This window comes from Marmota flaviventris, chromosome 5, assembly GCF_047511675.1.
Source record: "Marmota flaviventris isolate mMarFla1 chromosome 5, mMarFla1.hap1, whole genome shotgun sequence".
Classification (NCBI taxonomy): Eukaryota; Metazoa; Chordata; class Mammalia; order Rodentia; family Sciuridae; genus Marmota; species Marmota flaviventris.
The window spans coordinates 52,962,830-53,084,725 of NC_092502.1; the positions used below are offsets into that span (position 1 = coordinate 52,962,830).

General features: G+C 36.2%; 1 protein-coding gene, 1 long non-coding RNA gene and 1 pseudogene across 2 annotated transcripts; all 3 read left to right on the plus strand.

Annotated features, from left to right (window-relative positions):
• The first annotated feature begins 44,614 nt into the window (after nucleotides 1-44,614).
• Nucleotides 44,615-117,834, plus strand: Snx2 (sorting nexin 2). The gene is made up of 15 exons (XM_027949289.2): nucleotides 44,615-44,773; nucleotides 82,451-82,568; nucleotides 87,271-87,434; nucleotides 89,669-89,735; nucleotides 89,881-89,924; nucleotides 91,225-91,366; nucleotides 95,410-95,488; nucleotides 100,880-100,955; nucleotides 101,898-102,011; nucleotides 102,267-102,360; nucleotides 103,897-104,102; nucleotides 114,068-114,211; nucleotides 115,439-115,519; nucleotides 115,632-115,703; nucleotides 117,674-117,834. The coding sequence occupies exons 1-15, from the start codon at nucleotides 44,666-44,668 to the stop codon at nucleotides 117,722-117,724; spliced, it is 1,560 nt and encodes a 519-aa protein (XP_027805090.1). The 5' UTR covers nucleotides 44,615-44,665; the 3' UTR covers nucleotides 117,725-117,834.
• On the plus strand, nucleotides 44,780-69,633 carry LOC114103556 (uncharacterized). The gene is made up of 2 exons (XR_003584693.2): nucleotides 44,780-44,888; nucleotides 68,999-69,633. It is a non-coding gene; the product is annotated as an uncharacterized lncRNA (long non-coding RNA).
• On the plus strand, nucleotides 95,743-96,324 carry LOC114103555 (ATP synthase F(0) complex subunit C2, mitochondrial pseudogene; annotated as a pseudogene).
• Nucleotides 117,835-121,896: the final 4,062 nt, after the last annotated feature.

Genomic DNA, 121,896 nt, shown 5'->3' on the forward strand with positions numbered 1-121,896 from the left:
TGTTGGATTAATAAATAAATACATAAAACACAACTAATCTGACTAAAAATTATAAAAATATAACTTTCAACTTTAGTTGTGAAGAATTTCTATCCTCCTTTGCTACTTCCCCTATCTCCTTTCTGCTGGTGAGGTTTACTCTTTAATAACTAGTAAAGAATTGAAATAAATTTGTGTTTCCTATTAATTGACTGCTAATAATTATGATTTTATAGGGTGAAAGTTAAAATTATTCTAACAGAATACAGTATTTTTTAAAATTTTTGCAGATTTCATTCAATTCAAGAAATCATAGAAAGACAGATATACACTAGTAAACAAAACATACATGGGCTCACTACTCACACAATCAATAGCAAGTCCAACCGGGAAGAAAGACCATAGCATGGGATCAGTATAGAAGTTGCAAAATATTTCAGACACCTCCTGTGCACCACCTTCTTAGCCACTTGACCTCACCTCTTAATTATACCACAGCTTTGGTGACCAGTAACAAGTTCCACCAACTTTGTGCTCAGCCTGACTTAAGTGCCTCTTGCTCCGTACGCTTTGGCTCCTCTGACAATCTCAGGGGACACCCACAGAACCCACTTAGGCTTGCACATACACACCTACACACATGTGACTCCTCTGCTCTGTAGAGCAACTGCCCTCTAGAAGCTGTCACACATGCCTCATGTTCTCTGGCTTCTAACTGTATTCACACAGTGAGAGGCATTGGCAGGAGATCAGTGGGCCAGAGAAAAAGGTGAACCAGGTCTTACTTCCCTGTTGCTCGGCTTCAGCAGAAAGCTCTAGTGGGGACTCTGTCCCTTTACAAGAACAGCTCATGCTGAACAACTGCTTTTGCTTAACTCCTGTACCTACCAGGACATTTCCTCCTTTGGTCCCTATGGGGCTAGAGGCAGTAATAGCTTTCAATTCTTGATAGTCCCTGAGTGCCTCAACATTCCTTATTGGTTCCTATAGCCTAGCCTACACCTCTGTAAATAGCTTCTCCATTAAATTCTTCCCCAGCTGTGCATGCCTTCTATTTTCTGCCAGAACCCTTTTGACACAATTACATTTATAGAGATTCATACAAGAGCTAATAAGCTACCTCTTTTGTAAGAAAAATACAGGCAAGAATAACACAGTAAATTGGCATAATTTGATAAGTAATGGAGTCTATGCTAGAAAGTTAAAAAAAATAGGTCGAAGAAAATATATAACAAGAAAAAGATCTTGGTCTGGGGACATGGTTCAGTGGTAGAATGGTTGCCTAGTATATGTGAAGCCCTGACTTAGCTCCCCAGCACCAAAAAAAAATAAACAAAAACCAAAAAACACCTCACAATACAAGCCAAACGTTTAATAAAAAAAATTATGGCATTTGCCAGTAAATGGATGGAACTGGAGGCTATCATGCTAAGTGAATATGCCAATCCCACAAAACCACAGACTGAATATTCTCTCTGATATGTGGATGCTGACTCAGAATAGGAAGGGGAGAGGGAGGAGTGGATGTTCACCAGATTGGACAGGGGAGTATGGGAGAAGGGAGTAGGAATGGGAATAGGAAAGACAGTAGAATGAATCTGACATAACTTTCCTATGTTCATCTATGAATACATGACCGGTCTATTTCCACATCATGTACAACCACAAGAATGGGAAATTATACTCGATGTATGTATGATATGTCAAAACACATTCTGCTGTCATGTATAACTGAAAAGAACAAAAAAAGAAAATCAGAGAAAAAAATACTGTTCTTATTTTTAAACCTAAAGATATAATTACAAGGCTAATGAAAAGGAATTTAAATACAAGAAATGTATAACTTCTATTTATGGTGTTTAGTATTTAACTAAATTAACAATTAACTTTATGAATAGTTTCCAAACACATTCATAAGAAGAGAGACAGTGGGTCAACAAAACTATTCACACTAACAAAATGTGTGTCAGCAATTCACATATTTACCATGGTCATAAACAATGACTTCAAGTCTAAATACTATCAACACAGGTCATTTTACAAATGCTGTGATAAATAAATGAGCTTTTAGCAAACACAAACTATAGGCCAGGCCCTGTGCTGATGTGATCATGTGATCATATCATCTCCATTTATTTTCTTAAAATCTGTACTGGAATGTGCAGTTGTCACCTTGAGTTATTTGGTAGCTCTATTTCTCACAATCACCTTCTCTTGTATTGTTCCAAGCTAGAGTTGGGCAAAGAAGAACTTGTTTGAAACTTGTAAGGCAGAACAAGCAGCAATCATGACTCTTGGGAGGTTGTCAGATACAGTTACAGACAGCTGCAGAGATCCCAGTGTGTCCTTTTATGCTGCTTCTGGCTTATCTGCTGAACTACTGGCGCTGCTGACCAAGTGTGACCCCCAAACAACCATGCAATGCATAGCCTGTATCTTGGATGAGAAATGCATTTTCTCTTCTTGTACTACCTTACTCAAGAATCAAATTCCCCAGCAATATGGGGTAGAGATTTGGTCAATCTAACTCAAATTGCTTTTCTATCCATGGGACAAATATCTTGATGTACAAAGGACTGCACACCAGGAAATAGGTAACTTAAGGAAATCAATGTTTGGGCAGAGAGAATATATGATAATAGCCAAAAACAACAACAACAAGAACATCAAATGTCCCCTTTATTCATCTACACAATAAGTTTTCTGTCATTGACCAGTTAATAATAATAGGTAACATTCATTTAACATCTTCTCTGTGCCAATAACTGAGCAATTTATATGGTCTATTTTATTTAATCCTCACAACATCCCAGGAGGTATGTACTTTTATTTCACTATTTTACAGTGAAGAAGATAGATAAAGTTGGTATTTTGACAGCTTCCATCCTGTAAAATATAACTGTCCAGAGCTGGGTCTGGTTAAATGTATTGGCTTTAATTTCAAAACTTCTAGATTTTCCACCCAAATTTTGCTAGAATTTTAGTTAATCCATTATATAGTAATTCCAGTACTACTGATTGATATTGTAATGATTAACTATACTGTATAAATCTCATTCTCTTATTCCATAGGATAGTTCTAAGCATGCAAAAGACATTCATTTTTTATTATTATTCAATTTATCTATTAAATATTTTTAAACTGAACTTATAAGTGTACTATATTTTATTTTTTTAGTATTAGAATTGACTCACAAACTTAAAACCCAGGAAACTCTTTTATTTTATCAGCTTTATTGAGATATGATTCACATGCCATATAATTCACCTATTCAAAGTAAAAAATTAAAGTGTACAATTTAAAGTATTTAATTTGATGACGTAAATATCCTTAAAAAGATATGCCACCACCATTGCAATCAATTGTAGAACATTTTCATCATATCACAAAGAAACTCCTCTCTTTAATCAGGTAGTTCCTACAAATCAAACAAATTAAATTTACAGATATAATAAATAATAATAAAAAACAAATTGTCTTAATTGTTCTAATACTCCTCATCTTAGTAAAGTTTTGATTTAAAATCATAAAGATAAAATAATTATTAAACTACTAATTTTAAATTGGAATCATAACCAGGTGTGTGGCACACACCTGTAATCTCCCAGCAATACTTGGGAGGCTGAAACAGGGAAATTGCGAATTTAAGTTCAGCCTGTGCACCTTAGAAAAAGTCTGTCTCAAAATAAAAAATAAAAAGGACAGATACGGTCAGTAACAGAGTACCCTTGGGTTCAATCTCCAGTACCAACAACAACAACAAAAAAGAAACTTTGGGGCCCTTCTAATAAACCAAATTTTCTAAAACATCTAAACACAGATTATTCCTTAACAAAACAATACGAATTAATTTACTTAATCATTTCTATATTGAATTCCAAATCTTCTAAGAGCTAAAAATGCTTCTTCCCACTAAATAAAAACATACATTACAACGACATAATTTGGGATTTTCTTTGTGGAGCTAGCATGGAGAAATATTTTTCAGTTAGATGAAGTTGCACATCAACAAGCAATTTGGGCCAGGTTTTGAGATACAGAACTAGAGATACCCCAAAATAACTCCTAATCATGAGAGACAAGCTAAACCCAGTTTTTTATTTTGTTTGTTTGTTTAATATCCACTCTGTGGTGCTGGGGACCTAACCCTGCCATATACTGAGCAAACACTCTACCACTGAGCTGTACCCCTGGCCCTAAGCTCACAATTTTATATAATCTTTCTGAAGAGAACTCGCCATTGGTGCCTAAGTGGCAGCTATAGGAGGAGAGTTTGGTGAAAACTAGAAGAGAAGCCCAAGTAATATAGATATAGGAGGATCTGAAGAGAAAGTTGTATAGGACGAAATTTTATGTGGTGAAAGAACCTGAGGATTTTTAGAACAGAAATGTCTGATATTCTATGCTACAGTTACCCTGTGTCAAGGCCTCTCAGCCTGTAGCAGGACTACGACATGTTTGTGCTTGAAACATAAAATTAGGACAACTGGGTTAGCCAGAAAGGAGGTAAAGAACAAGGCTCAAGTGCTCGCTGCTGCAGAAGCAGCCAGGACCTGTCCTCCCCCACAGTGTCCAGAGAGGGCTTATCAGACAGGGCTCTGACCAGGGAGCAGGGTGGCATCTTGGGCCATGTTATTTGGATATTCAGGGAAAAGGTGACTCCAGAAAGATAGGGCTTAGGAACCCCCAGGTAGAGGATGCTGCCACATCAAGTTATGAAGGATGCTGCCATATTTAAGGGAAAACACTACTCGGGAGAAGCAACACTGGCTTCCTTTCTATCACTGTTTCTAAGAAGATCAAGTCATAGAGTATCCGATTTATGCTGAGTTATAGAATTCCACACAATTACAGTCAGCTATTCAGCACCTCAACAACCAACAACCACAGGATTTCTAGATCCTCTTTTTCAACAAATACTGATGATATGAAGTTTCGGCTTCTTTTATCATAAGGGAGGAAGTGAATCATCTGGCTGCTCTAGCACCAAATTCTACTGAAATATCTTTTTTTAAAAATGTTATGTATTGATTTAAATTAATTTTAACTGATATTATGAAACATAAAATGTATACCTATTAATGTAGTTCCATGTGATTTTTTAAAATATTGTTTATTTCATTTATTTATTTTTATGTGGTGCTAAGGATCAAAACCAGTGCCTATAATCCCAGCCCCCATGTGATGTTTTGATACATGTATACATTGTGTAATATTTAAACTGGGTTAAACAACTACCTATTTAAATATTTATCACTTCCTCATTGAAAATGCTTTCGTCCAGCATTTTTTATATTTATTTTTTAGTTATAGTTGGACACAATACCTTTATTTATTTATTTTTATGTGATGCTGAGGATCGAAACCACGGCCTCGCATGTGATAGGTGAGTTCTCTACCACTGAGCCACAACCCCAGCCCTTCTTCCAGTATTTTAAGATATACAATAAATAATTGTCACCCTACTATGCAATAGCACAACATAACTTTTTGCTCCTAAATATAATTGCATAGCCATTGCTCAACTTTTCTCCTTCCCTCTGTTCTCACTACTGTTCCCAGCCTTTGATAACCATAATTCTATTCTCAGTTTCTATGAGATCAACTATTTCAGCTTCCACACATGAGTGAAATAATGTAGTATTTGTCTTTCTGTACCTGGCTAATTCACTGTGCATAGTATCCTTTATTTCTGTTTATGTTGTTGTAATGATGGGGTTTCATCTTATTACGTGACTAAAGAGTATTTTATTAATATATTAAGGGTATATTTACAACATTTTTTATACATTTGTCAGTTTATAAACACTGCAGTTGTTTTCATTACTTAGTTATTGTGAATAGTACTATAATAACTATGGGTGTGCTGATGTATACTTGATTTCAATTCCTTTAGATCCAGTGATGGGATTTCTGGGTCATATGATAGTTCTATTTTTAATTTTTTGAAACCTTTCCATTTTGTTTTCCACGATGGCTATATTAATTTACATTCTTACCAACAGACTATAAAGATTACCTTTTCTTCACATTCTTTTTGTTTTGTTTTGTTTTTTGTTTTTAGATATACATGACAGTAGGGGATATTTTGATATATTAATTATACATACATGGAGTGCAACCCATTCCAATTAAGATCCCATTCTTGTGGTTGTACATGATGTGGAGTTACACAGGTTATATATTCACATATGAGCATAGGAAAGCTATGTCTGATTCATTCCACTGTCTTTCCTCTTCCCATCCCCTCTCCATTCCCTTCATTTTCCTTTGTCTAATCCAATGAACTTCATCTCCCTACCCTCCCTTGTTACGGGTTAGCATCCACATATAAGAGAGGACATTTGGCCTTTGTTTTTTTAGGACTAACTTATTTCACTTAGCATGGTATTCACCAGTTTCATCTATTTACTGATAAATGCCATAATTTCATTCTTCTTTATGGTTGAGTAATATTCAATTGTGTGTATATAGCACATTTTCTTTATCCATCATCCTTTGAAGTTTGGTTTCATAGCATGGCTATCAGGAAAGCAGTATGGAGATTCCTTAGAAAACTTGGAATGGAATCATCATTTGACCTGTTATCCCACTCCTCAGCTTATACCCAAAGGACTTTAAATCATCATACTACAGTTACACAACCACATCAATGAAGTATCTTGATAGCTTCAAGAATTGCATTTTGGTCTTTCTAAGTAAGCAGAATGTTTTGCTAAGTTTTCATCAGGGTTATCTATTTATCTTAATTACCCTCTGATTTAACTGTATTTAAAGATTTTAAAATAATATTTTAAGTGGGGCTATCCTCATGTGGTCCCAAACATCTGAGTTTTGGTAAATTCAGTTAAATCACTAACTTAAAAAAAATTTTAAAGGAAATAAACCCACTATTTGCCATCAAGAAGACTAAAAAATTGGGTTTATTTACTACTTTTAATAATTAATTCATTAGCCCTTTGTATCTAAATTAAGCTATTTGAGTTTTGCATTTTGAGGCCACAAGTTACACAAACAGATTTTTGAGAAACAGTGGTACTAATTTTTATTTTCCTCTCTGCCTACCTACCTGTTTTATTAGTAAAGGAATGCAAACCAGGAAAGCATGTCACACTCCATGCCATTGTATCCAGGTTGCTGTTGGGAACTCCTTCATTCCAACCACCAGCGCCTGTTATGGACATCCCCAGTTAATGTCCCCACCCAGAAAAGCATCTAGTGTCCCACAGAAAAGTCAGTGAAAGCTTAGTAAGAGAAGATGAAAAAAGTGAGTAGACCTGATAACTGTTCCACGTAACCTCAGTAAACAGTTACATTTAACACAACTTAAATTTTGGTGACATTTTATAGCTCTGTCAGCATTTTATGCTCTGTGGGGCCATTCCTGCTACTGACAGACTTGACAGTCCCCTGAGTGGTGTGTAGCTTCACAACTGCTCTGGGGATTGAGAGCATGCATGGATAACTATGTGGATTTCTGCCTGGGAGAGAAGGAAAGCTCATGAAAGATTGAGCATAAGTAGTATGACAAGTGGGCTTCATTCTTTGGCCAAAGAAAAAGGCCTCCTCTGCATGGCCCTCCTCATGTGAAAGCCTTTCCCTACAGAGTAGAAGGTTCTGGGCCTCTGTGTAGGCCATGTCTGCTGCGTAGTAAAAAATAAGGATATGCCATTCCTTGCACAGAAGGGAGATTCATTTTGAAATTGCATCTCAATTTTCATGTAAAATATACCTTTTTATACATATGTATATATGTGTTTCTGTATATACCCACACATATACATATATGCATGTATGATGTTACTAGTTGAATTATGTCCCCCAAAATTTATATGTTAACATTTTAACTCTGATTCTTTGGAAAGCTATAGGGTCTTTTCAATCTTAATAAAGTGAACTCATTAAGATGGGCCCAAATTCAACATGACTGGTGTCCTTGTTAAAAATGGAAAAATTGGACATGGAGATACATATACAGAGAGGATGTATGAAGATGAGCATCAATAAGCCAAGGAGAAAGGCCTGAAATAGATCCTTCCTTCAGAGCCCTCAGAAGAAACCAACCCCATCAGTAATCTTGATTTGAGATTTCAAACCTGCAAAACTGTGAAATCATAAAATTTCTGATATTTAAGGTACCCAGTTTGTAGTTCTTTTACTATAGCAGTGCTAGCAAGCTAACATATGTAGGAGAAAAATAAGCTTTGCTTCATGTCCAGCCCCAGGAAACAGGCCATAATTTGAGTTGTTGCTCTAAAATGACAAGTTTAAATACTTCAATCCCCAAGCAAGTAACCAAATAGAGTGAAGTTAGCTGTATAAACTAGCTGCTAGTATTGGAGGGGAAAATAATTAGTATCCAACTGTAGCCATCTACCATGAAGAAATAGGTCTCATGTTAACAGAGAGTCTGATCTTAATTGTTAAAATCTCTCCATTTTTAAATATTAACAACTAATACTTTAAAAATATATATTTGTTTATTTATTCATTATGGAACTGAGGATTAACTCCAAGGCCCTCTACATGCTAGTCAAGCATTCTGCCACTGAACTACATAAACGGCTCTGTTTGTTTGGGACAGACTTTCACTAAATTGCCCAGGCTTGTCTCAAACTTGCAATCCTCATGCCTCAGCCTCCCAAGTAACTGGTATTATAGCTGTATGACACCTCAACTGGTTGTTAAGTATTAGCAGCAATTAATTGAAATGCATTTTAAATATTGTCCTGGCCAAAACCACATTGCCACTTAAAATTTGTTTGATGCCCAATTCAGCCCACAGCCTAAAGGCATTTAAGGCAAAGTAACACTGGACACCCCGAGTCTGAGAAGAAGTCAGGAACTTCATTTATAAGACTCTTTGCATGTATTTGGGGCCATATGAGTAATTCTGGCCAATGAAATGGGACCAATGGAAATGAAGTATATCACCACAATGTGAAAATTGGCAAATAACTGAGGTGCCCTTCCCTTACTGCCAACCTTCTCTAGAACAACCTTGAAGGTACATACTGACCTTACCACTTTAAGAGGTCAGATTTAACTCAGCAAAGGTAATAACAGAATGATGAGAAATTTACAAGCTTTTCACCTTGGGGTTACTTCTCCCTGGCCTTGACCAAAAAGAGAAAATGATAAAAGGAGAAAGTTGTCTTGTATTAGAGAATCAACCTTCACTCTTCATTCATGAGGAATAAAGAAAAAGAAACTTGAGTATCTTTGTCTGTTTTCTCTTGCTAATAATATAATACCAGAAACTGAGTAAGTTATAAAGAAAAAAAAATTATTTTGACTCACTGCTTTGGCCTAAGACCAAAGGGCCACATCTGGTAATGGCCTTCCTGATGGCTTAGTCTCCAGGCAGCACAGAAAATCACTAATGAAAGACAGGGAGAAAAAGGGAGATAGAGCCAAACTGGCTTTTATTGTAGATCCACTTTTTTATATTCCTAGCCAACGCATTAACCCATTAATGAGCTGATGGGTTAATTCATTTATGAGGGCAGAGCTCTAATCATCTCTAACAGTTCCATCTGGTCTCCCCGTTTAATATCTCATCATGGTAATTAAATTTCAACATGATTTTTGGTGGGAACAAACCATATTCAAACCGTAGCCCTGAGTGAAATCAAATTCACAGGTCTATGAAGAGCACACAGTAAGCAATGAATGGGAGGTATCAGTTACCCCCTTGCAGGTAACATCTAGTAAGTATTCGCTATCTTCTCTGCATTCATTTCCCATAACAGGTTCATTTAGAAGCATGTATATTGATGGCTAAGGTGTCCATTTGCCTTATGTTCATTTGTTTTCCCCACCTGAGATGCTGTAAGAAAATGACTACTAAGTAAAATTTGTACTTCCTTTTTTAACCTCAAAATTATATCAAAAACATAATCATTATAAAATACTGACCAAATAACCTTATCAATCATAGTTGTATTTCTGACATTTAATTGGTTACCCAACTTAATGAGGCAGTGACATTTCAGAAAATGAACCATTTTAGCCAGGTATGGTGGTCCACTACTCAAGAGGATCAGGCTCAGCAACTTAGTGAGACTCTGTCTTAAAATATAAAATTAAAGGTGGGTTGAGGGTAGAGGAGTGCTGGTGATGTAGCCCTAGGTTCAATCCCCAGTATCAATGAAAACAGGAAAAGAAATGTAACATCTTTTTCTGAATACAGGGAAATGCCACAGAGAAGCTGTCCCCTCTCTGTGGCCTTGAAACTTGACCTTTGAGCTCTGTCAAAATTCCTGTTCTAGCCTAGACACAAACCTCTGGGCTGTGTGACTTAGACGAATTCTTATGAACTTCCTTTAGTCTGTTTATCTAGTATCTTTTACTACTAACATGAGTTTACACTCATCATTTTCCTCTGTCACCTTAAGGCCTTTGCTGACTATTCCACCTCCCATCCTCCAACATTTGTTCTCCCAAAATCTTTCTGGAAAGCTGTTATCTCATGAAGCTGACTCATGAAGCTGGAGCACTTTCAACATTTTCATGCTGCAATTCTTTATATTGTAAATTTCATAATGTAAATTACTAGAGGACAAGAACCATACCTTTTACTATACATAGTAGCCTTTTTAATCTATTTTTACATCATATCATTTTAAATTAATAATATGTAAATATATTGATTTATATTTCTTCCCCACCTCTGTTAAAAGTAAATCTTTTGTTAGAGAATAAACAAGTTCATTTATTGAAGGACTGATCTCTTAAAACATAAAAACTAGTTTTCCTTTTTTGCATTAGTGTTTATTGGGTTGATTTTGATTTTTTATTGTTTTATATGACAAATCTAATATCTTTAAATAATTACATTGTTCAGGTCTTGTAAGCATGTGACTGCTTATCCCATATGTTTACACTTAAAAACAAATTACTATAAAGTCAAATAAGCAAATAACATAGATATTATCTACAGTAAGACTCCACCTGGGATACAGGATGTTAGCCAAGCAGAGGGTGAGTACATTATTATTATAGGCTTTCTTCATCACACTGAAAATTTTTCCTTTGTCATGTCAACATTAACTTGAACAGCCTGAATTTTGCATAAATATAAACATTTTAGCCTTCATCTCTGATGCAATTCAGGAAATTTGTGTTTCATAGTCACTCCTCTGTTCTCAACATATTTGTGTAGATTCCCAGATTGTAGTAGTTTGTTGTATGACTATTCACTATTCTGATATGTCTTGTGTTTTTGTTTTTTGTAAGTTTGAATTTCTAAGTTTATCCTCCAGGCATTATATTTTAATAGGTATTTGGTCTGCAATTTAGGCACAGATTCCTGATCCATTTAGCCAAATGTCCTAGAATAATTTGGGAGTGGTTGGAGAGACATCAAGGCAGGGAGGTAATGGGAAGCTAGCTAATGAAGAATAAGAAGCAGGAGGGTCTGATCTTGGATCAGATAAGAGACACAGCTTCAGGGCTTTGCAGGGGTGGATGGTGGAAGATCATTTAAAGCCAAGTCATGCAAAAATAAGCTGTGGAAGAGGTGAATCAGGGCCCAGTCCTTGAAATATGGCTACAGGAAGGCTGGTTTAGTAGGATTTGAGATTCAAAGTGATTTTCCCCTTTAGGGAAAGGTGAAGGAGAACACAGGCCATCCTAGAGTCCTGGACATAAGGAATTTTAGCAATTCTGTCATCTCCACAGAAGTATTAGGAAGCACAACATAAGGGCTTCAAATCTTTTTTTTTTTTTTTTTTTTTTTTTTTTTGAGGGGTGATCTCACTATGTTGCTCCGGCTGGCCTGAAACTAAACTCCTGGGCAAAATCAATCCTCCTGGACTGTGACTACAGGGACTCAATACCATACCTGGCTCCTTGTTTTCTCTTTTTCCAACTTGCCTTTTGGTAACAAAAGTCATAAAGTTTATATACAAAATTCCATTTAAGCTGCTGTCATATTTTTTCTTTTGAGCTTGCCTGTGGAAAGAGATTAGACCACTTTCTCCCTTCACATCTATAAGAACAATTTTGTTATCCCCATGCTTCTTTTTACTCTGTGATCAAAGCAAAAGAATAAAAAACAAAACAAATACATGTGCATATATTCCTTTCCAATCTACCTTCAAACATATTCCCTTTCTTAGTGTTACAGTGGAAATTGAAAGGCATGTTTCTCCTACCTAAAGTAAGTTCCTACATGTGTGGTGGGTTCCACCATCGTCTTTAAACTGCTGAGATTTAAACAATATGAGATATTTATTTAAAAAAAAGAAAAGAAAGAAAGAAAAAACAAAAACTACACAAGTGAAACAGTATTGATTTTTAGAAAGCTATTGATGAGAAAATGTTCACAATATATTTCTAAATTTAAAAAAATTAAGTGTACACAATAAAATGAATAGAATACTACTTAAAATAGATAGATAAGAGGCTGGAGGTAGAGCTCAGTGGTAGAGTGCTTGCTTGGCATGTACTAGGCCCTAAGCTCAAACAGAAAAATAATAAATAAAATAAAATAGAGAGTCAGGCATGATGGCATATTCCTGTAATCCTAGCCATTCAGGAAGCTGAAGGAGACTGACACGTTCAAGGCTAACCTGAGCAATTTAGCAAGACCCTGTCTCAAAATAAAAATTTAAAAAGTCGAGGATGTAGTTCAGTGGTAGAGCACTCCTGGGTTCAATTCCTCATACCAGAAAGAGAAAGAAAGAAAGGGAAAAAAAAGATAGATAGAAAGATAGAAGATAGATAGGAGAAAGACTAAGAAAATGCAAATTTTAGTAATGTTATTTCTCAACTAAGAACAAAATTACAGCAATTTAAAAATCTTAATTGGCTTCATTTTCAATTTTAGAGTCAGACAACAAACACTTCATTCCATAAAATACAATAAGTATTCCTCTGAGCTGAACAGAGGAAGTTGGTTTTATGACAGAAAACAGCTGCATAAAAAAGAAACAAAACCCAAAGAGCAAATTGATCCTTTCAAAGTTGGTCTGAGACAGAACAATAGAAAAATAATTGGTTGTTTAACATCAGGTTATTTCATATTACCTTTTTAGTGCAAAGATTATGGCAGAGAAAACTTCATTATCATGTCAATTTTGTCAATTGAAACAGTCTTTTGGGGAAACTTGGCTGATACCTCCCTAATCCTTATATCTTTGAAGGTCAGATTAAACTATTTAGTTTCAGCATGGTGAAACTTCAATGTGAGTGCATTTATTTATTTATTTAGCAGTGCTAGGGATAGAACTCAGGGCGTCCTTTTTTTTGTGACAGGGTCTCATTAAATTGCTGCGGCTGGCTTCTAATTTACAATCCTCCTACCTCAGCCTCCCAAATTGCTGGGATTACCATACCCATCTGTCATTTTTTACTTAACACAACTCTAGTCCCAATTTAAAAAAAAAAAAGCTGGCCAGAACTTAGTCACATGGCATTCCTGGCTATGAGGGAGGAAGAAAAGTTCTCTTCATTCTGAATAACTGTGATGTCTGCTAAATCCTGGGTAATTATTATTAAGGAAGTGAAGGAGGGCCCAGTCACTGATCTAACTCACTCCATTTTGTTTATCTGATTCCATCTTGCTTTTTACTTATTTTGTTTGTTTGTTTGTTTGTTTCTTCTGAGTGTTCCTGAATCCAGGAACAACATGACTAATTAATACATACGATGACAAAGAAATTAAACTACCCCTCAAGCAATAGCAATCTTCTTGGTGCCAACAAAGCTCCACATGGCCAATCCTGAGATAGTACCCTAGAAGGATGATTAACCAGACCGTGGCCTGACCAAGATTGCTTTCTTTGCCAGAAATTCTACAAATTACCCATTCCTATCTTTGATTCCCTTTTCTAAAAAACCTCAAAGCTCTTGTCCATTACTCAAAGATAGACCTTAGCTCTCTAGACATCTGTTCTTTCTAAGGCAGCCACGATGAGAATAAAGCTCTTTTCCTGCCTTTACCACAACCCACCTATTTGTTTGGCTTTCTAGGATGTTGACTGAGCCTGGTCCATTGGAACCCACCAGAGCCAGGGCTCTCATCCCAACTCCAATAACAAACTTTGTCAAGCCAGCCAGGATGCCACACCCATGCTCTTGGGCAATAGCCACTTGCAATTAGCCAAACCCAAAAGAGAAGGAAGGATTGCACAGTCCCACAAAAACTGCCAAAATTGCTATGACTTTGGGGACTTTTATTTCTAGTTCAGGCCAGCATTGTCTGTGTTTTTCACAATTTGTTAATGCAGAGAAATAAGCCTTGAGATTTGCAGGCTTTTAGATTAAGATTCCTGATGAGTTCTCTCCTGTAGTGCATGTCAGAGTTTGCTCTTTTCTTGTTTATTGATTTGAATTCTTTTTATGCACATAGGCCATTTGTTTTGAAAAAAAAAAATTGAAATTCTGTAGGAACTGGGGTACCAAATAGTGAGAGGAGATAAAAGGTACATAGAGTGAAAAAACCAGCCTCTACCTCAGAGCAAAGCCTGTCCAAGGAAGGGGGCATGACCTTTGTCCTTGGAAAGACCCACAGAGCAGTCCTAGGCACATACCCACCCTGCTGAGTTGTTTATTTACAAATAACAGGAGAGATCTGCTGCGCCAGGTGTCCCTGACTCAGTCAGGCTAGGTGGGGACCCATAGCAACCCCCTAGCAGTCACCAATCAGCATGAGACAGGGAAATAAATACCTGGGATGCCAGATGACCCTCCCAGTAGTTTATGGTGGTTGATAACGTGTTGGGAAACCATGTAGTTCGGCACGAACACCCCTCTTGGCTTAAACCAATCAGTTCAAAGGAATCCCCTCTTGTAGTAACCAATCACCCCTACCCAACTTGTTCCCACCAGTGAATGTGCTAATCATGTTTTAGAGTTCTTTTATGATTTTCCCACGGTGTGTGATGATTTCCAAAAGATGCTATGATGTATGTGAAGTCCCTGCCTTCCCCAAAGAGTGTATAAAACTGCTGCAAACCCTGGGCTCGGGGCCTCTCCGCGTCACCAGTTGCTGTGTGCGCACGGAGGACCGAGCTAGCTCGCAATAAACACCTCTTTGCTGCTTACATCGATCTTGGTTTCTGGTGGTCTTTTGGGGGTCCCGAATTTGAGCATAACAAGAGGAACCAGGGTGCTTGGGAGATCTCTATTATAATTTGTGTAACAATGGGAAATACTGAGTCCAAATTATCAGGAAGTCCCTTAAAAGAATTTTAGATGAATGGTTTACTTATAGCTATGAATCTATAACTAATAAAAGTATAATTCATTATTGTAACACCATATGGCCTGTGTATATACTAGACTTAAAGGAGAGTTGGCCCCCTAATGACTCACTAAATTAATATACTATCTTTCAGTCAGAACTGTTTTGGCCAAGATCATGATAATGTGATGAGATAACATATGTTCAACTGTTAAGGTTTAAATATTAGGTGCCCCCCCAAAATCTCATCTGTGAGATAATATGAGAGTTTAAAGGTGAAATGATTGGGTTATGAGAGCCTTAATCTAATCAGTGAATTAATCTTCTGATAAGGATTAAATGGGTGGTAACTGTAGGTAGGTAGGTTGTAGTTGGAGGAGGTAGGTCATTGGAGGTGTGCCTTTGGGGTATATATTTTATCTGTGGTGAGGGGAGCCCCCCACCATCTTTCTTCTCTCTCCCTCTCCCTCTCCTTCTCCCTTTCCCTCTCTCTCTCCCTCTCCCTCCTACTCTCCCTTTCCCGGTGCCATGTTCCCTATGCTTTCCTCTGCCACACTCTTCCACCATGATAATCTGCTTCACCTCAGGCCTCAAAGGATGGAGTTGGTCACTTATAGACTTAAGATCTCTGAAACCATGATCCCTAAAATAACCTTTTTCTCTTCCAATTGCTTTTGTCAGGTCTTTTGGTCACAGCGCCAAAAAAGATGACTGAAACACCAACCTTTTATAATTTTACACAATCAAGATTATTCTAAGAAAGTTACCAAATTTATGGTACAAAGGTCTAGACACCAAAGCTAAAAACCCTTGGCAGATGATGACAAGGATGCTGAAGGGAAAGAAAGGAGGTATTCAACCTTGCAATTCCCCTGCTCCCAGCAGGGCCTCCAATTCCTTTAACTAATGCCTCAACTAATTACTTACACAGTTGATGGAGCCTCTGGAGCACTGGGAGAGATACCAGCCTCTTGACATGCCAGTGAGTCTACAATGGTCTCTCTCCATTGCCAGAGTCCGGCTGCAGCAAAATAACCGGGGGTGACGAATAACTTGTGTACGTTGATACAGCAGGAGTAGGAGCCGTTTATTGCAGGACAGGAGCAGTATTTATACATTCCACACAGCTTATCTAATTAGCATAAACTAGATACATCAGTCAACCAATCAGGAATCTCCACACTTAATGGCTTGCTTTTGTTACTTCTCAAACCACTCCCTCTGGCATTTTGCCAGGCACCATCCAGACTTGTTTACAAACTCTAACATTCCCCTGGCAAAATGCCAGGTGTTATTTTTGACTTGTTTACAGACTCTAACATTTCCCCCTTTTGTTTAATTTAAATAACGACCATAGTGGTTTTTACAGAAACACCATAAATAACCTGCTACAAACAGAAAGGGAGGATACAAAATGCCATAATACCAAGCCAATTGATGGCTCCATGCAAGAAGCCCTTGGAAAAATTATACCAGCAATGACACTGTTAGCAAAGATACCGAGTTACAATTTGTTATAGATTACAGTTTGTTATCTCAGTCCAGGTAAAGCAGTGTCTCAATAGATTAACTCACAGTCCAGGTAAGTTCACAGTCCAGGTAAGTTCTGCAGGCAGCTAGCTTAAATCACAGTCCAGGTAAGTTCTGCAGGCAGCTAGCTTGATCCGAAGTCTCGTCCATTTCTCAGCTGAAGTCTCGTCCGGTTTTCAGCAACACTGAAAATTCTTCCACCTTGGTCTTTACCGGCACTGGGACGAAGGCAGGAACTCCGGATGGCTAAAGAAAATCCTGTAGCATTCTACTAAGAAAACAACCTTCTGAACAATTTAGTACATTTTGTCAAGGTTTTTTACATTTGAAATAAGCATTAATAGTGCTCATTACTCATCAGCTTCCAGGTGTGGGAGAACCATTGTAGCTTAGTTATTGGCATTGAAAATGACCAAACATCAGGGACACCAGTAGTGTCTTCTGCTGGCTGTAGCATCCGGGTAGCCCCAGATCGCCCTGGGGAGGGTCCCGGACTCAAACTGCTACTGGGCACAGGGAGCAAGAGCCTGTGAGACTGTGCCTCCAGGTCAGGTCTAGATTTGGGCTCGCAGCAGTGGAAGAGCCAGCTCCCCGGCCAGGAGGCCGGGAAGAGCCAGTTGCTGCCGCCTCTTGGAAAATCCTTGCTGCACTGTGACTGGCTTGCACACTCGGCAGCCGCCTCTCCGCTTCACGCACCCTCCGGTAACGAAAAGTATTTAGTAATAGCCTTTTGCTGCAACTTTTTTCCTGATAATCCTTCTTCTTCTGAACTTTCTTTTTCTTTCTGACTAGAGTTCCTGGGCTTTTATCAACATATGCCCTAACTATTCTTGGTTCCACTGGGGTGCCTTCTTCCCTTAGTAATTTACTTCTCACCCCTTCCATATTTTCATCACAAAGACAATACAATACACTGAGACAAAACAAGACACAAACATACTGTATCAATCTTCTCCATTTTCTTAAAATGGCCATTTTTCCTCTCGCCCTATCTGCCTAAGGACGAGCAGATTGCTCCCGTCCTATCTATGGACGGGCAGCTTTTTTCGTCACTTACCCCCGAGTGTCCCGGGGCTCCCCGTAACGGGCCACCATCTGCCGCAGTTCGTTCGGCTGCAGCAAAATAACCGGGGGGTGACGAATAACTTGTGTACGTTGATACAGCAGGAGTAGGAGCCGTTTATTGCAGGACAGGAGCAGTATTTATACATTCCACACAGCTTATCTAATTAGCATAAACTAGATACATCAGTCAACCAATCAGGAATCTCCACACTTAATGGCTTGCTTTTGTTACTTCTCAAACCACTCCCTCTGGCATTTTGCCAGGCACCATCCAGACTTGTTTACAAACTCTAACATTCCCCTGGCAAAATGCCAGGTGTTATTTTTGACTTGTTTACAGACTCTAACACTCCATAAGACCCATCTGGGCACCCAATTTGGTTAGAATGTTTACCTAAGTATGTCAGGGCAATTCCCATTGAGACAATAATGTATAGGATGGCTAAATGACCAAGGCTAGCCAACAGACCACTTGGATCTTATACCCTATATTTTACTTCTGACTTGTTAGATTGTAAAGATTCTTTACCTCCATTATTGTGATGATTCACAAAAGATGGTAGAACTCTTTACCGGCATTTTTGCCACCCATTGCTCCACCTGGCCCAATGTACAAGCTTTCTTCAATATAATGTTGACCGTAGATGAATCACTGAATATTACATAAAACGAATGAGGAGTCTCAGATCCTTCTCCAGGCCAATCCCCAAACAGCCCAATCCAATAGTAGCAATACTGCTGATAGAACTGAATTGGAACCCAAATGACAATAGCAATAGGCTTCAACTGGACCACTACTGTAAGTTTTCTGGTTGGGCTCCAACAGTGGATACACAATTCACAACCTTAAATACAATACAGTTATTAAAATAGGGGACAACAGAATACTTCATACATTGGTTAGAAATAATATATTATGTTTATAGTCAATATACTATCTGAAACCCAGAAGTCCCTGAAAACATATGAATGGTCACTATGATTTTCAGCAAGCAGGATACCTAAACATTATGCAAAAATTACAGAAAATTGAGGGGGCTATGGGAATGATCCCATCTCAGTTGGTGGACATAGCCTACAAGGTCTACAATGACTAAAAAAATTTAAAAAGCCAAAGCGACCATCTTCATCCAAAGCACCCAGGATTGCAAGCCCTGAATGGAGGTCCTTCCCCAAAAGGGAAAATGGAAGGATCAATGTACATACTGGAACGAGTATTAGGAGAAAAACTACTCCAAACTCTTTAATGAAAAGAATGAACTCAACAAAGAACAAAAGCATCATATTGCTGAAGTCAATGATTTTGCCATGGCTGATGAGGTCCAGAGGTTCCCATGTTCCTTTTGGCTCCTATTGTTATTTCTTCAAAGGAAAATAGGTTCAACTGATAGTGAGGAACAAACACACAATCTTCCTGGTTGACATGGGACAAACATTTTCAGTTTTAATGACCCCTTTGACAAGAAGTTCTAATCAGAATGGACTTTTCCTATTATGGGAGTATCAAGAAAGCCCCAAGAGTGAACTTTCCTATAACCCCTAGAATATAGCCTCCAGGATCTGCACCTAAGTCACATTTTTATGTACTTCAGAATTTCCAGTTTCATTGTTAGGGAGATACTTGCTATGCAAAGTTAATGCTCAAGTAATCTGCTTCTCAGAGAAGATATAAATCAGAAAAAAGTACCACCAGAATAAGCACTTCATGTCCAGCTGATGTTGATCTAGGAGACACCAACAGAGAATGAGTTAGTTAATACTCCCTGTAACCTGTTGACTTGTGAACCAAGCAGTGCGGGCTAAGGGGACTCCAGGAAAAGCTAAAGCACCTTGCTTGTTAATGTTCTTTTAAAAGAAGTTGCAGTAGCTCCACAGTTAAAGCAATACTTTTTCCAGTGGAAAGCACTCAAGGGAATCCAACCCACACTTCAAAAATATTTAAAGTACAACCTGATCCAGCCCTGCTAGTCACCTTATAATACTCCTATTCTGCCAGCAAAGAAGCCCAGATCTGAAGAGTATTATTTTGTTCAAGATTTATGGGCTAATAATGAAATTGCCCAAGACATTTACCTCACAGTGATAATTGTTATACTCCTCTAGATGCCTTGCTGGCAAAATGTAGATGTTGATGGTTTACTTTCCTTGATCTAAAAGAGGCTTGTTTTATATTGCACTTGAAAGTGAATCACAATTATTTTTGCATTTGGATGGACAAAGCCCCTGTTTAAAATAGCTCTACAATACTGGTAGGCAGTATTTCCACAAAGATTTAAAAACTTGCCCACAGTCTCTGGGGGAAATATTAACTAGATACCTGAGAATGTTGCAATTAGCCAGAGAACATTGCTACAATATGTAGATGACTTGTTGATCTAAATCTAAATGTTGTCCAAATTATACACTGCCTAGAAAACACCATTTGGATTCTTAATCACCTGGCCAAATGCATCTATAAGTCTTATCTAAGGCTCAAATTTGCGAGGAACAAGTTATCCACATAGATCTCCAGTTACAGAAAGGACAATGAAGCCTAGTGGCTGACCAGAAAAAGCCACTTCCAGCATCCAACACCCAAATTCTGCAAAGAGCTACTAAGATTTCTGTAGATAGAAAGATATTGCAGAATATGGATACCTAATTTTAGCCTTGTGGCAAAACTCCTATATGAGGATTTAATTAGGGCCTTAATTTAGACAATGGCATATTAAAGTGCCTTTAAAATTCTCATGGATGTCCACCAATTCATGTACACCCCCGTTTTGGGACTGCCCAACTTAGTAAAGTCACTCAATCTATATGTACATAAGCAGCAAGGAATTGGACTAGGAGTTCTTGTTGAAGTACAGAGAGAATTTTTCTGACCGTAGCTTATTTCTCAGAGCAATTACATCACATGCCCAAGAAATGGCCTTCTTTCTCTGAGGAGTAGCAGCCACATGTGACATGCTAAAGGAAATTGAGAAATTTAAACTTAGTCAATTAATTATTGCATATGTGCCACATCAATTCTCTTAACCTTGTTGGAACAAGCAGGTGGACATTTGTTGACTGCTGGAAGGTTAGTTAAATATCAGGCTACCTTATTAGATGACCCAAACAAAACTCTTAAAACAATATCAACTTTAAATCCATCCACTCTGCTCCTTTTAGTTCCTGAGCCTCCAACCCCATCATAACTGTGTAGAAGTTCCTGATATTATCTCTTCCAGCTGACCAAACCTAATGGACCAGTCATTTGACCATTCAGACTAGAAACTTTTCACAGATGAAAGTAACTTCATAGACTATGGAAAATGCCATGCTAAATATGCAATAGTGACTTTATAAGAGGTCATTGAGTCAAATTCCTTCCTGGCAGTTAGGACCACTCAAAAGGCTGAACTAATAGCCCTCATCCAGGTTCTTGAGCTTTCAAAATGGAAAAGGCTAACATTTAGATAGATTCAAAATATATCGTCTTCATCATCCACACCTATGGGATCAAGTAGAAAGAGAATGGGCATCATGCCTCTAATAAGAACATAAAATATCCTCAGGAGATACTCAAACTCTTGGCAGTTGTCCTCATTCCAAAAGAGGTGGTTGTCACACACTGCCTCAGTCATTAAAAAGGAAACTCCATAATAACCTAAGAAAATCACCTAACCAATCAGACCTCTAAATTAGCTATGCACAAAACCATGCTTTTGACCCCTCTAGGACCTGAATTTCACTTGACTTGTTTCTCTCTGGAGTATTTGGAGACAGATGAAAGAAGAGCACCAGAATGGGATTTCAAAGAGAGGTACTCTTTCTCTCACAGAAAAGTGAATTCTCAGTCATCTTGTTTCCTAAACAGCTTGTGTTTGCTATAAATGACTATATTAATCAAAGCTCTCATTTCATTCAAGATACATTAATTGGCCTTCTTTCTCTTTCTCTTTCTTTCTCTACACCCCTTTGAACCAGGAGATCAAGTCTTGTTAGACCATACTTCAGAGGGCCAGGGTTACATAAGGCAATAAAAGAGGGAACCTTGAGATGCCAAATTTGTGCCAAAAACAACCCCCATAATGGAAAAGCTGCACCGATCTTGGAGAGCCCAATATTGTGGGCCATACCCCTTTGAAGATTGGCCTTGTGGATTTCACCCAGATGCTTATGGTTGCTAGAAACTTCGAATATGTACCAGTTTTGTTGACAATGTTTCCCAGTTGGTTGAAGCCTATTCCAGTGGGTTAAAAAAAAAAAAAAAGCCTCAGAATGCTGGGAGCCATTAGCCAAGTAGGTATGACAATTTCCTTGCCAGCGAGAACGTGGATTTCCCCAGAACGTGATTGTAGACGACTGGTGTGAGTTCGGGAATAAAGAGTTGCTGTTTGAATCTACAAGCTGTGTGGTGGCTCGTGATTGTGTGCCCAGCCAGACTGCGGCATTTGTGCCCAGCCAGACTGTGGCATTTGGCGGCTCGTACGGGGAACTTCTGAAGCTTGGAGGTAAGTGAAATTGCTCGCCCCTGAGGAAGAGCGAAAGAATGGGTGACCAACTCAAAAAACAATGTGTTATTGTTTTGATTTATCTTGTTTTTGTTTCAAGCTGCCTATCCCTAGAAATTTCTCAGGCAAACTGGAAAAAATGGTTGACTAAAGGTTTGAAGTTTGTCGGCCCTGAGGAAGAGAAAATTGATACAATGATTTTTTATTCCGTTTTTGTTTCATTCAGTTTCGGCTTTGTTTTGTGCTATCTTATTGGGTTGCGTTATCTTTATAGTAGATTAGAAATTAGTAAAAAACAAACCGAAAAGATGTTAAGTAAATTGTTAGAGGTTCAGACCATGGAGAAAGACATTTTAGATCAAGCAAAAGAGAAGGTCTCTCGAGCTAGTCAGACAGAGGAAGAAAATTTAAAGGAAAAGGGGTTGTTAGGAAAAAGGCCACAACAGGAGGCTGTTACTAACTCCGTTTTATCACAAGAGGGCGTAATTCAACCAACAGCCCCACCGATGGAGACAGCTGAGTGGCCCTCAAACCCCGTAGTTGATAAATAGGATCCTGAGACAGGACCTCAAAGATTAGCATGCCCTGTACTTGAACAGGCAGGAGGGCAGCGAATTCACCGTGCATTAGATTTTAAAACAGTGAAGCAGTTAAAGGAGGCTGTAACAACCTATGGTCCCCAAGCTCCCTTCACGGTAAGCATGGTTGAGTCCATTACTAACTTGGACATGACGCCAGCAGATTGGGCTAGCATGTGTAAATCTGTACTAAATGGAGGACAATATTTGTTATGGAAGGTTGCCAATGAGGAATTTTGCACGGAGACAGCTAGGCGAAATGCAGCAGCCGGTTACCCTCAAAGAAATCTAGATATGTTGTTAGGAAAAGGACCTTATGAGGGTCAACGGCAACAAATTGAATATGATCATGCTATATATGCACAAATTGCTGCAGACGCAGTTAGAGCATGGAAGACTTTACAAGGACATAGAGATTTACAAGGTCAGCTATCTAAGGTAATACAGAGAGCTAATGAACCTTATGCTGACTTTGTAGATAGGCTAATTCAAACGGCTGCCAAAATTTTTGGGGATACAGAACAAGCAATGCCATTAATAAAACAACTGGCTTATGACCAAGCAAATCGTTGCTGCAGAGAAGTTATTAGACCATGGAGACATGAAGATTTAAACACATATATTAAATTATGTAGAGATATTAATGAACAAGGGCAAGTCTTGGCAGCTGCAGTACAACAGGCTTTAGATGCCAGGCCAAAAACATGCTATGATTGTGAACAAACAGGACATTTTAAAAGGAATTGCCCCATAGGAGGAGGGTTTAACAAAAGTAGGTATCAAAGGAATAGAATACCGGGTATTTGCCCACGATGCCGTAGAGGGAGACATTGGGCTAATGAATGCCGTTCTCAAACCACCATAGAAGGTACTCCCTTATCAAAAAACAGACAAAGACCAGGTATTTATCCAAGATATCGTGGAGAAAGGCATCAGGCTCCATTGCCAAAAAAAGGACAGGGGGGCCCAATGCTCCGGGGCCCACAACCACAAATATACGGGGCAGTGGAGGATCCCAGAAACACCATCAGGGTAGTGCCCAGGACACATTGTCCATTAAATCCCTCATCAGACAAACCCGAGGGAGCGCAGGGTTGGACATCTGCGCCTCTGCCAGAGCAGTATTAACTCCAGAGATGGGAGTTCAAATCATTCCCACAGGAGTAAAAGGACCTCTTCCCCAAGGAACAGTAGGCTTATTATTGGGACGTAGTTCATCTACATTAAAAGGACTTATGATAAGTCCTGGGGTAATTGATCCCGATTATGTAGGTGAAATAAAAATTATAGCTAGTTCTCCAAGAGGTATATCAGTAATTTCACCTGGAGATAGAATAGCACAGTTGTTAATAATACCCAGCCTACATAATAAATTTCGTAGTCGTAGTGTAGAAAGAGGTTCCAGGGGATTAGGCTCCACAGGTGTAGATTGGGCTATGTTGTCTTTAAATTTAGATTCTCGCCCAATGCTAAAACTAAATATTCAAGGTCATGAGTTTAATGGGCTACTGGACACAGGAGCTGACCTTAGCATCATATCTCGTCAACAATGGCCAAAACATTGGCCATTACAACAAGCCACTCAAACGCTTCGAGGCCTAGGAGTGGCGACTAATCCCCATAGAAGTTCTATGATATTAGATTGGAAGGATCCTGAAGGATGTGAAGGAACTATACAGCCATATGTATTGGATCATCTTCCTATAAATTTATGGGGACGAGATGTCCTAGATCAATTAGGTTTGACGTTAACAAATAACATCAATCCTAATGCGCCCACTACTAGGGCTAGACAAGGCTTTAGGAAAGAAAAAAGATTAGGAAAACAAGGGCAAGGTATAGCAGCACCAGTACAAATAGATCAAGGAACAGACAGACATGGGTTGGATTTTCAGAAAGGGCCACTGAGACAATCAAAATTACTTGGAAATCAGAAAGACCAGTGTGGGTTCCTCAGTGGCCCCTGACTAAAGAAAAGACACAAGTAGCCCATGATCTGGTCAAACAACAATTAGCGGAAGGACATATACAACCTTCCATATCTCCCCATAATACTCCCATTTTTGTCATCAAAAAAAAAGTCTGGTAAATGGAGATTATTGAAAGATTTAAGAGCCATTAATAATGAGATGGTTATTATGGGACCTGCTCAATCAGGGATTCCTCAATTGTCTGCTTTGCCAAAAACCTGGCATGTTTTAGCTATAGATATTAAAGATTGTTTTTTTTCAATTCCAATTCATCCCGAGGATAGTCCACGTTTTGCATTTACTATCCCTGCACTAAATCATGAAGGTCCTGATCAGAGATATGAATGGAAAGTACTCCCTCAAGGGATGGCTAACAGTCCAACTATGTGTCAAATATATGTTAACAAAGCAATCCAGCCACTTAGAAATCAAAATCCTGAACTACAAATATTTCACTATATGGATGATGTATTATTGGCACATAAAGATAAAAACATATTGCTGGAATGTTATGCCACACTTACAAACTTATTAAAAAATTATAATCTAGAGATAGCAATAGATAAAGTACAATTAAATTTTCCAATTAATTATTTAGGAGTTCTATTATCCTCAACCATGGTCCGTCCACCAAAAATTCAAATACGAGTAGATCAACTCAAATCACTTAACGACTTTCAAAAGTTATTGGGAGACATAAATTGGATAAGGCCTTATCTAGGTATACCAACAGGAGAGTTGGGACCTTTATTTGATATTCTAAAAGGTCCATCAGATCCAAATTCACCCCGCATGTTAACTCCTAAAGCAAGAAAGGCATTAAAAATTATTGAAACATATATGGAAAATATGCATTTGGATAGAATTGATATAAGTTTGCCTTTATTATTTATTGTACTACCAACAAAAAATATTCCTACAGGAGTATTTTGGCAAGAAGGTCCATTATTGTGGATACATTTATCTTATTCTCCTAACACTATTCTTACTAGGTATCCTGAGGCTGTAGGACAATTAATACTCAAAGGAATAAAAGCAGCGAAGGGAGTGTTTGGAATTTCTCCCAATAAAATTATTACTCCATATACTATGGATCAAATTGATGAGTTAGCTAATGAGTTAAATACTTGGGCAATAATCATGTGTAAATCTAATGTTTCATTTGATAATCATTTACCATCTAATCCTTTGTTGTCTTTTTGGTCTAAGCATCCTGTAGTTTTTCCTAAAATGACAAGAAAAACACCTATCATGAACGCTCCAAATATTTTCACTGATGGGTCAAATAATGGTACAGTAGCAGTAGTTACCCCTGATCAAACTTTTACATTTTTAGTACCCAAACAATCAGCTCAAAAGGTAGAGCTTAATGCAGTTTTACAAGCTTTTTTGATGTTTAAAGATTCTGTATTTAATTTATTTTCTGATAGTCAGTATGTAGTTAATGCTATAGTATCTCTTGAAGATGCTGGTAGGATTTCCCCTTCTTCTACTGTTTTCTCTTTGTTTTCCACTATACAAAGTCTAATCTGGGACAGAAAAGATCCATTCTTCATAGGACATATTAGGGCACATACAGGATTGCCTGGAGCCCTTAGTTTAGGCAATGATTTAGCAGATAAAACTACACATGACATACATATTTTCTCTACATTTGAAGAAGCTACAAATTTTCATAAAAGGTTTCATGTTAATGCTAATACTTTACAAAAGCGTTTTAAAATAACTAAGGAACAAGCCAGACATATAATAAAACAATGTCAAAATTGTGTGACATTTTTACCACAAGTTAATCTTGGAGTCAATCCTAGAGGACTGATACCTAACCATATTTGGCAGATGGACGTCACACACTTGCCAGAATTTGGAAAATTAAAATATTTACACGTTACAGTTGATACTTCTTCTGGATTTTTGATGGGCTCCCTTCATGCCGGAGAAAAAACTAAAGATGTTATAGCTCATTGCTTACAAAATTTTGCCACTGTGGGCGTTCCTAAACAGTTAAAAACTGATAATGGTCCTGGCTATACCTCTACCTCTTTTAAACAATTTTGCTCATCATTTGGTATTACTCATATAACAGGAATCCCATACAATCCACAGGGACAAGGCATAGTTGAAAGAGCTCATCAAACTATTAAAACATACTTATTAAAGCAAAAAGAGGGAATTGGAAAGGGGTATATATCCCCCAAAGATAAACTTAAAATAACGCTTTTTACTCTAAACTTTTTAAATTTGGATTCATCAGGACTTAGTGCTGCGGAAAGGCATATGTATCCAAAAAATGTACATAAGCCTAAAGTACTTTGGAAAGATATTCTAACAGGACAATGGAAAGGTCCTGACCCAGTGATTGTCTGGAGTCGGGGGTCTGTTTGTGTTTTTCCACAGGGAGAACAGCAGCCCATTTGGATTCCAGAGAGATTAACTAAAACAGTCTCTACAGATCGAAAAGAAGATGATTTGACTCAAATCCATAACAGCTGATATCCAGAACTCCAGCTTGGCCATTCTTACATCTGCGACAGTGATTAACCAGGATGCTTTTTTCAATAGCTATTTTATTATTGCATTTTTCCACATCATAAGGTTCTATTTTTATTTTTTGAGCTCATACAAACCTAGGTTAATGTTTTTCTGATCAGTTTTATTTTTTGACTGTGGAGTTTTTAAACATTGCAATGGAGATTTCACCTAGGTAAAGCTACAAGGCCTTTACTATTTTCTTATGTGTTGTACGTTTGTGTGCACTCTTGTGTTTTGTGTTGTATGTCTGTATGTGCGTATGTCCATATTTCTTATATGAGGAGCGCTCATGAAAAAATGGATCCGAATTATTATTATTTTTATTCACGTGATTTAAATGGTTTAATTTAAATTAGGTAAACAGCTGTTAAGGATTGTTTTTATTTTTTTATTTTTTTTATTTATTTATTTTTTTTTTTTAGATTGTTGCTATTATTTTTCTTTTTTTTTTTTATTGTTGGCTGTTCAAAACATTACATAGTTCTTGATATATCATATTTCACAATTTGATTCAAGTGGGTTATGAGCTCCCATTTTTACCCCATATACAGATTGCAGAATCACATCAGTTACACATCCATTGATTTACATATTGCCATACTAGTGTCTGTTGTATTCTGCTGTCTTTCCTATCCTCTACTATCCCCCCTCCCCTCCCCTCCCCTCCCCTCCCCTCCCCTCTTCTCTCTCTGCCCCCTTTACTGACATTCGTTTGTCCCCCTTGTATTATTTTTCCCCTTCCCCTCACTTCCTCTTGTATGTACATTTGTATACCTCTGAGGGTCTCCTTCCATTTCCATGCATTTTCCCTTCTCTCTCCCTTTCCCTCCCACCTCTCATCCCTGTTTAATGTTAATCTTCTTCTCATGCTCTTCGACCCTACTCTGTTCTTAGCTACTCTCCTTATATCAAAGAAGACATTTGACATTTGTTTTTTAGGGATTGGCTAGCTTCACTTAGCATAATCTGCTCTAATGCCATCCATTTCCCTGTAAATTCTATGATTTTGTCATTTTTTAATGCAGAGTAATACTCCATTGTGTATAAATGCCACATTTTTTTTATCCATTCATCCATTGAAGGGCATCTAGGTTGGTTCCACAGTCTAGCTATTGTGAATTGTGCTGCTATGAACATCGATGTAGCAGTGTCCCTGTAGCATGCTCTTTTTAGGTCTTTAGGGAATAGACCGAGAAGGGGAATAGCTGGGTCAAATGATGGCTCCATTCCCAGCTTTCCAAGAAATCTCCATACTGCTTTCCAAATTGGCTGCACCAATTTGCAGTCCCACCAGCAATGTACAAGTGTACCCTTTTCCCCACATCCTCGCCAGCACTTGTTGTTGTTTGACTTCATAATGGCTGCCAATCTAACTGGAGTGAGATGGTATCTTAGGGTGGTTTTGATTTGCATTTCTCTGACTGCTAGAGATGGTGAGCATTTTTTCATGTACTTGTTGATTGACTGTATGTCCTCCTCTGAGAAGTGTCTGTTCAGGTCCTTGGCCCATTTGTTGATTGGGTTGTTTGTTCTCTTATTGTCTAATTTTTTGAGCTCTTTGTATACTCTGGATATTAGGGCTCTATCTGAAGTGTGAGGAGTAAAGATTTGTTCCCAGGTTGTAGGCTCTCTATTTACCTCTCTTATTGTATCTTTTGCTGAGAAAAAACTTTTTAGTTTGAGTAAGTCCCATTTGTTGATTCTAGTTATTAACTTTTGTGCTATGGGTGTCCTATTGAGGAATTTGGAGCCCGACCCCACCGACTGTAGATCGTAGCCAACTTTTTCTTCTATCAGACGGCGCGTCTCTGATTTGATATCAAGCTCCTTGATCCATTTTGAATTAACTTTTGTGCATGGCGAGAGAAAGGGATTCAGTTTCATTTTGTTGCATATGGATTTCCAGTTTTCCCAGCACCATTTGTTGAAGATGCTATCCTTCCTCCATTGCATGCTTTTAGACCCTTTATCAAATATAAGATAGTTGTAGTTTTGTGGATTGGTTTCTGTGTCCTCTATTCTGTACCATTGGTCCACCCGCCTGTTTTGGTACCAGTACCATGCTGTTTTTGTTACTATTGCTCTGTAGTATAGTTTGCAGTCTGGTATCGCTATACCGCCTGATTCACACTTCCTGCTTAGCATTGTTTTTGCTATTCTGGGTCTTTTATTTTTCCATATGAATTTCATGATTGCTTTCTCTATTTCTACAAGAAATGCCGTTGGGATTTTGATTGGCATTGCATTAAACCTATAGAGAACTTTTGGTAATATCGCCATTTTGATGATGTTAGTTCTGCCTATCCATGAACAGGGTATATTTTTCCATCTTCTAAGATCTTCTTCTATTTCTCTCTTTAGGGTTCTGTAGTTTTCATTGTATAAGTCTTTCACCTCTTTTGTTAGGTTGATTCCTAAGTATTTTATTTTTTTTGAAGATATTGTGAATGGAGTGGTTGTCCTCATTTCCATTTCAGAGGGTTTGTCGCTGATATACAGGAATGCCTTTGATTTATGCGTGTTGATTTTATATCCTGCCACTTTGCTGAATTCATTTATTAGCTCTAATAGTTTCTTTGTAGACCCTTTTGGGTCTGCTAGGTATAGAATCATGTCATCTGCAAATAGTGATAATTTAAGTTCTTCTTTTCCTATTTTGATGCCTTTAATTTCTTTCGTCTGTCTAATTGCTCTGGCCAGTGTTTCGAGAACTATGTTGAACAGAAGTGGTGAGAGAGGGCATCCCTGTCTTGTTCCAGATTTTAGAGGGAATGCCTTCAATTTTTCTCCATTCAGAATGATGCTAGCCTGAGGCTTAGCATAGATTGCTTTTACAATATTGAGGTATGTTCCTGTTATCCCTAGTTTTTCTAGAGTTTTGAACATAAAGGGATGCTGTACTTTGTCGAATGCTTTTTCCGCATCTATCGAGATGATCATATGGTTCTTATTTTTAAGTCTATTGATGTGGTGAATAACATTTATTGATTTCCTTATATTGAACCAGCCTTGCATCCCAGGGATGAATCCTACTTGATCATGGTGCACAATTTTTTTGATGTGCCTTTGTATCCGAGTGGCCAGAATTTTATTGAGGATTTTTGCATCCAAGTTCATTAGAGATATTGGTCTGTAGTTTTCTTTCTTTGAAGTGTCTTTGTCTGGTTTAGGTATCAGGGTGATGTTGGCCTCGTAGAATGAATTTGGAAGTTCTCCCTCTTTTTCTATTTCCCGAAGTAGCTTGAAAAGTATTGGTATTAGTTCCTCTTTAAAGGTTTTGTAAAACTCTGCTGTATACCCATCCGGTCCTGGGCTTTTCTTAGTTGGTAGTCTTTTGATGGTTTCTTCTATTTCCTCAATTGATATTGGTCTGTTTAGGTTGTCTATATCCTCCTGACTCAATCTGGGCAGATCATATGACTTAAGAAATTTATCTATGCCTTCACTATCTTCTAATTTATTGGAGTATAAGGATTCAAAATAATTTTTGATTATCTTCTGTATTTCTGAAGTGTCTGTTGTGATATTGCCTCTTTCATCCCGTATGTTAGTGATTTGAGTTCTCTCTCTTCTTCTCTTCGCTAGCATGGCTAAGGGTCTGTCGATTTTGTTTATTTTTTCAAAGAACCAACTTTTAGTTTTGTCAATTTTTTCAATTGTTTCTTTTGTTTCGATTTCATTGATTTCAGCTCTGATTTTAATTATTTCTTGCCTTCTACTTCTTTTGCTGTTGTTTTGCTCTTCTTTTTCTAGGATTTTGAGATGAAGTATGAGATCATTTATTTGTTGGTTTTTTCTTTTTTTAAGGAATGAACTCCAAGCAATGAATTTTCCTCTTAGAACTGCTTTCAATGTGTCCCATAGATTCCGATATGTTGTGTCTGTGTTTTCATTAATCTCTAAGAATTTTTTAATTTCCTCCTTGATGTCTTCTATAACCCATTGATCATTCAGTAACCTATTGTTCATTCTCCAAGTGATATATTCTTTTTCCTTCCTTCTTTTATCGTTGATTTTCAGTTCCATTCCATTATGATCAGATAGGATGCATGGTATTATCTCTACTCCTTTGTATTGTCTAAGAGTTTCCCTGTGACATAATATATGATCTATTTTTGAGAAGGATCCATGTGCTGCTGAGAAAAAAGTGTAACTGTTTGATGTTGGGTGGTATATTCTATATATGTCAATTAAGTCTAGGTTATTAATTGTGTTATTGAGTTCTATAGTTTCCTTATTCAACTTTTGTTTGGAAGATCTGTCCAGTGGTGAGAGAGGTGTGTTGAAGTCTCCCATGATTATTGTATGGTGGTCTATTAGACTCTTGAACTTGAGAAGAGTTTGTTTGATGAACATAGCTGCACCATTGTTTGGGGCATATATATTTATGATTGTTATGTCTTGTTGGTGTATGGTTCCCTTGAGCAGTATGTAGTGTCCCTCTTTATCCCTTTTGATTAACTTTGGCTTAAAATCTATTTTATTTGATATGAGTATGGATACTCCTGCTTGTTTCCGAAGTCCATATGAGTGATATGATTTTTCCCAACCTTTCACCTTCAGCCTATGTATGTCTTTTCCTATCAAATGCGTCTCCTGTAGGCAGCATATTGTTGGGTCTTGTTTTGTGATCCATTCTACTAGCCTGTGTCTCTTGATTGGTGAGTTTAAGCCATTAACATTTAGGGTTATTATTGAGATATGGGTTGTTCTTCCAGCCATATTTGTTTATTTATGTTACTAAACATGGTTTGTTTTCCACTTTGATTATTTTCCCCCCTTTAGTGTCCTACCTCCCACTGTTGGTTTTCATTGTTATTTTCCATTTCCTCTTCCTGTAATGTTTTGCCAAGGATGTTTTGAAGAAATGGTTTTCTAGCTGCAAATTCTTTTAACTTTTGTTTATCGTGGAAGGTTTTAATTTCATCTTCCATCCTGAAGCTTAATTTCGCTGGAAACACAATTCTTGGTTGGAACCCATTTTCTTTCAGTGTTTGAAATATGTTATTCCAGGATCTTCTAGCTTTCAGAGTCTGTGTTGAAAGATCAGCTGTTATCCTGATTGGCTTACCCCTAAATGTGACCTGTTTCCTTTCTCTTGTAGCTTTTAAAATTCTCTCCTTGTTCTGTATGTTGGGCATCTTCATTATAATGTGTCTAGGTGTGGGTCTCTTATGATTTTGCACATTCGGCGTCCTGTAGGCTTCTAGGATTTGGGGTTCTGTCTCATTCTTCAAGTCTGGGAAGTTTTCTCGAATTATTTCATTGAATAGATTGCTCATTCCTTTGGTTTGAAACTCTGTTCCTTCCTGTATCCCAATGACTCTTAAATTTGGTCTCTTGATGTTATCCCATATTTCTTGGATGTTCTGCTCATGGTTTCTTAACAGTCTTGCTGAGCTGTCTATGTTCTTTTCAAGTTGAAATACTTTATCTTCATTGTCTGATGTTCTGTCTTCTAAGTGTTCTACTCTGCTGGTAGTATTCTCAATTGAGTTTTTAAGTTGGCTTATTGCTTCCTGCATTTCTAGGATTTCTGTTTGTTTGTTTTTTATAACCTCTATTTCCCTGTATAGTTGATCTTTTGCTTCTTGGATTTGTTTATGTAATTCATTGTTGAAGTGATCTTTCATTGTCTGATTTTGCTGTCTGATGTCTTCCTTGAGACTCCAGATCATCTGAAGCATGTATATCCTGAATTCTTTATCTGACATTCCATCAGCTGCAGCTATTACCTCTTCTAAAGTTGAGTTGACCTGCAATGCTTGTGGTCCTTTCTTTCCTTGTCTCTTCATACTGTTTGCGTTCCTTTCTTCTTGGTGAAACTGTTGTGCTATTGAATTTTCCCCCTATATATTTATATTGGTCTTGTATAGTTGCAAAGTCTCCCTCGCAGGCACGGGCGGCGGCTCTGCCCCTCCGCCAATTGGGGCAATGTGCCTACCACGCCGGCAGGCCGCTGGGCCTGCTCTGCCAGTCGGTAGCAGGTCCTCCGTCCTTGCAGGCGCGGGCGGCGGCTCTGTCCCTCTGCGGGCCGCTAGGCTTGTTCTGTCGGTGGTCGCCGTTCTGCCTACTTTGCAGGCGCAGGCAGCGGCACTGCCCCTCTGCAGGCCTCTGGGGCTGTACTGCCAGTGGGTCGCAGGTCCGCCTACTTTGCAGGCGTGGGGGGGGGCGGCTCTACCCTTCCTCAGGCCACTGGGCCTGTTCTGTCTCTCGGTTGCAGGTCTGACCTGTTCTGATGGTGGTCTCAGTTCCGATTACCTTGCAGGCGCGGGGGGGAGGGGGCGGCTCTGCCTCTCAGCAGGCCGCTGCTCCTCTTCTGCCGGTGGGTCGCAGGCCCGCCTACCTTGCAGGAGTGATTGGAAGCTCTGTCCCGCCGCGGGCCACTGGGCCTTTTCTGTCGGTGGTCACCCTTCCCCTACCTGGCAGGCGAGGGGGGTGGGGGGCGGCTCTGCCCCTCAGCAGGCCGCTGGGCCCGCTCTGTGTTTGGTCCCAGTTCCCTCTACTATGCCGGCGCAGGGGGAGGGGGCGGCTCAGCCTCTCAGCAGGCGGCTGCTCCTCTTCTGCCAGTGGGTCGCAGGCCCGCCTACCTTGCAGGAGTGATTGGAAGCTCTGTCCCGCCGCGGGCCACTGGGCCTTTTCTGTCGGTGGTCACCCTTCCCCTACCTGGCAGGCGAGGGGGGTGGGGGGCGGCTCTGCCCCTCAGCAGGCCGCTGGGCCTGCTCTGTGATTGGTCCCAGTTCCGTCTACTATGCCAGCGCAGGGGGAGGGGGCGGCTCAGCCTCTCAGCAGGCGGCTGCTCCTCTTCTGCCAGTGGGTCGCAGGCCCGCCTACCTTGCAGGAGTGATTGGAAGCTCTGTCCCGCCCTGGGCCACTGGGCCTTTTCTGTCGGTGGTCACCCTTCCCCTACCTGGCAGGCGAGGGGGGTGGGGGGCGGCTCTGCCCCTCAGCAGGCTGCTGGGCCTGCTCTGTGTTTGGTCCCAGTTCTCTCTACTATGCCGGTGCAGGGGGAGGGGGCGAAGGATTGTTTTTAAAGGTGGTTAACAGATCTGTTTGTTTACTAGTTTAAATTAGGTAAAAGGCTGTTAAGGATTGTTTTTAAATAGGTTAACAGATCTGTTTGTTTACTTTCACCTTTCCTTTTCATTATATTTAATAATTCTTTTCAGGATAATGTCTCTTTAGCATCATTGCCAGAATTCCTATCTCCATCCCAGTGCCGGTGAAGAACTCAACAAGTAATGCTCAATCAAAGAGTCAACTTACTTTGGGAGGAAACGGATTTGGGGAGGAAATGGACATATTGATAGATTCCTCTGCTTTGAACTGCTTGCAGAACTTGCCTGGACTATGTAACTATCGTTTGGTGCAGCGAATTGTGGTAATGCTGGCATATCTTTGCTGATGGTGTCACCAGTGATGCATTTTTTCCCAAGGAGCCGTCAATTGGCTTGGTGTCGTGGCATTTCTGTATCCTCCTCCCTTCTGCTAGTGATGGTCTAAAATTTGGGGGCCAATGGCTGTATGCTGGACCGGTAGTCAGTGACGGGTATGATCCAATTGCAGTGGTATCAACCTAAGACAGGAGGCTGACGCCTAAAGGTCAGTTTTCTGATGACGGGTAAGAACCATATGTTGAATTGGACAACCTACCAGGCACGGTCCATAAGCCACATTAACCTCAGTCCCCCACTGGCACCAAGGCCAAATTTGGGGGCCAACAGAGGTGAGGCAAAGAACCTCACCCCCCCACTGGTGCATAGACCTATCCACAAATATGGCTGTATGCTGGACCGGTAGTCAGTGACGGGTATGATTCAATTGCAGTGGTATCAACCTAAGACAGGAGGCTGACGCCTAAAGGTCAGTTTTCCGATGACGGGTAAGAACCATATGTTGAATTGGACAACCTACCAGGCACGGTCCTTAAGCCACATTGCTTGTTGTTTAATTAATCAGAAGGGGGGAGATGCTGGGAGCCATTAGCCAAGTAGGTATGACAATTTCCTTGCCAGCGTACCCCATGTTGCTGACATGTTGCAGCGACATTGAATGTAGGTGACCTTGCTCAAGGACCAAGGCAGATTAGGGTGTTCCCGGTTTTAAGATAATCGTGTTTAGGGTGTTCCCAGTTTAGGTTCCAGGTTTAAGGTTTAAGATTATTCCTCCTGGGAATAGGGCGTATCCTGCTGCCTGAGTTCCCCTTGAGTTCTCACGGGATTCAGACAGTATATTTGGGAGACAGAAGCCCAGTGGAGGTGGATTTGGGCAGAGAACGTGGATTTGGGCAGAGAACGTGAATTTGGGCAGAGAACGTGGATTTCCCCAGAACGTGATTGTAGACGACTGGTGTGAGTTCGGGAATAAAGAGTTGCTGTTTGAATCTACAAGCTGTGTGGTGGCTCGTGATTGTGTGCCCAGCCAGACTGCGGCATTTGTGCCCAGCCAGACTGTGGCATCAGAAGTGGTTCCGGCTCTACTAAAGGCCATAACCCCCAAGTATAGCATGTCTGACTCCATACACAATTACAATGGCCTTGTCTTTGTCTCTGTAAGTCTCCTTGCCTTTGTCTCCAGGTAAGTAAAACATTAGGGATCCCTTGGAGACTACATACTGCCAGAGACCACAATAATCAAGGTAAGATGAAAAAAATTTATCATATCTAAAAATATATATAAGAGGAGACCAGTACAATAAAACATGGGAAAGAGTATTGCCTATTGCATCTATCCACATTAGAGTGGCTCCTGGAAGTAGGCTACAGTTGAGCCCTTATGAAATTATATGTTAAGACCCTTTCAAGGTTCCATAAAGGGGATATTTTTCCCACACTTAGAATATAAAAATAAAATTAAGAATTAAGTATATCCATTTAATCAGATTCTAACCTCTATGCATCAGTTTGTTTCTTCTAGGACAAGATCCTACCCTTAGGACTCTCTATACCCTTTTGAACCAGGAGATCAAGCCTTATTAAAGAAATGTAAAAATCAGGCACCAGAAGACCAGATAATGGAAAAATAAATAGGTTCTCATTACATACAACTAACTACTCATACTTCTTTAAAACTTGTAGAGTCAAGCTGTGAATTCACCACACTCATGTACAAAGGGAACCACCAGAAAATGACCCTCCAGACCCTCTTTGTGGTCAACGGTCTTTCCACTGAATGATTACCCTGCTGAAAGTCCTCAAATATCTCTTTAAAGGCAAAATTTAAGTGAGACATACTAGATAATCATGAATTGTTTTACTGTCACTCTTTGCTTTCTTTGTCTTTATCCAAATAAGATTCATTCTAACTCATTTGCGAATTAGGTTCTTACTATTTCTGAAGACTATAATTAGTCCATATTTGATGTGTGGAGAACTCCCTTTCTCTGCCACTAATGAACTGCTTTGGACAATTCAGGCAGCCAATCTATCTGCGTGTGTGTTAGTCAACTTTTCATTGCTGTGACAAAATACCTGAGGAAAAAAGATCTGAAAAGGAGGGAAATTTGATTTTGTCTCATGATTTCAGAGTTTTCAGACCATTTTTGGCCAGTTTCATTGCTTTGGGCCTGAGATAAAACAGAACATCACAGAAGAAGGGCTTGATGGAAGAAAGCTGCTTACCTCATGAAGGCCAGAAAGCAGAGAGAGAAAGAGACCAGGGACAACATATACCTTCCCAGGGCACACCTCCAATGTCCTATTTCCTCCAACTTGGCCCCACTTTGTGAAGTTTCCACCAATTTCCAGTAATGCCATCAGCTATGAAAACATGAATGGGTTAATTCATTGATGAAGTCAGAACCCACAGAATTCAATCACTTCCCCCAAAACCCATTTCTGAACATTACTGCACTGGGGACCAAGCCTTCAGCACAGGACTCTTTGGGAGACATTTCAAATTCAAATCAAAACATTGTGCATGGCAAAAATTGGCCCTTTATTGAGGCCAGATCATCTTTGGGGCATATCCCCGCTAAGGTTTCATAAAAAATAAATGTCTTTCCATTCTGTTTAAATTCTAAAAAAAAAAAAAAAAAAAAAAAACAAAAAAAAAAAAACATTGTGCATGGCAAAAATTCTCCAAATAGGCTAGAAATTCTGGTGAATACATTTTTTTCCCCACCAATTTGGAGATTACCTCCTCCCTTCCTCTAATCAAGAAGACCCTACAATAAATATTTCTAACAAAACAATATATGTTTGCTTTAGTGTGAGAACAAGCTAATGCCACTCCTGGTTGGGCTCTGGGGTATATGTTGGAATTGGATGGCTAACTGCAGAACAAATTCAATTAGGTGAAATAGTGGCCCTATGTATTGAAAAACTAATTGATTCTCACAAGACTCCAAATATAATGGGTTGGATCCCCTGGGACCACAGCTGTCCCCTAACTTCAGGAACAGAAGAATGGGGTAGGGATGGATTTGGAGAACCAACTTCCAGTCTCTGCCACAGGAGAGAAAAATGCATTCATGTTGGATTGACAACAAGGTGGACTGGGGACTATGGAGAACTGGAAAACATATGTCTACAGAGATCTGGGACATATATAGCCAGATCTTTTAATTCTTAAAAGAGGAGTCAGAAATCTGGGTTTTTATGTGAGATTTCCTGATTCTTGAATATTGCAGTTGATTAAAATATTAAAAACCACTGTGGGTCCAATAAAACCCATCTGTGTCAAGTCCACAGGCCGACAATTTGCTTTCTTTGATCTTAAAGAATTGGCCCTGTTTTATTGTTAGATTTATTATTTTTAATCAAACAACCAGTATTGATTGAGGACTACATTATATAAGGTACCATGTCAAGGGCAGTGAGGACAGAAAGATATAATCTTTCATTGGAAAAAGAATGTCTCTGATGTAGTAGACAGGGTCATGACTAAAATGGAAAATTTTTGGTTGCAGTAACTATTTTTTAGTTTTGTTTATTTTGTTCAGTTTCAGGTCCACTTTCTTTACCTAGCCCACAAAATTCTTATTTTCTTAGGTCTTTTCTCAATATTTAACAGTTTCTATTACCATTTGAACTTCTTTAAATAATTAACACTATCTCTAGATTTCTGTATTCATATAATCTCTTGGAAATATCAACTATTTTCTTTCTCATTTTATTGCTAATATTCTATTCTACTGAAAATTTATTTTAAGGTTTTTTTCATGCACCAATCCTTATAAAATTAACAATATACACATTTGTCATAAATTGTGTCTGAACTTTAGTCATTATCTTCAAAAGGATATGGTCTGGGACAAAAATTTTTGATACATAAGTGTCTACAACATTCATCCCTGTATTTCCCAGAAGTAGAGAGTTGAAAGCTGTGGATAAATAAGACCAGAGTTACCCAGTCAATTCTCTTAGGAAAAATAGTGAAAGTAAACCACAGCAAGTTTTCCCCTGCCCTAGGGATAATGAGTCACCCGACCTTCTAGCTGTCCTCTAGCACTGTCATAACAGGTAGAACAGAGTCAGAATGACTATAAAATTTGTAGGGTGCAATGAAAAATGAAAATGTGGGACCCCTTGTTCAAACTTATTAAATCAAAATGGTGACAGCAGAGCCTTAAAACCAGCAAAGAGTGCTCCTGCATGCAAGCCCTGTGTGACTGCACAGGTTTTATGCCCATGAAGTCAGCTGTGACTGCAATAGTAAACATCTGGACACCTGTGGCCAGGGGAGTAGGGAGTAGGTGGCCAGTAGGAAAACATGATTCAGAGATAGAATGGGATTTTTTTTTTTTTTTTTTTTTTTGGTACCAGGGATTGAACTCAGGGGCACTGGACCACTGAGCCACATCCTTAGCCCTATTTTGTATTTTATTACAGACAGGGTCTCAATGAGTTGCTTAGTGCCTTGCTACATTGCTGAGGCTGGCTTTGAACTCATAATCTGCCTGCCTCTGCCTCCGGAGCCGCTGGGATTACAGGCGTGTGCCACCATGCCCGGCTAGAATGAGATTTTTATTTCAGGAGTATTTTGGGGGTGAGAGAGGCACAAGGGCAGGAAGAGAATGTATACAGGTTTTATGCTTATTTGGTTTTTCAGATGTTGAAGTGATCTGCATGCCCCCCGACCTTTATGGTGTTCCATAAATTTTAGTGAAGAAATAGCTATTACAAAAAGATGCTTTAGTCTATAGGACTCTGCAGCCATGCAGGGACTAGAGATATAGTCATACTGTATAATCATTTCACAGCCATTAGTAATGTGGCTGATTAGAGGTTGATTGACACTTTTATAGTAATAATAATTTATTTATTTGTATTCATGGTCAATGAGTAAAAGAACACTATGCTTGACTTTCTTCCTCCCTCCCTTCCTCACATCCTTTCTTCTTTTCTTTTCAACAAATGTGAAGGCCTTCATTACCTTCCAATTAGAAATGGAACTATTTTCACTTAATGATAATCACTCATACTTATTTAGGCAACCAAATGATTATTTCCCCCATTATAATTGCAAAGATCACAAAGAATTGTCTTGTTTGTTAACATGACCTGTGGTGCTATGTTAAAACAAAAGACCTCTTCCAGGTCTCCCTCCCTGTCCTGTTCCTCTAACAGCCTATATACCATTCTATCCATAGCTAACTTTTATTTTTTACTCTTTATTCTGCCTTCCAAAATCCTATGTCCCATAGAAACATTTTTTTTTCTTTTTAGTATTGAGAATTAAACCCAGAGCTTTATATGTGCTAGGAAAGCATTCTACCACTGAGCTATGTCCATAACTCTCTTTTAATTTTTTTATTTGAGATAGCGTGTTCCTAAATTGTATAGGCTACCCTCTAAGTCATGATCCTCCTGCCTCAGCTTCTGAGTAGCTGTGTTTACAGGTGTGTACCACCATACTCAGCTGAAAATATTCTTTAAATTCCTCATGTTGTGTATGCTGACACTGACCTCTATTTTTTTTTTTTTTTTTTTTTTTTAGCAATTAATTAACCTTTCTTCCTTTGTAGGGAAAACAATATTGCTCTCTGATGTGGACTTTTTCCACTTCCTGTACCTATACATATAAACAAGTTTATGTATAGATGCACTTTCTGGTAAACTAATTGCATCAATACCCCCAATTAATATCTTCACTTCCTATTCTGATCCCAGGTATAGCCATGTAAAAGGCTTTAAAAAGTGCTTTTTATGTTGTTTTTCTCAGGTATTTTATCATAGCAATGGAAAGCTAACTAACACAGGTAGGTTGGTAGGTAGGCAGTGAAACAGAGAAGAGTTAAAGTTGGAGTCCAAAGTCAATCTGCTGGCAGATTTCCTTCTTGTTCAAGGGAGGTTAATCTTTGTTCCATTATGACCTTCAACTAATTAGATGAGGTTTACCCACATTTTGGAGAGTAAACTGCGTTACTCAAAAACCAATTTAAATGTTAATCTCACCTTCCCCCACCCCCCCCAAAAAAAACCCTTCAAAAACATTTAGAATAATATCTGATCAAATATCTAGGCACCATAGCTCAGACAAAGTGACACATAAAATTAACAACCTCATCATTTTTAAAAAATCCATTAACCATTCACCCTCTTCAGTTATTATCTTATTTATTTAAGGTATTTGATACTACAAATGGTCTCTTCTTTGTCTTTTTACTTTCTTTGTAGCCCTATCTCTTAGATTGTTTCTTACATCTCTGCTCCTTTTCAGTTTTCTTTATGGTAACTCTTCCTTTGCTTGCTTCTTAAATGAACTTTAGGACTGTGCTTCCTAGACTACCTGAGCCTTCTAATGTACCAGTGCCTTTTACAACTAAATCTGTAACTTCCTGTCAGCCCTCTCTTGAAGCTTCATTCTTTCTTTGATTCATTAGAGATAGTAATAAAGTATCTATTTTGTTGAGTGCTAAACATTATGGTGACCTCTAAAATGGCCCCCTATATTCCTGCCTCCTGTCATTGACAACCTTATTTCACCCTCTAAGTGTGTACTTCCAATTAATGGAGTACAGTGATTTTGATGTCACTTTTTTAAAAAAAAATTTTTTAATATTTATTTTTTAGTTGTAGTTGGATACAATATCGTTAATTAATTAATTTATTTTTATGTGGTGCTGAGGATCAAACCCAGGGCCTCGCTCATGCTAGGTGAGCGCTCTACCGCTGAGCCATAACCCCAGCCCCAGATTTTGATGTCACTTTTAAGATTAGGTTACAAAAGACTGACTTTTATCTTGCTCACGCTCTCTTACTTTCTTTTTATACCTATCTTATAGTATTCATCTGTCTTAGATTCTCATTCTAAGGGAAGCAAGTTGACATGTTATATGAGAATTTTCATGGAAAGTCTGGTGTGGCAAGAAACTCAGGTTTCCAGCAAACAGCCAGCAAGGACTTGAGGCCTGCCACCAGCCATGTGAGGGATCTTGGGATCAACTTCTCTCCAAGTGTTGAAATGACCACAGTCCTAGTTAATAACTTGATCACAGTCTTATGAGAAACCCTGAATCAAAGGTACCAGCTAAGTTGCAACTAGAATCCTAACCAACAGATATCAAGATAAATTAAATACTTATGGCTTAAGCTGCTAAGTTTTTGGACAATTTATTTATTAGGGGAACTAATACAGGGCTACTAAGGATCCAATGCCAACTAAGAAATGGTCTCTGAGATCAATGATCCTCCATTCTATTAGAGGTGATAGAAGAGCACCTCTGATCACAGTATGATGTGATAGGTGTTAGAAAAACATACAATGAAAAGCAACCAATGGGAAAACAGAGAAAAGACAATTTGCTTCATAATTAAAGTTGAAGAACCCATTCATTAGATTTTATTTTGTTATTAAGTGAGGAGGCTAAGATATTTGATGAAAATGAGGAGAAAAAGATGGTAGGTTACTTGAAGAGAAAATGAATTTTTAGAACTTCTGCTGGAAAGAACAGTTGAAGCCATTATAGAGAAAACATAATGATATGTATGCAGTGTGGAGTTGGGGTTGAAGATCATTGACCTACAGGATCGTCAATCTTAGGTTGGGTTTACTTTGCCAAAGGTTCTAGCAATTGGAATATAGGATTAGAGAAGCTGATGGCTAAATTTGGGATTTCAGAGAAGATGAAACAGAAAAGCAAGGGACAAAGAAAGAAGATGAGTTGAGAAAAATAGCAAGACAATTCTTATAATTCTGAAAGAATAGGGACTAGAATAGAATTTAGGCTGAGTGGGGAAAGAACCACTACCCAACTGCAGAAAATTTGTGGAAAATGTAACTGATTCTTCTACCAATCATGAGCGCTCAGGGAGCAGCTGTGACTTGATTTAAGCCCAATTCATGTATTACAACCTTGAGTTGCAGACTTACAGCTAAGGGTGGGAGAAAGGTAATTACCTAGAAGGCAATACAGGTATACTACAATGAAAATAGTGAAAGGCTACTATAGCAGGGATTTTTGTTTCTCTACATAGTTCATCATTCTCTCAGGCTAAGTGAACCCCTGTTTTTTTTAAGGAGGAAAATAATAATTACACATCCTAGATTTATGGTTTAGATATGATGTATCCACAAAAAAGCCCATGTGTTAGGCAGTAAATGAATGTTTTGAGGTAAAATGAGTACATAATTATGAGAGCTACAACCTTATCAGTAGATTAATCCATTTTTTGGGTTTATAATTTTAATGGACTATTAGGTGGTCACTGTAGTCAAGTTGAGTGCAGCTGGAGAGAGCAGGTCACTAGGGGCATGCCCTTGGGGATTATATCATGTCCCTGGATCTTCACACACTCTCTTTCTGGTTCCCTGCTGCCATGAGCTGAGCAGCTTTCCTTCACACACCACAAAGTTCCACCTTACTTCAGGCCCAGAGCATCATCAAAGTTGGCCAAATCATGAACTGAAAACCCTGAAATCATGAACCCTAAATAAACTTTTCCTCCTCTAAATTGTTCTTATTGGGTATTTTGGTTATAGTGTGCAAAGCTAACATACCTAGTCTCTCTTGTAGCTAGGGATGATCGTGTAACTAACAAATTAGTCAATTAGATATAGACAGAGAGGTGTGTAAAATTTCTGTTCAGTGCTCTTAAAGGGAAAGCAATGTCATTCTGTTTTCCTTTCACATTTTTGCCAGTTAGAATGTGGTGAAATTGTGGTGGTAAGACAACTTGAACAATTAGGAAGAGATGCTTCTTATGGAGGGCAGAGCATTAAAAGCTTATATCCTTGGAGCTTTCATACCAACCCCAGTTCTCAGAAGGAATAAGTAAACATGTACCTTTTTCAAGTCAAGTTTAATGTGGGTCTCTTTTATAAGCAGTAGAACTAATATTTCAAGTAGTTTAGATACCACTAAGAAAGACATGCTGGAATACAAATGACTATAGCATAAGACAGAAAGTAGAAAGCAATACCTAAAAGTACAAGTAAAAATGAAGGATGCCAAGAGGAGCCATCTCAAATCAGGCTTTGAACTTATTAGGAAATTAGTTTCTAAACTGTGACATACTCCAGACTGTGCGCAACTGGTGGAGAACAAGCCAGGAAGTGTGAATATGAGTTTCTTACCAATCATCTGATTTTCCCACTTTTTTTTTTTTTTTTGGTGGTGGTGCTAGGGATCATGCCAGGCAAATGCTTTACCACTAAGCTACCACTCTACCCTTCATACTTTCTAACCCTGTAGCGGAAACAATATTGTAAGGTTCATGATGAAATTGCAATAAACTACAGATGACAAATTATTCAATGGCTTTTTGTAACCAAGAGCTGCACTAATAGCCACTTTCATATGGGGTTATTTAAATTAATTAAAATGAGATAAAATTAAAACTCAAGTTTTTCACACAGCACATTTCAAGTGTTTTGTGGTCACACGTGGGCCAGTGGCTACCGTCTTGGACAGCCAGATGTAGAGCATTTCCATCACTTCAGAAGGTTCTTTTGTACCGGTCCAAACAAAATTGAGAGTATGTGCCTTGCTTCCTCAGTCACACACTCCAAGCCTAAAGAGTGGTTCCTCGACCTTTTCTACTTCCTAAAGGAAAGCCACAAAAATGGTTCACAGGAATCATTTGGCCTAGCCCTGCTAAGAAGGTGCTGCGGTAATAAGAGTCCAGAATTCTTCCACAAGTCACCAAGTAAACGGCGAGAAGCAGGCAATGACCCAGACACGGAGGCGGGGGCTGAAGCCGCGAAGGGGCGGAGCTGAGCGCCGAGCGCTCGGGGAGGTCACCGTCACGAGGCCGGGGGCGGGGCCTCGCACTGGGCGGGGCCGTGGGAGGCGGGCCGGGGAGGCGGGGAGCCGGCGGGTCGGCGCGCCAGCCTGGCTGTGCGTGCTCACGTGACAGTTCCGCGAGGCCCAGCTCGCGCAGTCGTCCGAGCGAGCGAAGATGGCGGCCGAGAGGGAGCCTCCTCCGCTGGGGGACGGGAAACCCACCGACTTTGAGGAACTGGAGGACGGAGAAGACTTGTTCACCAGCACTGTCTCCACGCTAGAGGTCAGACTGCATCTCCGTGGGTTCCGTGCTGCGCTGCTCCCCGCGTCTCTCCTTTTTAGATGCCGTTACCCTAACCCAGCTTGTCCCTTCCCACCCCCAGGGCTAGCAAGACCAGGTGGGTGACACCTGTGACGGACCCCACCTCAGGTACCTGTCAGTAGGTTGGGTAATGGCCTGGGCGGTAAGGCCTCCTCAGGAGAGCAGCTTGCGGGCCTTGGGGACCGACCTAATTCTCTAAGGGGCTGGCAGCGTCCGGACCGTGCATCGCAGCGCCCTTTCCCCATTCTACCGGCCCTTCTTGGTGTCAGTTGCACCTCTTCTTTCAGGCCAGAGATGGTCTTGTCCCGGGTGCCAGCATGCCGCTCGGCACTCCCCTGGGGCTTCCCTAGCCCCTTTGAAGAAGTGCTTGGTTTCTCTCTTCCCACGGGAGGGTGTGCCCTGAAAGGGAAGAGCAGTGAAGTGAGCTCAGAGTGGCCGAGGGTCAGCCAGGAGCATTTGGGTGCACTTTCTTAGGTCGTGGTCCTTAGTGGACTGCTGGTTCCCCTCGAGGTAAAAGATTCTGTTTGGGCTATTGAGTAGGTAAATGCATTTGCCCATTTTTGTTTGTCTTTAGTTCTAAGACCCTTTAGAGATCATAGTGTTTAGAAAATTTTAAAGTTGAAAGGAGGGAGTAGTTCAGGAAACGGCTTTTTTTTTTTTTTTTTTTTTTTCTTTTAAGCTAACAGGGGAAAAATAGACACAGTTCTCCACTCCTTTTTCCTCTTTTCTCGCATGATCAGCGATCTCTGAAGCGGAGTGTTCCTGTTTTTGTCAAAGGAAACACCCTCTATGAACTTATGTGTATTGGACCGCCTATGTCTAGTTCATGTTTTAATTACTTTACATTTACTAAAAACATACACACCTAAAATCCTAATTTTAATTGTGTTTATTAAAATGTAAGCAAATTTCCTGGAAGGTTGTTTACCACAGACTATCCTTACTGCTAAAGTGCTTTCTTGATCTGTTCACCTCTACAACAAATAAGTTGGAAATTACTGTAAAATATCTACTTTCAGAATTTTTAGCTACCTGAAACTGGGAACTTCCGGGAACCATTTTCAGCACTGACCACATTCTGCTAATTGGTGCAAAGTTCCAGCTAAACCCTACCTCCCCTCAGATTTTAGGTTCCCTGGGACTAGGGATAGTACCTTGATCATCTTTGTGTTCCTCACAAAACCTTGAATATTTGCATTTATTAGATTTTTACTGGATTGTCAAATTAGCATCCCCTAAGAATTAGTGAAATTTTTTTTTTCTGGGTATATTTGGGAGGCTTAGTATCTTTTTTTTTTTTGCTCTTTATGCATGTTATACAGCTACATTGGCATGTTCAAAGACCTGTATTCCCATTGGAGAATAGAAAGGTTTTACATAAGAATCCAAACAAACTTGGTTGACCTGTTTGGAACTTTGTTTGGAGTGAAGTAAAAGGAATCATATTTGCCACGTGGATTGGAATTTCTTTTTTTCAATATTTATTTTTTAGTTATAGTTGGACACATACCTTTATTTTATTTATTTATTTTTATATGGTGCTGAGGATTGAACCCAGGGCCTCGCATGTGCTAGGCGAGCATTCTACTACTGAGCCACAACCCCAGCCCGTGGATGAGAATTTTTAAAAAGTATGTTTGATCATTTTTCAGTGAAAGTCTACAAAGTTTGATTAGGAAAACTTAAATTTATCTTGGTTAATGCACATGAAAATTGTACATAAAGTTGACGTTAGTTATTCATCTTAAACTCCATATTTCAAAAATTCATTCAGGTTATTAATTTTTAGAAAGTAGTATGGCTGTGAGATTTGTAAATTCAGATATTTTTTCTCTCAAAATGTTTGGGGAACTGGGTGTGGTGGTGCACACCTATAATCCCAGAGGCTTGGGAGGCTGAGGTGAGAGGATTTCAACTTTGAGGCCAGCCTCAGCAACTTAGTGAGACCCTGTCTCAAAATATAAAATAAAAAGGGCAGGGGATGTGATTTCGTGGTTAAGCCCCCCTGGGTTCAGTCCCTAGTACAAAAAAAAAAAGTTTGGGGAAGGATATATAGTAGTATTTCTTAGTTTACCAAACTGTTTTAAAGGCATCCTCTTTCAGTACTTCACGTTCTATTAAATAGTGCTTCTAAAACTTTTTTGTATTGGAAAAGCCACAGTATTTATGTTAAAAATGCAGATGCCTGCACCTCACTTGAATATCCATGCTTAATAAGTGTTCTAGATCAGAGCTTTTCAGACTTTTTAAAGTAAGTTACCTTGGGATATTGTTGAAGTGCAAATTATGATTCTGTAAAGCTGCAATAGGGCCCATTATTCTACATTTTTATCAAGCTGTCCTTGTGGTCCTTCTGAGCCATAGAGAACACTAAATTGCAAGGCCCTAAGTAATATCAAGGGAGATCATCTGCTTTTGATACTTATTACCTAAGAAAATGTGTATTGCCTAAGCTGTAAATTAAAAGTAATACTTAAAAACAAATGTCTTTTAATTTATTTTATTTTATTTTTTTAAAAATATTTTATTTTTTTAGATGTAGATGGATGCAACACAATGCCTCTATTTTTATGTGGTGCTGAGGATCGAACCCGGGTCCCACCTGTGCTAGGGGAGCGTTCTACCGCTGAGCCACAATTCTAGCCCATGTCTTTTAATTTAAAAGGGAAAAGAAAATCAGAGTTTTTAAAATTATGTCATTCAGATAGACAACTTTTTCATTTGAGAGTATTTGATCTGGAGTGGGGGATCAGTTGAAACCCACGTAAGTGAAAATCATACACAGCTTCAATGCCATAATTGTTCAGTTTATAATGCCTACACATTAGTTTATCTATATGCCTATGTATATATTTTTAACCCAATTTTAAGCTCATTCCTTTAAGAAGGAAAAAACTAATTTTCTTTCAAAATTAGAAAGTCACATAAAATTGTATTAAGTAAATAAAAGATGTTTCAAATGTCTGCTTTATGTTTCCATTGTGACTATAAGACAAGAAAGTGGTGAGAGGCTAGGTTTAGGGCAGAGAAAGGATTGAGAAGAGAAAGAATTTGGCAAAATTTTATTTTATTTTTTTTGATACCTGAAAAGTATTTTTATCACTTCAAAAAGAACCCTGTACCCTTTAAGATGTTTAGATGTCATCTCTCTTCCCTTTCTCTAACCCACCTGTTTCGAATCCTAAATAGCCAATAATTTGTCTCTTTATATTATCCAGTTCTGGATTTTGTAGGAATGGGATTATATTGTTTTGTTTTGTTTTCCTGTGACTGACTTTTTTTCACTTAGCATGATGGTTTCAAGGTTTGTAGTACTGTAGTATATATCCATCCATCATTCAGGTTTTTTAAAAAAATTTTGTTTGGTTTGTTTTTGCTTTTTGGTGTTGGGGAATTGAACCCAGGGCCTCACACATGCTAAGCAAGTCCTCTTCCACTGAGATACATACCCCCTCAATCTCAAGTTTTTTTCCTCCTTTTAAGATGGCATCTTGCTATGTTGCCTTGGCTGGTCTTCAGCTCCTGGGCTCTACTGATCCTCTTGCCTCAGCATCCCTGAGTGTTTTGATTACAGGTGCCCACAGCTTTTTTCATGATATTAATGGGGTCCTCTAAAACAAATCTTTTACATTTAATGAAGTCAAATTCATCTATTTTTTCTTTTAGTGTTTATGCTTTCAGTGTCTTAACAAGAATCCTCTGTCCCAAATCCAAGGTCATGAAGATTTACACCTGCGTTTTCCTCTAAGAGTTTTATAGTTTTAGCTCTTATATTGAGGTCTGTTAGTCAGCTTTTTCATCGCTTTGACAAATACCTGAAAAAAACAACTTATAGGAGGAGAGATTTATTTTGACTTAGGCCTTCAGAAATATCAGTCCATGATTGGCTGGCTCCATTGCTTTGGGCCTGAAGTGAGATAGAGCATCTTGTCAGAAGGACATGGTGGGAAAGCTGTTCAGCTCCTGGTAGCCAGGAAGGGGGCAGGGGATATTGATCACTGGAGGAAAAAAGGGTTTAGTGCAAGAAATACTCTTCCAGGGTTGCCCGTAGTGACCTTATTCCTCCAACTAGGTCCCACTAGCCCTGTCCTCTGCCACTTCCCAATAATTCATCCAATTATTAATGAATTAATCCACTGATGAGATCAGAACCCTCATGATTTGATCACTTCCCAAAAGCCTCTCCTCTGAAAGTTGTTGTGTTGGGAGCCAAGTGTAAGTTTTGGGGGAACACTTCAGATCCAAACTATAACAGGCCTGATCCATTTTGAGTTAATTTTTGTAGACGGCGTTAGGTAAGAGTCCAACTTTGTTATTTTGCATATGACAATACAGTTGTTCCTGCATCATATGTTAAAAAGATGTTAAAAGATGTTTCTCCCATTGATTGATGATCATGGGACACTTGTCAACAAGTCAGTTGACCAAATAGGTGTTTACACTTGGTTCTTTATTAACCTCAAATGTGAGTCAGCTAAATTTAAGGTGAATACCACAGTATTTTCCTAATGTTATCACATCAAAATGTTTATAGAGAATTTTAACTAGAATTTTCAGATGAGGTATTCACAGGCCTTAGAATTCCTGTCCTAACATGTAACTCCAGGCTATAAGTGCCCAGAAGATATATTTGGTTGGCTTCAGTAAACACTTATTTATTCTCTGCTGTAGTGTTTTGTTTTGTACCAGGGATTGAATCCAGGGACACTTAACCACTGAGCCACATCCCCCGCCCTTTTTTAAATTTTTATTTTGAGATAGGGTCTCACTGAGTTGCTTAGGACCTTACCAAGTTGCTGAGGCTGGCTTTGAACTTGTGATTCTCCCACCTCAGCCTCTCAAGCCTCTGGGATTACAATCTCTACTATAATATTTATATTAAAATAAGAGTACAAAGATCAGCAAAACACTATAAGTCTTTGAAGATGGAAAATCTCCAGTAGAGAAGGAAAAGATGTACAGAAAATTTTGATACAGAGAGATTATATGATGTGAAAACATAAAATGCCAGTGAAATGAGAAACTAATTCCTATCACATTCTTTAACACATAGTGAATGAACAATGAATGTATCTTTTGACTAGGAAAAGCTAATTGAGGAGGTAGTATTTAAGAGAGTTCTTGAAGAGTGGAATGAAATTTTGAAGTGGGGAATTGACAAGGGTCTCTCTGAGGTTCAGATTCTCTGTGTTCAATTCTAAGGAACCATAAATAATTTTGAGTAACTGAATGTAGAATGTGTTATAGGCTTACTATGTAGTAAGATTGTGAAGAGTTCTCGCATTTGTTATGTAGGCAAGTGAAAGGAATGGAAGATTTGCATGGTTGTAACATTTTACCTAGGAAGATTAATATGACCACCTGAGGGATAAATTTGAATGGGAGGTACCATTGTTGGGTTGATAAATTGGAAGCTTTTTTATAGAGCAAAGTACAAATAATAAAACAAGGGATTTGATGCAGTAACAGATGAAAAGGTAACATTTGTATGGCTCCCTCCTTTTAGATCATTTTTAGAGCAAATAATTATAAATTTATTTGGTTGGATATATGTTAGACCAATAAAGATAATTATCAGGCTGGTGGTGTAGCTCAGTGTTAAGCATGCTTGCCTAGCATGTACAAGGCTCTGGGTTCAATTCCCAGCACTACAGTAAATAAAAATGATAACAGGTAGCTAGAAATACTAGATGGGTTAGAGATGTAGATTTGAGAGTCTGTCATAAATTTGTTCAGTGATAAAGCTCCACCTTTAAAAGTACCAAATTTCCAAAAAATCATTATAAATTATCTATGATTTAGAGGGGAAAAAACAGTAACATGGTTAAAGGCAATAAGCATGAAAAATTACTAGAAAGGAATTTATGAAGAAGCATAACTCTAGTTTACTACTTTCCCTTTTAGAGCCTGTTTAAAAATAAAAAATAAAAAAAGTAATTCTGTGAAGTTACCTGAAACAGGAATGCTCAAATATTTTTGAAGATTTTTTTTCCTGAAAAAAATAAGACTTGTCTTCAATGTTAGTTTTGCAGATGCTCACTTTATTATGAAGAGTTGAACAGTTCATACACAATTGAACAGTTCTGTTTTATTCCTCTGATGATAGTTTTTAGTTGATATGAAGTTCATTCCAATTTTGTAAAGTTTACTGTAACTTTAATCAAGATATAGAACAGTTCAGTCACCCCAGTAAATTCTGTCATGTTGCTCTTTGTAATTAACTCCTCCCATTCCCCAGCATTTGGCAACTACTGATCTGTTTTCTGCCTACACTTTTGTCTTTTTCAGTATGTCATGCAAATGAAATCATACAATATGAAGTTTTTTGAGTCTAATTTCTTTATTTAGCATAAAGCACTTAAGAGTCATCAATGGTATTTCATGTTGTTTGTATTTATCACATGTATTTTTATCTATAGTTTTTATCGTATAGTATTTATAGTATAAATATATCTATAGTGTTTACTTATAGTATAGCATTTATAGTATAGTATAGTATTTATCTGTAGTTCATTTCTTTTTATTGCTGAATTTAGTATTCTTGGTGTATATATGTACCACTGTTTATCTGTTCATCCCCTGAAGGACATTTTGGATTGTTTCCAGTTCTTGACAATTATGAATAAAACTAGTATAAACTTTTCTTACAGGCTTTTACATGAGCACATGTTTTATCTCTTTTTTTTAAAAAAATATTTTTCAGTAGAATTTATTATGACATATAGTACACAAATAGAGCAAAACTTCTCATTTCTCTGGTTGACATTTTATCTCTTTTGTGTAAATGCTTTGAAGAAGGATTGCTGGATTGTGTGATAAATACAAACAACTTTATAAAAAAAAATGCGAAACTATTTTCCCCAGTGGCTGTATCATTTTGTATTGCCATCGTCCATGAATGAGAATGTTAGTTGTTCCACATTCTTTTCAGGACTTCTTGTTAATTTTTATTTTAGGCAGTGGTAAGCTTGATCAGGTTTGTCCTGGCTAGCAAGAATTGATTGTTAAATTTTAAGGAATTTTGTGAATTAGTTTAGGAAACTCAGCCATTATTAAAAATTAAATTGATAAAAACTTACACTAGCAATATAGGTCAGTGGTTATTATCTGCTATCAAGGTTACCTGTGTGTTTTTTTCATCTGTTTGGTGAAAAGTATAAGTCTTCCCAGTTCTACATTTAGTGAGAGATAACCAGCTTGCCACTGAAAAAGCCAAAAATCTTTACCATAGGTCTGCACACAGCTGACTTTTAGCCTCCCATCAGTTGTGTAGTATTATTATTGGTGTTTTTTTGGTAGTGGTGGGGATCAAACCCAGGGTTTTGCACATACTAGGCAAGCCCTATACCATTGAGTTACACCCTCAACCCTACCTTGTGATTTTAATATACCCTCCCTAATGATTAGTGATTCTGAGTTTATCTTCACCAACTGACTTCTGTCTTTTTTGAAACATCCTTTCACGTCTGTTATCCATTTTAAAACTTGAGTTTCCATGTTAAATTTTTAGAATACTTCATGTAGTCTGAATGTGAATCCTTTGTCAGATATGTGTTTTCTAGGAATTTTTTCCAAGCCTGTTGCTTGTCTTTTGTTATTAACCTTTTCTTTCACAATGCAAAAGTTTATCATTTTGATAAAAGAACATTATCCTTTCTGTTTTCATTTATAGAACTTTATTTTTTTAAATTTATTTGTTCGAATTAGTTACACATGACAGTAAAGTACATTTTGACACATCATACATAATGGAATATAACTTCTCATTGGTCTGGTTGTACATGATGTAGAGTTACACAGGTCATGTAATCATATATACACATAGAGTAATAATGCCTCGTTCATTCTACTATCATTCCTACTCCCATGTCTCCTGCCTTCCCTTCACTCTCCTCTTTTTGGTCCAAAATACCCACCTTATTGTGAATTAGCATTCACTTTAAATGTCATATAGAATATAAATCCTTTGCTAACTTTAACCCAAGGTCACAAGGTTGCTTTTATTTTCTTTTACAAGATTTATAGTTGGTAGGTGTTTCATTTAGGCCTAGAATTCATTTTGAGTTGGTTTTCATATGAGGTATGGGCTACACTAGCCTTTCTTTATTGAGTTGTATTTGTATATTTGTCAAAATCAATTGATCATTGTATTAGTCAGCTTTCTGTCATTATAATGAAACAACCTGACACAATCTGCCTATGAAGTAAAGAGGATTATTTTGGTTTATGATTTTGGTGGTTAAAGTCTAAGATTGAGTGGCCTTAATGGCTTGGGCTTTTTTGTGAGGACAGCACACCAGAGCATGTGTTAGAAACAGAATGGTCACATCTCAAGCTAGGAACAGAGAAAATAGCTGGTGGTGGGTGGTGGTGGTGTTCCATAGTCCTTTTGAGGCCATATTCCCAGTGATATAAGGACCTCCTACACAGTCCCACATTCTAAAGAGTCACAACACTTAACAATAATGTCATTCTGGAGACACAGCCTTTAACATGGACCTTTGGGAGACACAACTCATTTGCATACCATAGCAATTTTGTATGTCTGGCCTATTTCTGGACTCTGCTTCATTGATTTATTAACTATCCTTTTGCCAGTCTACACTGTCTTCATTACTATAGCTGAGTCTTGATAATAAGTGGTACGAGTCTTCTGATTTTGATATTAAAATTATTTTGGCTATCCTTGTTCTTTTGTCTTTCCACATGATTTTAGAATCAATTTACTGATTTCTATCAAACACGCTGCTGAAATTTTAATTGGGATGCATTTTTTGAATCCATAGATTAACTTGGGGAAAATGAACATGTTAACAAATGCAGTCTCTCCATTTTCTAGACCTTAATTGATTTCTTTATCAGTGTTTATAGTTTTCAGCATATGGATCCAGCACATCTTTTGAGAGTTCCTACCTAAGTATTTCATGGTGTTTGATTTCAGTTTTGCTGCTTTTCTTTCATTTTTACATTTTCTTCATTAGTTGCATATTGACCCTGGATGCTGTAACTATGCTAAAACCTCATTAGATCTAATAGGTTTTTATGTAGTCATTGGGATTTTCTGTGTAGATAATTATGTTGTCTGTAGCTAGAGTTTTATTTCTTTTTGTTCCAGTCTTTGTTCCTCTTTTCCTCTGGATGCCTTATTGCACTGATTGGGACCACCATATAATGTTGACAGGACATGGTATTAGAGGGTGTCCTTTCTTTTTTCGTAGTTATAGGAGAAAAATATTCTTTTTCATTTATATCACATACATACATACATATATTATTTGTAAAGTGTCTGTGTGTAGATAAACTTCATGTGGTTAAAATACTTTTCTTTCTATTCCCTTTTTGAGAGAAATCAACATCATCTCATAAATGGATGTTGATTTTGACAAAAGCTTTTTTTTAATCTATTGTGATTATCATATAATTTTCTCCTTTAGTTTATTTATAAGGAAGATTATAGTGATTCATTTTTCAAATGTTGAATAAGCCTTTTCATTCCTGGGACAACCCACAGACATAATATTTTTATTCTTTTTATATATGGCTGGATTATTCTGCTAATATTTTGTTTAGGTTGTTGTGTCTATATTCATGGAAGGTAATGGTTTGTAGTTTTCTGTTTCTTGTAATGTCTGTCTGGTTTTGTATCAGAAATGCTGGCTTCCTTAAATTAATTGGGGATTTTTTCTTATTTCATATTCTTGAAGAGGCTCTGTGGAATTAGTCTTACGTCTTCCTTAAATGTTGAAAGAACTCTCTAGTGAAATCTGCTGTAGTTTTGTGCAAAAGAAGACCTTTGACTACAAATTTAGTGTTTTAAATAGACTATTTTTTCTTGGTGAACTTTGGCAGTATGTGTATTTTAAGGAATTTGGCCACTTACTCTCAATTGTGCAATTTATGAGCATTAAGTTTTTCATAATACTCTTTATCATTGTATTATTGTGTCTGTGGATTCCATGGGTGATGCCTCTCCCCTTTCATTATTGATAATGGTAATTTACATATTCAGGGTTTTTTTGTTTATGTGTTTATTTTAGTCTTTCTTGAAGTTTGTAATTTCTTCTAATCTTTCCAGCTTTTATTTAGCTTTTGTTTTCATTTTTTTCTATTTGTTTTGAATTCCATTGATTTCTGTTTCTTATTTTCCTTTTAGCTTTATGTTTACTTTGCTCTGAGTTTCTTAAAATAGAAGGTTGGATCATTTACTTGAAACTCTTTTCCTAGTATTAGTATTTAGGTATATAGTTTCCTATGTGACTTTTTTGACCTGTGTTAATTAGTATGTATGGTTTAATTTACAAAATATGAGAACTTTCCAGACAACTTTCTGTTACTAATTTCTTGTTTGTGCTGATGCTATATAGTCTGTGGTTGGATGGAGTGTTTAGACACGTGAAATCAAATTGGTTAAAAAGGTTTTTCAAGTGTTCGCTGCCTTTCCCTATTAACTGTTGAATTGTTCTATCAGTTATTGACAAAAATGTAATGTCTCCAAGTATAATTCTATTTATTAATTCTTCTTTTAATTAAATCAGTTTTATTTAGCAGTATTTTGAAGCTTTGTTAGCCACCGGCATTTGGGATTGTTTGTGTCTTTTGTTGAATTGATCCTTTTATCATGCCCTTCTTTATTCCTAGGTAATATTCCTTATTCTGAAGTTCACTTTGATGTTTATAAACATTCCACCTTTCTTTTTTTTATATGACATTTTTGGCATTGTTTTATTTTTAACCTGTGACTTTTAAATTAGGGTTTTTTTTGGTGTGTGTGTGTGGGCAGCATATTGTTGTGTAGTTAATTTGTTAATTTTGTATCCATCTCTTCTAATTGGTGTGTTTAATGTAATTACTGCCATGGTTGGATTAGATCTATACCATTTTATATGTTTGCTGTTTTTCTTCTTCTGTTTCTTCTTTTCTCCTTCCTTTTGCATTACTTTAGTGTTTATTGGCATTTTAATTTATCTACTGGATTTTTTTTTGCATTATCTCTTTACAAATATATATTTTAGTGGCTACTCTAAGAATTGCAATAGACAAACCTAACTTTTGATGTTCTATTAGTGTACTGCCCCCTTTCATGTTATAGTTTTCATATGTACTAAATATTCATGTACTGAAAACCTTATCAGGTAAAGTTACTATTTCCATTAGTCATACCCATTTTTTAAAACGATTTTTTTAAGTTGTAGATGGACATATCTTTATTTATGTATTTAAGTTGTAGATGGACTTAATATCTTTATTTATTTATTTTTTTATGTGGTGCTGAGGATCAAACCCAGTGCCTCACATGTGGTAGACAAGTACTCTACCACTGAGCTACAACCCCAGCCTAGTCATACCCATTTAAAATAACTAGTTTATCCTGTTTCTCCAGTTAGTTACTATTTTTGAGATTATTTATTTAATTCTGAAGGTCCAAGTATTTGTTACTTTCTTCTATTGTATGTTTTCAGCCTAAAGAACTTGTAAGTAGCGTTTTAGAGTTGCCCTAGTGACAACAAATTCCTACAGTATTCTTTCATTTGAAAATATCTTTATTTCAGTTTCATTGTGTTGTTTGTGGTGCTGGGGCTGAAATGCTTTTGGGTTTTTTAGTTTTTGTTTCAAGGCTAAGCACTGAAACACATGCTGTGCAAATACTGTACTGGGCAATATCCTCAGTTCTTTTTATTTGAGATGAGGTCTCCCTGAGTTGCACAGACTAGGCTCAAACTTGTGTTCCTTTTGCCCAGCCTTCCCACATTCTTGATCTCCTCACATTTTTAGTGGATATAAAATTCTTAGTTGACAAGTCTTTTTGTTTGGCACTTTAAAGATTTCATGTCACTGCTTTCTGATCTGATCTATGATTTCTAATGTGAAATATGTAGTCATTCTAATAATTTTTCTAAATGTAGTTTTTTGTGATTTTAATTACCTCAAGTTTAACTTTTTTATCTTATCAGCCACTTTTTATGATGTAACTTGTAATTTTTTCTCTCATTTGTCCTGTTCGGAGTTTGCTTATTCTTTAATCTGTAAATTTATGTCTTTCATCAAATTTGGGAAATTTTTGCCCATCATTTCTTGAAATATTTTTCCTACACAGCTTTTCTTTGTCTCTCTTTCTAGGACTTGGATGATATAAATTTTTAATATTTCAAAGGTTCTGCTATTCTGTTCTTTTTTTTTTTCAATTTAGATTGAATATTCTCTGTTCACTGACTTTTTTTTATCTCAACACCTGTAAAAAGCCTAAGAATTTTACCCTCCTTGTAAGCTGACAATTTAATCTGTTTTATGGTGGCTGGGAGAAAACACCATAAAGGATTTTATTACTCAAAGCATAGCAAGAAACATAAGTATATGTTTGTGACAGTTTCCCTGCCCCTCATATTCCAATAAGGTGAGGTAGATTAGCCCAGGTGGATTCTGTACCTTTGTTTGTTAGCCATAAGCTGAGGAACCCTTATGCTAAATTATTTGTAATAGGCCATAATCCTGCCTGTTCTTAGTGCTGGTGAATACATCATCTTTATTAATACTACCCAGTAAACAAACCTGGTCTTTGCTTTGAAGAGACTCTTACCTCTCTCTTCCAAGGTTGTTTACTATACAATCTTTCAAGAAAACATAGTCCAAAACAAGAGAACAAATTCGTTTGTTTGCAATATGTACAGAAACTTGAGACACCCTGGAAATTCTGGCAGACTGCTTTGAGTCTATTCTACTATTCTACAAATATGCAGCTTGGAGGTAAACCCATGATTTATGTAGGTTCATTCATAGAATTAGGGGGATCTTCTCCAGGATATCTCTTCCACCCACTGCCACCTCACTCTTTACTTCTTAGAGATCTCTCTTCTTAGTTCTTCTGGCCAGAAACAAAACTTCTGTCAGAGTTTTAGCTACCTGCACTGTCACACACTTGTTGAGCTTGGGTCAGCCTTGCAGGAAAGCAGATCAAAGAAAGGAAAAAGAATACCAATGAGGATTTCTGCCACTTCTCAGTATTGGGTTTTTTCCCTAATTCACTTGGCTGAAGAATTAGATTTTCTCTTAGGTTTTTCTATGTTAGCATTATTGTCACTGCTAATGTCATGAGGCTGACACTATATCTGCCTTAGGTGAGTGCCAGGAAAGAAAATGGGGGTGAAGAAATAAAAGAGTTTTCCATTCATATTCTATAGGTTATAGGGGCCCTCATGTTATGGCCAGAAATACAAAGAGTTTTTCTTGGAGTCATTACTGCTCATATCTATATAAAGTTTTCCAATTGGCAGTATCCTCAGGAAAATCCAAAATAGAAATCAAGAAAAAAATTGAAAAACTGACCCTTTTAAGAATAATTTTTCACGTTTTAGCTCATTCCTGAGTCTGACTGCTATTATTTATTTTTATATTATTGGTTTTTGTATTCTATTCAGAGTTCTTACTGTTAATCTGTAAGGGAGAGAAAGACTATAATGAGTTTCTTTGGTCTTGATTGGAATCCACAGCATCACTTTTTAGTTTAAGAGATATTAGCAAAAACCTTAAAATTTTGTATTAAAACTTTTCTGTACACTACGAGGTGACGCTATGAGGGAAGAAAATATACACATTCACTAAGAATACTGCTGACTACTCAGTTATGTATCTTGGACAACTGTAGTTTTGATGGAACAGAACCTCAGCTCCAGACAAAGAAGCCATCAGTGTTCCCTTTCACCATTGCTTTTTCCTCCCACAGTTTTATCCATCTACTGGAGAATAGCTCTTCTTGTACTCACTAGGAACCTAGAAAAGGCATGGGGAAGCAGGGACAGAAATAAGTAAGTCTTCAAAGCTTTTACTGAGTCACTGACCATGGCTGTGTCCTGAGCAGTAGAAAACAGCCTTCTGCACTGTTAACAATGGACAGACACCAAAGGGAAAGTAGGCCTTTCCATAGCCTTTACTACAGTTGCCCACCACCCACACCATTCCTATCCCACACTTCACTCTTAGGTTCTACACTATGAGACAAAAGGGTTGCTTTATGTTATATCTATTTTAAACAACTAAAGAAGAAAATGTTCACTCAGTTATTAAGATTTTTGCCATTTAAAGTTTGCTTATTTCATTCCTCTTCAGCATAAAGAATTTCCTTTAGGGGCCGGGGTTGGCAGAGTGCTTGCCTCGCACATGTGAGGCACTGGGTTTGATCCCCAGCACCAAATAAAAATAAAAACAAAGATATTGTGTCCATGTATAAATAAGAATTTAAAAAAAAAAAAAAAAGAATTTCCTTTAGCATTTCTCTTAGAGATGACCAGTTGGAGATGAATTCTCTTATTTCTACTTCATCTGAAAACTTTCACTTTTATTCCTAAAGGATATTTTCACAGTTTAAAGGTTTCTGGATCAATAGCATTCTTTAAGCACTTTAAGAGTATTCTTCCACTATTTTCCAGCTTTCATGATTTCTGAAGAGAAATCCACAGAAATTCAAATTGGTGTTCCCATGTAAAAATGTGTCTTTTACTCTAGATCCTTTCAATTTTTTAACCTATGTCTGTCATTTGTAGCAGTTTGATGATGTGTGTAGGCATCATATTATTTGATTTTATCCTCATTAAGGCTCGCTGAACTTATTATTATCTATAAATTTGTCTTTTCCAAATTCAAGATGTTTTAGCCACTGTTTAATTAAATACTTCTGCAACCGTCTTTTAAAAATTTTTTATACCTTTATTTTATTTATTCTTATGTGGTGCTGAGAATCAAACCCAGTGCCTTAGTTGGTATAGTGCAAGCACTATACCACTAAGTTACAACCCCAACCCCTGTAGCAGTCTTTTCATCCTTCCATCTAGGACTGAAGTGGCATGAATTTTAGATTCTTTATATTATTCCACAAATCCCTAAGGTGGCTTGTTCATTTCTTTTTCAATTTCTTTTCTCAGAAGTTGTCTTTGTTACTCAGATTGAATATTTTCTATGAATTTAAAGTTCACTGACATCTTTCCTCTGTTGTGTTCACTCTGTTATTGTCCATCTTGTGATTTTTTTTTTCAGATAAGTTTTTTCAGTCTAAAATTTTTATTTTGGTTATTTTTTGTAGCTTCTATATTCCTTTACCGAGAGTTGTCGTTTCATTTTAAATGTATTTATCTTTACCTCATAGGGCATAGTTATTATTTTTTGTTTGTTTTAAACTGACATGTTAAATGTTTGTTGTTATTTTGGGTTTAGCATCTGGTGATTGTCTTTTCCCTTAAGATTTGGTCACATTTTCTGGGTTCTTTTTTATGACAAATGATTTTGGACTGTGTCGTAGATGTTCCAAGTGTCATATTGTGTTAGCTTTGCTTCATTATGACCAAAATACCTGACAAGGACAACTTAGAGGAAGGAAAGTTTGTTTGGCTCAGAGATTTAGTCTATGGTAGGCCAACTCCATTTCTCTGGGACAAAGGTGAGGCAGAACACCATGACAGAAGGCTGTGGCACAGGAACGATGCTTACCTCATGGCAAGGTCAGGAAGCAGAGAGATGGGAAGGAGAAGGGATCCCAGGGAAGATGAGGTTTTCCAAGGCAGGTCCCCAGTGACCCACCTCCTCCAGTTATACCCACCTGCCTACAGTTACCATTCAGTCTGTTCAATCTACAATGGGCTGATTAGCTCATACCTCATAGTCTAATTATTTCACCTCTGAATATTCCTGCATTAACACAGGAGCTTTTAGGGCGATACCTCATATCTAAACCATATCAATAGTTAGATTCCACATCCTGTTACAATTTTCTGGAGAATGTTGGAGGTGTTTGTTTGTTATTTTGTCAGACAATGAGCTTCTTTAGGTTAAAGTTCTGTTTTGCCTTCTGGGGGTATTGGTTCTCATTTCAGTTCAATTTTCAAAGATTTTGTTTCTTTGTGTCTGTCCCACGCATGCACTACTTACAGCTTTATCTGGGACTTTGACAATGTTCTAAATATCAGTTTGATTCTCAAAAGTCTTTGGAAAGTGCCGTGCTATTTGTATTTCTTCCTTTATATGTACCTCATCAGGGTTGATCCTGAGATTTCTGCACACTCATTCACAGAATCATAGGATCCTCTTCTCCAGTTTTTTCTCTGGGTTCTTCTCCCACATTGTTCAGGTTATATATACAGTTCCTTTTTCTCAGTTCTTTGGTGAGAAAGATGAGATTTCTTTGGAGTTGTATCTACCTGTGCTGTTGCTCCTCTAGTGCAGCTCCATGCATGGGGCCTGCTTTTGGCAAATCCTCAAGAGAAAAGAAAAAAAAAAAAATCCAGAGATTTGTTCATGCATACATATTCTTCATGTCTAGCCATAAAGGTGAGATTCTATTAGAATTTTACCATTGCACAGATCTGTGAGTAGGCTATTTTCAGGACAAAACTATTAGAGAAAAGATGAAAGTACACTCACTTTCTTTCACAGTGTCTGAATATGTTTACTTCTTAGATTCCTCCTGTAGTTTTTGTTTTTTGCCCCTAGACTTTAGTTGTAAGCAGAGGTAATGGGGCTACAGTGGGCTTACCACATATATTAGTTACGTATTGCACTGTAACAACTTTCTGTGACTTAGCAACTTATTTTAGATTCCGCATCTAAGGGGTTAGGAATCCAGGAGCAGTTTACCGAAGTATTCTGGTTTGAGGTAGATTTCAGTCAGGGTTGCAGCCATCTGAAGCCTGAGGAGGATCGAATTCTAAGCTTATTTACATGGCTGTGAGAGGAACCATCAGATCCTTGCCACATGGGTCTCTGTAGATACCTACTAAGCATCTGGCAACTGCTTTCTCTTAGACTGAGTAGAGAGGGCTATAGGGCAAGGGCAAGCACAGGACCATTGCAACATGGAAGAAGTGACCTACTATCATTTCTGAGAGACAGTGGGGGTAAAAAAAAATGGGAATGGGTGATTGGCTAGATAATGGAAGATGTAAGTGATAAGGGAGATATAGGACTCTGAGATAAATGTGTAAGTTCCCAGATTGGGTGATGAGGGGAAAATGGTGCTATAAGGCAGGGGATTGTCAAACTTTAGCCTAGAGGCTAATCTGTTTGGATACTCATTTTTGTAAATAAAATCTTATTGGAGCACAGTCACATCCATTTGCTTACATTTGTTTATGGCTAGGGGAGAGGAGTAGCTGTCACAAAGACCGGATAGCCCTCATTTTTCATCTTGCTACCCCACAATTTGTCAACCTAGAAAACTCCATCTCTTTTCAGAAGTTAAACTCTGATTTATTCAGGGGGACTTAGGACCTCTTCCCTGGCATTCAAAAGTACCTTATATGGGGCTTATTTGAACAGTTCTATTCTAAACCTTATATGCATGTGTTTTCTCACTGAACTATTAAATATTAAAGTCTCTTGAAAGTAAAGACATCTACACACCAAATATTAACAGGTGTGCATGCGCACATGCATGTGTGTATGTACAACATAATTAGGGTTTCATTGTTTATATTTTGTAATCTCAAAGAAATTGTCAAAAAAGGTTATTTGGCTAACTTGAATAATGGTAAACAAATATTAACTCCTCTTTTTTTTTTTTTTTAAGCTGTGATGAGAAAAGGTTAGTTGAAATAATATAACAAATAATACTATAGTGGCTAAAGAGTATTTTAATTTATTTAAGGTAGACTGTTTTTTCTATTCATCATTATTCCCCTATTAGAATTTGGGATTTGACAGTGCTTAATTGAATGGATTTCCTTAAACACTTAAAAATATCAAATCACAAATATTAAATTTTAGTAATATTTAATTCTTTTGTGGGGGAGTGCTGGGGTTCAAACACAGGGGACACTCAATCATTGAGCTACGTCCCCAGCCATTTTAATTTTTTAAATTAGAGTTTTATAGTTATACATAGTAGTAGGGTTCATAAATGCATGGAAATCAATTTCTGGGATCTGTATGCCTGTTGTGGAGAGCTATTGTGTGTCAAGTAGATCAGGACCAGATTCCCAGAGCTGGGGGCTCGACACATAACTGCAAGCGCTGGGCGGGGTTGGTATCTAGGGAGGGATTGGGAAACTGAGGATTGGAGAGCTGAAGAGCTCTTTTGGTTTCCAAACTGGTGGGATTGGGGGATCATTCTGGACTAGGGAGAGAGTTGGAGTTTAGGACCAGGCTGGAGTCAGGGACCAGGCTGGTGTTGGGTCCCAGTGAGTGCCAGCCTAAGTGGGTCCTGGGAACCCAGTGGGTTCCAGACTAGTTGGCCAAGCGCAAGATGCCCTCACACCCTCTTCCAGCCTCCCTACCCGCAGGAGCTAGTCCTGTCTGTCCCTGTGCACTTTAAGACTCAAAGATCTAGGGAGAGCCCATTTCTCTCTAGCTTCTGCAGCAAGATGGTGGCTATTAGCACAACTAGCAGGAATACTTCAGGTGTAACCAAAGCTGCAGGTACCTTAGGGTGGTCTTCCAGCCCCTGGCTTGTGTTTCTCTATGGTGGCAGCAGAGGTGTCCCAAGATGGAAGCAGCTGTGTTCAGTGATGGGGCAGCAGTGACTTCTCAGGGGGTGCACGCAGGGACCCTGCTGTGCTTTGCCTTGCCTCCCCTCCCTTTGAAATCTTGATGGAATCCTCCATGAACCCCTAACTCCAGCATCCCGCTTTCCTGCAGAAACAGCACCACGTGTCACACCAAGGTCTGCTGCCATCACAAGTAGTAGCCAACCATCCATGGATCCTTGTTGCAGCAGCCTCTGAGCATCTGGGTGTCTGAGCACATTGTAAAAACTTTCGGGGCCTTCTTGTGCAAGAAAAAGAACCCACTGGTCTCTTAAGAAAATTGTCACTTTTACTCCCTTGAGCTTTAGATGGGTCTGGTCTTGCCAGCTCCTGAGATACCTTCACGCCATGTTTCTTATTGTCTCTGGGCAAAGTCTTTAGCATTTCTTTAGTGGCAGTAGGTCTTTAACAACTACACCTTTTTAGCCCTTTTTACTCCTACCTTTTTTTTAATATATTTTTTTTAGTTGTGGATGAACACAATATCTCTTATTATTTTTATGTGGTGCTGAGGATCGAATCGAGTGCCTCACACATGCTAGGCAAGCATTCTACCACTGAACCATAACTCCAGCCCCTCATATGGGTTTTTAGAATTAGTTCTTCCTTTCTAAGGTCTTGAGGTAAATCATAAGTTCATTTGGGGGGAATCTATGTTTGTTAATGTAGGCACTCAGTGCTATAAATTTTCCTTAGAGCAATTCCTTAGAATTGTTCTCACAGTGTCCCAGAGATTTTCATACGTTGCATTCCTGTTTTCATTTGTTTCTAAGAGTTTTTTTATTTCATCTCTCATTTCTCCTTAAAAAGAATATTGTTCAATCTCCATATGTTTATGTGGGTTCTATTATTTTTTTCTGTTGACTTCTAGTTTCCTTACATTATAATCCCATGCATCCTATTTAATCATAATCAGTTTTTGAGGATTTGATAAGACTTACATTCTGACCTAGAATGTGTTGTGGTATAGAAAAGGTTCCATGAGCTGGTGAGAAGGTAAATTCAGCTGTTGTGGGGTAAGATATTCTGTAGATGTCTATGAGATCTGTTTGATTTATAGTATTACTTAGGTTTGCCATATACTTATTGATTACATGCTTTGATAATCTGTCCATTGGTGGTAAGAGTGTGTTGAAATCATCTGGTGCTATCATATTGGGGTCTATCTGGGATTTAATGTCAAGAATAATTTTTAATATAATCAGGTATACTGACATTTGGGGCATATATATTTATTACCATTATATCTTCTTATTAGAGTGTTCCCTTTACCAGAATATAGTGGCCTTCTTCGTCTCTTCTTCTTCATATTAATTTTTGCTAAAAGTTTACTTTGTCAGATAAATAGACTAGCAACTTAGCTTGTTTTGAGATGACATTTACATGGAATATTTTATTTGTTCCATTTTTTTAACCTGTCAGCCTGTGGGTGTCTTTGCCAACAAGATGAGTCTGTTGCAAACAGCATACAATTGGGTCTTATTTTTCAATCCATTCTGCTATCTGTATCTTTTAATTAATTGGGAAGTTGAGGCCATTTATATTCAGTGTTATTATGGATGTATGTTGTAGTTGCCTGCCAATTTGGTTTGTTTGATAATTATATTCTGTCTTAATTTTCATTTAAGTGGATGCTCTTCTAGTGATCTTCTTTGATTTGGGAGCATTGGGGTTTATTTTTGGGTAACTGTGCATTGTTACATTGAGTATTCTTTGTTGTGCTGGCTTGGTAGCTTGCCTCTACATGTGACCTGATGTTTTTCCCTGGCTGCTTTGAGTATTCATACATTATTTTCAATGTTTGGCATTTTGCTTTATGATGTATCTTGTTTTTTTATGAGGTTTTGTTATGATCTTGTCTGTGTGGGGTCCCATATATCTCCTGTATGTGGATGTGTATCATTTCAGATATGGGAAAAGTTTTGTTACTATTTCATTAAAAATGTTCCTAATGCCTTTAGCCTCTATCTCCACATCCTCTTCTATGCAATTAACTCTCAGGTTTGTTCTCTTGATGCTTTCTCAGAGATCCTGTATATTCTGATCATGATCTTTTATTTTTTACCTTTATTACATACTTAGTATTCAAGTTCACACGCCCTCTCTTCAAGGCCTAAAGACGCTCTTCAAGTTCTAAAGTTCGTTATTAACAAGCAAAGGAAGTCATATGAATATATGGATTGATGTAGAGAAATCATATGACATAATTCAACACACATTGATAAAAACTCAGAAAAATAGAACTAGAGAGTATATGGATTAAATTATTTCCTCCAAAAGATATGTGTAGCTTCTGACTTCACAGGAAGGAAGAAGGCCTTTTTTTTTGGGGGGGGGGTCCAGAAATGGCATAATTATGATGTTATTGCCTAAGCTGAGATTATAAGGGAATAGGATGAGCTCATGGTTCCGTGTGGTTGCATCCTTATAGAGAGAGCAGGGCAAGCTTTGAGTGAGTGAGTGTGTTCTGTAGGTATTTCTTTGTGATTCCCATTTGGGAATTATATTTAATATGAGAAGAAGATACTGCTCTGATGTGAATCTAGAGCAGCATAACTTCAGTATTATATTGAATCCTACTGCCTTATTTCTCTGACCCCACATCTCAGTTACTGATGTCATAGTGTTACATGTGTCGGCATTGTGTGTTCAATACCATGGAATAAAATTGGGTTTTTCTGTTACATTATTCTCCTCCATCTTTTAGAAAACAAATAGCACTAGTTTTTATAGTTTTTATGAAATTTGCTTTACCAGATGTCTTTATGTCCTTATCAAGATCTCATTCCTATCTAATGTTCATTCAGTCTGAAGGATTCCCCTCACACAGGGTGCATCTAGTGAAAATCAGCACCCTGAGCTCTTGTTTATCAGTACTGTGGTTTGAATGTGTATTTATTTCCAAAATTCCTGTTGACATTTTAGCCTTAATGTAACAGTGTTAAGAGGTGGGCCTTCAATAGGTGGTTAGGTCTCAAGGCTCCAATTCCATGGATGGCATGCACAAGACCAGAACACGTACAAAAGTACATCTGTCAGGCTGGGTGTTAATGGCGTATGGCCATGTTTTAATCAGCTTTTTCACCACTGTGGCCAAGATACCTGACAGAAACAACTTATAGGAGGAAAAATTTATCTGGGGGATGCAGTTTCTGAGGTCTCAGTGCATAAATGTCTGGTTCTAGTTCTCTGGGCCCAAGATGAGGTAGTTTGTCATGAGAGAAGGACCCAGTGGAGGAAAGCTGCTCACTTCAGGGCAGCAAAAGAGAGACAGAGAAGAGAGGGACAAAGTAGCCTTCAAAGAGACGACATCAGTGACTCATCTCCTTCAGCCATGCCTCATTTGCCAACCATTGCCAGCCAATCAGTCCATTCAACCTAGTATGGACTGATTAGTTTAAAGTTCTCACAGTCCATTCACTTTACCTCTGAATATTCCTGTATTAACACATGGGATTTTGGGAGGACACCTTATATCCAAACCATAACAAGCTATAATCCTCTCAACTCTGAAAACTAAAGCACGTGTTCAAGCCCAGCCTGAGCAACTTAGTGAACTGTCTCAAAATAAAAAGGACTGGGGATGTACCTCATTGGTAGAGTACTTGCCTGAGGATGTAGGTTCAATTACCAGTATGTCAAAAGAGGAAGGAAAAAAAAAAGTTGGGGGGCGGGGAGGGCAGCTTGAGGGAATGAGTTCAATCCTTCTACCCCTTTCATCGTGTGAGGAGGATATAGCTTCAAGGTGCTTTGACCTTGGATTTGCCACTCTCCAGAGCTATGGGAAGTCGATTTCTATTGTTAATAAATTAATATTTATTATTATTAATAAATACCAGTTTAAGTTGTTTTTTTTTTTTGTTGTTGTTGTTGTTTTTTTAATAGCAGCAGGAAGGGACCTAAATATCTATGAATGCTACCATTTCCTCCCCTGATGGGAAGAATACTTTCACTGGTTCTGGTATTCTCAGCTTCCATATTTTATCCTTTATTGCTTTGAATATATCAACCCACTGCCATTTGCAATCCAGGGTTTCTAATGAGAAATCTGATGGAAACTTTATGGGGAAATGATGACAAATGTGCTCTCCTTCTCAACTCCATAGGTGTTAATGCCAAGCTCTAGAGTGTCTTAGGACCAGAGCATTTTGTTACAGTATCAAGATTATAAGTGAAGTACTACCATCTCTTTGACACCAATTGCCATGACCTGCATGGCTGTTTATTCAGAAACCGACTGTGGTAAGGGGTGATGGGGGATTAGAAAAGACAGGCACAGGGAGAGAAAACTGGAACCAGGTGGGACACCATCCTCTGATAGAGGAGCAGTGACCCAGAGCTAGCTCAGCATGTTTATTATATAGGTTTTATCATCAAAAGGGTTTTCTGTGAGAAAGTTTCTTCAAAGGAGGCAGGCTGAAGGATGAAGTCCAATTATAATTAGCTTTTTTGTGCTCATAATTCTCTACGCCTGACAGCTGCTGTCTGAACTCAGGGTCAAGACTGATAGTCCTGTGCCTTGCACAAAACCTCTGTTAGCAGGGTCTCACCATAACAGCTGGGCAATCTTGACCTGTACCTTTGCACAGGAAGTTCCCAGCACAGGTACATCTCCTGTTGTGAGACAATCAAAAACCATGATTCAAATCACCACTCTCCACAACCTAATCATTCTGAGTTGAAAGAAATAGGAATGGAATACCATGAGTGTTATATGATGAGGTCTTCAAAAGCCAGAAGTTATAGATTTTTCAGACTGGAAAAGACCATTGAAACCCTACAGGTTTTAATCTCTAAACATGGAAATATCAGTCTCCATAATCCACTGAAGCAAAAAAATTTCCGGGGTTCTTTCTTATTCTTATTATGAAAGTTGAAAAGGTCCTGGAGGCTCCAAAGTGAGGTGATCACCGGGAGTTATGCCCATGTGTAAGTGGGTCGTTACTTGCTCTGATCTCATAAGGAGGCACACTGTAAGGTTGCTTCAAATCCTGGATATATAAGACGGTGGCTGCAGCTGGGTTTTTGTCCATAAATACAGTAAACTCTTGGTGGTGACCTATTGGACTCCCAAATAGTGTTTTGTGGTAGGTGATTATGGTGTTTTTCTAATTTTTTTTTTTTTTGGTACCCGGATTGAACTTGGGGCCACTCAACCACTGAGCCACATCTCCAGCCCTATTTTGTATTTTATGTAGAGACAGGGTCTCACTGAGTTGCTCAGCACCTTGCCATTGCTGAGGCTGGGTTTGAACTCTGATCCTCCTGTCTCAGCCTCCTGAGCTGCTAGGATTACAGGCATGAGCCACCACACCTAGCTTGCTAATTTTGTTTTTAATCTATTATTCTTTTTAACACAATGCCTTTATTTTTATGTGCTGAGGATTGAACCTGGGTCCTACCCGTGCGAGGCGAGCACTCTACCGCTGAACCACAATCCCAGCCCTTGCTAATGTTTTTTTGATTTGTGTTTTTTGTTTTGTCTTTTGTTTTTTTATTACTGATTTTGGTCTTCCTTCCTTCCTTCCCCCCCCCTCCCCTTCCCCTCCCCTTCCCCTCCCCCTCCCCTCCCCCTCCCCCCTCCCTTCCTCCTCTCCCCCTCCCCCTCCCTTCCTCTCTCCCCCCTTCCCCCTCCCCTCCCCCCTTCTCCTCTTCTCCCTCCTCCCCCCCCCCTCATCTTTAGTTGGTGTTCCAGCTTAGGATGTGTTTTTAGAGTACTCCGAGAACTATAGTGCTGCAGTGGCCCAGCTTGTGCTATGAGATGGTTCTTATGGACCATTATCAGGTCCTGAGGGACACTGGGCAGGAGAGCTTTGGCCAGGTGATAATAGCCCGCCATCTCTTCACTGGACCAGAGGTGGTGGTGAAAGAAGCTATCAGTCAGAGAATCGCCACTTGCCTTCAACATGTTGTTGCATGCTGTGCTTCTGCCGGCTGGTTTTCAGAGGAAAAGTGGCTCCTGTTGAAGAAGGCCAGAGATATCCTAGGTTCTTAAACAGTGGCTCCAGTGAGGATGCAGAGATGAGACATACAAACTAATGAACAGCCAGAAGACCCAGAAGACCCCAAGTTCTGAGGATCCTGACATCGTGGTGCCAGCCTTTGGTCAGGAGTGAGGTGTGCCAAGTGGCTCAGGCTTCTCCTTGCAGATTCCAGCCAGGAGTGCATCTGGATTCACCAGGACTCTCCTCTGCCTCCACCTGCCAGAGACATCAGACTCTTTCCCTGGGACACTTCCTCTTTCCCTGCTCTTGTCTGTCCTTCTGGGATAGCAGAGATAGTTTTTAATAAATTTATTTCTCACAAACTGTATAATAATATTGATGTTCCAAAGATTTTTTTGAAGGACAGGTTAAAAAAAGGAGGAGGAGGGAAAAAAAAAAAAAAAAACAGAAAAAAAGGGAGGCCTCAGGGCAAGGGGAGGAACCCAGCAGCAATCCTATCTGAGGCCTGGATCACTTTGCCTCCTTCTCTGCTCAGGGTAGACAGAGACTCATTCAACTGATATAATGTAGATTGGGACTCACTTATCTTAAGCCAGTGTAGATGGGGATTCACTTGCCTTGAGCCAATGTAGATGGAGACTAGCTCCCCTTGACCTAGTATAGATGTTGATTCTCCCCTTGAGCCACTGTATACTTTATTCTGTTTGAATCCCTTTCCCAATCTTCAGGCCCCTCCCTGAGGTGTATGGACAAGGTGGGTGACAGCTATTGGACAATACACATCTGACAAGGCATTGGAAACTGCAGAGTGTTCTATGGCATCATCTCCATAATCCCATGCACAGGGAAGTGAGAGGTGGGCCAGTGGGCAGGAGAGGGCTTGCCTGTAGCAGTGGCTGGGTGCTTCACCACATGCCATGCAGCCTTCCTACCCCAGATCTCTTCCTGGTGGCTGCTAAAGTCATGAGAGAGAGAGAACACATGGGATTTGGGGATGGAAATGTCAAAATTCTTCCTAGTGTGCAAGGTAATGTTATGGATGTTACTTACATAAAAACCAAGTGTACCCATGTGGAATTGCTCTGATCTTTGAGCTCTATTGACACTAAATTTTGTAAAGTGAAGTGCACACAAATAGAGAGTAAGGAACTATCAGGTCAGTCAGGATGGGAGGCTTTGGGCATCTTCCAGCTCTGGCATCTCCACAGGGCTGAGACTCCCAGAGCTGCTCTGGCAGCTTCTTTCTGCTATTATAATTATCTTTTGGTTAGAAAGTGATAACTTTTAAAAAAGAAATGTGTCCCATTTGTCATGTAGATAGTTTGCCATTTTTAGGGAGGGCCCCAATTGAGAAATTCTCAGAAGCTTAGAAGTTTTTTAAAAAGAAAAAAGTCTTTAAATATTTTTCAAAACAAAAAGACATGGGTGGTAAATCCCCCTGAGGTAAAGCCACTTCCCAGCATGAGGTAGGAACACACCACACCACTGACTAGATTGTCTGTTTGCTTCCTGAAAGCTTATAATATGCAGAAGATTTGGGGGAGGTATAATGAGAGTCATGGTCCAAGGAGGAAGCTCAGGGCCAGCTGGACAACTCCAGGTTTGAGGGGTGATACCCACAGCAGATGTTCAGAAATCCTGGAGGAGGGAAGGAAAGCTGCATAGCAGAGGAATTCCTCTATGCATTTTGTGTGGCTTTGTCTGAGGAGTGGAAAAACGGGATTTCATAGGCTTTTTTCCTCTATACCTGCCCCTGGGTAGAGCAGGGACTTATCAGATGTTTTCTCTGTTGCTCTTAGAAACAGAAGCTGATCTTCCCCCTAGTGTGCAAGGTAATGTTTCCTCTCTGGGTAAGAAAGAAGGGCTCTTTTACTTAATTATTTAGGCGTGATGGCTAAGCCCCTTTGTGCTGAGGCCCTTCCATCAAGAAGCCCCCAAACCGTAGCCTCCATTCCTACAGCCAACACTGCCTTTTCCACTGTTTGCTCCAAATGCCTGTTCTCCCTGAGGTCTCCTGTGGTCCACAACTTCCTGTGGCCTCTTTTTACCTGCTAGTTACAAGTGCAGTGGCGGGAGTGTGAATAGTTGTGTCAGTGCAATTTCAAAATACACAGGAGTTTATGCACAGTAATCCAGCAACCCAGAAGTGATAACCATCTTCACAGACCCTGAACAGAAGCAGGCCTCAGTGTACACAGTGAATGAGACCTTGGCACTGTGCATAAGATGTAAAGGAACCCAAGTATCCACCCCACCCTCCTGACTTGAGATGAGAGTGCCTGAGCATCTGTGTGCCTTATCTCCCGACCTTTCAGCATTGTTTTCTTTTATGTTCTTAACTGAAACATGATTTACATTATAGTACAGTGTGTAGGATACAAGGCACAATGTTAGGTCAGCACAAAGAATGCTAAAATCTCTGCTGTTCCCTTGGAACCTACTGCTTTCTGACCATGTATTGGAGCTGTTGCCTTCAGAAGATGCCTATGTGGATTCAATTCCTGTCACCACACTTGTGTAGCCCATATGTGTTCTTTCCTGTCTATCTTGTTTGCTAGGATGTTTTTGTTTCTGTTTTTGGCCTACTTGCGTGGCCTGAAGAAATGCTGGGTGGGAATGTCAGCTTGGGGAAAAGTGGTCAGGCTGGAGATTACTATGTTGCCAGTGTCTTAGGCAGATGTGCCTCCTTTGCCAGGAAAAGGATCTGAAATCCTCAGGACAAGTGTTTCCTGGCTGCCTCAAAAACAGGAAAAGAGGAGAAAAGTAAAAGGGGGAAAACAAGAAAGAAAGGGGGGGAAAAACTCTAATAAAAGTTAAGAAGAGAAGGAAAAAAAGCATTTTTACATAAAAGTGTAAAATTGTAAATTGTTATCTCCATCATGGTACCTCAGTGAGGTGGGAAGAGTGAATAATTACAACCTATGCTGATCAAATCTTCTCTTTGGGTTTCTTAAGCTTTGTACCCTGTGGATAGTAAAGTCTTGTGGTCATACACACACACACACACACACACACACACACACACACACACAGACAGTTCTTTCTGTTGTCCTGCTTAACAGGGCTGAATTGTGGCTAAAGCTAGCTGGAATTCCTCTCATCTGCTGTACAGTAGAATGTGCTAACATGGAATGCAGAGATCAGTAGGCAAAGATTCTCTCTATAGTGCAGGGCAAATATTGGATTGCAACACATTAATGAGCCATCTCAGAATGCTAAGTAAAACTTCTGCCTAGAAACTTTTGATCTACATGTTCTAAGGATGGGGGAAATGGCAGCACATCCCTAGACACACCTATAAGTGGTGAGAGGGTCTGGAGACAAAGAGATCTGTGCTGAGAGGCAGGGTGTCAGATTGCATACATATAGTCCCTACCACATTATTAGTACTCTCATACTTGATTCTCAAAAAAATTCACATAGAACTCTTCATTCCCCGAGATTGCTAGCTGGTTCCCTGAACTTCCAGTTTCAAAGGGAAGCAACTTCTGCTCTCCTCCATGTTGCAGTCTCTTTTCCTGTGGCATAGAATTTTCAATGGCTTTGTGTTGAAGTCTCTCCTTTGGATCATACTGTCTTACAAGGCAGCCACCTACTCCGTCAGTGCAGTGAAATTTTTGTAAAGTCCAGAGTCCCAGAGAAAGAAAAGTCAGGGGTCTCCAATCCCCACACCAGTAAATTCAGACAATAAGACCCTTCTCAAGTTATCTCCTGAGTTTAGCTTCATGAGACTATTCTGATAAGTTTAAAGAACTTCTCCAGAGCCAGTTTGCTCTGCAGTTCCCAAGTCTCTTACTTGTTTAGACTCTGTGTCTGCAAGGTGCCAAATTCTGTGCTAGTGGAGTTCTCTGGGATCCTCTCTCTTTCACTGAGAGTTAGTCCCCCTTCCCCTACCTTGATACCTTGTGTTCAGTGGTGGGGCACTTTTTCTTGCACTCTTCCTTGCACTCTTTCCTTATCCCAAATCTATATATTTCTCCAGGTCTCTCTCAACTGTTCTCTTCTAATGCTCTCCTAAGTCCATCCAGTTCAACAAGCATCTAGCTACACTCCTGTTGTTTTGGTTCTGTCTTGTGGAGAAGTTGAACAAGTGCTCAGTGACTCCAGTCTGCCATTTTCCAACATATATCTGCTGCTTATTTTTGTCTGTTGATTTTGTGCCCTGAAACTTTACTAAATTCATTTAATCTAACATTTTCTAATAGTCTTCAGGATTTTGTGTATATGAGATAATGCCATCTTAGACATTTTAACTTCTTTCTTTTCTTTCCAGTTTGTCTGTCTTTTGTTTCTTTTTTCGTGCCTAAATTCTCAAAGACCTTCAGATACTATGTTGAATACAAGTAGTGAGAGTGGTGGGTATCCTTGTCTTTAGGAAAGTTTTCAGCTTTTCATTTTTGAATATAATTTAGCTGTGGGCTTATCTGTGACAGATGACTTTTATTATGTTGAGATGTATTCCTTATAAACCAAATTTGTTGTGAGTTTTTATCCTAAAAGGATGATGAATTATGTCAAATGCACTTTTCAGCATTTATTAAGATGATCATATGATTATTGTTCATCATTCTATTAGTGTGGTGTATCATAATATTGGCTTGATTATATGTTGAACAATCCTGGACCCTAGGGATAAATTCGATTTTATCATGGTATATAATTATTGAATATATTCATGAATTTAGATTACTTGTTGAGGAATATTGTTGAGGAATTTGATTACATGTTCATCAGGGATGTTGACTTCTAATTTTATTTTCTTTCAGTGTTCTCTAGCTTTTTATAAGAGTAGTTCTGGTCTTATAAAATGTGTTTCTCCATCAATTTTTTGAAGGATTTGAGAAGGCTTGGTATCATTATTGGTTTTGTTGTTGTTTGCTTTTTTGTTTTTCCAGCATGTGGTAGAATACCTCGTGTTCCTGGGCTTTACTTTTTTGGAAGGATTTTGATTACTGTTTCTATCACTTTTCATGTTTGTGTGTGTGTGTGTGTGTGTCTTTAGTTTTATTGTGATTTTGACTTGGTAAGTTTGTATTTATAGGATTTATTCATTTCTCCTAAGTTCTCTAATTTGATGGTCTTATCTTTGCCTTGGAGACCTAATGTTGGGTCTTTTTTTTTTTTAATTATATATATATTTTAGTTGTTGATGGACCTTTATTTTATTTATATCTATGTGGTGCTAATAGTCAAATCCAGCGCCTCATACATGCTAGGCAAGTGCTCTACCACTGAGCCACAACCCCAGCCTGAGTCTTGTTTTTTAATACAGTCTGCTAGCTTGTGTTTTTTTTTATTTATTTCTTTAGACCATTTACATTGAATGTTATTACTGAGGCATAGTTTTTATTTACTTTTATTTTGATTTATTTCTGATTTTTAAGTTGAATTCAATTCTCTTGGTTGACTATTCTTCTAGTGTAGTTCCTCCTTGTGTTGGTTTTCGTTTTTATTTTTCATTTCTTCTTGAAATATTTTGTTGAGTATATTTTATAGTGCAGACTTTCTAGTTGTGAATTATTTTAGCTTTTGTTTATCCGGGAAGGTTTTTATTTCATCTTTAATTCTGAAGCTTAATTTTTCTTGGTATAGTATTCTTGGTTGACATCCATTTTCTTTCAAGCCTTGGTATTTATTATTCCAAGACATCCTAGCTTTTAGGGTCTGGGTTGAAAAATCAGTTGAGATCCATTTTTGGTTTACCTCTAAATGTGACCCGTTGTATTTCTCTAGCAACTTTATTGATTCTATATGTATTTTGTATGCTAGGCATTTTCATAACAATGTGTCTTGGCATGGATTTGTTATAATTTTGTATATATGGAGTCCTGTATGTCTCCTGTATTTGAATTGCCATTTCATTTTTTTTTTTAGTTGTAGTTGGACACAATACCTTTATTTTATTTATTTATTTTTATGTAGTGCTGAGGATCGTACCCAGGGCCTTATACGTGCTAGGCAAGTACTCTACCACTGAGCCACAACCCCAGCCCTCCATTTCATTCTTAAGGTCTGAAAATTTTTCTGATATTATTTCATTGAAAATATTATGCATTGCTGTAATTAGTATTTCAGAGCTTGAACTTTTTTGTGATCCTCCTGCCTTCACCTCCCAATTTGCTAGGATTACAGGCATGCACCACTGTGCCTGACTCTTGATAGATAGTTTATTAAAGAGAAAGAGGGATGTGTTAGAAAAATCTCATGGAATTAGTAGAATAAATAAGAAATCTGGAAAATAAGGTGTAGAAATCAAGAGAAGTAGCCAAGATCCTTCCATATGAGTAATCTGCTCTGCTTGCCACTTCTTGTACTGTCATTACAGGACAGTGACACTTGATTCTGTACTTAAGAATTCTGCTAGACCTGGACATGTTGCAGTGAGCTCTTTACTTTTGGAAGCCACCATGAATAGTCTCTCACTGATCCAGCTCTGCTGTCTTACCTATTACCGATATTGAGAGCCTCCAAAATAGGAAAGTTGTTTGGATGCTATTGACCAAAATGGCAAATATTTACTACACATTTCTTAATTGAGATAAGGTGGAATGAAGTGGGACAGTAATAATAGAAAACACTGATATAGTGATTTCAACTGAATTTTTTCTTTTTTAATAAACCAAGTTTAAAGGATGGACTGGTGTGTGAACAAAATTCCACAGAGAACTCTTCAAAGTAGTTCAGGCATAGTATAGTAAAGCTCAAACAGTGGCCATAGAGATGGAAAATAGATGTAGTTACAGAATCAGTGGGATTCAAGATCAGGAAGCCAAAGAAGGGAGATAATCATTACATTTGCCAAGATCACAACCTTTATGTAGTGAATTTTAAGTCACAAGAATAGCAAAAGAAGTTGTTGATACTCTGTAATCCTGTTTGTCAAGATCTGTTTAACTGAGAGTTGGTATCTGTAGAAATGCAAATTAAAAAATTTTCATAGTATCTTGTTTGATGTGAGTAGAATATGGCACAAGAGAAAAATGTTTTGGGGAATACCAAACAACTTGACTATTTAAACAAATACTTTTGTTGTCAGAATACTAGGGTATATGTAGTAGGAAGTTAACACTCCAGGAATTATGTTTATACAATTAGAGATGGATAAAAAGCATCAATCTCATTCTTAGAAAAGCTTCTAAATGAACAATTAAAGAGTCACTATATCTAATAGACTTGACACAGTGATATATAAATATTAATGCTGATTAAATATAGTACACACTTTTTGTAGAAGCATCATGAGCTAATATCTATAATATCCATATTCTTTGTGCTCCTCTTTTGATGTGGTAACCAGAAGGAAGTGGATACTTCACATCAGGCTGTTTTATACAATGTAAAGATGAGAGTTGAACTTCGGGGATTTTTTTTTTTTTTCATTTTCCTCAATAAGTAAAAAACTAAACTTGATTTTGGGGGATTTAAGTAAAACTTGCTGGTTTGTTCAGCCTCATGGACAAAGTGCATTTCTTTGATTTGTTTTAATTTCACTATATTTGTGAAGCTCTAATTCACAGCTCTCAAATCTATCCCCACTACTATTCCTACACACTTTTAACTAGATTTATAGCTTGTTAATATGCTCTTATTCTCACACATTTGCTGGCTTCCATTCTAATCTCAGCACATTTTAAAGTCAGATATTATTTCCTAAAATCCTATAAAGCCTTTTTTGTTTCCTCATTGCTTTCACAGTAAAGTTCAAAATTTTTAGCATGCTTTACAAGACCTTTCACCATCTAAACTCTCATAATTCTTTATTTCAATTCTTAGAAAATAAAGATACAAAGAATATTACCCCATCAAACAATTTCAGGTGCTTACTGTTAACACTTTTCCAGCTAGGCATGCCTGTAATCCCATCAGCTCAGAAGGTTTAGGCAGGAGGATTGCAAGTTCAAGGCCAGGCTCAATCAACAATTTAACAAGACCCTCAGTATTTTATTTTGAGACCTTGTCTCAAAATAAAAACAAAAAAGTCCAGGGATATAGCTCAGTGGGGATAAAGCACCCTTGGGTTCAGTTTCCAGTGCTATTAAAGAAAAAAAATACACACAGACACTGTCATCTTCTAACATTTTTCATCGCATACATTTTTATGCAAAATTGGGAATGATTTTGATATATATAATAATGTACTTTTCCTTATTTAACCTTAAAATATAAGCATTTTTGTATGTTGTGAATTAGTGCTTGTAACACTGAATTTTAAAATGTCCCAAAAACATTTCATAAATTTATAGAATTTAATTTTTAAACCTTTCTATCATTAAATAGATAGGTATTTTTAGCATACTCAATAAATATCCTTACATACAATTAAAATGTTTAATGTATATATACATACTTGCATCTGTCTAAACACACACAAGATCACAAATTTTGATTTTTTTTTTATTATCTTATCATGTCTTTTCATAACTGGACAGCACATTTCTTATTAGCACTAAATAATATTGTCTTGATGTACTATAGCTTTTTTTTTTTTTAATCCATTCACCTTTCAAGTGTTTGGGCCGTTATAGGTCAAACTGCTGTAAACATCGTGTATAGGTGGTTATATGGACGTATTTTCAACTCCTTAGGGTAGTTACTAAGGAGTAGAATTTCATGATTAGAGTATGTTTAGCTTTTTAAGAAGCTGCCAAGGGCTAGGGTTGTAGCTCAGTGGTAAAATGCTTGCCTCATATGTGTGAAGAAGCACTGGGTTTGATCCTCAGCACCACATAAAAATAAATAAAGATATTGTGTGTCTATCTACAACTAAAAAATTAAAAATTAAAAAAAAAAAAAAGCTGCCAAATTGTCTTCTAAATTGGCCGTACCATTTTGCATCCCCACCAACATTGAATGAGGATTCTGTTGCTCCACATTTTCATGAGTATTAATAGTTGCAGTGTTCTGGATTTTGGCCATTATTCTAGGAGTTTAGTGCTATTTTTTCATATGCTTAATGCCATTTCTGTATCTTCCTTGGTGAGGTATATATTCAGATCTTTAGCCCATTTTTTCATTGAGCTGTTAAATGTTATTGTGTAGTTTTAAGAGTGTTGGATAAGTATTCATTATCACGTGTCTTTTGTATGTATTTTCTCCTAGTCTGTGGTTTGTCTTTTTATTGTCTTGACAGTATCTTTCACATAGCAACATTTTTAGTTGTAATAAAGTCCATCTTATCAGTTCCTTCTTTTGTGGACTGTGCCTTTATAATTTTTGTTTTATATTTAGATATGTGATCCATTTTGAGTTAACTTTTGTGAAAGGTATAATGTCTGTTTCTAGATTCATATTTATATGTGAATGTGCAGTTACTCCAGACTATTTGTTGAAAAGACTATTTTTTTCTCCTTTGTATTACCTTTGCTCACGTGTTAAAGATCTCTTGGCTGTACTTAACGGGGCTCTTTTTGGGCTTTCTGTTCTGTTTCTCTTCTTTTATTAATAACGCTGTCTCAATTACTGTAACTTTATATTAAGTCAGGTAGCGTCAATCCTCCAGCTTTGTTTTTCTTTAATACTAAGTTAGCCATGCTGGGATTTTGCCTTTTCATACAAACTTTTGAACAGTTGTTAATAGCCACAAATAACTTGCCAGAATGTTGTTTGTCATGACATTGAACTTTAGATCAAGTTAGGAAGAACTGACATCTTGACAATATTGGGTTTTTCTCTTTGCACATGGAATATCTCTCCATATATTTAGTGCTCTGTTTTTTTTTCTTCAGACGTTTTTAGTTGTCCTTTTAAAGATCTTGTTTATATTTTGTTAGAGTTAAACCTAAATATTTCATTTTTTAGTTGTAGTTGGACACAATACCTTTATTTTATTTATTTATTTTTATGAGGTGCTGAAGATCAAACCCAGGGTCTCGCACATGCAAGGTGAATACTCTACCGTTGAGCCACACAATCCCAGCCCTAGAATTTCATTCTTGTGGTTGCACATGATGTAGAGTTTCACTGGCTATGTATTCATATATAAACATAAGAAAGTACTGTCTGATTCATTCTGTCTTTCCTATTCTCGTACCATACCCCCTCCCTCCCCTTCATTCCCTTCTGTCTAATTGTATGTCACATTGTATGTTACCATCACATATCAGAGAGAACATTTGGCCTTTGTTTTTTTTCGGACTAGCATATTTCACTTCCATTATTTACTTAAAAAGTTGTTGAAGACATTTGTTAATTGGGAGACTCGTGGTTGTAGCTTAGTGGTAGAGCATTTGCCTAGCATGCATTAAGTGCTGGGTTCAGTCTCTGGCACTGAAAATAAAGAAGAAAAATGTTTATTGATCCTACAAAAGTTTACTAATTATATTTTTTATTAATGATGTACTCTTACTAAATTAAGAACTTATATTTTAAAGTCTATCATTAAAAAAATAGGGGGACAAGTTTTTAAAAGGGGGAAAAAAGCATATAGGAAAGTATCTAGGCATGGCAGCAAAGTCTTGTAATCCCAGTACTTGGGACATGAGGCAGGAGGATTGCCAGTTTGAGTCCTGTTGGGGGAACTTAGCAAGACCATGTCTCAAAAAAGTTTTAAAACTTAAGTGATGGGGCTGGAGATGTAGCTCAGAGGTAGAATGTTCCTGGGCACAGTCCCTGGTACTGGGGTTGCGGGGGAGTAAAAAGGTAAGCTACAGACTGGTGAAAATACTTGTGATAACATCTGACAAAGAACTTGTAACCAGAATATATAAAGAACTACAAACCAACAAGAACTATAGAAAAATTGGCAAAATACTTGGAGAAATCCTTCAAAACAAAGTTATCCAAATGGTTATTAGACACATAAAATTTGTTCAGCATCATTATCATCAGGGAAATACAAATTCACACCACACTGGTATATACTCTGTACCCTCCAGAGTAGCTAAACTGATAAAGGTAGAATATATCGAAGTGTTGACAAGAATGTGGAACAACAACTTTTTATATTTCTCTCGTGAGACTACAAATTTATACTACCACCTTAAAAGATTGTTTAGTAATAGCTTCTTAAGCTGACCATTCATCTACCTAATGTCTACACTATGGTCCAATTGTTCCCTTCTAGTTATGTGCCAGATAAATTTGTTCGTATGTTCACTAAAATACACACACACACCTGATAACCACCCAATTTTCCATTAGTAATAGAGTGTGTTGATTACAGTTACATAAAGGGATTTTACACAACAATGAGAATCACTGCTCTACTACTATACAGAATGATATAGAAAAATTTCATATAGGAAATAACGTTAAGAACAAAACCAAATAATAGTACATTTTATATGGTTCCATTATATGAAGAGCAAAAACATGAAAAACTAATCCATACTGGTAGAAGCCTCCATGGTAAATATTGGAAAAGGAGGATGAGTGGAGTCTCTGGGCTTGATGGTAGTGTTCTTTCTTGATCTGAATTCTTGTTTTGAGGTTTTGAAAATCTCTAGCTCAACACTTTTGATATATAAAAATTTCTCTTTTGTGTCATACTTTTATAAAATTGTTTTAGAAAGCTTTAATTTTTTAAGACTGTTGGTTTTAACTATTACAAGGAAAACTGATAAAATTAAAAGTTGTGCTGTAGTAATTGTGTTGGTCAATATACTTAAGATCAAGAAGTACAGGCTGGGCTCAGTGGCTCTTGCCTATAATCCCAGTGGCTCTGGAGGCTGAGGCAGGAGGATTGCAAATTCAAAGCCAGACTCAGCGACTTAGTGAGGCCCTAAGCAACTCAAATAAAATACAAAAAAGGGGCTGGGGACGTGGTTCAGTGGTTAAGTGCCTCCAGGATCAATTCCCAGTACCAAAAACAAAATAAAACAAAAAAACCAAGAAGTACAAAAGTAGTGTTTAGCTTAAGTGAAATGTAAATGTTTTGGGTTTTGACTGAGGGCCTATTTTTTAGTTTGAAACTCTAGAAACCTTAGAAAATTGGCATTTAAATTCAACTAGTAGGGAGGGTGAGCAAGGGAGGAAGATTACCTCTTGATAGGGAATAGGGGTGGGAGCGAAAGGGAGGGAGAAGGGGAATAGCATGGATGGTGAAAGGAGACCCTTATCATTATACAAAATACATGTATGAAGATGTGAATTTGGTGCCAACATACTATATATAATCAGAGATATGATAAATTGTAGTATAAAGGTGTATTAAGAATTGTAATGCAAAAGTAAATAAATAAATAGGTTAAAAAAATAATAAACTTAACTAGTATTACGCCTTCCTCTTAGAATAAGTAGTGCTTTGAACTTCCTGCACATGTAATGTTTTTTACATCTGTTGAGTTGCATGGAATTTTGATGTTTGGGTATATTTTCCACCACCAGAGAAACAAACATGATCATAGCAGAAACAAAAGTATATATTCTTTTGTTGTTGGGGGGGGATTGGGGAGTGGTACAGAAGAATTAAATCCAGGGCCACTTAATCACTGAGCCACATTCCCAGCCCTTTTTTATATGTTATTCAGATGCAGGGTCTTGGTGAGTTGCTTAGGACCTCACTAAATTGCTAGGCTGGCTTGAACTCATGTTCCTCCTGCCTCAGCCTCCCTAGCTGCTAGAATTACATGTGTGTGCCACCCCACTTGGCTCAAAAGCATGGATTCTTAAAAATCAAGGGACAAATGTTTTCTCTGATAGTGGATTCTGATCCATAATGGGGGTGGGTGACAAGCAAAGAATGGAGGAACTTTGGATTGGGCAGAGGTGTGGGGGGTTGTGTGGCGGGGAGATGGTGGAATGAAATGGACATTATTACCCCTGTGTATGGGTGTGATTGCACAAATGGTGTGACTCTACATCATGTACAACTGGAGAAATGAAAAGTTGTGCTCCATTTGTGTAAGAAAATAAAATAATAAATTTTTTTTTAAAAAATCAAGGGACTTGCCTGATTTTGATTCTGTTGTCTATGATGATGGAAGCGTTAAATTTGGTTTTTGTTAATCATAACTCAGTGTGATAAATTAGTGCCTCTAAGGGAATGGCTGCAAAGGGTTTCTTTTTAAAATCTGAAGTGAATTTTGGTTAAGAAAGGAGTAGAGTTAATTAAAAGTATGTTTTGGGTTTATTCTTGACAGGAGAAAATAGTCGTTCTTAATGAGAGGACATTCTGTTTCTCTAGTGTATAGGACATAATTACAACAGTTATAAACACCCAATCTCTTATCAATTATTTTTCTTTTTAATAGTCGAGCCCATCTTCTCCAGAACCAGCTAGTCTTCCTGCAGAAGATATCAGTGCAAACTCTAATGGCCCAAAACCTGCAGAAGTTGTACTAGATGATGACAGAGAAGATCTTTTTGCAGGTAATTATCATATCTTTTTATTTGTTTAACAGTAGTTAGTTAGATATTCTATGATAAAATATTCTCTAAAGCAAAACATAAACTCTGTGTATTAGTTTTAGCTCTTCTTATAACAACTTAAGGGGAATTTCCTATTAGATTATTCTGTGAAATATATGGACTGATTAGAGAAGCAAAACTGATATCCTTTCTTAGTTTTAAGAATTTGGAAATTAATTTCATGCTATAATTTATTGTTTTAGTCAGTCCTTAAATTCAAAAGACTAATGATTGTGGTATTCAAATTTCAAAAAGTAGCATCGATTCTATTTTTTTTTTTATTAACAAGTTGTCACAAAGCAGAATTAAACTATGGATTGCAAAGTCACCTTATATTTTATTTATATTTGGAATCTTTTATTTTAATAAGTTGCTATACTTCCTATTTTATTTTGGCTTACTTTTAGGTGAATAATTGATATTGGAGGAATTTATTGTACATATAGAGGCAAAATTTGGTGTACTTATCCTAACTGGGGAAAAAAAAAGCATTGGACTCTTCAAAAACAACTATGCCTTGGCTAAAATTTAGTTACAAATTAATGTTTTAATATTAAAAAAGCAAAATCTTAAGGTTATTGAAACAAATTAAAATATGTATTTTTTTGAGAGAGAGAATTTTTAATATTTATTTATTTATTTTTTAAGTTTTCGGCAGACACAACATCTTTGTTTGTATGTGGTGCTGAGGATCGAACCCGGGCCACACGTATGCCAGGCGAGCGTGCTACCGCTTGAGCCACATCCCCAGCCCCACAGATTAAAATATTAACAATTAGTTGAACTGGCTTTCCTTTAAACTTTAATAATATGTGTTCAACTTTTAAAGTGGTCCCATATTCAAACCACTGTTATTTTTTGTACAAATATGTTTGAAGTCACAGTTCTTCATCACTAAGGTCTGTATAATTTCCAGCTTGATTAGTTCAATGAAAAGTTTTACCACAGATGAATTCCTGTAGGTTGCTATATTAGAAAATTATGATACCACAGTAGAGACAGACATTATTACCCTATATACATGCCTATATACATGTATGATTACATTACTGGTGTGACTCTCTGCACCATGTACAGTCAGAGGAATGAGAGGCTGTGCTCCATTTGTGTGCAGTGTGTCAAAATGCATTCTACTGTCATTTATTAATCAGAACAAATTTTAAAAAAGAAAATTTTGATACCACGTATCTTATTTTTTTACCCCAAAGTCTTCTAACAACTTAGAATCTAATCATAGTTAGTGAGAATTATAGTATTTCAGTGTTCTTTTTTATTCCATTTAGTAGAATTTTTTTCAGACAATTATCAAAAGCACTTTCATGGCATTTGCATTTTAAGCTGAGATGACAAAAATCCTTTCTCTACTAAGCAGTTCTGAATCTAGAATTTAATTTATTCCTCTTGACAGTGTAGGTTAATGCATAGAGTTTTTTTGTATTATTCATTATATTAAACTTTTTAACCAGTCTCAGAATAAATGAGATTACTGAAACTTTATAACAACAACAACTTTGTGTATGTATACCTGTGCAAGGAAAAGTTGTTGTTTTTTAAATAGCATGCATAACTGATCAGTTTTCTAGGTGCGAGAACAATACAATGATATTTGCCTACATAGCTCAATTTGGAAATGTTTACACTCTTTTACTTTACCTTGAAGACTATACTAAATACTCTGATTCAAATATAGTAATTGTCAATATTTGTTTTAAAATAAAAAGGAGAAACAATTAAAGAACAATAAATGTAGTAATCTGTGTTTTTTGTTAACCTTCAAATATACTTTCTATGCTTCATCTTTTATTTTAAACTCACCTATGTTGCATAATAACATTAGGTGATCAAAGGCCTAAACTAAATATTTTTATGTAAATGATTTAATATTATACTATTCTTATTATAATGCAGTTTAAGCAGGTATATCACTTCTTCCATGGATAAATGGTTCTAGAAAACCAGAATAGAGAGTAGCATGTGTTATCAGGATGGTGAAAACTTTTCCAGTAATGAGAACATATGCTTGTTTTTCCTATATCAGTGAGTAGATTATAGATCTTGCTCTAGCAACCTAGCCATTTTGATTTAAAGCCTTAAAGAAATTAGATCATACTGTTACGTGTGCTAAGTTTTAGGTAGCATTTCAAATAATGGGTGTTAAAGTCTTTAGTGTTCGTAGACAATGTTCACCAAATGCTTTTCCTTCATTTGTTACATCCTACACCAGTGCTTAATTGAACATCCTTTAGGAAACTGCCCTAGGGGAATAAATGAGGGTGAACAACTTGCCAATACTGAAATTGCCCTAGACTTTTAGAACTTGTTTCTGCCACATGATCAAGCTTATTTCACTTGTGCTGTTCAACAGGTCATGCCAATTTATAAGGATAACGAATATTCCTTTTTAAAAAATATTCTCTGGAATCTATATGAGTGAAGTATTAATTAGCTGACATTGACATAGTCAATTTATATTTGTTCTCAAAGTATGTCTCTAAGGAAAAGTCAATCTTTGTAGTTAATGCCCACAGGACATGGCCTTGAACCTTTAGGTCTGGTTTAAATTAAGCCTTGTGAATTTCTGGTATATTAATGTCAAATCTAAAAGAAGTCATGAAAGCGATTTAAAACAGACTTTATATTACTTTGCTAAATCTAAATCTGTTTACTTTTTTTTTGGTTTCACTTTCCATATTATCTACATAAATCAATATTTAGCTTTATTTATTTTGTAATCTGCTAGCATTTATGAAATAGCCTGTTAGTGCAAAGAATACCAAACCCAGTGTCAATGAAATAAAATGTAATTAAAAAATTGAAATGACTTTATCTGTACTGATGTCTAATAAAGTTACTATTTCATAGAGGGTTTTTTTTTTTTGCGGGGGGTGGGGTGGGGTCTTTGTTTTGTTTTATATATGAGTCTGTTGCAGTAACCATGCCTCTTCAGATACTTTTGGAGTTTTTTGTTTTGTTTGCAGTTTGTTTTGGTGTTTGTTGTTTTGCTCATTGTTTGTAGATTAAATATCTTAACACCTTCTAGCTTCAATGTACTGATTTTGTTTTTTACTTTCTCATATTGCTCATTATTTTCATTTCTTAAAAAATAATAATAAATGCCAGCAATATTCATAACCTGAAATTATATAAAAGCTTTCTGTTTTATTGAATCTTCTATAGTCTATATCATGTGTAGTCCATTCTTCCTCTTATTACCACAGTTTTAAAAATTTTAGTTATTATTTTTTCTTTTAATATAAAAATATAAAGGGATCCATAACAATGATTATATCAACATTAGGTAGCCAATAAGAATAACTTGATAACATTGTCAACCTGTACAACCTTTTTTCAGGCATTTGAGGTATTAAAATTAAAATGGCACATTGACTACAATTACTACCTTTCTAAACCTGTAGGATATAAGAATCTCAGGTTAGAAATCACTGGTCTGGGGGCTGGGTTTGTGGCTCAGTGGTAGAGCACTCGCCTAGCATGTGAGAGGCCCTGGGTTCTATCCTCAGCACCACATAAAAATAAATAAATAAAATAAAGGTTAAAAAAAGAAATCACTGGTCTGGTCATGAGTTTCCCTTATAATCTTGCTTTCCTTTTCCTGGTATCAGTTCTGCAGACCAGTGCAACTGTGGTTTACATTATGGTCACTGTAATTTTTACTTTCCTTACTCTGCTTTTTGCTTATGCTATTATTCCATTTTCTTGGAATTTTCTCTCATTTTTTTCTGTGCCTATCTCAATTTCCTCAGATCAGTTTTACAAATTATTTCCAGATTTCCTCAGCCTGAAGTATTGTCTTCTGTCTCTACTGAAATTGTAGTGTTTGTTCTATAGTTGGTATAGCAATAAATGTCCTGTAATATTCTTATTGTTCTCGTAAGTCTCTTATTATTATTTAACATTCCACATGTCTTGTTTTCCCAACTAGATTATAAACTCCCTGAGGGCAGGTATGATATTTTCCATTTCTTTGTGTTTCTCCATTGCATTTAGCACAATATTACATAGCCTATAGACATCAGCTTATTGATATGGTTTGATTTTAAATATATTTTAGATTTTTGTTTCAAGTGAATGAGCATTTTTAATTAAAACCTAAATACCTGTTTGCTTTGCGTCATATATGTGTGTTCATTTAATACCCTGTAATCTTTGGCAATTAATTGCTTTAGGTTACTAATTTTGTGACTTTTCCGTAACAAATTTTTAATCCCAGTTGGTATAGTTCTGGGCAGCCTTGTGCCCTAAAATTTGTGTTCCTTTTTATAAAATAATCATAATATTAGTCTGAATAAAATGTTTGAGAGGTAAGTTACTGTAAGCATAAGATATATTATAAAATCAAACACAAATGAATGTGGAATTGCCCACATCTTTGCTTTCCACATCTAGTAGTACAGATAATTTCCAGTAGTATAGTCATTTAAGCTGACTTAAAACAATTCTTCCTGAAACCAACAAAATTCCTGTTTGTTTTTAAAGATATGATAAACAACTAAATTCAGAAAATTCTTTCATCATGACAATTTTAAAATTATGTTATTTGGATATTTGTGGGTAGTATATAATATTATTCATGATTCATTAACTGCCGTATAGTTTTGGAAGTTTGTTGCAGTTTCCTTAAACTTGTTTAATTTGTGTTTAGAAGCCACAGAAGAAGTTTCTTTGGACAGCCCAGAAAGGGAACCAATACTCTCCTCGGAACCTTCTCCTGCAGTCACACCTGTCACCCCTACTGCACTCATTGCTCCTAGAATTGAATCAAAGAGTATGTCTGCTCCTGTGATCTTCGATAGATCCAGGGAGGAGGTATAGAAAAGTGTTCACATTCTAAATTAATATGTAAATTGTACCTTTTTTTTTTTTGCTCCTCACTTAACATCATATCACTGTACTATTAGTCATTCCTAATCAAAGCCTTTTAAACCTATTAGAAAAAGAATATGGATTAAAGAAATTGGAAGATCTTGATTCTGATTTTATCGCTACCACTTTTTAACCCAGTAACTTGGGCATATTATTTAACCTTCTTAAGTAGTTTGTCATTTGTGATTTTTTAAAAAATATTTTTAGTTATAGATGGACTCAATTACGTTTATTATTTTATGTATTTCTATGTGGTGCTGAGGATCAAACCCAGTGCCATATATATGGTAGGCAAATTTTCTACCACTGAGCTACAACTCCAGTCCTGGCATTTCTGATCTTAATGATGATAATGTGTGCCTCTGAGGACTCCTATGTTGGTCAGGTAATATATGAAAGTACTTTGAAAACTGTTAATCACAGTAAAGTGGTATTTTGAGAATTTTATTTGTAAAAGAATGTAATAAATAAAGTTGGTACTTAAAAGTTGTTATGTAGCATTTATTTTTAAAAGGAAGGACTATAAATCAATTGAAGAAACAATCTCATGTTTTGGCAATAATTTTTAAGATGCATTTGGAAAAGGAAAAAAATCATGGAGTGGAGGTTATTTAAGTGGCAAAATTACATATTTAAAAGTCATCCACATAGGTCAGATACGGTGGCACACTCCTATAATCACAGCTACTCTAGAGACTGAAGAAGGAGGATCACAACTTTGAGACCAGCCTCGCTTGTCAACCTATCAAGATCCTATCTTAAAAATACAAAAATAAAAAGGACGGGGGATATAGCTCAATGATAGAGTGTCCCCTGATTCTATCCCCACCAAAAACAAAGCCAAAAAAAGTCATTCTTAAAGAAATAGATCATTTAAATGACCACAATTAAGTAACAACCACATACCCACAAGCAAAAATGTGAATGATCTAACAAGTATAGTATTAAGGGAAATAAGACAGAAATGAGTACTTATACATGATTCCATGAAATGAACTTTAAAAAAAAAAAGCTAGTGAACAGAGTTAGAAGTCAGGATAGTGGTTATATTGGTAGGGCGAAGGAAAGATTATGAATGTAGGAGAATGTAAAAGGGCCTTCTGGACTGATTAATAGTGTTGTTTTCTGACCTCGGTTGAGTTTAGAAAGATGTATACACTTTATGAAAGTATATTGAGCTGTACCAATTTATATACTTTTCTGTATGTGTTATAATTCAAAAAAGTTTTACTTAAAAAATCATACAAGAGGGCTGGGGTTACAGCTCAGTAACTAGCTTGCCTATCCAATATGAAGCACTGAGTTTGATCCTCAGCACATCATAAAGATAAATAAATAAAATAAAGGTATTATGTCCATCTACATCTAAAAAAATATTTTTAAAAAGTATACAAAAAGGCAATCATTGAAGAAAAGATTTCAGTTAGAAAAACTCAACTTTTTTATGGATAGATTGATTGCTATTGCCTTGAAAATTTTGCTAAGTTAATAATCTTGGAGCTTTTTTATAATAACAAAGCTTTCTTGCAGAACTGCTATCCAGTTGCTTTTTAACAGCATTTAAAAGGTCTTTTCTACAGTCTTATAGGGTTATCATTTTATTCTACTGACTGCTTTTTAAAATTGAACTTTATAGTTCTTTTATTGGCTTCAAGAGGAATGTGTCTTCACTTGGTATTTAGAAAAATCATAGTGCTAATGTTGCTTTTAGGTATAATAATTTTTTGCAAGTATGTAAGATTCTACTGGTGAAAGTAATGACTATCTCCTAATTATTTAGAAACAGCTCTAACTTGAAGAAATGCTGGTATTAAAAATAAGGAGTTAATAATTTTAAAAGTATGAATACAAAGATTCAGTATATTGGCCAAAAATATTCCACAGTTTTTGTACAGAAAGTGAAAATATTTTTTCTACATCTGAGGAATTTTGAAGACACGAGATTTTTCCATTACTTCTCCAAATAATCCTTATCCTGTTATTTGTATATTTTATTCTGTTTCTTCATATAATCAGGAAATGTGAAAGCTTTTATTGTGTTTTTTTTCAGTGACTTCGTAAAATAATTTTATGACACCCTACTAGAACATATATGGTAAAAATTATAGTTCTTAGTGTTATGACAATAATATAAATTGGAATCTTCTTCAACACAAAAAGTAATTATTCTTTTCTAGATTGAAGAAGAAGCAAATGGAGATATTTTTGATATAGAAATCGGTGTGTCGGATCCAGAAAAAGTTGGTGAGTCAATATTAATTATATTTTGTACCTCTTTTTTATTAGTTTGACTGTTATCCCCCCCCCCTTTTAACTAAATATGTCATTACAGTATTAAAATGGTACTGTTTTTAAGCACGTGGTTTTAAAAATAATATTTGACTTATAGGTGATGGCATGAATGCTTACATGGCATATAGAGTAACAACAAAGGTAAGCCTTTGACTCTTTTAATAAAATATTGACCCCTTACTATATATAGTAGAGGATATGACGTGATTATGGTTGACATGAACCCTGTCTTTGTAAAGGCTATCTTCACATAAAAATTGCTAAGAAATTGTTACAGTGAGTTGTAAGTAATTTCATAGGTTGAGTGTTCTGTTTGAGTATGCAGGAAGGGAATTAATCTAGACCCAAGGGTCAGGAAAAACTTATGAGCAAACTAATATCTAAACCAAGACAAATATGAGGGGAGTGATTTGTGGGAGATGAAAAGAAAGTAGTAGAATGTTTGTTGCAGGCATAGGAATTTGCCGGTGAAAAATCTAAGTAATGAAAGCATTGTGTTTTCTAGGATCTGTAAGAAGTGGTTCATAATTGAATTGTTTGGCCATGAGCTTTCATGTTTTATGAGCAGCACATATAGGAATTTGGGTTTCATCTTAAGTATAATGGAAAGCCATGATAGAGGTTTAAGCAAGAGTATAACACTCTTAGATTTTTGTTTTAGAAAGATCTCTGTGGCCTCAATATGAATTGGAAGGGTCAAGGTAGAGGTCAGGATTGCCAGTTAAGAGGCCACTACTATTATTAAATTATCACATCTTAAAACAGAGTGTTTTGCAGCAGTCCCAGGTATAAGAAATAATGCTTGACACCAAGGAAATGGTTCTGGAAGTGAGAAAAATAAATGGCTTCTTAGATCTAGATGTAAGGAATAAGAAGAGGGATACCTAAGTTACTAAGTAGAGGAACTTTGTAATTGTGAAAGTGATCTCTCTAAAAAGACAGGGAGGAACAAAGTGAGTGTGAGATAAGATTTGTTAATTCAGTAAACAAATGTTTATTAAGTACTTTACTATGGTGTCAGCCTCTGTTACAAGCAAGAAGTATATTAGTATTAGTTAACAGTACAGTCAAATGCTCTTTTTTTATGGAACTTGTGTTTGAGTAGGGGAAAATATAGTGAGTTTGAGATGTCAATGAGATTTAAGTGGAGGTGTCCCTTAGGCATTTTGGAAATATTTGGACTGAAACTTAGAAGGAGATCTGTGCCAGAGGTAAAGATTTAAAATTCATTAACGGAAACAATCATTTGAGTTTTGTTGTTGTTGTTGTTATTTTGTTTTTTGAATTGTTAGAAGTCTATATACCACATTAGATACTCTGTGTTCTTTTGCAAAGGAGAGCAGTGTGTGTGTGTGTGTGTGTGTTCGTAATTATTTATAGCGTTAAATTCTGAATAATTCTGTACTGTTCAAAATTTGAAATACTTCTTCTTCACTTTTAGACTTCTCTTTCCATGTTCAGTAAGAGTGAATTTTCAGTTAAAAGAAGATTCAGTGATTTTCTTGGTTTGCACAGCAAATTAGCAAGCAAGTATTTACACGTTGGTTATATTGTACCACCTGCCCCGGAGAAGAGTATAGTAGGTAAGCATGAGTAAGCAAAAAAAAAAAAAAAAAAAAATCCCTTTTAACTGTATACATTTATGCATTCCAGAATCATTCATTACCACCATCTCAGTTGTAGAGATAATGGTAATTTAAATGTTCTATTATGATAATTGTGCATTTATTATATAAGAATATAATATTATTATATAAGAATTATTCTTATTATATAAGAATATATAGCTAGTAGTTTTATTTTCTAACACCTACGGGTTCAGGTTTTGAATATTGGGTTAAAATTTACCAAGTTGAAAGCAGTTACAAACTATAACCTTTTAGGGGAAGTAGAATACCATTTTACTGAGTCACACTCAGAATACTTAATGTTATTAATATATTAACAATTTTCAAAGAGGTGGAGGTATTTGGATCTTAGCTTTATATTGTCCAAAAAGAACATTTGAGTTAGCCTTGCTTATATAAAAACTATTTAAACTTATCTTAGTTTATTTTATACCTCAATTTAATATTTAAAAACTATTCTACTTATACCAGTAATATTTAGTTAAGAAAATTTAAAAAGAAGAGGAAAACCTCCATTTCTTAAAATTTTTTAGTATTGGACTGGGGTTGTGGCTCAGTGGTGCAGTGCTTGTATAATATGTGTGAGACTCTGGGTTTGATTCTCAGCACTGCATATAAATAAATAAAATAAAGGTCCACTGACAATTAAAAAAATATTAAAAGAATATTTTTTAAGTATTATCCAGTCTTTTTTCAGTCCTTGTTTTTTTTCTTACTTCAACTTTTCTTTATACTTGAGATGATTACTCTGAAAAATATTTGAAATGAATTTTACTGATTTTTTAAATTATTGGTTTTTACTTTTTTAAACATTTGATTTGAAAAGCATGTTTTTTAAAAAAGGTTATTACTATTTTTTAGTTGTAGATGGACACATCTTTATTTTTATTTGTTTATTTTTATGTGGTGCTGGGTACCGAACCCGGGACCTCATGCATGCGAGGCAAGCACTCTGCCTCTGAGCCACAGCCCCAGCCCTGAAAGCAGTTTTATTGATATCATTCATTTGAAACCTGATGAGTTTGTAATATATTTTCTCTCTTTTAAAATTCGTAAACCTAGTTGAGTAGTTCTTCAACTTTTTGGTCTCAAGAACCCTTTATTTCCTTTTTCTTTCTTTCTTGCTTGTTTGCTTGCTTTCTTTCCTTTCTCTTCTTTTCTCTTCCTTTCTCTCTTCAGTGCTGGGGATTGAACCCAGGGCCTTGTGTATATTAAGCAAGCACTTTATTACTGAGCTGCATTCCTAGGGCCCTACATTCTTAAAATTTATTAAAGAGTCTTAAGAGAGTGTTTGCTTATGTGGGCTACATCTGTTGACACTTACTGTATTTGAAAAAATTATTTAATCTTATTTATTTAAAAGTAATAAACTTACTTTATGTTACACAAAATTTGTGAAAGAAATTTTATGACAAAAACATTTAATAAGACAAAAAATTTAAAAACATTTTGTAAATTCTAATTTCTACCTTAATAGAAAAATAGCTTTGTTCTTCTGTGCTTCTATACTCATTTATTGTGATATAACACATTAGCTAACCTTTATAAAATTCCATTCTGGACACTCATTAAAGAACAACAAAAGACAAGCAGTTTAATATTATTGTAGGGACTTTGTAGTCTCTAAAACCCTCCAGATATTCTGAACTAAGGAACTTAGGAAACTAAGATTAATCAAGGTTATCCTACATGCCAAAAGTCATATAACATGGCAGAGCTGAATTTTCTTCTTATTTTTCAACTTATACTCTTAACCACAATTCTATTTTGCCTCCTACTTTCAATTTGATTATTTCAATAGGATAATGATTTGGTTATTTCTTGCTTTTTAATTTTTTTATTTTGTTTTTGTTCTTTACCTAAAAAAGAAAACTTTTATGTATTATTTTGTTTGTGGCAAGAGATTGAACCCAGGACCTTGTACATGCTAGGCATGCACTCTACCACTAAGCAATATTCCTAGCCCCATCTTTCTGTTTTTTAAATATAACTTTTTTTTTTCCCCCCCGTGGTGCTGGTGATTAAACCCAGGACCTTGAGCAAGCACTCTATCAACTGAGCTATATAACTTTTAATGCTATATTATTGTAGAATTGTCTAAAAGACATTTAAAGTAGATTTAAATTGCTTAAAAATTATTTATATACTACTTCATTCAAGAAAAAGATTGAGGCAACTACATGTAATAGTGAAAATGTATATCAATAAAGAAATTAGCAGGGAAAATATAGTCAAGAAATGTAGGATGAATCCAAGTAAAACAATTTTTTCCTAAAATCTTGAACAGTTCATTAAAGATAGGTGACAAATTAATCTTTGAACTTTCTGGCAGCCAGCCAGCACAGTATATAGTCATTTTATAAATGTCTTGTTATTTATTAACTTTTAAATAAAAATGAATATATTGTCTAAGAAAAATTAAAAGACGGTTTTAATTACATAAACAGTGTTTTTCAAGTATTAAATAGTGGAATAAGAGTGGTTACTTTTTGCTAAGAAGTCATTGCACATAACCATTGCCACTTAATAGGACCTCATTTGACTAAAAAATACTATTCTATATAAACTATTAGAAAAACAAGTTGAAAATTTTAAGAGTGAACCAATTAAGATAAATTGTTGTTTTATTTTCCCACAATGTGCCATAATGGTTGCCTTTAGGGATGAGTGGATAAATGAAGAAAAAAAGAAGCAAAGAATTACATAGTTGTGGGATTTTTTTTATGAGTAAATAAAATATCTGAAATAATTAACATCCCATATGCAGTAGACAAGGTCCATAATTTCAATTGTCTGAGTTTTCTTTTTCAAACCTTTATATTTTAATGAGATTTTTAGAAACAAAATATTAATGGTGGTATATGTTAATTATTCACCAAATATATCAACCTGAATAAGAATTGCATAGTTTTTTATAATGTTTTTAAAGATGCTAATGTACTGTCCTTCTCTGCGGATTTGCCTGTTCAGGATTTTTTATATAAAGGGAATCATGCAATATATGGTTCTTGGTGATGGGCTTCATCTATTTACTATTGTTTTTTCATGATTCTTCCATGTTACAGCTTGTATCATTACTTCATTTCTTCAGAAAACATGTTTGAAAGGAAAAAGAATGGTGGGGGATCTGCAGCCTAATATATTAACATTAAAGTTGACAATATAGAAATAATTAACATTTTTGGTTTTTTTGTTTTCTTTTGGTGCTGGGAATTGAACCCAGTGCCTCCACATGCTAAGTACATGCTCTGCCAGTTAGCTACACCCCAAGCCCAATTAACCTGATTTTTATTTTCAAAATTTGATGTGTTCTAAATGTCTCTGTGAATGTGCTTATTCTTTCAACTGTTAGGAAACCTGTTATGTGCTGGTTGTGATGGCATATGCCTATAGTCCCAGCTATTTGAGAGGCTAAGGTAGGAGAATCACTTGAGCTTTAGGAGTCCAAGGTCAGCCTGAGCAATATCAGTGAGACCCTGCCTAAAAACAAAGTTTTGATAAATAAACAAGAACATGCTCTTTGAATCTGAATCAGGGGAAAATTTAGTAAATTCATGGGTTATGTTTATCTTTATTTACGTCATCCTGAAAGTAAGAGCCTTATTTATTGCTCATAATTAACTGCCTTAAAGATTCCATAATGCACATTATAATGTAAAAACTTTTGAATTTACCAGGAGTGTAAAATATTGCAGATAAAGAATTTTTTGATGTAAGTTTTTGTATAAATAATCAGTACGGGTCAAGAAACTACAAATAGCTCATTTTCTGTTTTATCTGTTCTCTCGTGTCCTAATTATTTATTTACCAAGTAGAAATGTTAGCATATCATGAGATTTAATTTTTCAAAATGTTTTGCTTTTTAAGTAACATAGCAGTTACCAACTTAGAAGCTTTTTTTGTTAAGTTCAAATTCAAAGTATATTTTAAATTGTGAATAAATGGTCATAAAAGACTTTTTCACAATAAAATCATCTCAACTCTCAACTTCTTCAAAGGTATGACCAAGGTTAAAGTAGGTAAAGAAGATTCATCATCCACAGAGTTTGTAGAAAAACGGAGAGCAGCTCTTGAAAGGTAATTCTAGATAGTAATACTTTATTACTCTCATAAGTCTAATTTATTACTTATGATACAACTGTATTTTAATGCTTATTTTTTTTAACTACCACTTGATGGCTCTTAAGAGTACTTTAAACTTTTCAAAATTGCTTCTTTTAGCAGTACAATAATATATTTGTTGTGATTCTATTAATCCTCATGAATAGTCTAACAAAATAACATCTGTTTTGCTTCATATGCTATAAGCAGGAATATAAATATATGAATTAAATGAGGATAGAATTAGCCCCTCTCTGTCTTCTCTGCACTGGGAGCAGCTTTCTTGCCACGGCCCCTCACCCCCTGAAAATGTATGCCTGCTCCAGGTTCCTCTCCACCCACTCCTTGGTCAGGAGCACCTCTCATCTGCTGAGCCGACCACTGTCTGCAATGGTTCTGAACCGACCAGATACACTGACATATGAGAGCTTCAGCAGCTTGGCAGTCCCTTGTCCCCTGACCTCACTTATCCCTCACCGCCGCTTCCAAACCAGCACCATTTCAAGGGACATTGACACAGCAGCCAAGTTCATTGGGGCTGGGGCTTCCACAGTTGGGGTGGCTGGCTCTGGGGCTGGGATTGGGACTGTATTTGGAAGCCTTATCATTGGTTATGCCAGGAACCCTTCTCTGAAGCAACAGCTCTTCTCCTACGCCATTCTGGGCTTTGCCCTCTCAGAGGCCATGGGGCTCTTTTGCCTGATGGTGGCCCTTCTCATCCTCTTCGCCATGTGAAGGAGCAGTCTCCGCCTCGAATTCTTTCTCCCATGTCTTGTCTGCCCTGTATGTCCCTTTTCCTATACTACCTCAGGCAATATGGGGAAAGTGGTTGGCTCAGGGTTTGACAGAGGGAAGACAAATAAATACTGTATTAAAAAAAAAGGATAGAATTATATCATAGATGTAGATACCAAGGCACTAAGAAACTTCTAGACTTTTAAAGGAAAACATGGTAGTTGTGATTGGGGATAAAGAGTTGATAAAATGTTTGGATAGGGCTGAGGATGTAACTCAGTAATAGAGTTCTTGCCTAGCATGGGTGAGGCCCTGGTTTAAATCCACAACACTACAGGAAAAAAAAAAAAAAAAGGTTTGGGTAAAAATAATCCCACTTTGGTATTTAGATTCTTAGGAAGTTATACCATATATGGAATGAACATTATTCAGAACAATGAAAATTGCAATGTGTTCCCCTTACTTTTGTGTATTTTTTTTCCTTCCATGCTATGCTAAAAATGAGAAAACAAATTTGAAACTATCCTTGACTTTTCAGAACCTATCATGGTAATTACTTCCCTTTTAGCTTAAAATCAGTATTGGGGTAGGTAGGACAGGCTTTAAGGATACACACACATACACCACAACCCCCACCCCCCACCCCAGGGTACAAATTATTTTTTTAAACTATTTTCAAGGCAACTTATTTCTGGTGTTTAGTAATAAATTGTTCACATTTTTAAAAAATGCCACAGAAAAGTCAGGTTTAAACAGCATGCAGTAAGAAAAACTAAAGAATATGCAATTTTAAAATCTTATGCTAGAGAATACTAGAAAGTAGAATTGTATTTATGAAATCAGCAATTCCCCTGAAAATTGAAATTGCAGAAGTTTAGGTTGGCCATTAGAATTGATTGTATTGTAGGTAGGGGATACAGACAGAATATTTTTAAGAATAAAGGTACATAGTGTTCTGCCTTGATTTCACTTAGTCCTTCCTGAAAGTGTAACCATGACCCTTTGAGAAACCTTTCAAGTCTTATTTTTCTATGAGTAAATTTGAAATATTTCAGATGGCATGCTTGATAAGAAACTTAATGAAGATTTATTGTACCAAGGACATATAATTTATTTCTACATTCTACTTTCTTCTAACTTGATGGCATTATATAGTACTTAGCATACCTCTATGTAGTATAAAACATTCCATGTATATACTCCATGTAGTATAAAACACTTAGTATAACATATAAGGAAAAGTTGTTCCTCTAGAAAAAAATGACTACAGAAAATATAAGCATAAACATACAGAAGCAAAGGAATTCATTTCTTTAGCTTTACCCTAATCCCATTTCTTCTGTCATAACCAGTTTTATTCACTTCTTGAACACAGTTTTATAATGTGTACAAGATTTTAAAACTGCATTTTTTTACCCTTTTATATATCTGACTTATAAAAGTGATTTTCATGTGACATTTAAAATTTTTTAAACATTAGAGCAGGCCTCTAGTAATCAGGGAAGTATTTTTTTGTGTTTCACTTTATTTATTTAATTTAGAGAATCCAGATGACTATTTTTAATGAAAAAGTAAACATCTGGTATTACAAGTTAGGAAGAGTGAAATAGCCAAGTACCACTCTATGCCATATTCAATAAAGTAAGCAGAGACTATTTTATTAAAAGTATACCTAAGATAGCTTGCTTGATTTTCTTAAGAGTACTTTGTACCTTATCTTAACATATAGTGAATTTATTTTTAGGTAAGAATACACTTTGGCAAATATATGCTTAGAAATTTGGAGGAACATAATAATAGCATACAAGATTTATAATTCATTTTGTAATTCAAGTCTATACTGTCCTACACTCTGTGATCTTGGGCAAGTTACTTAAATATAACCTTTCTTAACTTTAAAGTGTAAATGAATCAGAATTGTGTTTGTCTCAAGAACCTAAAAACTCAATTGGCAAGGTCTAAGAAGTTAGTATAGATTAATTAATCAACTCTTTCATATTAAGAAATTTGAAGATAGGAAGCTGTTCAGAATTATCTAATTCATCAGGGAATGCTAGTGCTTCTATCTGATATCTGGAACATAACCATTTCTCATCAGTCTAGTGACTGCTGGTCCAAAGGTCTTAATTAAATACAGTAGTTTCCTAAATGGTCTCGTCACTTTCATCTTTGGCAGTTCTACTTTTTTTTTTTCTTTTCTTTTCTTTTTTTTTCCAAATATAGCAGCTAGCATAATCCTTTAACAACATAAATCAGATCATATTAATATCTGATTTCAATCAATATAAGTCAAAGTCCTTATAACAGACTCCCAAGTTTTCCTGACCTGTATTTCCCACTCTGTTATCTATTTGAGCTCATATTTTCCTTGATCACTCACTGTGCTCTGGGCCACACTGATCTTTTTGCACTCCAGGGATTTTCCTACTTCAAGTCTTTGTACTCACTCTGCCTAGAATGCTTTTGTTCTTTAGGCATCTGCATGCTGACTCCCATCCCTTCTTCAGTTGTAAATGTCTCCTTGAAGTCTGTTCTGATCTTCAGCTTCATTCTGACCTATTTAAATTGCAACCACCATGTCTTACACCTTTGGTTCTGTGTACCCTGTTTTACCCTTTCTTTTTTATAGCACTTGTTACCTTTTCAAATCCTACATAATTTATGTTTGTTATATTTATAGTTTGTCTTTTTCTAAACTCTTAAGCTCCACTGGGGAAAACATCTCAGTGTGTCTTGTTGAATGATGTATTGCAGGTACCCAGAACAATACCTAACATATAGTAAGTGCTCTGTAAATATTTGTCGAATGAACAAATGAATGTCATTCAAGACCCAAACTCTTTCTGCCTTTCTATTTTCATCATTAGCACTTCTCTTCTTTTTTTTTTTTTTTCTTTTCTTTTCATTCTGTTTTTTGGTTTTGGTTTTGGGGAGGGGAATGCTAGGGATTGAACTCAAGGCTTCTCTTCATCCTTTTTTTATATTTTTATATTTATAGCTTTCTCTGATATTATTTCTGAATTGGTGTATATGTATAAATGCTCATTGTTTTAAAATCCAGTTTACACTTCTGTTCTCAATTATAACATGATATAAGCTATACATATATTTTTAGTTAGTTGCTCTTTCCTTAAAAAAGAAGGAAAAATTTTACTGTTATTTTCTAGAATATAATTTTCCAAAACTGATTCCTCAGAAAGCTAATAAGTGGTAGGATGAAAAATGGGATCTATAGTCAACAGAGTTTTATTAACACAGGATTTAACAGTTATACCAGGTTTATTTCCTATTGGACTTAGAGCACCAGCTTGATACCAGTCAATATGAATCTTAAAGAAAGGTGTATGTATGTATTATATTTCAAACATTTTTAGAATTAATCTTTTTGATGGAGTATTTCATGGGACTAGTAATCACTTTGGAAAACTGTTTCAGAATATAGGTAGTATTAGATATTTTCATTTAGGGTGAAATGTTGAAGTGTTCTTAAAGATTAATTATCAGATGTTTTGTCTTCCTTTCTGCTTGTTCATTTTACAAATATGTTATTGCCTGTTATTTGCCAGCACTAAACTGAACAACTTATGCAAACTGCCTTTAGGTAATACATAGTACAAACAATTACAATAATTTCTTTAATAGAGTTGGGGGAATTTTATTATTAAAATTATAAATCAAATTCTAGTGGGATTATACCAACTTATTTTAAACTTTAAAGTTAATGTTCTCACTGCATTTTTCTTTTGGCTCTATTATATAAGCAATAAAATTTTTTTAAACCACATATCTACTAAATGATCTGTTTCTAGCATAATAACTTCTTCTGTGAACTACTAATTTATAATGAAGCTTAATATAGTATATGATTTACATAAATGTGTAAAGACAGATTAACATTTAAACATTGATAAAATAGTTACGATTATTGTATAGAGTTTGGCTGTGGAGAAAGAGACTAAACAAGAATTATAGGTATGTGTTACTGCACCCAGAGCTAACAGTGATTTTGATAATAATGTTTCTCTATTGCTTTTTCACTTCTAATTTATATATCATATTTACAGAAGTATCAAAAACTTAAAAATACAATTATTGAAGAAACTTTAGTTGTGTGCCAGAGTTGATTGTGTAATTTAAATCTGTTAACAAGCAAAACATTGGTAGAATGTTTTGAATTTTGGTAATGATAGCAATTACTCTTGTTAAGTTTTAAAAAAATGTGTGTGTGTCTCATATATGTAAAATATAGAAATATGTATCTTAGGACTCTAAAATTGTAACTGGAAACAATATTAACTGTATCTAAATATGAAATTATTAAACTCATATAACCCTTTAAATTCTAATACTTTATAGTAAGAAGTTTGATAAATGATTTAACCACTTCCCACTTTTATCCTTACCCTCTGCCATTTCTTACTTAATTATGAAAAAGGTATTATATCAATTTTTAAAAGATTAACAAAAAGCTTTTTAATTAGTAGAATGTTATAAAATTCTAATTAATTATAGTGAGAGTAGACTAATAAGGGGCAGACTGAGGACACCTTTTTACTGCATTTTAAAATTTTTATTTTGTTGAAATACAATTTAAAATACTAATAAAGGGAGAAATTTTATTCTTAAATCTAGGTATCTTCAAAGAACAGTAAAACATCCAACTTTACTACAGGATCCTGATTTAAGGCAGTTCTTGGAAAGTTCAGAGGTATTTTTTTCTACTTTAAATTTTTGTATATGAAGTTTCTCATTTGTATTTATCATTATAATTTATATAATAATAATCAGTATATAATTGGATTAATAGATGAAATAAGGCAGTGGGTTTTTTTCACCTAATGAATTAATTACTTAACTAAATTACTAGCAAAATAGTTTCTTTAAAGTTGATATTTATAGGATGATCAGTCCCTTTCTTGAAAATTTAAAACCAAGTTGAACAAAATGATTTATAAACTAACTTCAAATGCCCTAAGTTGTTAGTTAGGTATCTTGTTGAAATAAATTTATTCAGACTTCATTTTTAGACAAAGTTGAATATGTGTCTGCATTCTAATATCTTTATTAAGGTTTCAAAATGCAAATATGTAGTTTGAAAAAGCCTGAACTATAACCATGCTACTCTTTATATTTTGAGATGTTTGGTACATTTTGGGCTTTTAATAACAGTTAAGAATTTTAATTGTTAGTGCTTGAGGTTTTTTTTTTAAGGAATTGTCTCAGAATTTTTTAAAAACTCAAAACCACATGATCCTAACTGAACATAAGGAGATTTTTCTCAAGACTTTCTTCTTTTCTTATAAACAGTTTATTTCTGCTAGCAAACAGGTGGCCAGTGTTAGGATACTTGGCAATTTCTTAATATATTTTGACAAATGGTGTTTGTTCCATCTAAATGTAAACGTACAGAAGAAAAGCAAATGGAAAGTCTATTTTTTAAGTTTTCCTTTGAGAATGTACAAGTAGTGTATTTGAGAAATTAGATCTCACTATTTAAATGTATGAGAGTGAAGAAAATACAGCCTCTTTTTTTTCTTTTCTTTTCTTTTTTTTTTTTTTTATTTTAGGAAGGGAGGGATCCCTTTTGTGCCCAGTTAAACCTCTAGGCTTTTAACCGGTTTGTTTGCCCTTATTTGTCATTCAATTCCAGCTGCCTAGAGCAGTTAATACTCAGGCTCTGAGTGGAGCAGGAATATTGAGGATGGTGAACAAGGCTGCCGACGCTGTCAACAAAATGACAATCAAGATGAATGAATCGGATGCAGTAAGAGCTGATTTTTCGACTTGAATAATGAGATGAATTAATGAGCCCAACAATTGCATTTTAAAGCTGTACAAGTAAAAAATAGGATATTAATTTGTTTATTGAGTTTAGTTCTCAGCCACATCAGATGACCCACCATGGTTATACACGGTTAATTTGTTGCTTTAAAACAAGGAATGTAGCTTGGTATTGGTAACCTAATTTACAGTGGTTTGTTCTTCCTAAATTAACCCCATTTTTCATTTTTTTTCTTAGTGGTTTGAAGAAAAGCAACAGCAATTTGAGAATCTAGACCAGCAACTTAGGAAACTTCATGCCAGTGTGGAAGCCTTGGTCTGTCATAGAAAAGGTTTGTTTACTTTGTTGCTTGTATGTTTACCATCATAAAACTAATGAAAATATTTTATTTAAGTTTTACTAAAAATGCATATTCTGAAGTTATTAAGGAAGAGAGAAATAATAGTTTAAGAGTGCCTTCTGTTTTAATTTCATTACTAAAAATTTTGTTTTATTTTTATCTAACTTCTGGTTTAGGTATAGAAGCTTATATAAAAGTGTATTTGAATTTTGGATGAAAACTATTATTCATTTTATTAATTCCTTGTTGATGTATTTACAGTTTAACAGATGAAGTTGTCTCATTGGTAACTTTAATTATATTTAAAACATGAGAGATTCCAAAATTGGTATTTGAAAATTTTCATGAAAGTATTTATTTTCTGCCTCTATTTTCTGGAAAACATTTTGAAGTATTTTCTTCGTTTTCAAACTAAAGTATTTAAAAATATGAGGTTTTTGTTTTTGTTTGTGTTTCTTTGGCTGGCATGGGGCATAAAACTTCCCATAAATTTTGAGTTGTAAGTTTTTAATCCACAATGAAGTGGGTTTTTTTTGGTGGTATGGGGATATGTTAATTTTAAAGACATCGAGGCTTTATCAGTTTTCCAAAATATTTAATAAGTAATTTAGTATGTGACATTACTAGTAATACATTTTGTTAAGATAATTAACAGAAACCTACTAATACATTTATTATTGAAAGTATTTTGTCACAACTTTGTCATTTGTATTACACATGTTTTAGGGAATGGGCTATGAAGGTTCTTTTAGATTCTGTACAATGTAGAGTAACAACAATTTTCAGGCAATGTAATTGCTAGTTGTTGGTAGCATCCATCCTGTAAATTTTTTTTAATTGAAATATCCAAAAAATGGTCATGCAAAAAATCTTTTTTAGAAATTCTATTTTACGGAAAATTATTGCACAAGAAAGAAAAAAAGACTAAGGTGGACATGAATTGTATCTACAATTCTACCTTATTTTTCTTTGGTTAGCTAAATAATATTCTCATTAAAAATTGCAGACATTATTTTCAGTGACAAATGTTTAAAGGCCAAAGAATGTAGTATATAAATCAATCATAACCTTAATGCTTCACTTATTAAAAATGCATTTCTTATGTTTTTTAGGAATGGACAAAGAATGAGTGTTTGGGGGAGAAAAGGAAGAAAGATTGTTATGTTTTATTTATTTAAATATGGTATATAACCTGAAAACATAAGCAATAATTCTTCTTTTGTTTTCTTTGTTTCTTTTTCTTTTTTGCAGTACTGGGAATCAAATCCATGGCCTTGTACATATTAAGCAAGCACTCTAATACTTAGCTACATTCCCAGCGCCAGCAGTGATTATTAATTTTCAGTAGCTTTGTGAGCATTTTACACTATTGCTTAAGGCATTTTAGTAACTATTTCTGTTAATTAATTTAAAATATTATTCAGCCAGTTCATCAATACATAAAATTTGGAGAGAATGTAGAAAATCAATACAATATTTTATAATTTTACTGACAAATGCTTAAAGTAAGCCCTTTTTTTATTTCAGAACTTTCAGCCAACACAGCTGCCTTTGCTAAAAGTGCTGCCATGTTAGGTAATTCTGAGGATCATACTGCTTTATCTAGAGCTCTTTCTCAGCTTGCAGAGGTTGAGGAGAAGATAGACCAGTTACATCAAGAACAAGCTTTTGCTGACTTTTACATGTTTTCGGAACTACTTAGCGACTACATTCGTCTTATTGCTGCAGTGAAAGTAAGCCCTGTTTTGCAATCTTTCTTGCATTTGCTTCAGTATAGTTTGCTTTAAAAAGAATGTGGTTTCCAATTAGGCATGTATGTAAGTATGTAAATTCTAAATAATACTATATAGAAAAAGACTTTAAACTGTTTTGTAACTCAGTTTATTTATTTTATTTATTCTAATTTGTTATACATGACAAAATACATTTCAATTCATAGTATACATATAGAGGACAATTTTTCATGTCTCTGCTTGTACACAAAATAAAGTCACACCATTCATGTCTTCATATATGTACTTTGGGTAATGATGTCCATCTCATTCCACTGTGTTTCTTACCCCCATGCCCACTCCCTTACCCTCCCTCCCCTTTGCCCTATCTAAAGTTCCTCCATTCCTCCAATGCCCCCGTGCCGCCCCCCCCCCCCCCCATTATGGATCAGTATCCTCATATCAGAGAAAACGTTTGGCATCTGGTTTTTTGGGATTGGCTTACTTCACTTAGCCTAATATTCTCCAAATCCATCCATTTACCTGCAAATGCCGTGATTTTATTTTCTTTTATTGCTGAGTAATATTCCATTGTGTATATGTACCACAGTTTCTTTATCCATTCATCTACTAAAGGACATCTAGGTTGGTCCCACAATTTAGTATTGTGAATTGTGCTGCTCTAAACACTGATGTGGCTTCGTCACTGTAGTATGCTGTTTTTAAGTCTTTTGTGTAAAAACCGAGGAGTTGGATAGCTGGGTCAGATGGTGGTTCCATTACAAGTTTTCCAAGGAATCTCCATACTGGTTGCACCAATTTGCAGTCCCACCAGCAATGTATAAGTGTGCCTTTTTCCCCACATCCTCACCAATACTTATTTTTGTTTGTATTCTTGTAACTTAGTTTTTTTAACAGAGTTAATATTTTTAAGAGATCTAAGGAAAGTCAGATAAGAGAAAGAATTATATATATTTATTGTATATTCATATTTACAAGTTTGCAACTAACTATTAGCATTTGCTTGATCATTCTGCAGTAACTAAAACTACCTACTAGACTCTATTATCATTAGTAAATTAAAGTATATAATAAGTGAATATATTTTGTGGGGTTTTTAGCATGGTTCAAATTGCAGTCAGACTTTCTGTTTATTCAAATGTGTAGTCACCATGTATCTATAGATGAGATGGGTCTACATTAGATCATAGATTATGTTACCTAATGATAATGTTTAAATATGAATAATAAACTTTATGAATAGTTGGGAAAGTAATCCAGTTTAACAAAGTACTATTGTATACATATCTTTAGTATTTGGATACTTAAATTGAACATTATTCAGTCTTTCATTTTATTGCAAATAATGTTTCATAATAATGTTATGGTATCATGGGCTGGGGTGTGGGGCAGGGGGATCTAGGTATTTACCTTTTACCTTGAATGCAAACATTCTAAAAATGTACAAAGACCTTGTTCTTTGTTATTTTGGGGGGGTAGGATGGTAACTGGAGATGGAACTCAAGGTACTCAACCACTGAGCCACATCCCCAGCCCTATTTTGTATTTTATTTAGAGACAGGGTCTCACTAAGTTGCTTAGTGCTTCACTTTTGCTGAGGCTGGCTTTGAATTCTCAATCCTCCTGCCTCAGCCTCCTGAGCCATTGGGATTATAGGCGTGTGCCACCGCACCCAGCTTGTTCTTTGTTTTTTAATGCAAATTTTGTTCAGCTAAAGTCTGTGATTAAATAATAATTTATCTACAATAAGAATATTGATATATTGCCAACTCATTGAGGATTTTGTTTTCAAGATAACATTGACAGTTACTACTAGAAGGCTCTTAGATCAGAATGGTGATTGCTTAGATTTGAATAAATTAGCAATTTTGCTTGTATATGTAGACAACTTTTGATATACAAGTCAGTTTACAGATGATCACTCATTCCTGAACCCCTAACTCTCACCTCCCAGTAGCATGAAGAATGATTGTAAAAGAGTATGTAGGTCAAAAAAATCTATGGGTAAAAAAAAAAAAAAAAAGGGCAGTCTGTGAGGAATGCCTGATAAGAGGTAATCTGGGAAAAGACCCTTGGCAGGGATGGCCTGCCTGTTTTGTTTTCTCAAATAGCTTTCAGCATACTATGTAAGTCGTATGTTACATTTCATAAAATTAATTATATTCGTGGTTTTCAAAATTTTACAGAGCACTGGCACCAAAAGAAGTACTGCAGTCAGCTAAGTTTGGAAAACAGTAGCATCCCTGCTAAGGAGATTTAGAGTATATATAAAAGGTTCAGAACTATCTAGTAAGGAAAAGAAAATAAGTTATTTAATTGTTTGATCCAGAGGCTTTTAAATTAATATGAACTAGAAGTGTTTTTCTGCCAGATGTTGTCATATATACCCATGATCCCATTCAGTCAGGAGGCTGAGGTAGGAGGATCACTGATTTGAGGCCAGCCTCACAACTTAGTTAGCTCCTCAACATCTTAGTGAGACACTGCCTTTAAAAAAAAAAAAAAAAAAAATCCAGGCATGGTGGTGCACACTTGTAAACCCAGTGGCTTGGGAGGCTGAGGCAGGAGGATCACAAGTTCAAAGTCAGCCTTAGCAATGGTAAGGTGCTAAGTAACTCAGTGAGACCCTGTCTCTAATAAAATACAAAATAGGGCTGGGGATGTGGCTCAGTGGTCAAGTACCGCTGAGTTCAATCCCCAGTTCCCCCCCCAAAAAAAAAAAAAAAAATTCAGAAAGCTCCTCTTTTGCAAGTACATGGCTTCTGCTATTTAGGATTACATATTTTAGTTACTATTATTGCAAGCTTTGTTGGGTATTGTGCCGCAGTCTGGCTGGGCACAAATGCCACAGTCTGGCTGGGCACACAATCACGAGCCACCACACAGCTTGTAGATTCAAACAGCAACTCTTTATTCCCGAACTCACACCAGCCGTCTACAATCACGTTCTGGGGAAATCCACGTTCTCTGCCCAAATCCACCCCCACTGGGCTTCTGTCTCCCAAAAAATACTGTCTGAATCCCTTAAGAACTCAAGGGGAACTCAGGCAGCAGGATACGCCCTATTCCCAGCAGGAATAACCTTAAACCCGGATTATCCTAAACCGGGAACACCCTAAACCCGGATCCGCCCTGGTCCTTGAGCAAGGTCACCTACATGCAATGTCACTGCAAAACTTCCTATTTCCACGAGTCCTTCCACTAAGCAACATGGGGTACGCTGGCAAGGAAATTGTCATACCTACTTGGCTAATGGCTCCCAGCATCTCCCCCCTTCTGATTAATTAAACTACAAGCAATGTGGCTTAAGGACCGTGCCTGGTAGGTTGTCCAATTCAACATATGGTTCTTAGCCGTCATTGGAAAACTGACCTTTAGGCGTCAGCCTCCTGTCTTAGGTTGATACCACTGCAATTGGATCATACCCGTCACTGACTACCGGTCCAGCATACAGCCATACTTGTGGATAGGTCTATGCACCAGTTGGGGGGTGAGGTTCTTTGCCTCACCTCTGTTGGCCCCCAAATTTGGCCTTGGTGCCAGTGGGGGACTGAGGTTAATGTGGCTTAAGGACCGTGCCTGGTAGGTTGTCCAATTCAACATATGGTTCTTACCCGTCATCAGAAAACTGACCTTTAGGCGTCAGCCTCCTGTCTTAGGTTGATACCACTGCAATTGGATCATACCCGTCACTGACTACCGGTCCAGCATACAGCCATTGGCCCCCAAATTTTAGACCATCACTAGCAGAAGGGAGGAGGATACAGAAATGCCACGACACCAAGCCAATTGACGGCTCCTTGGGAAAAATTGCATCACTGGTGACACCATCAGCAAAGATATGCCAGCATTACCACAATTCGCTGCACCAAACGATAGTTACATAGTCCAGGCAAGTTCTGCAAGCAGTTCAAAGCGGATGAATCTATCAATATGTCCATTTCCTCCCAAAATCCATTTCCTCCCAAAGTAAGTTGACTCCTTCATTGAGCATTACTTGTTGAGTTATATTCATTGATGCATCAGTTTGTACAGTTTACTGTGATAGCTATCATAGAAGCTGTAGTTTGGTTTTATCTTTGTCTTCACCGGCACTGGGATGAAGATAGGAATTCTGGCAATGATGCTAAAGAGACATTATCCTGAAAAGAATTATTAAATATAATGAAAAGGAAAGGTGAAAGTAAACAAACAGATCTGTTAACCTACTTTAAAAACAATCCTTAACAGCTGTTTACCTAATTTAAATTAGTAAACAAACAGATCTGTTAACCACCTTTAAAAACAATCCTTAACAGCTGTTTACCTAATTTAAATTAAACCATTTAAATCACGTGAATAAAAAAAATAATAATAATTCGGATCCATTTTTTCATGAGCGCTCCTCATATAAGAAATATGGACATACGCACATACAGACATACAACACAAAACACAAGAGTGCACACAAACGTACAACACATAAGAAAATAGTAAAGGCCTTATAGCTTTACCTGGGTGAAATCTCCATTGCAGTGTTTAAAAACTCCACAGTCAAAAAATAAAACTGATCAGAAAAACATTAACCTAGGTTTGTATGAGCTCAAAAAATAAAAATAGAACCTTATGATGTGGAAAAATGCAATAATAAAATAGCTATTGAAAAAAGCATCCTGGTTAATCACTGTCGCAGATGTAAGAATGGCCAAGCTGGAGTTCTGGATATCAGCTGTTATGGATTTGAGTCAAATCATCTTCTTTTCGATCTGTAGAGACTGTTTTAGTTAATCTCTCTGGAATCCAAATGGGCTGCTGTTCTCCCTGTGGAAAAACACAAACAGACCCCCGACTCCAGACAATCACTGGGTCAGGACCTTTCCATTGTCCTGTTAGAATATCTTTCCAAAGTACTTTAGGCTTATGTACATTTTTTGGATACATATGCCTTTCCGCAGCACTAAGTCCTGATGAATCCAAATTTTAGAAGTTTAGAGTAAAAAGCGTTATTTTAAGTTTATCTTTGGGGGATATATACCCCCTTCCAATTCCCTCTTTTTGCTTTAATAAGTACGTTTTAATAGTTTGACAGGCTCTTTCAACTATGCCTTGTCCCTGTGGATTGTATGGGATTCCTGTTATATGAGTAATACCAAATGATGAGCAAAATTGTTTAAAAGAGGTAGAGGTATAGCCAGGACCATTATCGGTTTTTAACTGTTTAGGAACGCCCACAGTGGCAAAATTTTGTAAGCAATGAGCTATAACATCTTTAGTTTTTTCTCCGGCATGAAGGGAGCCCATCAAAAATCCGGAAGAAGTATAGACTGTAACATGTAAATATTTTAATTTTCCAAATTCTGGCAAGTGTGTGACGTCCATCTGCCAAATATGGTTAGGTATCAGTCCTCTAGGATTGACTCCAAGATTAACTTGTGGTAAAAATGTCACACAATTTTGACATTGTTTTATTATATGTCTGGCTTGTTCCTTAGTTATTTTAAAACGCTTTTGTAAAGTATTAGCATTAACATGAAACCTTTTATGAAAATTTGTAGCTTCTTCAAATGTAGAGAAAATATGTATGTCATGTGTAGTTTTATCTGCTAAATCATTGCCTAAACTAAGGGCTCCAGGCAATCCTGTATGTGCCCTAATATGTCCTATGAAGAATGGATCTTTTCTGTCCCAGATTAGACTTTGTATAGTGGAAAACAAAGAGAAAACAGTAGAAGAAGGGGAAATCCTACCAGCATCTTCAAGAGATACTATAGCATTAACTACATACTGACTATCAGAAAATAAATTAAATACAGAATCTTTAAACATCAAAAAAGCTTGTAAAACTGCATTAAGCTCTACCTTTTGAGCTGATTGTTTGGGTACTAAAAATGTAAAAGTTTGATCAGGGGTAACTACTGCTGCTGTACCATTATTTGACCCATCAGTGAAAATATTTGGAGCATTCATGATAGGTGTTTTTCTTGTCATTTTAGGAAAAACTACAGGATGCTTAGACCAAAAAGACAACAAAGGATTAGATGGTAAATGATTATCAAATGAAACATTAGATTTACACATGATTATTGCCCAAGTATTTAACTCATTAGCTAACTCATCAATTTGATCCATAGTATATGGAGTAATAATTTTATTGGGAGAAATTCCAAACACTCCCTTCGCTGCTTTTATTCCTTTGAGTATTAATTGTCCTACAGCCTCAGGATACCTAGTAAGAATAGTGTTAGGAGAATAAGATAAATGTATCCACAATAATGGACCTTCTTGCCAAAATACTCCTGTAGGAATATTTTTTGTTGGTAGTACAATAAATAATAAAGGCAAACTTATATCAATTCTATCCAAATGCATATTTTCCATATATGTTTCAATAATTTTTAATGCCTTTCTTGCTTTAGGAGTTAACATGCGGGGTGAATTTGGATCTGATGGACCTTTTAGAATATCAAATAAAGGTCCCAACTCTCCTGTTGGTATACCTAGATAAGGCCTTATCCAATTTATGTCTCCCAATAACTTTTGAAAGTCGTTAAGTGATTTGAGTTGATCTACTCGTATTTGAATTTTTGGTGGACGGACCATGGTTGAGGATAATAGAACTCCTAAATAATTAATTGGAAAATTTAATTGTACTTTATCTATTGCTATCTCTAGATTATAATTTTTTAATAAGTTTGTAAGTGTGGCATAACATTCCAGCAATATGTTTTTATCTTTATGTGCCAATAATACATCATCCATATAGTGAAATATTTGTAGTTCAGGATTTTGATTTCTAAGTGGCTGGATTGCTTTGTTAACATATATTTGACACATAGTTGGACTGTTAGCCATCCCTTGAGGGAGTACTTTCCATTCATATCTCTGATCAGGACCTTCATGATTTAGTGCAGGGATAGTAAATGCAAAACGTGGACTATCCTCGGGATGAATTGGAATTGAAAAAAAACAATCTTTAATATCTATAGCTAAAACATGCCAGGTTTTTGGCAAAGCAGACAATTGAGGAATCCCTGATTGAGCAGGTCCCATAATAACCATCTCATTATTAATGGCTCTTAAATCTTTCAATAATCTCCATTTACCAGATTTCTTTTTGATGACAAAAATGGGAGTATTATGGGGAGATATGGAAGGTTGTATATATCCTTCCGCTAATTGTTGTTTCACCAGATCATGGGCTACTTGTATCTTTTCTTTAGTCAGGGGCCACTGAGGAACCCACACTGGTCTTTCTGATTTCCAAGTAATTTTGATTGTCTCAGTGGCCCTTTCTGAAAATCCAACCCATGTCTGTCTGTTCCTTGATCTATTTGTATTGGTGCTGCTATACCTTGCCCTTGTTTTCCTAATCTTTTTTCTTTCCTAAAGCCTTGTCTAGCCCTAGTAGTGGGCTCATTAGGATTGATGTTATTTGTTAACGTCAAACCTAATTGATCTAGGACATCTCGTCCCCATAAATGTATAGGAAGATGATCCAATACATATGGCTGTATAGTTCCTTCACATCCTTCAGGATCCTTCCAATCTAATATCATAGAATTTCTATGGGGATTAGTCGCCACTCCTAGGCCTCGAAGCGTTTGAGTGGCTTGTTATAATGGCCAATGTTTTGGCCATTCTTGACGAGATATGATGCTAAGGTCAGCTCCTGTGTCCAGTAGTCCATTAAACTCATGACCTTGAATATTTAGTTTTAGCATTGGGCGAGAATCTAAATTTAAAGACAACATAGCCCAATCTACACCTGTGGAGCCTAATCCCCTGGAACCTCTTTCTACACTATGACTAGGAAATTTATTATGTAGGCTGGGTATTATTAACAACTGTGCTATTCTATCTCCAGGTGAAATTACTGATATACCTCTTGGAGAACTAGCTATAATTTTTATTTCACCTACATAATCGGGATCAATTACCCCAGGACTTATCATAAGTCCAATCCCCTGTACGTATGTACATACGCACCTACCTACCAACCTACCTACGTAAATTAGATAGATAGATAGATAGATAGATAGATAGATAGATAGATAGATAAAATGAAGAGCTTATATGTTTCTGTTCCCCTAGATAAGAGTTGGGCCTAAAATCTTAGTATTACTTTTTTATTGTTCATGTGTTTGTGTATGTATCTCTGTAAGAAATGAAAGGCAGGGATTATTTCTTTTAAATTATATTAACTTTTAAAAAACTATTTATGTTCGATATATTACTCTTATTCCTTCGTTTCCTCCATTCACTTGTTCTTGCTCTCTCAAATTAAGTTTGGCCCAAAGCGAAGTTAAATTTTTTTTTTCAAATAATTTTTGTTGTAGATGGACACAATGCCTTTATTTTATTTTTATTTTTATTTTTATGTAGTGCTGAGGATCAAACCCAGGGCCTCACAGGTGGTAAGCAAGCACTCTACCACCGATCTACAGCTCCAGCCCCATGAAGTTAATTCTTAGTGGTCTTAAGTACCTGTAAATAAGGTACTTTACTGTTTCTTCATACAAAAAGGTTTCTTTCACTGTTAATAATCAAAGTAACTTTTGTTTCACCTAATTTACTGATGTTTATTTCATTTGTTCAATTAGAAAATACTAAAATAATATACCTTCAACATCAAGCTAGAAAATAAATTCTTAGTAGATCCCATCCTATTGATTGCCCCCCCCCGCCATGATGGGGATCAAACCCAAAGCCTTGTACAGGCTTGGCAAGTGCTCTGCCACCGAACTATATCCCCAACCCCACCATCAGTTTTTTCATAAGATTTCTAACTACTCTTATTCCTTCATTTCCTCCATTCACTTGTTCTTGCTCTCCCAGATACCTTGAAACAAGTCAATAGATTTGGTTGACTCTTAAGAGTTTCTTTGTCAACTTCATTCAGTTCTGCAGACCAAATATATAGACAAATGTATGATTTTGGCTTTTTCATGTTGCATATTACTGACCCCACTTAATTTTGTTAAACTTTTTTTTTTCTTTTGAGGTATTGGGAATTGGAATCAGGGTGCTTGCCTCTGAGCTACATTCCCAGCCCTGTTGTTCATTCATTCATTGCAATACTAGATTTTGAACCCCAGGGATACTTAACCACCTAACTATACCCCCAACCCTATTTTGTACTTTTTTTTTTTTTTTAACAGGGTATCTCACTAAGTTTCCCAGACTAGCCTCAAACTTGGACTGCCTTACCCTCCCAAGGGATTACAGGCATTTGCTAATGTACCTGGCTAAACCTTACTTTTAATCCATTTGTATTTGTTGCTACTGGATTCTCCTCTACTATATTTTTACTTAGTTTCCTGTTTTACTTAAGTTTCCTGTTCCTGAGTTTTTCTCATTTTTTAAATTTCTGACCTGTTTTGTTTTGTTTTTTGGTACCAGGGATTGAACTCATGGGCACTTAACCATTGAGCCACATCCTCAGCCCTTTTTTGTATTTTATTTAGAGACAGGGTCTTGCTGAGTTGCTTAGGGCCTCACTGAGTTGCTGAGGCTGGCTTTGAACTTGCAGTCCTCCTCTCTCAGCCTGCCAAGCTGCTAGGATTACAGGTGTATGGCACCGTGCCCAGCTTAAATTTATGTTTTATAATATTTAGTAGGAAAACTACAAGTGTAGATATAACACCAGCATTTTCCTACTAAAGACATTTTTTTCAATTTATAAAATTCTGTTAGATAAGAAAAGAAATTTTATTATAAATCACCTTTAAAACCTTGAAGGCTAGTAAAATTGATTTTGTGTTTTGCTTTTTTATTCTGAGCCCTTATTTTTCATTCAGTGAATTTTTTGTTTAAAACAAATGAATAAGGAAAAGTATTCTTTCATATCAGCATGCTTATTTTCACTAAGTATTTTAGAATAGTATCTAAATATTTGACTTTATTGCTTTCAATATTATAGTACTTATAGTGTAATGAAGGTAGTACTTTACAGTGTTACTTAATACCATTGTATCATTTGCTTATAGGGTGTATTTGACCATCGAATGAAGTGCTGGCAAAAATGGGAAGATGCTCAGATTACTTTGCTCAAAAAACGTGAAACTGAAGCAAAAATGATGGTTGCTAACAAACCAGATAAAATACAGCAAGCTAAAAATGAAATACGAGAGGTGATTGCTAAATGCCTTATTTCTTTACTCAGAGTTTTCATGTCATTCATATATGCATAATTTTTCATAAATTTTTTTCTGACCCATTCAGCACTTAACTATCTCTCCATACTTTTATAAACTGTGTTAGAATTACTTTAACATTGTGATCATCATTAAAATCTCCAGAGCCCTTCTGTTACCTACACATGATTATGAAATAAAGAAGCATATAAAGAAACAATTTGAAATTGACCTTTACATTAATAATTATATATATATTTTTAAATGGTTAATATTAACTTTCAGATGATTATTTTGTGTCCAAAAATGCCTTTAGAAATAGATCTATCCCACAGTTAGCTGTACAGGCAACATTATCCCCCATATATATGTATTATATATGGTATTTTAATATATTTGTATAAGTTTATTATAATTTATACACTTTTTTTGCCATGCTTCAATAAGGAAATTGAAGAGGTAGGACAATCTTTATATTACTAAAAATAAATGAACCTGCTCTTTTGAAGAGTATGTACCAGTGTTTTGGTTACATAGTGGGGAAAATATCATTTCATTGCTTAAATTTTTAGTTACTTTATTTTATGTGTTCCATTGGTCACAAATCACAACATTCTGTTGTTTTCATCTGAATTTAATGTTTATTAATGGGTCTTTAGTAGACCATAATTCCACTTTTTTATTTTAATCCAGTCATTTTACCATTACAAAGTGTTTTTTAAATGTTACATGATTTTCCTATTTTAAAAGTATTTTCATGGCATATAAATTGTGATGAACATGTATTCTTGAAATATATATTGTCAGTATATTCTGAAATAATTGATGGAAAAAATGAGAAAATTACACTGTAACATTGCTAATTTATTTGGTAGTGAATTTTATACTCAAAATCTTTCCTGAATTCATATCTTACTAAGCTGTGGACATTATAGTTCATTACATATTGCAATATTCTACTCTTGAATAAATTTAGCAGGGAAATGTTAATGAAAATAATTGACACGTGTTTCTGCCACTAGAAAGTGAGATACAACTTTGATGCTAAATTGATTTTTGCCAATATTGAGCTTTCTCGGTGTAATTTTTAGACATTATGTTTTTTAAAAGTTCCAGTGAATGATAATCATCAAAATTGTAGTTAATTCTGTGAGTTTTTTCCAGGCAAAAAATGAAATATTCTTTTGTTTTTATTTTTTTTTTTCCTTTGCTTGTTTTTATTAGTGGGAGGCAAAAGTACAACAAGGGGAAAGAGATTTTGAACAGATCTCTAAAACAATTCGAAAAGAAGTAGGAAGATTTGAGGTATGTATAATGGTTTATGAACATGGTCACATTTTGCTGTGTTTTATGGAAAGGTTAAATTTAATTTTCTACTAATGGACTTTTTTTCCATGCAATGTACTTTATTTAACAGAAAGAACGAGTGAAAGATTTTAAAACTGTTATCATCAAGTACTTAGAATCCTTAGTGCAAACACAGCAACAGGTAAGCGTTTTTTAAAAAATAACTTCTATAATTTGTTTTCATTATATTTTTCATTTTCAAGATGACAATTAATGAAATAGGCTTTTAAGCTCAAAAAGTTATAAGAAACAGAAAGTCAGTGACAATAAAAGGAAAAAATGCTAAAGTAATTGTAAGTATCTCAGGTCCTGTTTGCCTTTACTAAACAATAGACAGAGCTAAACTTCCCAATATTAGGCCATAAGAAACTTCAGGGACAACTTTCCCTTTCTCTGTCTTCCTAGTTCGATTTCTTTATTGATCAGACCTGTTGTGAGTAAATGCTCATAGTAAATTGTTCTTTTCTATAATAGAAACCAAAGCTAATTAATTTTTTAGGGTTTTTTGTTTTAATTTTTATTGTTTTGTTTTTTTAATTTTGTTTGGGGTTGTTGGATTAAGTAAAATAGCAGATTGTCTGGTGTATTTTATTTTAACATAAGTTAATGTCAAACAGAAGAATTTCTGAGGGCTGGGTTGTGGCTCAGTGGTGGAGCGCTTGCCTAGCATGCGTGATTCAATCTTCAGCATCACATAAAAATAAGATAAAGGTATTGTGCTCACCTACAACTAAAAATATATATATATATAAAAAAAAAAAAACACAGAAGAATTTCTTTCTCCAGTAGTTTTTCTGTTTTCTGTTTTGTTATCAGAAATTACCCAAGAGTGCTTTGCCACTGAGCTAAATCCCTAGCCCTTTTTATTTTTGAGACAGGGTCTCACTAAGTTGCCAAAGGCCTTGCTAAATTGGTGAGGCTGGCCTTGAACTTGTGATCCTTCTATCTCAACATCCGAAGTCACTAGAATTACAGGTGTGCACTACCATGTCCAGCCCTAGTAGTAATATGTGGATCTAGAAATTTATCTATATAAAACATAATGATTATATTTTTTAAATCAGTGAAATGTCTTCAAATTATATTTACGTTTTTAAAAAGTTGTTCTTACATTTAGATTTTTTAAAATAGGAAAGTAAGCTCAAGCTTGTTTTTAAAGGGTTTGTTTTAAACTTATAACTTTAGTCCTCTTTTTTTTTTTTATCTTTATTGCTCAATATTTTCTTCATCCTTTTATCCTATCTCTTTTAGTTAACAATAATATAAAAATGTAAATATCCAGTGAATTAGGAGATGTTACTGCTTTTCTGTTGGAAAAGGTCATTATAATTTTATTATTTAAGGGTAGTATTTTTAAGTATATTGTACCAATATATTTTTATATACAATATAAATGTTTTTATATACAATATATATTTTTATATACATTTTACATAAATCAAACTCTAAGGTACTACATTTTTTAAAGTTACATTGTTTATATAATTTTAAACTGAAATTAGGAGTTATTAATGTTTTAAATAATTTATATATGAATTATTTTAATGGACTTTAGGTAAAGAAATTAATCCTTTAAAGAAACCAGACATTCCCCACAACGTGGTTTTCTGTTTTCCGCGTCCCCCACCCCCCGCGCCTTCTTTTTGTGATACTAGGGATTGAACCCAAGACCTTGCACATGCTAGGGAAGCACTCTGCCACTGAAGTTGCTTCTCCAGCCCAAATATGTACAATTATGTGTCAGTTTTTAAAAAGGAACCAGACAGGGCTGGGGTTGTGGCTCAGTGGTAGAGTGCTTGACTAGTATGTGTGAGGCACTGGATTCTGTTATCAGCATCACATATACATAAATAAAGTAAAGGTCCATCGACAACTTAAAAAAAAAAAAAAAACATCTTGGGACTGGGAATATAGCTCAGTTGGTAGAATGCTTGCCTTGCATGCATAAGGCCCTGGGTTCTTTCAATCCCCAGCACCACAAAAAAAATAAGGGGGTGGGGGGCAGACATTGTAAATGTTATTAGTTACTTATGTAGATTTTTTTAAATGCTATACTGGATGTATGCATAAAAATGATGAGATAATGAGATTATCTTGTATTATCATCCACAGCTGATCAAATACTGGGAAGCATTCCTACCTGAAGCCAAAGCCATTGCCTAGCAATAAGATTATTCCTGTTAAGAAGACATTGGATGTTTGTTCCAGTCATGCTGAATTCCACAGTGAAATCATTTAAAACCATCTAAATAAACCACTATATATTTTATGAATTACATGTGGTTTTTTTACATATATACACATATATGTATATATATATGTGTGTGTGTATACAGACATACACACACACACACACACACACATATATATAAATACACTCTGACATTTTATTACAAGCTGCATGTCCTGACCCTCTTTGAATTAAGTGGACTGTGGCATGACATTCTGCAATATTTTGCTGAATTGAACACTATTGTGTCTTAAATACTTGCACTAAAAAGTGCACTGCAAGGCCAGAAGATTTTACAATATTTTTTTCTTTATAATATGTTCTGTAGTACCTTACCCTCTTTATGAAGTGAATTATCAATGCATTGGTTATTGTTCACTTATACATTCCTGTACAGAAATTATGATTTTGTGATTACAGTAATAAAATGATATTCCTTGTGAAGTATTAGTAACAAATTATTTGGGTATGTAAACATATTAGGGATCTTTTGGATAGAAACAAGTATTTTCTTCTAAATATGTATAGTTGATGCTGTGATACCTTAAATATTTTAATTGACAGAAAAAGCTGAACTCTTTTATTATTAAATGATTAAATGAAGCTTATAAATTTTCTTATGAGAACATCACAAATCAAAGAACAATGATCTCTTAGTTGTTTTAGGTAAAGAGAATAATTGTCTTTGCTTATTTTAACCATCCCTGTCTTAAGGTGCCCAATTTAAGAATTAGGAAAAGTGTTTATGAGCTTCTGATACTAGTCCCATGGATTTTGCTCCTCTTCTATTATCTTCAGAATTTTAGATATTTTTTTTTCTTTGCATTTTCTTGCATTTTAAAGTAATTCGGTTTTGGTTACAATGACAAAGAATGGTATCATGTTTAAATACAGAATGATATGATGAATAACCAAGGATACCATAAAGAAATTTGAAGTAAAACGAAATATTGCTTTGTCTTTGGCACCCTTCATGTCCTTGTTGTATCCTACTTAAATGACTATTCTCCAATCCTTAATGCTGATGGAAATTTTACGTTCTGACTAGGATCAGTTATTTCCATTTTTTAAAATCATTTTTAAAAACACCCCTTTTCTTAAATTCACTGACCACATCTCTCTTCCACAGAAATAAAATATGTGGACTTAATTCCTTTAAGTAGTTTATTGGATACAATTAATGAATCATGGTATCCTCAGTGTGTGTTTTATTTGAAATATTAGAAAGCTATAGTTATTTACATTTATATTCTTAGAACCCAAGAGAATACCTGACACATAGTTAATAATAAAGGCTTGATGAATTTAACATGAAAAAAAAATCCCAGAAGATGCAAAATAATGTTTACTCTTTTAATAAATGGAAGCAGAAACAGTATAGTTTTCTATTGTTGCTTCTACTGGAAACAAATACCTTTGGGTAATTCATAGTAGTATATATCAGATACTATCTCATTGCCTCATTAATATTGAGTAGAAAATAGACTTTTGAGGAACAGTTTCACTGGAATTGTATCCATATAATTATATTTCTAGTATTATATCCATGGTTATGTTACTTCCAACAATATATTTTATGCATGTGAAATAACTTAGTTATTCAAGCCAAAAATCTTTCATTCAGCTGTGGCACATTAATTAGAATATTTAATATCGCCAAATAAAATAGTAAATAGTTTTAGTCTTGGTGAAAGCTGAGTTTGAATAAAGTAACAGATCCAGACTTCATTCCTCTGACCCACATTAACTAAAAGAGTGTGTCAGAAATTTCAAGTAAATTATGTGACCTTCTGAATGATACCTACCAACATTTTAGCATGATTTAATTGTTTTAGCACTTCACCCATCAGTCTTCATGCCTCCTGTTCATATTGCTAAAATGCTTTCATTCCAGATAAATATATAGGCTTGAAATGTTCTTTTGGGGATGTTAGATGAAGAGGTGTATGCATGTAATCCCAGTTTGGCATACCGAGGCTGAAGGATTGCAAGTTCAAGGCCAACCTGGGCATCTTACTGAGACCCCCATCTCAAAGTTTAAAAAATAAAGGCTGGAATGTAATTCATGATAAAGTACCCCTTTGTCAGATGGAAAGTTAAAGAAGGACTATACCAGCATATTATAACAAACTGAACCTGGGGTCAATAGGTATTTTGTTTCTTCTGTCACTTAATAATATGTCTTTGGGAACATCATTTAAACCTCTTATTTATATAAACAATTGCATTAAATTCTTGTTCCTTCTAGTGCCTTTCTAAATATTCTGTTTAAAATATCAAACTTCAGGGGCTGGGGTATAAGCAGTAGAGTACCAGCATGCACAGGCCCTGGATTCCATCCCCAGTACTGCCCACCCCCCCCCCCCCAAAAAAAAAAAAAAATCAAACTTCAACCTGGGGAGGTGGTTCAGTGGCAGAGTACTTGCCTAGCATATAGGAAGCCCTGGGTTCAGGCCTCAGCAACACCAAAAAGAAAGTAAAATACCACACTTAAATATAAATATTCTATTAGAAAAAAAATTCTAATCAAAGATCACTTTCTATAAGGTAAAATCAGAATAAAATGTATGTGAAAATACAATTTCTAACATTTAAGAGTATGTTTTCTTGATTTCATTTTTAGTGAATTATTTTCAACTGTTTAGCTTAATTTATATATATTTATATTAATCAAAGTACCTGTTTCATTGTTGCTATTCCTTAAACTTTTTTTCTAAACTTTTTTTTCTTTATTTCTGGATCTTGTAATTTCACAGGTTATTTGAAGTGTTTCATAAATGGTTTTTAAATGTATAATAAGTCTGTCTCTAATCAGCTTACTTAAAAGGAAGTAAGTCAGATGAGCAGGAAATTTATATTCCTCTAAAGACTTATTAAACTTAATATCTAAAGGAATTATGAAAACTTCTATATTTCTGATTTAAATACATAGAATGTGAGTAAGCTAAATGGAGACTTCAAGGTTTTTTTTTGTTTGTTTGTTTGTTTGTTTTTTAATTGTTTTGTTTTTGACCTGGTTGCCTGTGCAAGCAATCATGTGATTAATGGGGGAGATAGCAGATACTTGGTAACATTAACTACAGACAGGTTGAGCAAGGTCACCCTATTTCAAAGGAAGAGGGTCACTGGTGAGAGAAATAATACTCCGAAAGGAAAATCTAATCACTGGCTTAGGAACTTTGGAGACACTTTCATATCATATTCTCTAGTGAAGAAATCTATATGCTATCTGTATGACCATCTTCACAATATTTTTTAAAAATACTAATACCTTTATTCAGTATAAAATTATTCCTAACCCTTATACTGAATGATATGGTTTTAAGTGATAAGGTAGATAATTGCCTGAACATGGAAACAGCATGAAGAAAAGATTACAGAAGATATGTAGTTATTAATTAACCTACCTTTGTGATCAGAGTCCTGAAGGAAAGTTACAGTAATCTGTGAATGTGGTCCTTAGAATTTAGATAAACAAATTGCATATAATTGCTTTTTTATAGACAAAGTTTTTTTAAAGGAACAATTAATTTTATTATTTAACCCAGCAGCTTCAAAATATTATTTTACCTGTAATGCAACATATTAAATGTCATTGAGATATTTTATATTGTTTTTTGTGACTTCAATGTCTCTTATGTGCTTTACACTTTTATCATATCTCCAATCTGGCCCCATTTAGTGATCAGCTATCACATGGCTATAACAATATTGGACAGCATAAGTTTAGACAATGCCTATAAAAATAGGAGAGTATGTCCAACAACTGGTTTGTTTCCATCCTGAATCCTGAGTAAAGGATTCCAGGGTGTTTCAAGTCATGTACAAGTTAGGTTTAAGACTTTGTAGCATAGTTATTCAAGGAATGTATATTGGGTTATCTACTAAGAATTAATTATAGCACTGTATTGCTGGAGGGAAACTCTTACACAGTCTAGTTCAGTCTCCTCATTTCACAGATTAAGCAAGCAGATCTAGGGCTTAAATCATGATTCAAATTATTTTTTCTCTTCAATTACCATGTATGAACATGCTTCCTTGATATATGATAAGCTTTTTTTCAAGATTCCTGTTCTAACATGTAGAATTCTAGGAAGTCTTTTAG

Excerpts from the sequence above, each read along its gene's own strand:
- Snx2 (XM_027949289.2), top strand. The coding sequence starts at position 44,666 with ATGGCGGCCGAGAGGGAGCCTCCTCCGCTGGGGGACGGGAAACCCACC. Across the intron at positions 102,012-102,266 it reads AGATGAATGAATCGGATGCA|TGGTTTGAAGAAAAGCAACA; the intron begins GTAAGAGCTGAT and ends TTTTTTTCTTAG. Across the intron at positions 102,361-103,896 it reads CTTGGTCTGTCATAGAAAAG|AACTTTCAGCCAACACAGCT; the intron begins GTTTGTTTACTT and ends TTTTTATTTCAG.